At 38.2% G+C, this 144,179-nt stretch overlaps 1 long non-coding RNA gene across 1 annotated transcript; it reads right to left on the reverse strand.

Moving 5' to 3' along the window:
- Window positions 1–45,661: 45,661 nt before the first annotated feature.
- Window positions 45,662–113,934, reverse strand: LOC128092131 (uncharacterized). The gene is made up of 3 exons (XR_008211645.1): window positions 113,708–113,934; window positions 54,592–54,751; window positions 45,662–45,847 (listed from the first exon to the last, which is right to left on the reverse strand). It is a non-coding gene; the product is annotated as an uncharacterized LOC128092131 (long non-coding RNA).
- Window positions 113,935–144,179: the final 30,245 nt, after the last annotated feature.

Consider the following 144,179-nt stretch of genomic DNA (forward strand, 5'->3'; position numbering starts at 1 on the left):
AAGCTACAATTGACACAATGTAGTCCAGTTCTACTTACATAAAACTGAGAGGTTTGTAGTGATCCATGACCTTGTAAGACTCATTATTAGATAGATACCAATTTGTCATGCTGCGCTTAGCTATCAGCTTTTCTAGTCACTCACTTCATGCTTCTAGTAGCAAATTATATTTGACTTTCAATTTAAAATCCAGGGTACTTTAATGTAAAACCTCAGTATAATAATGGTGATGAAGCAGCAGGGCATGCAATTTGGCAGAATGAATTTTTCTAGCTTATTGTGTCAGATTCCCTTCCTCCAGCCTCCAAAAGGAAGGGAGAAAGGAATGAACAAACAAACAAATGAATAAAGGAATAGCACTGGCTTGAAATCCTGGTGGAATCGGGGAAGATGGCCGACTCATCATCATCATATTGTCATTTAGAAATGAAGGCTCTGTCGACCTAACCAAAGCCCATAGACATTCTTTTAAAATTTATCTCACTGACCAGAAGTTAAGATATGTTAGGGGCATCAGGACAAACTATAAATTCGTGAATGGAGATTTCATTTGTTTTTAATGAAAAAAAAAAAAAAATACTTATTTTGCTGAGATATTGAACTTACTGTATGTTGCACAGTTTTTGTCAGGCAAAAATAATGCTCATCTCCTACGTCTGAATGTCAAGCGCTAACTATTAACAGTTATAGATGTGCACATCCTGATACAATATTAGTACTAGGATATCAGTTTGGGGGATTCTTGAATAAGGATTTGGTTTTGAACAAAGCCTTATATGGGATACAGGTAATATTCACTACATTCATCTAAAGATATATATAACATAATAGACATTTATGTGGAAAATATGACAGATACAAAGAGCACAATAACAGTATTTGACAGCAAATTTTCATCTGCAAAGCACTGTTTTTCAACACAGTCATCCTTATTAGCTATGCATTTTCACCAGCAATGGACAAGAGCCTGCATGCCACCACTCATAAAAATCTGCATCATCAAGGGTGAACAACAGTTTCATAGCTGCTATGATGTCATTGCCGAAATGCACCACCCACTGCCTCACTGTTTGGTCTCCATAAATGTTCAGCAAGCATCAGTGAATGACTATGAGTGCCATTTTTTTTCCCACAAGGATGAATTCAATAATAAAGCTTTGCTTCATATCCACTTCCATGTCAGATGTCATTTGGTCAGACTATCCTTCTTCTGCCATCTCTTGTATGAATATGGAATGTTGCATGAATGGAATATTGGCTCACCCTCTACTGCCATACCACCAACATCCACCTCTGATGTGGCAGGCCAATACAGTAAAATAGAAAGCACTACTTTCAGAGCATCTGTCATAAGTGCAGTATAGTATTATATTTTGAAGATGTTTGTTTTTATTATAAAAATGTATCATTACGTGACTTCCAATGGAATGATATGAAACATTATGGAACAGGCTAAATTTACTTATTTCTCTAATTTCTACTACTACAAGTAGTAAAGATCCCTCAAACATTTAAAATCTCTGCTTCAATTTAACTGTGATTAAGATAGTATAAAATTGGCCACTCAAATATTAAGTATGTAAAGCTAATTGTCTAAGGTCTTTGTAGAGCTAGAAATACAAAAAGGAAGACTGGGATTAATCCAAACTAACTCCAGACATCTAATAGTTATGCATTAAATTCTATTTGTACCTTTAATGTCTCTTCTGAGCCAACAGGAAAATAAGCATTTTTTACAAGATGATTCATCTGATTTATCACATACACTTATGTTAGGATACAATTAATTGTCCTCTAGGCATATTCATTCATTTCTATTGAGTATCAACACAGCTTTTAAGAATCAATTGATCAGGCTGTGTAGGTGTTTCCTTACACTTCCATTCCCAACATCCTGATAAGCCAAATGATCTTGCAGAAAAGCCTGTGTTTTTCCTTTGATTATTGAAAGTTTACTCTATTTGCTTAATATTTTAAACAGATAAAGAAGATAAGAAGACAAAATTTGCTTCTGGAAAATGCACACGTGTAATTCCTGGGCATAATGGGATACAATAACAGATTTTTGTCAAACTACCTTCAACTATTGGATTCAAGCATCTTTATACTGAAATGATAATTTTTTGCTATATATATGAAGATCTGTGTCTGAGTTACTACACAGAGCCATTTTGTTTCATTCTCATTTATGTAAATTATTGTCTCCGGCCTAAGCTTCCACTGTAATGCTATGAGCCTCCAATAGAACCTGTACCAAAATACAAAGCCAGTGTGGATGTTCTGGATAATCTATAGACTGTCAGTGGTACAGTACATAAATAGATAGGGGTCTGTCTACATATGAGCAACAGAATCCCTTCCTGTGGTGTCCAAAAGTCATCTTATGTTTCTTTTATAGTAAAGTAGCAGATAATAATGTACCTGATCAGTTTTAGGTGTCTGTAGTAGAACAAGAGTTGTTTCATATGGTTCTTGGTTTTCTCCACTGACTAAAAGAAATCTAGGATTTCTCTTTGCACTGTCTTCACAGTAACTACATTGACTTAGTGAGATTACTCTCAACCTCCATCTAAATCATTAAGCACTTATGATAGATATACAGGATGGCTAATACAGGTCCAATCTGCTTTCTCAACTCAGTCCTCAAAATGCATCAAAGTTACACAGATAGGGATTCTGAGTACAAGAAGTCAAAAGCCTTGAACCTACAGGGAGAACAAAAAGCAAACGTATGTGCTTCTGATGTCTTAGGCTCTTTCCATAATCAGGAATGTAATAAATGACCATGTCCAGATGATACTGGGAAATGGACCACAGCCCATGCTACAAAGGGGAGTAAAAACTTCTTATGCTCAGCCTGTAACTAAGATAAATTTTCTCCTTGACTTCAAATTTTGCAAAATGATTGATGAAACACTGTTGACCAAAACTTTTAAACTAAGTATCTAAGCAACCAGGGTCTGAAAGATGCTTCCTTCTCATTTAGAATAGAGATTAGCACAGTATATCTGCAGAAGAGGCCTTTTTTCTGTTTCTGAGAAAGTTATTCATCAGAAGATTATATACTTTTCTATACCCTTGCAAAATAGCATCTGAAGCCTTGGTGTATTTGAACTATCCCTGTGCAATACAAATAAAGTACAAGACATTTCTAGTATTTAAACTCACTCCTTCATCATACAGATGTACAGCTCAATTTACATGAAGATGTTAATTGTTCTTTATTCTGTCCTTTGTGTCTCTGGGATGGCTATCTACACTGTGAATGATTCTACAAACCTAAGGAGACATTTGTACCACAGTAACCAAAGTCAGATGATGTCAGACAACCTTTGATTGCTAAAAAAGTAACAATTTTATAAATGAATTTATTTTCCAGATATAATGCAGTGCAAAATGATATCATAGTTGGGGAAAAGCAGAAAATGTTTAAGATATAAAAATACAGAGACCTGCTGTTAGTTGGTCAAGTATGGCCCAGTTGCCATGACCAATGACTAGACAGATGAGACAAAGTGAGCATGTTGCATAACACAGATGCATGGAGATTGAACCTTCCCACCAATATCCTGTTACATGTAACAGACATTAGAAAAAGAACAGTCTGACAAAATGGCATCTGATTCTGAAGTGCAGATGAAGAAAAAGTGTGTAATTTAATTCCTCCACGTGGAAAAAATGGCGCCCATAGACATTCATTGACGCTGAACATTTATGGAGACCAAACAGTAGATGTGAGCACAGTGAGGCAGTGGGGGGTGCATTTCAGCAGTGACAACAGTGGTGTGCAAGACAAGCCACTTTCCAGATAGCCCTGCACGTCTGTCACGCTGCAAAATGGAGAATGTCTCCATCACCTCATATGCATGACTCAGCACATTACAATCAGGAAACTACGTACAGAGCTGAATATCAGGTAAACTACGTACAGAGCTGAATATCAGCTTCAGTGTTTTGGCAAATATGCACAGCTAATGGTGGTGGCTATGTTGAAAAATAGTGTTTCGTAGATGACAATTTGCTCTGTCAAATACTGTTATTGTGTTTTTTGTTTCTGATGGTGTTCCCATTGAAATAAGGAAAAAATGAGAGACATTATTTTCACAAAAACCTACATATATGAGGTGGGATTTCCATTTCAATCAAGAGTAAAAATTGTAACTAGAAAGATTTTCCATTATTTTTTCATGCTGGTAACAGTTTACTAATCTGTGTGATGTAGCCATTATGTAAAACGTCTTTAAACCAGCGTGTTGTGATCCCAGACTAATCTGTTACAAGCTAATGGAAATGTTTCTGCAGAAAAAATGTAAGCAACAGGGAGGGCTTGAAAACTCAGTTGCGGAATATCTGGAAGAAAACTTTAGCATAACTGTTTTAAATGAATTAGTAAGTCCATCTGTGCTTAAATAGTGTTGATTCACATCTGATCTCACATTTGGATCTGATCAGCAGCACCAAACAAAAAAATTGTCTGAAGTTTGCTAGCTACAATTGCTGATGGAACAAATACATTTTATGATGTAAAGTGATGAGGGGAAACATTCATAAAATAATTCCTTTCCCATTCCATATATACATATTTTTTCAAGTTCCTTCCTATATGTATGGAGCTAATACTGATGAACATTGCAGATCTAAATACGTACTGTTTTTTGGGTTTTTTTTTTTCATATTTATTTTTGGTTTCATATGCAATGCATTGTATGTGCTATATCCTCTCCCTTGGTAGCTCAAATTTTCACAAAACTGTCTGGCGAGTGCAAGGCTATATTTTGTCCCTGTTCTTTTCCAAGCATCAGCTGAGCAATTAATGAACAAATCAAATAAATTGGAACTGTTGTATTTTCCTCTAGATGCAAATATGAAGGGTGTTTTATAAAAATCCTTTCATATTTGTGCCTCATACTCTGGGGAGGAAGTACAGACATCAAGTTCTAAATTACTCATTCCCACTGACATCAGACAGATGCCCCAAGGAGTTCATTCTCAGCACAACAGACAAGACTTTTACTACGTACATTTATTTCTAAATAGAAAATAATATAATATAGCACTTTCCAACAATCTCTCACAGGTACTTTAGCATCTGTAAGGATAGAGCTAAAAAGGACCTAAGAATTGATATACTCTTTTTCGCACAGAGCATCTAAGAAAAACTACCATTTTATGGAGCTGAAATTTCCCTCACAAGCTTAAACTTTCTTCTAGTAAGGATTCCTAATACTAAATTAGATCAAACAAATTATAGCATCAGTCTAGACATTCACATAAAATCCTTTTGAAGCTTACTTCAATTCTTCCCAATCTCAGTGCTGCAGTATTGCTTCATATTCTAGTTATTTTTATTAACACATTATACTTTATCATAAGACCAAGGGATCCCAGCTTCTGGGATTGAACAGGAGAAATTCAGAATTTTAAAATATATTGCTATCCTAGATAAAAATCTAGAAATATACATCAACAAATTATAAAAATCGTATTTAAATATAACTCAGTTGTGCTTTTCATAAATACAGTTGCCTTGCCTTTCCCTGCCATTTTTCCTCCCCCAGAACCCAGTTATATCTTCAAGACCACATTCCATTTCTGTCCAGAAGCTGGACTTCTAGAGGTAGCCACAGAACACATTTGATCCAGGCTGTCTCAGCATTTCTTCTTACTTCATTTACTGTTAGCACCAAATTATGTAACTATGTTCTGAAGTACATCAGGAAAACAAACAAACAAACAAACAAGCAAACATCTGTAAGCTCCTGCAAAACAGTGGAGCAAAGGAAAAAGAGAAGAATAGGTCCCAGATTTTTCTTGGAATGCTGCTGAACCATAGAATCCTAAAACCATTAGGCCTGGAAAGACTACTAAGTTGAACTAGTCCAATCATTAACCCGTCACCATCACATCACTAAACCATCTCAATGCAACGTCTACACTTTTTTTGAGCATCTCCACAGATGGTGACTCCACCACCTCCGTGGGCAGCCTGTTCCTGTACCTCACTAAGGTAAGAAATGAATAGATGCAGCCAATAAGACTAACTCTCTTGTCTTACATTAAGCAAATTCTAACTTCATACTTAGTTCTAGAACATGCACAGCAATCTGACTGCAGTGATGATAAAATTTGTCCAAGTTCTTCTATGCAAAGACTATTGTCCAGTGTATTTCTACAAATACTGACATAACATGCCATTTAAACTTGTCAGATCCCCAGTAGAAATCTCATTAATGGTATTGCTTTTCTGCAAGTGGAACATCATTATACTAATGCTATTTCAAATCACTGAAATGCACATGTCCAAAATGACCAGTGTCCAGTCATCTCTCAAAGACACCTGATTATACAGAAAAAAAAATTGAATCCAGAAGAAACTATGAAAGGGACTGTGCACTCTGGCAAGGAATGGGATCAACTAAAATTTGCAGTCAGACCTGTCACCCCTGAAGCTTTTATTTTCTTATTCCCAAATAAGATATGCAAGCTGGTTTTGTTCTCACTTTTATCAAAAGCTTTGCCTCGTGTCTCTTTGTATGAATTCACAGACTGTTAAATGATTTGGTGCAAAGCAAATGGAAAGATTAGTTTTGTGATGTGCCACCAAAAGTAACAATTTAGAGCAGGAATTAAGGATTGGATCATCTCAGTGAAAGTTCTGGAACAAGTCTGTGATAGATACAGCATTTCACAATAACTGTCAGTGAGCACAGAAGACACAGCCTTTTCTAAGAAACTGAGAACATTCATACATTCTGCACCTCCCCCTTATTTTACCAAAAGAAGTAAGAAGGAGAACGTTTTAATAGAAATGAATTAAAAAAATGATGATCAGAAGTAGAATAACTGAAAATTTTGAATCACACACTGCTAATAAGACATCAGACTCATAGATTGGTCCTTTTCTTCATATGTAAAATGAAGAATTTTTTTTCTGATTTTCAGCAGAATATGCATAATTCTATATGTTTTAAAATCCGATTCATATCCTTTGTTCCTAAAGGCTACCATCTCTTGTGTGTCCTACATCTAGCTTGACTTTGTAATTGATGTTGCTATTTGAGTTGAAGAGAGATGAGAAAATAAACCTGATGAAAACAGCAAGGCCAATAATTAACTGAATTCTTTCTCTTTCACATATCTGAACACAGAGGGACTTAACTAACAGTTTCTTATGTACCCTCCTTCTATACATGCAGCCATTAGAAAACCATTTTTCTGACTGCATAAGTCTTCACATCCTGTCTTCCTTTTGGCCTTCCCATGCTGACCAGCTAAGAGGTGTTCAGTCAGATTCACCAGTTTTGTGTGAGCCAGAAAATCTCTGCACACAAAAAAACAAACACAGTGCAACCAAGTTATGAACCTTGACATCCATATCTGAATATATAAAAAAAATCTATAACCTCACTTAGACAGTTCCTTTTTCCTTCTAATGTGTGAACACCACTTAAGATATCCTAGAAACTAACAGTAACACAAAAACAAAAGAGAACAACAACAACAACAAAAAAAAGCAAATAATTTTGTTATCCACTACATAATGTCTAGTTATCATAATTTTATTCTGCTATGGGAGGATTTTATCCAGAATCATTGTTTATGTTCTCTTCTGTGCTTGAAGTCATGGGTGTCTTGAGATATCTGGATCAGGAGCAGAGATATCCTAAGCTCCATATACTGAGAAAACATAAGCATTTCTAAACTATTGTTACAGTACAGGTCTGTGAGACTCGAGTTTGTTAAAATCACCCTCAACTTCTTTAGGAGAAGAGATGAAAGATCTCCCATTTTAGCAACTGTTGTAGGGAAACATCTAAGAGTGGTTGCTTTATTTTCGATTTTATTCTACTATTAAAATAGCACAAAAGAATAATAATAAAAATAATGTAAATTAATGCTATGAATTAAAAGTCTCCCTGGTATTTCACAGCATGCCTTCATGGATTTTGATGACTAAATTTCTGTGCTTTCATACTGATTGCTCCTGAAACACCTGGTAAACAGGATGTAGTATATTCTGTTCCCTTTTCCAAGGACTTAAAGTCTGAGTAATTCAAGCTTAAAGCAGAAAAATCACTCCAGTACTGCTCATTGCTGTCAAAGATTAATTTTTACTAGCCACTTAGGGGGCAGAGGAGTGCATTGCAGCATACACTATTATTCAAGTTCAGCAGAATAAAATTCATCATTTCTGAGGAGGGTGAAAATGCTTTTTATTAGAGCCATTCACATAGCTCTGTAATTTGGTGACATACACCATCTCTACTTGCTCATTTACCATTGTAAATTTTTTTTATTCTGCAAGAAAGGAGAAGTTTATTGGTTTGCGCAAAACACTTCTTAATGAGTGCTAATTGAGAGCAAATTAATTTATTTCACTGGTTTCCGATGCTTATTTCTTGAGAAGGGACAAAAAATTCATCTTCTTTTGTGTGTTTAATGCTAGCAAGACTTTGTTTAAAGGGAAGAAACTGTGGTACCCATTGTGCTCTCAAAGGTTAAAACGCTAAGAAACACATCACATAAATGTTTTGTGAAGTGTATTGGAAAATTAGGCTGCAGCATAATAACATTCCCTCTGTTTTTAACGGGTGAATGAGGGGAAGAAGGGGTTTCAATCTTATTAGAAAACATTCTCAGTGGTACCACAGACTCTGCAGCAATTTAATTTAACATGTGGCAAACCGCTTTATGTTTCTTTTCCTGATTCAGCACGTTCCTCAAATACTAGTCTCATTTCAGATGTTTGGGTAGAGCCATGGAACTCAAGCTCAGGAGATACACTAAATTATCTTCCTAAAGTGGGAGCCTTCATTTGGATATAGAATAGTCAAAGAAATTTCACTAAGATTTGAATTTTTAAAAAGCTCTTTGCTTTCCAATCCTCCATACTGTTATTCTAATGGTTTAGTCTGTCTTCATGAACTGATGCTGCAGTTTGCTGCCCTGCTTTTCAGTCAGGCAGAACAAACCCTTCCTTGCCTTATTAGCAAGGTTTTTGGGTTTTTTTGTTGTTTGTTTATTTGTTTGTTTGTTTTTAAACAAAGCAAGTTTTGAAATATTGACTTCTCTCTGAAAATTTACTTTGAAAATAGAGTCAGAGATGCATGATGAAATGTGAGTTTCTTCTCACAAAGCCTGCTTGGGAAGTAAAAATATTTCTTAGATCTAAGTGGGAATTGAAGGATTTTGAGTCCATATGCAAGTTTCTCAATTTTTTTTTTTATGAAGATAAGTTGAAGGAAGAGGATAAAAACTACCTTTACGTGATGGGAATCATTTTAGTTAGCACAGAAACACCACATCATGCCCTCTTGATTTAGGCACAGATTTCCGCCCCAAAAGTAATAAGCAATACCAAATTATTTCCAGCCTCAGAGGCATCAAACTGATTCATCGGAAACATTTGAGTTTTAAACAGAACTCTCTGAGCATGAAAAATGAGATGAGCTTTGGTTAAAGAGCTTTCATTATATAAAATCTCTTGATATAAATATAGCAGCAGAAATCAAGCTCCTCATTTCCTTCCACGTGGTGTGGCTGCTGTGTCCAGCAGGCAAAAGGATACTGTTTTACACTCATGACCACCAGAATATTCTCAGAAAATTGTCATTGCTCACAATCAGCTTCAGTCACTGCCGCTGATGGGGAAAGCCCCTGAGGACGGGTCTTGGAATAATGAAAGTGCTGCTGAGATAAAATGGCCTGGGGCTGTAGATTTTTAAGTTGTACTCATTTATTTTTTTAAATCACTTTGCTTAACCTCCACTCTGTCACATTTCTTTCAAGTCAATTTAGACTTACATATCAAGGTCTAAATGTAAAGAATATATAAACCAGGTCAGCACAAGCTCTTGGGGAAGGTAGGATTCGGGTAAACAACCTCATTCTGTAGCAGATGAATCTAAATAACTGTATGCATAAAATGCTGCATTAAAGAAAAAGGAGTAAGAACACTTTCTCTCCTACTAATAATACTACATCAAAATTACTGATTAACAGGCAATTTTCACAGTTTCAATCAGCCTGTGCTAGAGGCTCATCTCTATCTTGTGAATGAACCAGATCTCTTAAGTTTGGCAAATTTATTCTTGAAATATCATAATGCCCTGACTCCACTCAGACTAAAAGAAGTTTCAGTAAGTCAAATCATAGTAATTTACTCAGTACTAGTAATGCTCAGCAATTAAGCTTACCAAAACTGGCATTCAAATATAAGCTAAATAAGAGTAGGAAAAAAAAAAAAAAACCTATATAATTTGATTGTTCTATTTTTTTCTTAAAGCCAATAATAGAATCTATGAAAATACAGGTGTGTAATTTCTATGACATATATGATAGTTTTAATTCATGAAAGATTCTTGTTATTTGAATTTGGGATATCTATCCATTCTTCTCTAAGCTGAATTCAGAAGCATAAATATATTCTGTTCCCTCCTGCACTGTACAACCTCACCTTTTCTCTGTTTAGATGTTATTAGATTTATTTACCTTGCACAGCAACTTGACCCAAATGAGTACAGATCTGAATTCACTCTTGCAAATATATGTTTACGTACTCAGGTTTGCATTTAAATAGTGGCCAATTAAACCCTTGTAAACAGAAGTAAGCACTCACAGTCCTTGAAATTTCTAGGTAGATATGCAGCATATACAATCATTTCATATTATTGCTCTCTAAGTAGAACTCAGAGCACAACGACATTGTCCCTGTGATGATGAACCCTGCCTGTTGCATTTGCATGCACATACATGATGTAACATAATGTTCTTGAATCTTCCTGTTGTCTCCTAAAGCTGTTCAGTGTAACACAGCGTAACATTAGAATCATGAAAAGGACAGCTAACACACTTTAGACCCTGGCTGTTGCTGCAGCCATCATGCAGAAAAATCACCCGAGCTGATGGAGAACCTCCATTGGCATACAACTGGCAGAGAAGTTTTGGGTGGCTTCCAAGGTCTCCCCATGCACTGACAGTGTCCAGCTGCCCTTGCTGCTGTTGGCATCTGCTGCATGTTAGTTAAGGCTGCCTGCCTGCAGACCACTCTCTGTACCCAAAGGTACCAGTCAGGCGCTTAAACAACCACTGATCAAGGGAGTGCATGAATAGTTCGATTCCTCCTTTTCAGTCCAAATCCTCAGATGTGCTTTGTGCTTTTGGGCCACAGCAGAAGTTCTGAAGCAGAAGCTCAAACTTCAGGGCAATGTAAGCAGTGTTGTAAGCCGCCGTGTGGGTGTAAGCTACTACAGGTCAGTAGGAAATAAAGGCAAGGGATGAGAAAAGGAAAAGGGAACAGAAAGAAGTACTGAAAGGAGTATGCCTAACACAGCGCTTTGGGGAGAGCACATGCTGTTCTCTTTCCTAAGGTGTGGAGGAGGCAGCTGCAGTTTTGCTGCCACCGGGACCCATACTGTTCTCAGAGTCCCATGTCAGGCTGCTAAATGGAGTTAAGCAGCATCTGTGCTGGTTTGAATGACAGCACATTGCCTCCAGGAGCTCCTGCTGGGCTGCACACCTCAGTGCTACTTCTAAGCCAAAGCAATGACGTTATGCACTATCTTGCCTGGAGATGTTTTTAATTTGGTTTGATTTTTCTCAGAGGCAGGATTAGAAAGTGGGAGTTCAAGGCCCCCTGCCTCATGCTGACACCACTGTACCTCGCCTCTCTCATATTGCTGTGTTGCATAGGTTGAAGGAGTCCTCTTTAGCAATGGGACAAAAGGACAAGAAAACAAAAAGCCTCAATACTTTCCTTTCAAAGCTATCACTGGCAGAAAAATATGATTCAAACTTTGCCTGCTGAGCTCCAAAGAGAAGCAGCACTTCACATTTGCAAGTTGTTCAGCCTGGCTTTATAAAAAGTTCCCCGAGCAGAATGAACACACTTAAAATTGACTCTTTTTTAAAAGTCTAATACTTTTTATCTGGGATAAAAAAAGAGTGTAGACTACTTACAGTCAAAAAACTGATATAATGCAGCATGTAGAGAATACAGTGTCAAACTCTCAAAGTTTTATTTCTGAGCAGTTACAAAGGAGACAGGTAAAACCAAATGTGGAGACCTTTCAGCAACTGCATGGATTGAATACCTCCCTTATTCTTTGGGTTAGCCTATTGCTGATATTAATAGGATACCCACTGGTATCTCCATGGAAATTGGTATTTGTTGAATTAATCAGCAATGTTTTAGGTGTGTTCTGCTTCTTCCTTAAAAAAGAACCCTAGGAATCAACAGTGCTGCCCATTCCCAAATGTCTTCCTTCATCTTGTTGAGTGTAACTTTTGCAGCAGAAATTATGCCTCTCTAACAGCATCCTAAAGCATATAAAAGAGCACAGATGTGCCAAGGCTGACAGTAACGAAGGTGAGCTTGAACAAAGTCCTCAAAAAGGAGAAGCAAGAGAATATGCTGGTGGATTTGGTAGCAGTTTTGTTACCTTGGGAAATTTTTTAATAATAGATCCCAGATTAGAAGAAAATTGTGTTTTCAAATAACTTTGTAAAATTTACTTCCAGAAAACTCATTAGAAAAATACTACCTTATGAACAGGATACATGATATCTTGAAGAACATATCTTTGCAATGCTGCAAGGAATTCAGATCCTACATGTAAGAAATAAGAGGCAGAAAGTGATCTCTACCTGAGATAATCAATCCTTTTGTTTAAAATTTGCTCCATAAAAACAGGCAGGATGCTACCAGCCATGTTTCCTCAAGCCAAAGGTGTGGGTTTTGGTGTTTTTTTTTTTGTTGTTTTTTTTTTCAATTCTATAGCAGTTTCAAAGGCAAAAGCTATATGAAGGCTGGCACCTGGAGCAGAGGCTGACAGTGTCCTGTGGTAGTAGTTATTCCTCAAGGAAAATCATCATTTCTGCAGCAAATTGAAGGCTTCTCTCAGAACCAATACTCCCCTGAAGGTGATCTGCCAGCTCCTTTTGTGTATCAAACAAAATCCCAAAAGCCTGTTACCTGGCCAGGTATTTCATCATCTCTTCTTCCAGTCTGGCTGGACACATTCGCCAAACTCATCCCACCTTGACATTGCTCCAGAAGGGTTCTGAGTGAGTAATGCCTTGTGTGAGCAGAATCAATTTTCAGTGGTATTCAAATGATATCGCAGGGTATTGTCAGCAAGGCCCATTTCTTTTTCTTTTTAGATCACTGCATCTGCTTGTAGTGGTCCTCATCTAACTGGCTCTTTTAAGAGCGCCTCTCTCTTCTGGGCAGCAAGTGAACCCAGACTCCAGGCGTATGCTCCTGAAGGGTTCACATCCATGCTACCATGACTGCTTTCTCTCTCCCCACTCAGAGGAAAGCCAGACATGTGTCCTGGGTGGGGACAGCCATGTACTTAAAGACTTTATAGATGATCAGGAGACCACGACCCTAGGACTAGCATTGCACACATCAAAAGAAAGTTTGAGCTGAAACTACTGAAAATGTAAGCCAAATCCAAATAACCAGAAATTACCAATTCCCTGGCATGCCTGTAAAACAGCTAGGGACACATCTACATATTAATGGAGGAATTACTGTAAGAAAATGTGGTAAGTAAAGAAATTTAAACTGATTCAACTTATACCAGTCTGTATATTTTAACCTTCACTGTTTTTGTGTAGCTATCAGTTGTTAACAGCCCTTTCCCCTCCCATGCTTTCATGCAGGCATTCCTCTGCTTCTTTGCTGAGGGACTGTTTCCAAGGAGATTGAAAATATAGCCCAAGTCTATTTATCATGCTGGACCTCATTTCCCCAAAGGTGCAAGTTAGAGCATACTGTCAACCTCATCTTTACATTTCAGCTCTTGTGCAATACATTCAGCCTTTAATACAGCTCTCATAGCTGTGTATCCAGGATATCGAAATATCTCAAATGAAACCAAATGCTTATAGAAGTTCACTTTGCTACTGTGTAAAATCACTCTCATTTCTCTCTGCCAAGTAGTCCGTGAGGTGAAAACAGGGCTGTTTACTGCACAAATGCAAAATGAAGTACAAGAGGAAACAACAGAGGAACAAAATTCAGACCTGAGTCCTGGTGGAAGTTCCATGATATTAGGTAAGCAAGTTAATAGAAAGGAAAGGGAACTCTTTTTAGTGAATTGTGAATGTGGAAAATAAAACAGCATATGCTTATTGATGACTTATTTTTCTATGTAACTGTGGCAACAGTTCCAGTGAAGCTTTTATTTGAGACATTGGCATTTAGCTCTGCAGATCCCTGACACCAGCTGGAATTTTCAAGTCACCTACACAGAGGTATTGTAGGTATTGAGCATTTTCTATTTTTGAGTCTTCACTTCCTTCAGTCTCCACTCTTAGGCACATCCAGATAAGTTCTCCATTTATGAAAATTTACATATTTAGTTACCATTTTATAATTAGCTAAGTGTCTTGGGGATTCATAATTAATTCTAATGTATTTCTTTACGATATGTAAGTAACAATCTGTTGACAAATTTGATATTAATGGCAGATACGTGATCAGCCTTGTGCTCAAGGCTGGACCCCAGCAGGTCAAAAATGGAGGGAAATTTAAAAAAAAAAAAAATGTCCCAGTAGTTATTATATTCGGTACAGCTTTATTCTGTTTTCAAATACAGAAATTCTGTTTACCAGGGTTTTAAAACATTAAGGGCCTTGTCAAATCAAATTCCATGCACTCCTTTTCTGTTACCTCTATAGAATCCATGGTCTCCAATCATTACTTGAACTTCAGTAAATTCACCCAGGTCTGGAAGAAGGATATGTTCTTTGAAGCGTGCCAGATGGTAAAGATACTGAGTCAACCACATGGTGCAATAGAACTGCTAGTATTGTATCATCGTTTGCAAAAACCCAGTAAAAACAAGGACATGTAATTGCTGAAATGTCAAAAAAGTAAATACCAAAAGACTGTTTAAACTGTTTAGAGAATCAAATTTATTTTCTTCCTAAGTTTAAGACAAATAACAGGTTTTGTTGTAATATATTTAAGAATGCATAAACAAAAACCTTTTTCAAATTTGAAAGAAAGAATTCCAGGTTAATTTCACTTTCAGACAGGCAGTCCTTTGTTTACAAAATTGAATGGAAGCTCCAAATCAGATTTGCAGAGGAAATTACATTTCATTTTCAACTATGGAATGACTATTGTCCCCTGTATTTTATTTCCCTTACCAGTCCATAAAATGTGTTAACAAGCCACTCACAAATGGTGCCTGTCATATGAATGCTTTACATAAAGTAAAATTTTACTGGATCACTGTGAAATCCTTGAAGAATATTTGTATGCTGATATCCATGATTGGTGAACTTCACTTTCAACTGAAGTTTCAGTGCAAAAAGAAGTTGCAGCAGATAAATTGTGTAACAAGTTCTTTGCATGCACAAGAACTACTAAGCAGTCTATTCTTACCAGGGCTCATCGCTGTTGCAATCCATCCTTTAGGGGGTCAGTGCTAAAATTAAATTATACCTGCCTACCATTCTCAATCTAATCAGGCTATAAACTGAAAAATAAAACAATTAAAATTAGAGACAGGCCAGCCTCCCACTGTTTATGATCTCATTCTATTTGTGAAGAGTAGGTGGAAATTCACCCATGGTGAGCATTTGGTTTATGTCAATTTTTCTTGTTATTACAGCTGGGGCTTATTTTGTGAACTGTTTTCAGCTATTTCTGCTAAAAATAGGTGGATACCAATTTAAACTTCCTGGCGATATTTCAAGTCAAAGTATCATTAGTAGATAGTTATTATGCTGCATTTTATTGTAAGAGATCCTGCCATGAAGCCAATCTATACAAATATAAATAAAGACAGTTAGAATTACCTTCCAAACGACTCTATTGGAAGTTATTCACATTTGGTTTAGCAAAACAAGTTAAGCTATTTGCAAGAAATGTTATTAGTTGGAGGAGCATTGAGTTAATGAAACTTCCTAAAACTCCTTATCAGATAACTATTATACATGAAAAGAGAGTGTGGATCATTTTATTTTTTTTTTCCTTGTTGCCTCAGTCTTAAATAAGAGAAACATAGTTCTCCCTTAGTTTCCAAAGAATATAATCTCCTTGGGTCACTCCTCCGTCTCTTCTGCAGTCTCATAACAAAATCATTGTCCTCAATCACTGCCTCACAAAACAAGAAGTGACAATTAGATACAAAAATCCCTACAATCTAATGATAATAAGAGATATGACAAGACCACAAAATGGTGATTTGATGGCACAGATGAATCTAAGTTCCTAGTTAGCCATCACAGGGTCTACGTTCTGCTCTGTGATGAATAACACCTAGTTGCCACTAATGTTTTCAGAGAAACCTCAGAATCTCAGGGAAATTTCTTATATCATTCACAAATTCTTCATCTTAAATTTACAAGCTGTTAGCATTAATGCAATTTTTCAACAGTTACAATTTTATTCACAATCATCTAACATTGTGGTGTTTGTACCTTGAGTACCAATATTTTATTTTAGCTGCAGCTCCCCATGGAAAATGGATTTGTCTATAGTTAAAAACATTAAAATTTTCAGGAACACTTAGTGGTGCAATTTTACATGACCATTAATAGTCTGGCTGTAAGATGTCATGTTGTGAAGGGCTAGCAGGGTTAGAAGTGTCCATAGGTGTATCAGTAAAGAAATCAGATCCATCTCAATGTTTTGGCCCTGGACACAAGGCACAGCATTGCATATTAGGAACAGGCCCTCTGTGGGCATTCTCTGGGAAACACTAAGTGACACAAGTCAAAATGTAATCAGCTAAAAGCATAGATAATCATGTACCAGTGTACACCATCTCTGTCTCTGCTTTCTAGACCTGACCATGGTCTAGAAAACAACTTTCAGATAATTAAAAGTAGCTGTAATGGGGGGGGAAAAAAAATGGTTTTAAAAGATTTGAAGGAGAGATTGAGATCAACCAGAAACACCAAAAGCCAGGCCTTTAGGTTGGCTTTCAAAAAGGGCTCAAAGGGCTCAAATGTTCAGGCTTAAAGTCTTAAATTTAAAAATGCAGATCTGGTGTGATTAACTTAAATATTTTAAGTGCAGTAGTTTAGGCATCTTGTTCCAGCGGTGTAATACATGAATCTGAATTACATGCTCAAATGGAGAAAAATTAGAGAGATCTAGAAATGAATAGGTAACTAGTTGAGAAATACAAGAGCTGGTAAACTACTGTTTAGATGTAAATTAGCTGAGTTGAAAAAACACCTCTGCAAAAATAGCATTCAAAGTGTATCTTCTGGTCCTAATTAATATTTACTTGGATTTGTATGCATTTTATACAGACAATTGATTTTAAGAAGGCTGTGCAAAAAAACAGACTTTTCTAGCCTGTAGAAGTGGGCACTTGGATACTAAGGTCCCAGATCTGATGCTACACCTGAGAAAAACATTCTGGTGGAACCCTGTCCCAAGGGAAGCCTTCCCCAGAAACCGCAGTCCCTGGGGCAGCTCAGGTTGAACACACAGCACTGCCAGGCAAGGCACTCCTCAGCCCACCCCCCCCCCCCCCAGCCAAATTCTGTCCTTCTCATACAGAGTCAGGAGGCTGGCAGTGTCTCAGGAATGTGCCTCCCAGACACCTTTATCATGCTAGTGGAGCAACTGCCTCCTGCCTTTACAGTCTCCAAGTCTGGAGTTGCTATCTCCATTCTGGAGCCAGGAGTTGGACTACATGATCCTTATGTGTCCCTTCCAACTCAGGATAACCTATGATTCTATGAATTTTCCCTCCATGCTTTCTTTCTTCAGTCCAGGTTTTTACATCAACCACCCTTAAACTGGGAGACCTGGCTGCTAGTATATCAGCTATATCTGTGAGCCTACAGCCCACCAATAAGTGTTTTACCCATCCTCCACAATTCCTCTAAAATCTGAGATGACATTAGGTTCAGGAAGGATTAGGAAAACAAAAAATCTGAAGAAGGCATAGAAGCAAAGAACCAATGATCTGAGTTAATAAGATGCTAGAAAATAGCTGTTGTTGAAAGCATGTTGTTTATAGAAATACATCTATATAAGTTTCCTAAAATAGTCCATATAGATAACAAAGTAGTCTAATAGATTACAAGAGCCAAAACTGTAGAAATTATGTGAATGGAGAAGTGTTTTGAATGCCTGTTCAGAAAAAGCACCTGAGACATTTTATAATAGCAGCTATAATGTTGCTGTTGTTACATGGAGAATAATGCTTTCTCATGCAAAGTCAGAAAGGGAAGGTCTAAAATGACTTCCATATTTACAAAGGAAGTCAATGAGGTTTTTTTACTGACACTGCTAGGGAATTGGTAGATGGCAGAATTTCAGAAGGGATGGAATTAGATTTTATTTCCACTTCACTTCAGGGGAGTCTGAACATACAGAAAGACTTAAGGGAGACAAGGCAGGCAAGTTGATAAAGGGAGAGATGACAATGAAGATGTTGATATGAGTGACTGGTGCAAAAACAGAAAATGAAATTCTGTCTTTGGCTGATCTCTTAAAGAGATATCAGTCCTATGGGATACCCTATGCTTAATGAAAAAAAGGAGTAGGTTTATCTTGAGGTAGTGGAAGAGCAGTCGGAGATGGAACTGGAAAACTGACTGTGAACAAACAAAACATTCTACAAAAGGGCAGAATACTAAAAGGGCAGATGTGATTAGAAATGTAATGAAGCTTCAGGAAGAGGGTGAGGAATGGGGAGAAAATAAGGAGGTTGTAGCAGTTGTACTTTATCTTCCTTTTGAAAGAGTAATTAAGATATTGCATGGAGAAGGTGAAAGCTTAGAAATAAGGAATGTTTTCAGAAGGTGTCAAAGACTGTAATTAAGCTAAGGACAAATGTAGGATTTGAATTCAATTCCTTAACATCCTAGTTACACTGAGTGGCAAAGTAAATGAATTTTTTTACTACTATGCTACCAACACAGCTTTCTTTTTTAAGTTAATTAATATTTTAAGTTTAAAAATCAGTGGCTCTCCAATATATTTATTCTGCTCTTTCCAGTGCTGAGAACATCATATTAACCTTATGTATCCAGATGATTTATACAGTTCTGTGAAGCGCTTAAAAAATAATCCTCTAAAAATTTGGGTCATTGTGATGCTATAATTTACATGTCTTCAGATGAACAATTGTTTAATTGGAGTATAAAGCTAGCAAACAGAGAATTTTACTTTTTTTTCTCTCACTAAGTCACCACGTACAATTGAAAGCCACTCTACAATACAAATACAGAAGGGAGTCATGCCACTTGTACCAAAACAAGATGCTAAAAGACTGATGAGCTCTATTTTTTAAATGAATAGAAGGACCTAAAGAATAATGTATATGTTTGCAGTGCAAATGTTTAACATAAACCAAAATAAATACTTTTTTCTGTAAGTTGAGGATTACAAGCTATTCACAATTAGCACTATTACAAGTCATTCACACTATTACAAGAACTCAGCTATTTAGTCCCATCTTTGTTCTTCCAGACTTCAATCACTAAAGATAGACTCTTGATCAAGATGTGACACTTTTTCCTTGGTTTTTCATTACCCATCACCTGTCCAAATTCTTGGAAGTCAGATATGAAGGGACCCAGTTCCACAAGACATAAAGCCAAAAAATAACAGCTCCGCCCTCCACCTTAAAATACGACTCCACTGATTTCAGATTGCTGTTACATTTTGTCAACTCCTACACAAGACTTAAATTTTTGGCACTTGGAGGAGTATCCCTCCAGAGATACTTTTGCCTATCACTCAGTTTTGTCAAAATGAAGTCTCCTGTGTTAATACCTTTTTATCCATTTTTCCTTTTCTTTCTGCAAGCACTTTTCATTAATTACATTTTAACTCGTGATAAGCCTGGTAAGTTAACTTCAAGTAACTGCAAATTTACATGTAGCTATTTGGCAACAATATGCTGTGTTTACTAGTTAGAAAAAAAATGGCCAATAAATTCCACTGCCAGCGGCAGTCAAAACTTCTCTAATACGCTTCTTTTTCTGCATTAGTTTAGGGTGAAACATGACCAAATCTCTTCCAGACAAAAGGCACTTCTGTCAGTGGACTGTTTCACTGAGATAAGAATAAAGGAAAAATAAGTCTGTATGCTTTTAGCACAGATTGTTTACCTTGTGATAGATGTAGGCAAGTCTATCATTGGGAAAAGATGCTTTTCAGATGACATGATTGAAAACCATATTACATCTTTTTTTTTTCTTTCTTTTCTTTTCTTTTCTTTTAAACAAACTACAGTTAGAATTTTGTTAAACCCTATTTCAATGCATTGGCCTCCTTTTTTTTATGTCATTTTTTTTTCTTTCTTTCTTTCTATTTTTTTTTTTCAATGTTTCTGTAACAACGAAATGTTCTCTTTGGTACCAGCTCAGTATCAGATTTTGGCAATTACACAGTCATTTCTCTTCACTGACAGTGAAAGTCACAGGGCACAGCTGTCATTTATTTTATTGAGACCAGGAATTGAAATACTTTTTCTGAACAGATACAGCCTGGAGAATCTTCTGTGTTGTCTCTGTTATTCACCTTTTGCAACCAAAGTCATACCATACTTCCATCCAGCCCTCACCTAGAGAGAAGTTCTCTGTTCTTCCTAATCAGCAACATGTTCAGTACCATTTCTGAAGAAAATAAAGCTAATCCCCACTTGAAAGGAAATGAATCTCTCAGACTTCCAAATTCAGAGATCTCAGACTTCAATACTCAGTTCTGCATACTTAGTTAAAATTTTACATGCATGAGTTTTGTTGGATTCAGTAGCATTACTATTCCTAAAGCAAAGATATGAATATAGCTTTATGCTGTGACAGTTTAAACAGATGAAATTGAGAAGCTGAGAAAAAGGCAGGAAGTTGAGAGGAAGAATAGGTGAAATGTATGGATACAAATGTAACCATTCATACATTTTGTGATTAAGAGTGCAAATGTATGAGCAACAACTGAAATATATTGCTTTATTATCCAGCTCCAGTGGCTTGCTTCCTCTAACTGCTACGAAGAGAATTTTCAGGAAGAATCCAACCCATTTCATGTAGGCCTTGAACGACAGAGAACAATTTTCAATGTCTACAAATATTCTCTTGAGTATGTGCAAGCTGAGATTTTTCATGGATGTAGAACTAAGCAAATGGCATGTTTCCAATATTTAATCATAGAATTGCTCAGGTTAGAAAATACCTTAAAGATCATATTATGCATAAAATGCATATTAAAAACGGTGTTTCTTTAATTTCAGAGAAGAAACAAGATTCAGAGTGATATATTTTAAGGAAGGTCCTGCCTTATGTAGGACATTTGACAAAGCTTGAAGTAATGAAGCTAGGAACCTGTCCAGTGATTACAGCTACCACTGTGGCACAAAGAGAAGATGGAAAACAGTTTGTCACAGAGGTTTCTCATGTATTTCTGGACTGTAGCAAAATAAATGAACAAGAAACTTCCAATACCTTGCAGTTACCCATACTGTGGTGTGTATATTGTACAGTATATATCTCTCTTCAATAGAGCATGGGCCACAGAAAATCCTGTCTCTAATAAAATATCTGTTCCCTATGCAAAATGTTTTGTAATGATGGAAGAGTAAGCTGCTGTGTGTAGAGAAAATATTGGCTTACCAATCAACCATCTGGTGTACAGTGGGAACGGTCTGAGTAGCTTTCTCAGTTGGAACATTTGGAAAATGAATATACTGTTGCTAGAGCTCAGACTGTTGGCCATGATGTTTGTGATAATGTTGTTGATTTACCAGATGTCCTGCAAATTCCTGGTGTGGTAGTGTTTTCTGCTCCTACTGAAGTCTTCATTATGTGGTGGGTTTATGATTGCAGTCATTTCTCACAGAGTAGGAGGGAGCTGGGAACTGTGTCCAAGAACAGCATGGAATCCATCATGCACTTGACATTCAGTTTTGAAATCAAAATCTATACCAACGTTTTGCTTCTAGATCTCTAAAAATTACATGGGAATACATGTATAGACTTGACTAATACCACTGTCATCTTTTGCCATTTTTCTAAATCATGCAATGCCCAATGCAGATGCTTGTACATCTGTCCTCATATAAGCATTCTGAGCCCTTTTCTTGATTTCTAACTAGCAGACAAGAATACAAATGGGAACACTAAATGCTGTGTTCACTCACTATGATCAAGAAGTGTATCTGAGCTTTGAATAAGTATGTTTCACCACTCTTTTCCTTTTCGGTAGAAAGGTAGATTAATGAAGATAGTATAGGATGTACATCTGAGCATCTAGACTTTGAGTTAAGAAATTAACTCATCTGTTTTACTTTCAAAATGAGCAAGCATGTGTGCTGCCTTCACTTTTTTTCTTTAATGCATTAAATTCACAAATGAGCCAAATAAGTACCCTTAGATTACAAGTGTGCTGTAGACCAAAGGCAGATACACATGGTAAGTTTATTTCACCAGACTTGTAAATATGTTAGTCTACACATGTTATCCAGATGTTGACACACTCACCAATCTTGTCTTTATGGTGCAAACACTGCTCAGTTAGCACTAAGCTTAGTCCATGCATAATGGCATTTTATAAGCTTGAAGGAGAAATGGTTGCTACCGGTTAAGCACTAAGCAAAACAAAGAAACAAAAAAAGCCAAATAAACACAAAAATAAATAAAAGATCAACAACAAAAACAGTACCACAAACAAGAAAGACTTGAAAACCTCAGGTTGGTTCTGGAAAAAAAAAAATAATAAAAAGTTAAAAAACATGGATAAGTATGCAAAGCATATAAAGACTACGGACAAATTTAACATCTCAAAAACATTTTGTTTATCCTTCACTTTATTTTGATTCTGAAGTACCCAGTGGATATATAAAAGACATCTCAAGGTAAAACACTGTTTGGTTGAGCATGAGAGTAAAGCATTAATATTTGGCAGTGGTATGTAACAAGCAGAGGAGCTGCTCTAGGGGATGTGGTTCAAGAAACATTGTCTTCTGCACACTGCAGAACTGTTTTCTGTGATAAGTACAAAGAAATCTGGTTTTGGCAGATATTTGGGGAAATTCATAAAAAAATAATAATAATAAAAAAATGCCAGCACATCTGTGATTATCTGAATCCAATGACCACAAAATCTTGCATGGGATGCTTGGTATTTCAGATTAACTACAGCAGAACATCAATAACAAATCATAAAAAAATAATAATAATAAAAAAATGCCAGCACATCTGTGATTATCTGAATCCAATGACCACAAAATCTTGCATGGGATGCTTGGTATTTCAGATTAACTACAGCAGAACATCAATAACAAATCTGCCTTACAGCTCAGTACTTTGTTTACAGGTAAGGATGTGAATTCTATGCTTTTGGGCAAAAAAAGTGAAAATAAATCTCAAGAAAAATCAAGATTATTCATGCTTTGCAGTTTGTGCAAGAAGGCATCTTTTTCTATGCATGAAAATAGATCCTAGGCTATATATTGACTACGGGTTATTAATCTCTAAACAGAAAATAGCACAATATATACTGCATATGTCATTTCCACAGTCTTTCTGAGACATAACCGAATCTTTCATGAAGGTGCATAGGTTTTCTCATGAAAGCTTCACCAGTGCTTTACTGAGATAGATTGGAGACCCTCCTTTCTTTCTCCTATCTCCAGGCTATCTATATCCAGCTACAGAAAGAAACTGTAAACCAGGATCTGTCTGTGAGAGCAAATTTTACAAAGCCTCTCTTGTAAAGGAAAACGAAGACAGAAAATATTTAATTTGTACCAAAGAAATGCAAATTCCACATAGCTGATCCTACTGACTTTGCCCTGTATGAGATCTCTCTCTCATTCCTCAGCTTGTTGCCAAGTGCCATCTTTTAGCACATGTAATTTCCACCAGTATTCTGGATTCCTCCCAGGTGAACTTCACAAAAAATATGACAGAAGCATCATGCAGCTGGTACTGCTCAGAGTCCCTGATTAGGTAACTAGGAACATTCAGGCAGGAACCTACATATGATCATACATTTTATTAGAGTTCACTCTATGTATCATTCTTGATAGGTGTTGCTTCAGCTCAGAGAATCAGCAGTAGCATGATGGAATGGCCACTTGAAGCCCCATCCCAGGAGATTTAGATGAGCAACTCACATCAGCACAGACTTCTCAAAAGTGATGTTTACAAGACTGTTATGTTCAACAATTTCCAAGCTGTTTCCAATTGTGACTACACTTCCAGTTGAGATACACTTTCAGAAACGATTTAATTTCTTTCAGATGAATGCTCCTTCTCACAATGATTATCCATGGAATTGCTGCCTCTGCTGTTTCCCACTCTGTAATATTGTCAGTAGACAAGATTGAGGCAAAAATAAATAAATAAATAAATAAATGAAATAGAATGCTTGGGGTTTTGGTATGCTAGCTGTTATAAGTCTGGCTGTGTTGAAAATGTTGACTCAAATAACTGTAACCTCTACCCTTCTACTGGTAGACATCATCACAGTTATAAAATTTGGGGGAAAAAAACAGAGAGAAAGGCACCTTTTAAATTTCTTAGCTTAATTTGCTGTAGTAAAGACTGCTGCTGAGTATGATTTAACTAAAATACCAGAATGTAAAGCTGAGCAGGTGTAGTAGTGGTAATTCCTTTGTTCCAGCTTCCATGAGAGTGGTAATGTTCTCTGGCAGAGAAGAAGGACAAACAACTGAGGACAGTAACATCTTAAATTATGCCATCAAGACTTGCCAGAGCTTTTATGTTACACTTCTTACACAATAGCAGTTTCCATTCAACAACAAAGAAGTCTAGAAGTCAAATATCCAGACTTCTTATGGGCAAATCCATTAACATTTAACCTGTCTTTTAAGCAGAATAAAAGAAAAAAATAGAAGATAAAACGAAAAATTCAGCAGGCACTGAAATAGAGTTCAGCCCAGTTTCATGAACCCAGGTTGTTCTTTTAATCAGCTCCTGTTTGGAGACAATTTGCATCTCACCTTACCTCATCTCTAATTTGGGGTCATCTCCTTTTCTTTCTGAATTATCTTTCTCATTCCTAAAGCTTTCTGCAAATGTAATGAATTTCATGTTTATTCCCCAAAGGAAATAATTCTCCCAGAAGTCATATGTACAGCAAATGGACCAAAATACATTTATGAATTACCAAAATACATTTACGTCCTTAGTAGTTCTTATGCTAGCAAAGCATTTAAAAGCATTAAGTTTAATCATTCTGGGTAATTGTAAGCTGTATATTGCCTACTGGGACTCTGTACTTTTAGATAAATCATAAATCTTTTTCTAGATTTTGCAGATGGTCGCCTTTTTCTCTTCATCATTAAGTGATGGCACTGATAGAGATCAGCTGCTTCACTTTGTAAATGGCTAGTGTTCTTTCACCTGCTCTGCATGACTACTGAACTGAGGTATGTTGTGACAGTCTGCCCGCTCTTCCCTGTTCAGATTAATGAATAAAGCTTTAACTGTTAATTCAAAGGCAGTCAAGCTTATATACAACAATTAGAGTGCAACTTCCCTATTCAGTGTATGTGTAATTTGGCATGGTCTTTTATACCAGTTTGGGGTTAAAGTGTGTTTCTGCTCAAAAAGTGGCTTTGTAAGAACAGCATCAAGATTCAGAGGTCTCCATGTTTATTTTCCCTCAGAAACACCCAAAGGAAATTCACTCATTTTGCACAGACAGATGTCTTTGTTCCAACTGCCAGCCTGCAGATGCAACACAAGTCTGCAAATAAAAATCTGCCTTCTTTCTGCTCCATGCATTTCTTCCCATTAATAAATATACCGTAATCCAAATTTTGCCTTTAGTTACATCTGAGCAACCCCAATGGAATAGATAAATAATAAAAAAAAAAACCCACAACGATAATTGTACACATCAATTTGAAAGGATAGCGAGAACCCCTCCCTGCAGTAGACAGGTCCTTGAATGAATGACGTAGGATGGAATGAAGCTCTCACAAATATTTTCTTGCCCCATCTTTAGTACACATAGAGAGTTTTGTTCTTTTCAACATACTCTGTGATACTTTCCAATATCTGCCTCAATAGTAAACACTCCTTCATTCACTCCTTCATTCACAGCAGTCTTTTAGTCACAGATAGGCACAAATGTCTGAGGTGAACATTTCCAGTTAATATGGTACATTTTTCTCACTTCTCACCCTCCGTATTGCACCTTCCCTCTGAAATCTGGTATCAGTCGTTAAAATATCAGTTTGTTTAAGGTTGTAAAGGATTTTATGCATTGAGTGGAAAGGTTTTATTGGTCATTGGAACTGAAATAACGATCCTGAAAAGCTCAGGAGATCTGGTTCCAGTGCCTATTTCATAGAATGGCTTGGATTGAAAGGAATCTCAAAGATCATCTAGTTCTAGTCCCCTGGTGGGGGTAGGGTTGCCAGGTACTAGATCAGACTGCCCAGTAATCTTGGTTGTTGTCTTCATAGGGTAATATAAATGTTAAAGGTAATAAGTAGTTAATTTGTTCTAGACCTAGAACAGATCTCCATGTCTTCATAGTACGGTCCAATATGTACAATTTCTCTTCACAGGAACAATAACCTTCATAAAGTGTGGTTTTATGCTGGCAAACGGAATATACTTTAATTTGCATATACTTCCATAAATCCACAATATTTAAGGAAGAAATAAAGTCTAATGCCATTGTAAATACCTGAAAATTCAGCAAATTTGCTCTGTGACTGTCACCTTCTGCTTTTTTTTATTTAGTGGACATTAGATTAGGAGGAGAGCTTGGCTTAGAGAATTATTAAAGCATTACTATGATGGAATAACACACATCAGATATATATTTTTTCATCTTCAACTTTTTACTCTTATAAGCAGTTTTTGGAACAATTTGATTCAAGTTACCTGTTTCAGATGCTGGGAAAAACAGTGACTGGAAATGTATGTCCAGGTGAACTGATTTCAGGGTTTGTATATGGTTGAAGGTCACTGCTCAATTTTCAGAGCAGTGCCACTTTTATCAGACATTAAGCAACTCCAATGGCAGTGCCACTCCAATTGGAGTTGCTTAATGTCTGATAAAAGTGTCACTTGGTAGATACAAGGCTTTGCATTAGTGGATAAACACTCTGCCTTCCTCTGAAGAGACATTAAAGCTTGAATCAGCACTATTAAGCATCTAAACAACGGAGAAGTGACCATTTGAGGAAAAGATGTTACGAACTCCTCAGGCTTTTGTCAAGCTTCAGAAGCTGATACCTAAATAAAATACAAATTTTCCAACATTAAAATGCAGCCAACACTATGCACATACTAGGACATCAGGATGACCATGCATGATGAATTCATACAGTCCAAGTCTTTGTAGCACTGATGTTGCCTGATTAGCAAGACGCCAGCATTCTAAAGGAAAATATTTTATGCCCAAATCTCAGCACCTGGGTTCATTTCAGAGCTCTTCTTCTCTCTCCTCACTTGCTAGCACATAGTGCTAGGCTTTCAAAGGGCTTTGTGTCTGACTGAAATAAGCCTGCGTGGCTTTAGTGTTACAAGGTGGACAAGGCTGGAGGGCAGCAGTCACTGTCTCCAGAGGGATGGCTGCACTTGTGACACAACACCCTGACCTGAGACTTCGTCAAGTTACCCCTGCTTGCTCTCCTTTTTCTGGCAGTCACAGGTTTAATGCCATGTCTCTGTAGCTTTCCAGAAGGAAAAAAAATAATAATATGAGTCTGGATTAGAAGTTAATAGTCTGCTTTCAGAGTTACGCTGCAACTAAATGTAATCTTTCTCTTCCTGTGTGAAAGTCTTTTTGTGTGTTGGATTGGAAGAGGCTGTTCCTGCCACTGTCCAACATCACACTGACTTCACTGACTTTGTAAACACAGCCCAAGATATTAACAGTGCACATTCCTGTGAATGAGGGCAGCAGTTAGATGTTTGTATTGTTGGTAGCAGGGCACTTTGAAGGTTTAATCGGGTCAGGTCACTTTCTATTTCATCCCTGAACTACAATGATAGATCTGAGTTAGGCAGCTGGGCATTCATGATGAGGATATGTTCCAAATAGTTTTCATTACAACTCTCTGAGGAGTCTGTGAAAAACCCTGTCTTTTTCACCTGAAATGGCTGTAGTGCTGCCAGTCTATTTGCTCCAACTTTGCCTTTAATAAGGTCTTAAAAGCTCGCTTCTTTAAGGCTCCATAGCAGAGAACACAGCTGTTTGTCAGTGTAAACTTCACTTGAAACCCTTGTTCTGCCTCCACTCAATGCAAAACATTAATTCTAAGGGAAGAGAGAGTTATACACATTTTTAATACAACAATATGTTTCCAATCAAGCTTTACAAGATCCTACACGGCACGGCTTGCAGTGGAATGCTGAGTGCTGCCGCCTGAAAAGAAACATGCTTTTAAATTATTATTTATTCTGCCTGTTATTTCTCCTTTTCTTTTCAAAGTATAACAGGACTTGTGCTGGGAGGCAAGAGAGAAAAAGAGAAGGCAGTGTCTGCAAAATGTTCCCCCAAACCCATCAGCTAGTTAAAGTGTTTGAATGTGTAAACAATGAAGTTTACACTACATGGTTAATGAAGTGAGGGAAAAAAATGTGAATTGGAAGGTAATGAAAAATTCATATTTTCAGAGCATGAAAAATAAGAGAATGCCCTTTAATTGTTCAGTTTACTTGCAGAGAGGACAATTTGGATAAACTGAAAAATTATTCTGAGCAGTAAAAAACTCTGCACTTTATGCTAAATTCTTCAATCCTGCTGGACATGTGCACATGTCCGAATATGAGTACCACCGTAGCCAATCTAGAAGCCCACAAGCCCAGCCTGATGTGCAGAACCATAGAATCATAGAGTTGCTTAAGTCAGAAGGGACCTTAAAAATCATCAAGTTTCAATACCCTGTGCCATGGGCAGGATTGCCACCTACCAGATTAGGCTGCCCAGGGTCCCATCCAACTCAGTCTTGAATGCTTCCAGCGATGGGTGATCCACAACATCTCTGGGCATCCTATGCCAGTACCTCACTGCTCTCTGAGTAAATAATTTTTTCCCAGCATCTAACCTAAACCTCCCCTCTTTTAGTTTAAGACCATTCCTGTTTGTCCTATCACTATTAGACCATGTAAAAAGTCATTCGCTCTCCTGTTTATAATCTCCCTTCTCTCAAATCCCAGAAGGCTGTGATGACGTCTTCTCAGAGCCTTCTCTTCTCCAAGATGAACAAGCAGAGCTCCCATAAGCTTTCTTCATAGGAGAGGTGCTCCAGCACTTTGATCATCCTCACGGCCTTCCTCTGGGCCCATTCCAACAACTCTGCTTCCTTCTTGTGCTCAGTGTCCCTGGCCGGGACATGGTGCTCCAGCTGTACAGGAGGTTTTTTGAGGAGATAGAGATCAGTGATGTGAACAGCAAGCTTATAGGATGTGATAGAAACTGAGGTGGCTGCTAGAGAGTTGGGAAGAGGGAAATTGGTAGCTGTGACTGGAGAGAAAGAAGATAAATTGTCGGTGCTGCTGGAGGGACGAGTTAGGAAGAATTGTTCCTGTGGGGAATCAATGGAGGAAAAACTGTTGAAGACAGAACTGCTTCCGTGGGCAAGGAGAAGGACAGACACGGGTGGAGCATAGGTTTCTTCTGTTACCTGTGCTGCTCATGACAGTTTCTGGTGATAAACATAAGAAAGATTCAGCCTGCTGGGATTATTCTAGCAGGCCCTTGGTTAATCTGCAGAAAAACTCTCTTAATTCATTTTCTATTGGTGTAATGCCTCTACTGCTGTTCTCCATGCTCTCTTGCCATGAGCATAAAATTTTTTTACCTTCCCTTTCCAGACAGAGTGAGAAAGGAAGCAGGTAGCTATAACAGTTGCAAGTCTGTAATTTGAGAAAGACTGCAGCTGAACTAGTTAGTGGGACCCTCACAAGAAGCGAGGCTGAGGAAAGGGGTGGGAAAAAAGCAGGGAGGTTTGACAGGAAGCTGAGATCAACGGGAGAAGTGTGAGTAACTGGGCAGGAAGACTGCCTTTGCTTTCTCTGCATTCAGAATTCAGATGCTTTTTGGTTTCTTGCACTTCTGAGCAGAATTTTAGTGCCTATGCTCCTGGCTCTGCCTTACACTTTTTGTTAAATATTTACTTCTGTGGATCTACATATGTTTCAGACCAATTTTATGCTTTGTTGATAAAGCACTTGACAAATACTCGATTAATTCCCTAAATAGGATCACTTTCATTTAAAGGTGAAAATTTTAAAGTTTAGAATAAAAGCCAATAAAGAAGGGAAAAAGAAAAAAAAGAGAGAAAAAAAAAAGAAAAAGAAAAAGAAAAAGAAGGGAAAAAAAAAGCAGGAGAAATTACTTATGAAAATTCCTACATTAAATTAATGTTAGAACCAGAACCTGTGTCTTCCCTCTGTAGTACTGTACACAGATCCCCAAACACACATGACAAGGCACCCTAGCACTATTCAGTGTTTACATCGCATCAGCTCAGTTTCTCACCACAGCGACTGAAGATTCATGACTTTTTAAAGAAATGTGATAGGGGCACTATGAACTCGATTATATCCCTACTGAACAAGATGCCTTCAACTGATGTTAAGGTTCAAGATTTTTTCTGAGATCTTCAGAAGTGACTATGCATGGAATGGGTAAATAAATTTACCTTGGTTTTGTACTCCAACTTGTTGCAAGAGGGTTTATGTCCTCTTCACTGTGAACAGCACAGCAAAGTAACTCTTTTAAGTAGCTTGTAGTGACACAAACAGGCAAAAAATGTCTCCATTATGTCATTCTTGGGCTTTTTTTTAATGACAGTCTAAAATGCCAAGTGAATTGTTTCAATTTCGCAGCCATTAGCAGAAGAAAAGACCAAGTAGGTCAAGACTGTCACTTTAGAAGCACTTAAATAAATAACAGTAATAATCTGACACCCTACAAAAGGAGGATTTTTCCCTTTAGCACATCTGCTAGTTCTTTGTTGAGTCTAGCTTGAACATGCTATAATTAAAACAGTGTAGCCTCAAGTCAGCGGAGTTACAGAAAGGAAAATTTGCCCATTATTTTCCAAGTAGATAATCATCAGTTATCATTAGTCAACCTATTCAGGCGGTAGGCGATATAGATGGATTAGTTTTAGATCATGTACATGCATTTTCTCTTTTTCTACAGAAGCAAAAAAAAATAAAAATAAAAAATATATAAAAATCTATAAACTGCTACAGTCAAATTTCAGTCATGTAAGAGACAGCAAGGCAAAGCTTTGTAAAATCTGATATGTTGGCATGTAGAGACTTTCTTTTAGAAAATTCTAAACTTTTTCCTGATAACAACATGACAGCACCCCCTTAATTTCATTCAAACCTCTACAGAAACTAAGACTACACAGACTCATCAAGAGAATATACAAGACACACTGAACTAGCAATAAAAAGAATAATGTGACTGTACATATAGGCTTTTTCACACAACATTATATCTTTCAGCTGTCATCATTAACTTCAATTCTAGAAAAGCCTTGTTGTTCTGTTACCTTTGAAAAATGGATGCAGTGATTAAGATAGATTTTACTTGGATATATTGGAAGAAAAAAATATCCATGACAGGTATATGCTTCTTTCAGTATGTTTATTCAACATGTTTTCATCATTATAGTGATTGAATTTGAGAATTTACACATCGCTAGAGAGGAAAAGAAACAACAAAACTAAAATCTGTAAATTGTTTTCCCAGTGCAATTAGAATGAAAGTCAAAACTGGAAGACTAGTAACAACAGAGCTTTACATTCTTGTATAAAAGATGAACCTGTCTGCCTGTTCACTTTGCTTATCAGCAATGGAAATGGAGAGAGATAGAGTACTGCAACCTAAGAAAACTGATAATGACTTTTGCTTCACAGTATCTGGTGGCTGTTTTAAAAATAACAACGGCAACAACAAAACCAAGCTAGGGCAGCATGGCAACAGCAAGCTATACAGTAGAAATTAATATGGTGTAGTTGTTACTGAAGTATACATATCCTTTTCAAACTGACTGATGTAACTGTGTCAACTGACAGCCAACTTTGTATTGATTTCCTTGACATATAAAAGGCAATGATTCTGTGACTGTCACTTTATGCACATTTGTTCTGAATGAATAGTAGCATTCATTCACTTCATAATAGGGATCCTGTTGTGAATAATATAATAAACATGTGCAAGATAAAAACCATCAGAAGAGAACGTGTCAGTCAGAGAAATAAATATGGTGATTTTCTGACTCCTCCCTGTTTCCATCCAAAATAAGATAAAGCACATATAGAAAAATGAAGACGTTTCCACATCAGGTAAGAAGTCCACAATGAAATGCATGAGGTACAATTTCCAGCTGAGACAAACTGAGTGCTTCTCCCATATTAATCTACAATGTGTCTCCAGTGTTGACTGTCAGATCTTTGTAGTGTGATGCTGTAAATCACAGCAATCGCAACATGCTCGACAAAGCCTAGATGAGATGAACCTATCAATTGGTAGGGAAGCCCACCTAAAAATGCATATGAGCAATTTTATTTTATCTTAGTGAAAACCTAACATTTTTAACGTAGTCTGTAGTGAGCATTTGTAGTACAGGTCTGATGTGTGCTGCATGCAAAGGCTCCAGAGGAAGAGAGATTAACTGCATGAAAATTGAATAGAAGCCATGACACTTTTTCTAATGCCAAACAATGGATTTGGCTACATGGACAGGATTCTGTTACATAAAGATATGCAGTTAATGCCATCTGAAACATCCTAACATATGATATCCACACAGGGCTAACAGATAGGAGAGGCAGATCGATGCTCTCCTGTGCTTCTGCTCTGGAAGGTCATGAGTATCCTATAAGGCTTGCACCATAGCTTCTAGCCGAAATTCAGCATTTCAGTTGGCACTAGGTGTCTATATTTATGAGACTAACTTCGTTCCTGCTGCCTTAAATTGGATGCTAAAAGCCTACAAACTATTAGAAAGCTACAGAGTCCAAGTCTGTAAGTTTAACAGCAAGTTCATTCCCCTCTTCTGACCTCCTTCAATCCCCATATGTAAGCTATTGTGTTATTTTACTGTGGTATTTTGAAACTAATGCTACTGACCTAGCTGAAGTCCTTAAGTTGTTTTGCTGCATTTGACCTTTCAGTGTAAAATAACTCTGACATGATGTAGCTCTGACTAAGCAAGATTATATAACTCAGCAGCCTATCTATTACTCAGTAAATAAATTGATAGACATTAATCTGTTTAACTTTATGATCTCCAGACATCCCTGCCTTCCAACTCTTATACTTCTGTGATTCTGTAACTCAGAATCCATTTTCTTCCTGTTTTAACATTTGGTAGACATGGATTTGAAATGCTAGGCCTTATACTTCCCTGTGGTACCTCTCTTTCTCATTCCCAAAACTGCATCATGAAATCATCATGAAAAATGATTGATCATATTTAAGGGGAGCTACAGAACAGAATAACAGCAGGCATCTTGTATGGCAGCAAAAAAACAGGTGCTTTTCCAGGAGCTGACATTGGTATTTTTGCTCTCGACAGCAAATTTGGGGCATTATTCTTGCTTCCACCCTTTGCAGGAATGTCTTCAAACACTGTTGCACTTTCTGCCTGCTGCCCCACAGTTTTACCTGTGAAAGTCATAATTTGATGCTTTTAGCATTCGTATATCACTTTACATCTTCAAAGCATTGTACATGTGTTAATTAAACTACATGCCTGTGAGATAACAAAGAACAAGTTACAAAGGCATTTTATGAACACAGACAGACTATCAAATTCTAGCACATTGGGAATAAATTAATAATGTCCTTTTATAATGACTGAAATGCATAGCTTTGTTTTTCTTTTGCAAGCAATAAGCCAAATAAAACAATTATGAATGGAAATATAATAGTTCTCACATCCGAAGTTTTGTGGACCTTCAAACCTAGAAACCAAGTTATACATCACAGGAAAAAAAAAAAAATGGAGTGGGGGATCCAAACTGCAGAATAGAAGGAAGGAAGGAAGGAAGGAAGGAAGGAAGGAAGGAAGGAAGGAAGGAAGGAAGGAAGGAAGGAAGGAAGGAAGGAAGGAAGGAAGGAAGGAAGGAAGGAAGGAAGGAACATTTAATTCAAGTATCTTGTTCCTATGGCTTTTCTATGTACAGAATAGTGCATTTTTGCATAGGTGGGAAAATTTGCCCTACATGAAATCACAGCAAGAGCAATATTTTCATATATGGAAACTTTCTATAGAGTTTTGGGGTTACTTTTGACCAGATAATAGCTCCTCAAACTGATTCAAAAAAAGGTAAAAATATCTCATGGCCACTGGCATATATCTCACCTAAATATGTGTCATATAGGTTTCTTGTGCTCATTACCTAGGTAGAATCATAGAATCATAGAATTGCTCAGGTTGGAAAAGACCTTAAAGATCATTGAGTCCAATCACAACCTAACCGAACTACCCTAACAACCCTCCACTAAATTGTGTGCCTGAGCAACACATGAAGATACATGTAGTCTTTCAACTTTTGATCCACCCAAATTTTCACATGCAAAATTTCTTTAGATCTAAAGTTCTACTTCTGAGAATACCCAGTACAACTTAGTCCTGACCATGGTGAAGAGTTTTCCGCCTATCTCCCTTTCCAACTTTGTAAGGAATCATCAGATCTACCAGAAGCACTCTTTCAGACTTAGGGAATTTTAATAAAACCTCTGCCCTTGTCTGAGAAAACCAGTTCCAAGAATTGATTAGGATGATGACATCATACTAGGCTTTGGAAATACGAAAGTATTATGACAACTCTTATGTCTCCTGCTCTCTCCACTCAGTTGTAAAAGCTTGAATCATTCTCAGTCTTTCAAACATTGCTGTTGAAATCAGAGAGGATAAAGACCTGGGCATTCTCCACAGTGGGAAAAAGCTCTGAGTGGTTCAGTTCAGCTCGCTAAGTGCAACCTAGACTTAAAATATTCTTTTTACTGGCTGTAGCCAATGTAATCTTACTGATCATGTGAGGTTTTTAGTGTCTTTCTTAGGCACTTACTGGTTTGTCAGTGTTCTGACTATGTCACAAACTCTGCTTTACTGATTGTTCCCCTGCATTGTCAAGAAGGCCTAATGATTGGGATGCAAATGCCAATAGATGGATGAGTATGAATGGGTTAGCTGAGACAATGTTTGACATTGAGCCACTTTAGTAATGAGGCAAGCTCCACCAGAGCATTTTTATAAACTCATTATTAGCTATAATTCCTCTTTCTAATTTCTGCAAATTGGACATTTGGTACCTAAAACATCTGGTTTTGCTGAGGCTGACCTATATTATTCATACATTGCCACTTGTGAGCAATACAACCAATCCAAATCTAGGTCATTAAAATTTTTCCAATACTTCATACTATTCGCTGTATAAAACTCCTTCATTCATATCAGAAAATTAGTTTTGACTCGTGGGAAAACAGTCTGTTGTTAGTCTTTTTAAATTGATTTCATTATCCCCACAAAAATGGAAAATGAAGAGCTGAGAGTTTATACACAGTGATGCTCATATTCATTTCAGTTTGAAAAACTAGCATGTGTCTGTTGTGTGAAACAGGGACAGAAAAGCAAAGAAAAAAATATTTCCATTTAATCCCTTTCTTGCCCCTTCTTCATTTAAAAATATTTATTTATTGTGTGCAGTCAAAATGCATAAAGCGAACATAAATCCCTTCAGTATACCCATGATTTCTCAAGATCATTTCCAGATTTAGAGAAAGAAGTCTAAGCTCCTTAAGACAAAGTAGTTGCAACTTTTTTTTCCTTGAAAAGAAATAGGAGGAGATAAAAAGTAGAAAGGGGACAATGGCATGGGCTGAGCTGTGACATTATTTCCTTTTACTGATCAATATGTGAAGCTCATTGTAGTACACTTCCAGCTTTTGCCTTTGAAACACAGATCAAGCTGGGTCAATGAGATGATCCTTTTGTATTAAACCTTCTTTTTTTCTGTAGTCTACGAACAACTTGTGAACTGAGTCTTCTACTGGATAATACAAGAGCACCTGCTTTCAAATGAGAGTTGCACACAAGCAGTTCTTTGTCTTTTTTTTTTTTGTGCTACTCATTGACTGCCATCAGCAGCTTAACAAGAGCAGAATATTTTAAATCCTTTGATCCTAAGAACTCTTACTCTTGCAAGCTGTATTTAGTCTCACCAGAAGTCTCACTGAAGTGCAATATAAGAAAATTAAATAGCATTATTTTTATAAATGGTTGAAGCACAAGAGAACATAGCATCTTGTAGTTGTCTCGCTCCAATTTATAGGAGGGAGTGGAGGTTCTTTTAATATCTGTATACCCTGCATGAGATTAAGGAACAACCTTTCAAATGTCGGTCTGACCAGTTTATTGCAAATCTTAATTAGGGAGATGGGGAAGGGGAGGACTATTCACTATTAAGAATTAGGGTAATGGGGAAGGGAAGGAGGGCAATAGAAAGGATGGGAAAGAAGAAGCAAGGAGTCTTTGCAGGAAGCAAGAGATAGTCACCACCATGGATCCAGCATGGCTCGTAGTTCAGCCATTGATCTTCAGTAGTGGTGGATAGTCAGGCGCTGTTCTGTTGACGACGACGCTGGCAATGGCTATGGCAACCATGGTGATGACGGCCCCTTTTCAATGCTTTCAAAGTGGCTGAGTCAGCTCTCCTCAGTGGAGTGGCAGCTTCTGGCTCCGGGATCTCAGCAGAAACTCCTTTGTTCCCACCTTCCAGGCCTTGCCAGCAGCTAAGAGCAGGGATGCCAATCTGCATCCTGTTTTTCACAGGACATGATGGTATCATTCCCCAATTTTCGTTTACCAAGCTGGAGCTATTTAGTCACAGGCAGATCTTCCACTAATAAACACTCCTGAGCACGCTCTTCCAGAGGCAAGCAGCTCTGGAGGAAGAGGGTTTCAAATGTTCCCAAAGTGATGTCGATTGTCACACGGTAGCACCCATCACTTGCCTCCTCAACAAATCAATCAGAGTCTTATCACAAGAAATACCTCAGGAAGCAAGCTTTGAGCCAAAAAGCAAAGAAGGATTCTCACAGTAGTCAGATCTCCTTTATTTCAAGGAGAATTGCATTTTGGGAGTTCAGAAACACAAAAGTACAATTCGGCAGTATTTCATGGGCAAACATTTCATATTCAGTTTCAGAGCTGGGAGTAGCAGGTAACTTTAGCCAAGGGAACAAATTATGTAGCAAAGTCTCTGAAACTAGTGACTAATTTTGTGATAATATTTCAACTGGCCTGCACTTTTACCTTACATACAGTATAATCCAGGAGACAACTCTAGATTCACAGCTCACCTTTGATGTGCCTTCCAAACACTCAATGCCCACCTTAACACTAATGATAAACCTCCTCTTCTTGCAGCAGTGAAACTAGCTGTAGCACACTGGAGATTCTTTCTTTGGATACACTTCTTCACTCTACTGCACTGCACAGTTTGACACAAGAATTGTCATACCTGCCATATATGCCATATACTCAGATACGTTCGCCTGTGAAAGAGGAACGAAGATCTCTTCTATCTCCACTTGTAGAACATCAATACAATCTCATTCAGAGGAACAAATATACAACTAAGGGGAAAGATGGCACAAAAGTTCATAATAGTCAAATTATTATAAAGGAAAATAAGAATGATACTTATATTTCATTCCATTTTTATACATCAAAATCTCAGTTCTCTCCCTGCCCTAAAAATATACACGGCCTGTAGTGTATGTCAACAACTGACCTTTGAGAGTGAACCTGCTTGTGGATTAAAAGATTCATCATTCACTAACTCCCCAAACTGCTCCATACTGAAATCTTCTCTAGACAGACCTCCATGGGAGTGTTGTAGTCAGAGATGCTTCCTAACATATTTAGCATTATCTTGTTCTCTTTTTTTTCTTTTTATTGTCATAATTGTGCTCGTTGACTTGATAGTATAAGAGTGCCAGTTCTTCTAAAAATTCAGGCAACAGAGACTTCATTCACATGTGTTTGTAAACAAAGATGCAGAAATTCTCTAAGGTTTCAGTCAGTCTTGGCAAGAAATATAAATATATTTTTATATAGCAGAGGAACTATTGTGCAGTTACCCTGTTTTGTTTTTTATTGACTAGCATTACAAAAATTGATGAGCTGAAGAAATAAAGCCATTCTAAAGGCAGATTAACCAGGAAAAATGGTGAAAGGATTGTCTCCTAAGATTCAAAGCAATGTAAAGAAAAATGCTGTAATTACAAGTAACACAGTCCTTTGAGATTCCTGCAACATTAAAAATCAAGTGATTACCATTTAACTGCCTTCAATCAACTTTGATGTAATAACTTAACACAAAGGACTAAGAAAATCAACAGTTAAGAAAAGCAGAGAATTATGTGGGTAATAACTCCTTCGTTACAAAAGTGATCTTTATGCTTGAAGGATGACTGATTGGCAGCCTCAAATGAAGTCCTGTGTGCAGAAGCAGAGAAAGTGCATTGTGACCAGTGATGTAACGAATGCCCTTCTTGTGTCACTTCTGTCTTAGATCAGGTTGCAGGGGTGTCCAGATACAGGCTTTACAAGTTCAGTGGCATACAAAAGCAGCCAAACTCTAAGAGGGAAGAGATGTGGTATGCATATTTGGGGATTTAAATGAAATAAGTTTAAAACAACCTGATATGTAATTAGCTGTTTTTCTTAATTCTTATCTTGCAGGACGCTTGGAGTTCTGATCCCTCTAATGCATTCCTTTCAATATATTTGGCAGGTTCTACAAATTTCACTGAGGTGCCTATTGTATGAAGACAGCACAAAGCTGGTAAGGAACATTTAAGTAGTATGACTCACAGGTATCTGCTCTCTGTAACTTGATCCATACTTGATATGCACGTAGTTAGCAAATGGAAAGCAGGATTTGATCATCACAGCACAAAGAAAAAACAGAATGTGATATTATTATTTTCTTGCTATTATTTATTATTAATGACTTGATTCCTCTGAGAGGGTCTGACATCAATGTCAGTTGCCAGTTCTCGACACTTCTAAGGAACAGGCCCATTATTAATTAATTATTATTATTGCATTACTACATCAGTCGTGTGATAGGTGATTTACAGACATATTCAGGCAGGGTCCCTACATGAAATGCTTAAACTCTAAAGCATGGAAATTGCAAACAACATTACAGACAAATGAATATGGGAGACATACAAAACGACAACAGTGATTGTGTTTGTTACAGGGTCACTGCATAAAATCCTGGGCTCAGGGGAGTCCATAGGAACTTTGCTGTCTAGTACAGAGGCTCAGGAGTTTGCTGTTTAGTGTTACTTCGCAGGGAGCGCAGTTCTTGCTGGTTCACTGGAGAGACATTGTGCTTGTTTATGTCTTCAAATGCCATTGCAGCATCAGCTAAGTTAAAGGTCAGTGAAATGAGATGCGACTTCAAAGCACATGGGTCAGGAGCACAACATTTTGGCAGAAATGAACTTTGGAAGGACATGAAAATAAGCATGGAAAAGTAGTTGTCAGTTAATTAATGGAATACTCATATTAAACCAAATACCCAATTATTGGAACACCTAAATTACCATTTTCAAATGGGCCTTTTTCATCCTCTGTCCAAACTGTCCTAGCCCAGAAAGCCAACCACACCCTGGGCTGCATCAAATGAAGCAAGGCTACCAGGTTAAGGGAGGTGAACCTTCCCCTCTACTCTGTGTCAGTGAGACCTCACCTGCGGTACTGCATCCAGATATGGAGTCCCCATTACAGGAGAGACATGGACCTGCTGGAGAGCATCAAGAGGAGGGCCACAAAAATGATCCCAGGAATGGAACACCTCTCCTAGGAGCACAGGCTGAGAGAGCCGGGGCTGTTCAGACTGGAAAAGAGAAGGCTCCAGGGAGACTGAGAGCAGCCTTTGGATATTTGAAGGGAGACTGTATAAAAGAAGGGAACAGACTCTTATCTGATGCTCTTAGCAGCATCAGTTGAAATAAGACAAGGGGAAATGTTTTCAAACTAAAAAAAAAGGGAGATTTAGACTGGATATAAGGAGAAAGTTCTTTATAATAAGGGTAATGAAGCACTGGAACAAGTTGCCCAGAGAGTCAGTGAATGTTTTGTCCCTGGTGACAGTCGAAGTCAGTCTGGACAGGGCTCCGAGCACCCTGATCTAACTGTAGGTGTCCCTGTTCATTGCAGGGCAGTTAGATCAGACAACTTCTAAAAGTCCCTTCCAACACAAATATTCTGTGATTCTATAAGCTAAAAGGAAATGCTTTTTCATGGTTAAGTCTAGTTCCTAAAATATATGGTGCTAGTTTTCTCTCTTGTGCATTTTAAATCAGTGCAAACTCAATGATTTTGACTATATGAGAAAAGCTATGTGACCAGATTAAATCAGCCTAACTGAGGTTTACATGCAAAATGCAGCTTTGCCCAAGATTCTCTCTACAGTAAACTTAGAGTGACAATGACCTCCAGAGGGTAATTCTGACCACATAAGAGCTGAATCACTGTCTGGAGGTTTCTGTCTATTTCCACTGAGTATGGAGTTACCATGACCAGATTCCTAATTCCAGCATTTCAGCAAGGTACCTAAATTGAGTAGAATTGAGTCCATACTTCTATACCTATGCATAATTTAAATGCATACCTCTCTGCCACTGTGCTGCAGACCAAGTAATTGCTGGGACCTAAGTGACAGCAAAAGATAGTCAATAGATAGGAAGACCATTAAGGACTGCTTGGATTACTCGTGTTTTGCAAGGCAATTCAAGAGTACATTCTCTCCATTAACATTTCACTTAAACTATTCTTGAATATCAGAACACGTCTGGATTCACCTCTTCACAAGAGGCATATAGCCAAAGTTTGTATCCAGCACCATGCTTACTTATTTACAGCCTATTCTGAAAAAAAGATTAGTTCACTCAATCAGAGATTTTAATACATTTATATGGTGCAATGGTGTATAAGTTTATTGACTGTGATTACATGATGTGGAATAGAGAGAAAGCTATCTTGGATGAATGTATTGTTATTTTATATGAAATTCATGATGCTATTAAGTTTTTGGTCTCATATACTGTGGAGTATAGAATTTCAGAGATAAACTATCTTGATGTTTTCATTTCAAAGACAGGTAATAAGTAGAATACAACAATTTCCTGGAAACCCTAGACAGGAATAATCTGCTTTATGCAACCAGTCACCATCCTGAAACTCTTAAAAAGAGTTTTACTTTATAGCCAGTTCAAGAACCTGTAGAATTTGCAATTATGGCACTGGCTGTAAGGCAGAGATGGATAATCTGCCTAATATGAGTGGAATTAAAAAGAGGAATATATCATGGAAGTAAATAGCATTTTCATTAAGGGAGAATGGCAGGGGATTTATGTAGTATGAAGTATATAAGAATAAGGAATTTTGCTTTTTGATGTTATGCTATTGATCATTCTTAGATCATCATCTTAAGAATGATGACACTATTCAGTCTTTTCTCCTTGTGAAGATGATCCTTTTCTTCCATCTTTTAATAGAGATGGAGAGCACCTCTTTTTTTCCATTCTGAGTTCTTTTGCCACACTGTATGTGCCTCTTATGAATGGGTACGCAGATCCTGTGTGCTTTGCCCTTGCTCCAAATAGGCAGCTGGCCATAAAAGAGATGTAAACCTGTTAGTACAGCACTATCCAAACGACTATGCACTGTCAATACATCCTCTGGCATTATCTGAACATTGTTTTATTTGTCTGGACTGGAACAGTATTACATTAAATCATTTCAAAGGATGAAAAGGGTATCTACATATCTCTACATATCATATCATACATATCTACATATCTCTAACATCTACCAATATATAGATTATACTATTTTTTTTTTTCTCTGATGCCATGCTTTTTGCACTACACCAGAACTGTTTTGTGCTTGTAGAGAGTCTACCACTGGGCACAGTATCTGTAAAGCAAGCTTCTGGGAAATAGTCCAATGCCACTAACAATAAAGAAGAAATTACTCAGTAAAGAATGATTTAAGTAAAGGAAAATGTGATATCTAAGTCTAATTACATGGTCATTGAATCCTCAACAAGGATATGACTTTGAGATATACCTCTTTATACTTCTTTATTCAAAATACATGTGCAACACCCATTTCAGAAATATAGGCTTCAATTAATCTTAATTAAACCATTTGAAATCCATGCCAATGACACCAAAGTCACTATCAAAACCTTCCTGATTCACCCAGACATAACATAAGAAACAGCATTAGATTGTAATTTAATCTGGAAGTGTTGTACTGGTTATTAACTCTTCAGTTTTGGTTACCATAACACAACTCTGAAATGACTTTAGTGTAAATAAGTTAAGGATTTGGCTTCTTGACAGATTTTTGTACCATTTGGCTCCACACATTGTGAGAGAAAATGACACCTCCAGAGAAGAATTTAACTCCTAAGAGGAACAAACAAACCTTCAGAACTGTTTACCTATCTTCACGGTTTTTGAGAGTGAATTAATTTCTATCTTGTAGATCTTTAGGTTCTTCCCAAAATGTTCTTCCTCTCTTTATGCCCTATGAACATGTCATAAGTTCATCGATCAGCAGAATTCTTCAGTAAATCTCTTCAAAACTAGTCCTGAAGATGGTTTTTGAGGGAAAGATATAGGCAGGCAGCTCAGAGACAGCTCCATATGTGTAGAATATGCCATCATAAGAATATCAATAGGATATGCAAATGCATGGATGCTAGTGATAGAAAGGATTTCAGGACCACTAAAAGAGAAATTATGTAGGTGAAAAAAATACAAACAAAGAGAAACCAAAAAGACTGTCAAAAGATTACTCATTGGGTTCTGTTATGCATGTTTTCCCTTTCTCTTGCTATCACAGGGCATCAACATTCACCATAGTCAAATTCTGCAATAATTCTAAAGTAATTCCTTATTTCTTCTGTAGCAATAATTCTAGAGCAATTCCTTATTTCTTCTCCATCTACTGGTGGACTAGTAGATTGTCTTAGGCTTTGCATTTCATAAACTAATACTATGATCAGTTATCAAAACTTCACACCTATATTTTTTTCACACAGATTAAATACAGGTTAGAATTTTTAGTCCTAGGAACTGTTTCAACAACCTTTCTGCAGAAAGATGCACTTACAATTCTCCGTATGGAAAACGTGTTTCTTACCATCTGTTCCATACTTATAATTCCTTGGTTTATATTAAAGGAAACAGTAAAGTATAGGGACATTATGCATGCAATTGAGGATTTTATAAGGTTCAATAAATTCCCTCTTAACAATCAGTTTTAAGCCTATGTAAATTCTAATCTTTCACCTGCTCTACATTTTGCTCTGCTCTCTACTTTAAGACTAGACATCAATTTTAAGACAAAGTAACAGGATAAACTCCATTTCTCAAAGAGAATCTGCATGGAAGAATTGATAATCTCATCAAAGCTAAAGCCATAGAAATCACCAGCTTCTCTATTTGCCTATTTGGAAGGCAAATTTAAGAATCAGAAGTATTCCAGAGGAAACAGATTTACAGCGTGTTTAGTTTTGTTTTATCCAATGTTCATGTCACAACATCTAATACCTCGTTCCCACAGCTTTTGAGAAATTAAGGTAATGATGGCCTACACCTAGAAAATGATCAGAAAAAAAAAATCTGTTTTAGTTCAAGCGCAAATTATATGAGTATAGGTCAAGAGTGTTGGTGATTGAAATTCAGATCCCTTCTACACCTGAAAAAACATGAATCAATATTTTGCATCACCCATGAGATTGGCCAAGAAATTGAAGTATGCCTAACAATCTTGTTGTCCTTGTAGAGCCAAGTAATCTAATACTAGCATAGGGCTCTACTTTCCTTCTCAGGTGAATGTCTTCCTCTCCTTGCTAGAGAGTTATCCCAGTAATTTGTTAAGAATATGTGACAATATTGAAATTTGTCTTTAGTACACAGCAATGAAGATCTCTCCTTGATTCAAATCTTTTTTCCTCTGAAGAAATGAGAGAGGAAACTTGAATCAGGTTTTCTCCAATTTTTTTTTTTTTTTTCCAAAACTACCTGAGAATTAGCATTACTCATATCAACAATGTTCTGTTTCTGCAAGTCCTTGTTTAAATGTGGCTCTGTTCTTCATAAAGTCGTAAGCCATTTTCATCATGTTTCTGGGCACTTCGTAAGTCTACAAAAAGTTTCTGCTTTTGATCTCCATTTGAAGAATTCCTCTGAATTCTCTTGACATTCCTCAGATTTATGACAGACTATGAGTCACTACTCTCCCTGTCATCTATAAAGATAAGAGAAAAGGGATAGCTCAAATTAGTTTCATTCTTTTTCTAGCGACACGTTCCTTGGCCTCTGGAAATTATACTGAGTTTCCTCATGATAAAACATTGGTATCCAAAGAAAGCCTCATTGACACTGATAATGATGTCCTTTGGCACAGTCTAACATGTTCTGAATTCGGTGCAAGCTGAAGGCCTAACTCAATGGTCTGCTCACTGCAGCAAATGAAGCATCTTGGCATTTACATCATAGCAAACAAAAGCAGATCTGTTCATACGTATTTTTATGCTATAGTTGTGCTATCATCATTGTCTTTGCCATTTCAGGACACAAATAGAAAACTAAAAGAAAAATGTCTATATTGTGCAAGAACATTTCTGCAGAAGGGATGTAAATAAAGAACAGAGAAGAGGTACACATCTGTTTTCATGCAGGTTACCAAATCACCTAGGAGATCTAACATATGTATCCAGGAAATTAATAGTTTTATGGAAAGACTGACAATTTCTAGGAAGTTATATAACAGTAATAACTACTATATATTATAAAAAAATACTAAACAATAACAAATATATTGTTCCTTACTAACTTTACAGCAGTAATTGGACACCAAATGTAGCTCATTACTGATGTGGTTTTAAAGACATAGAGGTTTCTGATTTTGGAAAAGCTTCTGGCAATGCTTCAAAGCACATAAGTCAGGAATTGTTCTGGATTGTTTTTTTTTGTTGTTGTTGTTTCCTTGCAAATTTCCAGAAATAAAATCTACAATGTGTTTTATATCAGTTTTTCTACAATGTCTTTACTAGATAAAGTACTTCTGTCTTTATTTTTCTTTAAAAGATATTAGAACATTGCACTGGAAATATTAATTATTTAGGTTAAATCTCCACTTTTGTAAAATGTACGTGACATAATTCTGGACAGGCAAAATTAACTTCCTGGACCTTGGTGAAACCAGAGATCAGAACTGACAGTTCTTCCAGTATTATATCGGTAAATTTTCCTAAAGCAAAATCAGTGAGATAACAAATTCATTCCTGTTTCACTGCTCTCTTGATGCTCACTTTGGATGTTCATGTGCTAGGCATTACATTGTACCACTGTGACCAACAGCAACGAAGCAGCTCAACCAGCCTTGGGAGAAAGGCCATGGGATTTCTCCTCTCATATGTGGATATCTTCCCATGCTCTGTGGCACAGACAGGGGCCAAGCTGTTACAAGTTTTGTGGAAATCTGTAGTTGCTAAATGCATTGAAATTCCAAGTTTTTTTGTTTGGATTTTTATTCTTTTGTTTGCTTGTTTGTGGCATTGGCAGTCTAAGCTATAGCTGCCTTCCATGAGTTAATACACGTCCATGCACCTTCTTCCTCTTTGCTACAAAAAAAGACAGGTCCCTATCCTTATCTGCTTTCCTTGGGTAAACAGCACCCTCAAAAATTTTCCATCGGTGTTGTGAGAGCTCCCTCTTCTGTTACAAAGGGCTCTATCAGATGCTTTAAAGATTCGGTTTTGGCTTACAGGGCTGAATAACAGGCAAGCTGGCAAACTGGAAGAGAAAGATGTGTCAGGATAAGCAAAGCATCTCCAAGATAAATGTCATGCAAAGGAAAGACCCTGATAGTGGTGGCTGGAGGATGACTTTAGTCCCACCTTTTATAGAATCACAGAATGCCTCGGGTTGGAAAGGACCTTAAAACCTATTCAGTCCCACTCCCTTGCTGTGGGCAGTGTTCCACCCACCAGTTCAGGCTGCCCAGCGCCCCATCTAACCTGGCCTTGTATACCTGCAGGGATGGGGCACCCACAGCTTCTCTGGGCAGCCTGTGCCAGTGTGTCACCACCCTGTCAGTAAAGAATTCCCATTAACATCTGACCTAAATCTCCCCTCTTTTAGTTTAAAACCATTTCCCCTTGTCCTACCACCGTCAGATCACATAAAAAGTCTCTCTCTCTTTCCTTAATCATCTTTTATTCATTTGGTCAAATTCTGTCTTGAATTCACTGGCCATGGACAAGTAGCAAGTGAGATATATAAGGCAAAAGTCAGTCCTTTCAGAAAGAGCCCCTAAAGAAAAAATGAGCAGTTCTTATTTTTGACTTGATCTCTTGTAACATATCATTGGTGGGGAAAAAAAAAAAACAGGTATAAAGTAATGGAGTAGGCTTTTAGATTGACCATTTACTGACAAATGTTCTTGTATAATCTGGTATTGTTTATTTTATTTAATTATTTCATACATAATAATGAAATAAAACAGATACCTCTGTATACTAGAGGACTTGCACAATGGCTCAGAGAACACAAGGAGTACACACAAAGGCAAAAATCACTTCCATTTTGTCTAGCCATTAAGCATTGGCTCTCACAGTAAAAATAAGGGAGTTCGTTATCTTCAAATATCCCTCTCTCAAATACATGCACATCCCCTCTACACACCAAACATAGCAAAGTGATCTTAAGTTCTGAATGTCAGTATTTCTAAGGTGCCAAGAGCCCATAACTGAGATACCCACCTTCAGAAGTCTTTTTTAGCTTGGAAGAGAGAACTTGAAATCAAAAGTAACTGCAATGAGATGATACCACAAGAGAAACAGTCTTCCATTCAGGCAGCTCTTTAACAATTTTAAATGAGTTGTAGAAATGAATTCAGCATAAATTTACAAGTGATTATCAGACATTTCTCTACTTTTACTTTTTACTGATTTCAACATTCAACCCTACACTCAAGATAAGAATTTGGTATCCGAAAATGGGATTTAGATCATATGACTGCTAATGGTGACACATAGGAGTTCTGTTATTCTTTCAGGAGCAGGGGGATGAAGGTGATCCAGAACATTTTTGGGTAAAGAAGTGAGTTTAATTCATGTCTTCCATACTTAAATGAATGTTCAGACATGAGGCCATCCTTTGCACATTTTTCAAAGAACACAGGAACCACCAGTGTATTTTTCTCATATTCACCATTAGAGTAGAACTAAAACTTTCCACATGCGCTTTCTATACTGAGTACTTCTGGACAGGCACAGAAGTAGAACGTGAGCTTCTTGGAGTGTTTAAAAGTTAAATATTGAGAAACTGATGGAGGCAGCTTCTGAGGCTTTTCAGGTTTGGAGTGAGAGCTGAGCAGTGATTTTCATCTTGGACATTCTGATGCCTCATTTCCCCCCTTTTCTCCACAGAGGTACTGAAGTACTTTTGATTTGCAGGATGTAAAAGCAGGGAGGTTCACTGCCCATGATGGGGCTTCACACCTAAGCACTCGTCTAAATGTCTTAGAAAATGTGATTTGTAGGTCATAACCATTACAATTCCAGCTACTTATTCTCTCATACACAAATTTTGCAAATAGCTGGCAGGTAGTGTGGATTAGAAAGCCTGCTTCTTCTGTTTCTGAAAGTTGCTTTTTTTTTTTTTTAATGCAGTCCCTGACCAGAAAACACTTTGGTAGTCTAATCCATATGCTTGTAGAGACAAAACAAACAAGTACATTTGGAAGATGTAGACTACTTCTGCATTAGCGTTTCCTTTTGGGCGAAGGTCATCTGACTTTTTTGCTTCTTGCTCATTAGTAACTATCAGGTTAAACTGAGGCTGTTCTGCCTTTTTCAGATAGTTGAAATAACAGACAGCTCCTTACCCCACATTAATTATCGAACACAAATAGTTGCAAAGGTATTAAATAATTTTACAACTGCTAAAAATGCATATGAACTTTATATGGTGATATTATCATATCCCTTGTTAATATTCCTCAACAGTTTAATAGAATGACTGATGACAATTAAATGTAGTAAACCTCTTTTATTACGGTTTTAGCATGATTTTGCACTATATTTTCTACACGCTAAATCACAGCTTCAGAAGAATCAGAATGAAACATTAAAATGCCAATCACCTGGGGATCATGAAGGGACAATGATGGGGACTGAGCTTAGAGCTAGGATTGATCAGTCGATCCCTCAGGATGGCACTCCTCTTGCTCAAGATGCACTGTAGGATATGAGAGCAACCTTCAATAAGCTAAGGATAAATTCTTGGTGCAAGCAAATACAGGTTGTTGGGGAAAATGATAACATAGACCAAATTCATTGCTTTCAAGTCACTCAACAGAATAGATTAGAATTTGATCTCTGTGTTTTATTCCAGAGCACAAATTTCCTCCAGCATCACGAGATCTCCAGAGCATGCAGGAAGTTTGTAACCTTTTGAAACTTTTTCTCTCTTTGGTCTGTACTTTCTAAATTGCAGAACATAAACCCTGAATTCCATTTTTTCATCACCTTATTATCCCATGGCATCAGGTAAGTCATACAATTTGTCAGCATACAATTTGGCAACAAGTCTTGTTCTGAGTGCATGAAGTAGTTAATATGAGTTGGACATAATTAGCAGAGCTGTTAGCATAAGCTCACGAACTGTAACTGACATTTTGTTTCAAAAATAGATGAAATATGGCATGTTGAAAATAAATAAACAAATAAAATAAAATAAAATAAAATAAAATAAATCCTATCTTTGAATGATTTGTGTGCTCCTGAAAAATAAAAAGTCAAGCTGTGAAAAAACCTGTTGACCATCAAGTGGGAATTTGTCCAAATTTGTTATAAACATCCTCAGTAAGAATCGATAACAGGAGCTGACTGTGAGCACCAACAGTGACTACAGCAAGTCAGAAAAAGAGAGTTTTGTAGAGACAGGTCACCAGGAAGGTATTTTTTACACAACACTACAAGTGGAAATAAATAACTTTCAGAGATACTCCAGGAATGAAGATTCAAGATGGAACCTGGGAAAAAGAACCTTAGAGACATCTGGGAAACTCTGAGGACCCTACAGCCTGGCACTAGCACCGTGCCTCACACAGCTGTGACAGCTGTGCCAACCCATCTCATCTCTCAACCAACCATGGTCACTGCTATCTAGGGACAGAGAAGTCATGAGATTCGTAAAACTGCATATGTCACTGATTAAACGTTAGCCTCCACTGTGCCATTTGATTTTGATATGTGATAGTGTTTTTTGGAAAAAATGCACGTAGAAAAATTTCAGTGAAGAAGGGCTAAGCAGCCTCGAGGTGAAAACCTCTCTTCTTTAAAATCACACTTAAGAAGCACCCAGTAACTCAGGAGAAAGAGTAGACAGACTAAGAAGTTGATTATACAAATGACTGGAACTGAGTAATATTTTGCAAACAGAGAAGTATCAGTACATGAAAAAGGAAAAATGCACTGTGGTGTTAAATCATAAACAAACAAAGTATTATTCAGGTCCCAGATGAAGAAGCCTAAAACCCTTGGCAACGGGGACTACCATTAGTTAAGGAGTTAAGGAGTGATGGGAAAGAAAGAAAATGAATGGCAATTAAAATAATATGATTCTCTAGAAATGTAATAAGATTTTTCTTCTGGAAAACATCTATCATTTATTAAAAGTAATGAATAATTAAATGGGTTTTTCTTATTTTGAATTGACTATTCCAGGAATATAATATTCTGTTAAATACCACTGTATGATTTCAAAGTAACATTAAAATCAGATTTTTTTCTACAGGAACATCTCAGTGAATCTCTTCCCATCTTTCAAAGGGAAATCAGAAGCACTGTTATAGGAGCAACTATGAATTCCAGTTATATGCAGCTGAGGATCAGATATTCAATGATATACAAATAAACACAATCTGATTCTGCATTCGGTCATTTCAGATACATACCAGCTCACTACCACAGAAACAGATGTCTGAATTATACAGTGTTGAAATGAATTTGTGTCCACCAGAGCTGTGATTTCTACAAGGCATAAATTTCTCTCAAAGGTTCATCATATCGTCCAGCCTGAAACATAGTTCTCAATTTGGGCTTGTCAGAAAAAGTATGGGAGGACTTAGAAAAAGTTGCTGAAACTGTTATAGATAAGAAAGTTGGGAGGGAAACTCAGCATTCGGCTTGTGATTGCCCCCAGGTTGTTAGCTCATCTCACTGCTCCATTTTGGAACACGCCAACTAGGAGGGCTATGAAGGAGGCTAGTACTGAACAGTGTGACTGAGAAGCAGTAGAAGTCCATTGGTCTTGGGACTGCTTTCAGGTAGTAACATTGCCATAGTCCAAGACTCTCCACTAAAAAAAAAAGCAAAACAGCAAGAGGAAATCTGTTCAGACAGCCAGTGAAGCTTAGCAGAAGGGCAACCCCTCTTGTACCTCTGGGTGGCCAAGTGTTTATGCTCACAGTCTACTCCAGCTATACATATAAGTCCTGTGAAGAGACATCCCAAAACTGACAGCCAGCTCCCCATAGTGAGGAAGTTGGACCAATCTGTCAAATTACTGGTAAGTATCTATTACACTGTCTTTTGTAACTCCCAGTAAGATAGTCTAACAAGATAACACTTTGAATAATGTATCTCAGGATAGAAAATTATGAAACACAGATGCCTCACTGTCTTACAATCATATGTCATTCTTCTGTCCTACTTTATTTGGCTTTGACAAGTTGACTGGTAAGTGGTAGGATAGTTACATTGGTTCTTTGTTTTCTCATCTGCATTTTCTGAGCCTGAGTATGAATGTTAACATGGCTTTCAATCAATTTTGCAAGTTATTAAATCTGTTTATCCCTAAGCAGGGAAATGCCAGAGGAAGTGGTAGATTGGCCAAGTCTAGCTCTTCTATTGAGAGACTCGGTATACCTGTGGTATGCGCTGGGATCTTTTTCAAGGATAATCTTGACATCTGATCTCTGATGTAATTAGCACAATTGCAAATTTTCACAAGGGATTCTCTGTTCTTGTCAAAATCTTTACCATAACAACCTTTGAATTACAATACAGCAGTAAGTGTACTACAGTGCTCAGTAGAGGAAAAGATACAGTAGGAACATCTCTAAATGAAATTAATTAGAATGGTTAATGTTCGTGAAGCACTTTGAAGTTGGAAAGAGCTATAGTAGTGTTAAATTATAATCATTAGCATGCCAAATCCTGGAGGTCTTATTCATTTATTACCCATTTGTTACACAGCTAAACTTCCACTCACTTTAGTAGAAGATTTATCTGAATGAGATATGACTACAGATTTCAAAATTCATAAAATAATAACAGTAAATATAGATTAATGCACCAATCATTCAGTAAGAAGTGGCTGTTCATAGCCCCTTATACTCGAGTCTGCTTCAGATTGAGACAGATGGAGAAATCCTTGGACCAAATAGTTCCATTGTTCATTTAATTTGCAAAATGAAACAAAACAGTGCATCAGATGAGATATAGCCTCCAAATCCAGGAGAAGCAGGAAGAGAAGGAAAGATAGGAACCACAGCCAGTACAAGCAACTAAGAGACACAGCAGTCTGTGCAGCAGTTTTATAGTATCACGGAATATTTGAGGTTGGAAGGTAGTATTGGAGATCACTTAGTCCAACACTCTGCTCAAAGCAGATTAAACAGATTGTCTCCAAAATCCTGCAGCTTCAAGAGCCTGAACCCTCAGCAGTACTGAAGGAGGGACAGCCAAGTCTGAGCTTATCAGTCAGGGAAATGGAGACTCTCAAAATGAAAAAGGCTGGCCATTCATGGCTTATGGCACCAAGAAGACGGCTTGCACTCTGCCAGCAGATATGGAACTATGCAGTAGCAAATGAGACTGTGTCCAAAGAAGCCTCTGAGTTCGCTGAGCCTCAGCCACAGAACAGTCCCTGCCACTCCAAAATGCCTGTACATTAATACACACAAAATAGGGAATAAACTGGAAGGATTAGATATCTGCATGAAGTTACAGTTCTCCTCTCCGTGCAGTTTCACAGGGATCAGAGAGAGGTGGTGAGATAGTTCACGTGACTGGAGTGTTGCAACGAGTGGATATAGGCTTTTTAAAATAAGCAGGGTGGGACAGCAAGGAGAATTGCCCTTTTGTTAAATGCATGGGGCTCTTCCTGGGGACAGGTGATGAGCAAAGTGAGAGCTTATGATTTAGAAGTAGAGGCCAAACCAAGAGGGACAGCGCTGATACCTGCCACAGGATGCTTAACTGGGAAAAAAAGTATAGGAAGCTTCCAAAAAAATGGAAACTGCATCCTATTTGAAGACCTTGGTCTTCATGGAGTATTTTAACCATCCTAATATCCACTAAAGGTACTACGTAAGATCTACTAAAGCAACACAAAAGTAATCCAGGGAGTTTCTGGAGTGACTTGGTAATTTCTTGACACAGACAAAAAAGGAATCAAGAAGGTGAGGGAAAATTTCTGCAGAGAATTACAAACAAGAAAGTAAAGGTCCATGATGGTCAGAGTCAGCATTGTCTACAGCGACCATGAAATAGAGGAGTTCAGAATCCTGACAGGAGGGAGCAAAACAAATAGCCGAATCATAATACTGGACTTCAGGAGAGAAGACTTTGACCTGCTCAGAGATATGCTTGGAAGAATCATGGGACATCATCCTGGAGAGAAGAAGGGTGTAGGAAAGAATGGTCAATTCTAATGAGAATAAAATCAAGTAAAGGCAGTAGGAGGCCTGCATGAGTGATCAAGTAGCTCCTCACAAAATACAGATACACAGGGAAAACATAAAGGGCATAGAATCAGTGGCAAGTGACCCAGCGGGAACTTAAAGATATTGTGAAATCATGAAAACACAGAAGCACATTTAGATTTGAATATGATACAGTGATTGGCAGAAGTTTCTGAGGCCTGAAACAAGATAAAAGTCACTTCAACAAGGGCAAGACGGAAGATCCACAGTACTGTAAACTTGTCGGCTTCATCCCAATATTTGGAGAGGGGATGGAGAAAATAATCCCAGTAATATTTTCCAGAAAATAATTTAAGGTGTCTCAGAACAGTCAGCATGATTACATAAAGGGGAATTTACATCTTACCAAGCCTTTTATCAACAGATGACTTGTTTTTGGTAGATGGGGTCCCTGCAGCATTTGTTGCCTGTTTTGACTTCAGTAAGGCATTCAAGACTGGCTATCATAATATACTTACTGATAAAATAATGCAGAACAGGTTTTATAAATGGAAAATGGGGCAGACTGAAAGCCCAAACTAATTGCTTTAAATTTATGTGATCACTGATACAAGGTCTATTTGGAGGCCAGTCTTAAGCAGTATATCCAAGGGGACAGTAATATTTCCAAAACTGTAGAATTTTGCACAGGTTTGGGACATCTTGTCTAGAACAATGGGAGTGAATGCACCCTCAGCAAAAATTGTACGGGTGCAAAGCTGGGAAGAGTTGCTGATGCACAAGACAGTTGTGTTGCTATTCAAAAGAACCTTGCCAAAATTGAATAGTAGACCATCTTGAACCTCCTGAAGATCCAAAGACAATTGCCAAATACTGCATGTAGAGCAAAATATCCCTCTGAATCTGTACACACTCAGAACTGACAAGTTGAAAAGCAGATTTACAGAGAAGGGCATATAGATCTGGTGTGCAATGAGTAGATCATAAGCCTGTATTGTGCCTTTGCAAAAAAAAAATTAGAAAGACAATGCCATACTAGACTGCAAGAAGACTATTACCAGTAGATTGAAGGAGATAATCCTTACCTCTTAGAGAGACTGGAGAAGACAAAGCAAGGCTCTTCACAGTGGAGTCTAGTGACAGTACAGGCAATGGACATAAACTGAAATACCATAAAAGTCCATGCAAACATAAGAAAACACATTTTTGTTCTGAAGATGGTCAAATATAGGCAAGGTTGCCTAGATGTTGCAGAGTACCCATCGTTGACAGAGAAAAAGGAACAGGTGGGAAGAGGATGCCCCTCACAGATAGCTGTGATCCTGCATAATAATTCACACATCTAGTTTTAGAAAAGTGAAATGCTTTGCAAAAGGTTACCTAGGTGACAGGCACAGAAGGTGTAATTTTACTTGCACCTCATTCTCCAAAAATAGTCATTTATTAACTCTTCCTGCCTTCTCTTTCTTCTCTTTTACTCTCTTCAGTTCCTCAGACTATACTGGCCAAAGATTGGTAAAAGAATCCAAAGTAAAATTAGCAGTAATATATGACATAAATTGCCATCCAACACTCTAGTTGTGAAGAAAGCTCACTTACAGCTCTTTCCTACAAAAATAGTGCCCATAACACATAGCCTTTTGAAAATTAGTTACTTAGAAACAAACAAACAAACAAGGCCAGATTCTGCTCAGTTTATTACTCAATTCCTAGTAAAGCTACAAGAACTCCTTTGGAAAAGCAGTCAATGAGATTTTGACTTTTATGCTGTAGACTTCCTTTTTTTCCTTGGTAAGATTTCTGCAAATAGAACAGATCTCACCCAAAATTTCTTTAGTGAGCAGCCGTCCACAGGGAGCACACGTCAAATTGTGAGTTACAGTAATGTCCAGCTTTCCCAGCTCTTGCTGATAGCTTGGCAACTACTCCAGTACTCCAAGGGTTTGTTGAACAGTAAACAGAAGCTGCAGCTGGCCAAGAAGCTAGAAGAAAACATAAATTTAGAACAAGGCTTTTTTTCGTTCTTGCTTAAAGCCACATTAACTGTGAAGGGGTCTGTATGACAGGGATGAGAGTGCTGATGAGAAGAAGGTACATACAGACTTCTTACAGAGAATTTAAAATATTGATTAGCAGTATCAAAACATTTTGGCTACGTGCAAGTCCTGTATATTATCATAGTGCCAGGAAAGTACATGGCACCTTTGAGTCAAATAAAAGTTCTGGTTTCTGCACATAATCTACATTTAGGCAGAAGATAATAACACATGGAGTGAGGAAATGAAGATAATTGTTCCCCCAATGGTATCACATGAAAACTTGAGTTGACTTTAACTGTTGTGGCTCTGTACTTATGTACTGCAAACCCCTCTTGTAAGCACAATGTGGATCCTCCGGAATTGGATAACTTCAGCACAGTGTGCCATTGTAAACCTCTTTGTAACTCCTAGTAGAGAGGATAAAGTGCTTTGATCACATAGGTATCCCAGTCCAGGCATTTAGATTGCACCTTCTCGTGTAGATGCCCAAGTTACACTTGCAAAGTCCTCATAGAGCAGATGGAGAGACACTGACTTCTAATTCAGACTCTTGTCTCCTGCCCCTTCATTGACTGAGCAACGAGCCTGAGCTTCTGCAGTGGGATATATCTCACCTAATTTTAGCAATCTAAATGTTCAATACTTGGCTGAGCTAGTCTCCAAGCTGCTTCTACATTCAATGAAGAGAGATGAGTATTTCCAAGTATATGTTAGTGTACTCAACTTAGACACTTATTCTGAGATGGGATAACTTACCTTCTCTAAAAAGGAACCTGACTCAACGTTATAGCAGTGCCCATATGAACAGTTCAGAATAAATGCCTGTGGTCTATACAGTGTATGATAGAAACTTCTCTGTAAAAACTTAAAAACATGCTAATTATTAAGCAGCATAAAAATAACACCCAAAACTCTAGCATTTTTGTCTCAGTGCCATGAAAGAATCATTGGTACCTGAATTAGGTGTCTATTTTATTCTAATATACTATTACAGTTCTTGCAGACACAAATACTCCAAAAATCATGGTGCTGTTAAATTCAGTGGCATAATATAGATGAGAGTTCAAATACATTTAAAAGATGATAAGCAAAGTCTCTTATCCATATCCCACTCTCAATACTCTATTAAATTAAGATGTAAGCTTCTTTTGAGAGAGGAAGAATAGCCTGTCAGATGGTACAACCGATAATTTATTGAAGGAAAATCAGCAAATTGTAACATTTTTTAAATATTATGAAAATATTTTGTTGGGTTATGTTAAAACTTTTCCAATAAGCCAAACTGGCAAGAAGGGACTGAAAATATACACGTTGATATATCTCTCTTTAATAATTTAATATAAAAAGAGAATACAATGAAATGAACTGTCAAGTATAAAAATCCTTTTAGTATTCTCTTTTCATGTTCAAAATCTTTGTTGTGTTTGAGCATCCATAATTGCTCTGCGTCAGGTTCCCTAAGACATTTCCATCTGTCTGTCAGAAAGTTTGAAAATATTCTTTGGCACTTTCAGCTTTAATAGAAATCAAATATTTTTTAACGTGCAAGGCAAATTCTGGTGCTTGTTTATTCTTTGCCCTTCTGTTGTGATCACTGGGACCATCTCTCACTTCAGCGTGATACATGTATATTACTATTTGCACCACCACGCACAGTTCATAACTTGGGATAATCCATAAGGGCATTGCATGCATCATTCCTTCTGCTTAGCCATTGAAATAACTTTACTCAGAATCAAAAAGCTGAATGAAACAGCTGAGCCTGGCAAACAGAGCAGCTAACCAGGGAGTTTCTGAAAGGCTAGCTGCAGAGTCCATGCTCACTGGTAGCACAGTGTGAAAAGGTGAGTTGGGAGAGCATTTGCATGCGTGTGTATGTCTATTTCCTACTCAAGTTTCATCCTTTGGGAAGTCTGTGAGGATAGTCTCTCAGTCTCCTATCCAGCCTCCTGATCGGCTTGTTGGTGTTTCAGTGGGACCCATCTGGCTGTGCTTAGCAGATCTTTGATCAGAATCAGTGCTTGAAATCATCAAGTAGCTAAGCCTTCTCAGATTACTGAGGGAATGAGACTCTGCAGCAAGAATTTTTATATAAACAATTTTCCAGCGAAGATTTGGAGGCAGACACACGAAGGAGGAACAGAGGAAAAGAAACCACGTAGCATACAGAAAGGATATTTGGAGAAAACACATTTGGAAAAAATTACTGTTGCAGAATCAGAGGAAGAACTTGTCACTAAGGAACAAGCTCTAGTGCAAATCAGGGTCTGCAACAGAAAGGATAAGGAAGCTGTTTTACATTCCACAAAATACTTATGTATGAGCCACTGACAAAGTGCTGTACAAGTGATCTGGAAGGTTTATGGATCAATTTCCTAGCCAATATAGTACAAGGTAGGGCACAAGCCAGTGGTTCAGATCATCATTTCACATTTCAGAACGTCATGAATAGCTTTTTAAAAACCTGCCTGTCCTACATAAGGAAAAAAAACCAAGAAGCAGACATCTCAACATTAGTGATACATATTAGAGATATATCAGTAGAGAAAGAACTTCAGAATTTCTTAAATAAAATAATACAAAAAAAAAAAAAAAAATTGACAATTTTCTAACTCAATAATGTCATGCAAAGATAAATTTGATTGCATCTTGGCAGATAAAAGGGCACTGATCTAAGATCTAAAAGCAAATATTGTTTTAGGAGCAAGTTATCATGAGTTAATTACATTCATTATATGCAGTCAGAACAGAAAGTTCAAATAAGTAATGATTGGTGACTTAAAACAGAGAGGTTCATAGAGCTGAAAACAACTACAGGCTGATGTAACTGGAGAGAGGTATGAATAATGTTGGAAACTTATTAATTATTTCATTTGATGGCCAAAAAAACTACCATCCCGCATCTGAATAAAATGAAGAATGAGGTGATTATAGTTATAAAACAACTCAACTTGAGCAGAGAGAACAAAAGCACCTGCAAAAGCTAAAATATTTTTGTGATCTGTGTGTGTGCATGTGAGTGTGTTTGTAATAAGAAAAAAAAAAGGCAACATGACAGAAAAGGGTATAAATTTAGAAGCTAGAAAGTTCAGGAAACAGATTAAGAAAGGAAACAAAAATAATCAAGTAAAAAGCAAGGATGTAGCTGTCACAGGTAATAAAATATATGAACACAAGTAATCCTGCCAGAGGTGCTGGTTCTTTTCTAGACGAATAGGGTAAAGCTTTCAATAACAAAACAGAAAAGAAAAAAAGGGCTCGAAAATATTTCCGTTGTTTATTTGGAAAAAAAAGGATTAAATATATTCAGATTATAGGAAAATGATAAGTACATTCAGTTTAACAAGGAATTTTTCAGAGGCTTTCTTTACAAGCGAAGAAATATAACAAAGAACAAAAAGATTTTCATTACTTTTGTTTTAGAAGAGAAACGATCTTTGAATGAGATTTAATCTGTTACCTGGATCTATATTTAGAAATGTTATAAACAAGTCATTTGTTAGCCAGAGGGGTCCAGGGGAAACATTAAGCAGGGAACCTACATTTTTTAAAGAAATCATTTTGAACTCCTAAAGCCGCTTCAAACTCCTAAAGCACTGAACAGATTTACTTCTTCATCTTGAAATGGCGATGCTTTCTTCAATAGAACGTGTGCTATTTGTAAGGCACTTCACAAAGTCTTGTATAAATTCTTTCTGAGCATCTGATGAGATGCTGTGTTTGTGGCAAGACAGGATGTCAGTGTCTGCTGCTTTTGAAGGCAGACTTCTTGTGGAAGGTTGTATATAAATACATATTAAGGAAGAATGTTTTAATATAACATCTGAGACATAAATATTCATTTCCTGCTGCAGACTATAGATGAACAAGGTGAACAAGGTATTCTAATTCCTTATGATTCTTATGGTTTACTTCTCCAATCTGTTGTTCCTTGATCCCAAGTTTTTAGTGTCAAGCAAAATACTTCCTTTGCAATAAGTTTCCTGGATTTGAGGAAGGAAAATATGCAGTGCTGAAAGCATATAAAGGTTGCAGAGGGCAATATAGTTGAATCATTCCTGTCTTTGAGAGTCTGCAATCTTCAGTGTGATTAAAACATTTCAGAATTCCTGAAGCTTATAAAAGGTAAATAAATAATTAAATAAAGAGACAGATTTTTTAAAACAATGTAGTAAATTAAAAAAAAAAAAAAAAAAAAAAAAAAAAAAAGAAATCAGCCTCCTTAGATAAATACCAGTTCCTTAATTGTTTGTTTGACTGGTTGACTGCCAAAAACCTCTATAACATAAGCAACAGATATCAGTGAGACTGACATGCTCAAAAGCAAGCTGGTCTAGAGGCCATAGAACCAGAGCTGTGAGGGTGACAGAGCACTGGTACACGCTGCCCAGAGAGGTTGTGGTCTCCTTCTCTGGAGGTACTCAAAAGCCACCTGAACACTTTCCTGTGTGACCTGCTGTAGGGAACCTCCTGTAGCCAGAAGGTGGACTAGGAGATCCCCAAAGGTCCCTTACAACCCCTGTGATTCTGTAATTATGGCTAAGATCTCAGTACAAGCCCATTTCAATTGATGCTAAATATCAAAGTTCTCGTTCACTGCAGCTGACAGGAAAACAGCATTTTCTGTGGGAGTATTTTACATCTCTTATCAAACCCATGTGAACATTCTCTTTTTTTTTTTTTTTATCTAATTAAAAATAAACAAGACTGACACCTTTTTCTTCCCATTTGTAATATTTGGAACGCACAAACCCGTGTACTTTTACACCTAAGTAAAGGAAGAAAATATTTGCCTCCAAAGTTTTCATCTAAAAAAACGAAATGCAAAAGTATGTTAATAAAAGCAACTCCTTCCACTGGTTATTATCCTCCTTTCTCACTCATGCATATTACTGTGATCCAAGCAGAGAATGAGCAGATATTCAGACCTTTCTTAGCATGCAAATGAAACATCAGCTTATGCATTACCCCCTGCGTCTGAAAGAACTCATGTGCTGCAGCATAACTTTGTTAAATAAATTGTACATCTTTCCCTGTTCCTTCAACACAACCGGGACACATTTTCCATCCCTGACATGTGGGACTAAACCTGATCTGAATGACAGTAAAACTGTGAGAAAAGAGTAGGTGAAGATAGGGAAGCATATGACAATAGATTATTATTTTATTGATTTGGAAATAAAATCATAAAATCATAGAATGGCCTGGGTTGAAAAGGACCTCAAAGGTCATCTAGTTTCAACCCTCTGCTATGTACAGGGTCGCCAACCAGCAGACCAGGCTGCCCAGAGCCACATCCAGCCTGGCCCTGAATGCCTCCAGGGATGGGGCATCCACAACCTCCTTGGGCAACCTGTTCCAGTGCGTCACCACCCTCTGAGTGAAAAACTTCCTCCTGATATTTTACCTAAATCTCCCCTGTCTTAGTATAAAACCATTCCTCCTTGTCTTATCGCTATCTACCCTTGTAAACAGTCATACCCCTTCCTGTTTATATGCTCCTTTCAAATACTGGAAGGTCACAATGAGGTCTCCCTGGAGCCTTCTCTTCTCCAAGCTAAGCAAACCCAGTTCCCTCAACCTTTCCCCACCGCTCAAAATCAGATAAGAAAGACTATCTGACTGATTACAGAATCACAGAAGATAGAACTGTGGAATATCCCAAGTCAGAAGGGATCCACAAGGATCATAGAACCATAGGATGCTTTAAGATTATCTAGTTCCAGCCCCCTGCTGTAGGCAGGGGCACCTCTCTCTAGATCAGGTTGCTCACAGCCCCATCCAGTCTGGCCTTGAATGCTTCCAAGTAGGGAGCATCCACAGCCTCACTGGGCAACCTGTTCCAGTGTCTCACCACCCTTACATAAAAGAATTTCTTCCTAATATCTAGTTTAAATCTGCCATCTTCCACTTTAAAGCCATTTTCCCTCATCATGTTGCTATATGCCCGTATAAAAAGTCTCTCCTCAGCTTTCCCATATGGCCCCTTCAGGTTACTGGAAGGCTGCTATAAGGTCCTCCCAGAGCCTTCTTTTTACCAGGATGAAGAGCCCAACTCTCTCGGCCAGTCTCCATAAGGGAAGTGCTCCAGCCCTCTCATCATCTTTGTGGCCCTCCTCTGTACCCATTCAAACTCCTGGTTCCATACAGGATCACCCAAAAATCAGACCATATATTCCAGAGCGGTTTCCAGGGCTGTGCCCACTGCCCTGGGCAGGCTGTTCCATACCCACCACCCTCTGGTGCAGAGCCTGTCCCCAGTCCCCAGCTGCCCTCCCCTGATGCAGCTCCATGCCGTTCCCTGTCGCTGTCACACAGAGCAGAGCTCAGCGCTGCCCTCTGCTCCCCATAAGGAGCTGCAGCTGCCATCAGGCCTCCCATCAGCTCCTCTGCTCTGAGCTGAGCAACCCCAGGGACTACCTTAAGAGTTACCTGGGAGAAATAAGCATAGGCCATGGTGCAGATTCATGTGTAAACAAATCTCTGCATGCTTTTACACCAGTCCTTCTCTGTCCCACCTGTAAAATATGCAAAGATGCAAAACTGGTGCCCACAGTCCCTCACAGCAGGCATATCCCCTATCTTCCAGCTCTTTAAATGCATTCAGTGAGTTTTAGTACTCGATTTAGCTCTTTTCTAACTTCATTTTGCAGAGAACAGAGGATGTTTTTCGGCAGTGACACTTAGCTGAACTCTGCTTTGTGTGCAGTTAGATTTACTTCTAACACTTCTGAATGTCGTTGCCCGCATTATTGCTTTTGTCCCAGATGCTTTTTTGTTGGTTAGTTTTGTACTGAAATCACGGTTAAGCCATTCAGCATGGTATTTTCTCTGTGGAGTGAAAAGTGTTTGAAAGCAGTTGAAGGTCACACGTATTATAACAAAACAAAAGGGAGAAATAATAGGGCATCCATTCTGAAGTCCTCAGACATCCAACATATTATTGCCTTGGTGATTTCAGTGTGGATAAGAAGGGCTGCAGAGGGAAGGAGGCATCTTAATCCAGCTGTTCTTTTCAGCATACACAATGAGAGGGATGCGGGGTCCTGTTCCCCAGCCCCATTCTGCCATCGTGTTGTAAGCTGTGTGAAAATGCCAGGAGAAGATAACTCTGCCAGCCTACCATGATAGCAAGTGCTCAGTGTGTGGCTGACCACAGTGACACCTCCGGTGTCACAATCTCCACACTCTGCAGATCATCTACTCTGAAGCCACGCTTTGGGGATTGCAGCCTACAGGTCCTTTTTTAACAGATGCAGCAGTAAAAGTGTTCTTATATGGGATCGGTGACCAAAGCCAAATTAGGTGAAGCTATTAGATTCCTCAGGTAAAGACACAGCTTTTTCGTCCACTGCAAGAAAAAAAAGTACTTGAAACTATAGTGCAAAACAGAGAAGAAAGAGAGTAGGCATGTATCACATCTGTCCCTCTGTACACAGCACTGGTGAGACTGCACCACAAATACTGTGTTCAGATTTGGTCACTTCACTAGAAGAAGAGTACTGGGTTGACTGAGCCTACACAGAGAAGAACAATAAATCTGGTAAAGGGACAAGAAAATAAGATTTATAAAGATTGCTTGAAGATGTCAGTGCTTCATGTGGAGAAGAGACTGAGGGGGGCCCTCACTGCTATCTACAACTACCTGGCAGGAGGCTGCAGTGATTGAGGGTGTCAGTCTCTGTTCTCAGGTGTCAAGTGACAGGGCATGATGAAAAGCTCTCAGCATGCAATTGGGAGGTTTGGATTAAATAGAAAGAACTTATTCATTTAAAAAAAAAATAAATGTGGTCAAGCATTGGAATAGGCTGTCCAGGAGAGTACTGCAGGTAGAAGAGACACGTGGACATAGCACAGAGAGACAGGATTTAGTGATTGGACTTGGTAAGTCAACTGACATTTGGGCTTGATGACCTTTAAGGTCTTTTCCAACCTAAATAATATTATGATTCTGTTCTGTGATTACAGTTCCTTCCTTTTCCAGGTTCTTCACACTTTAGTCAGGAAGAACAACCTACCTTACTTGAAGTGTAATTAATTTACTTCTGTGTGAGTCTTCCCAGCCTGTCAGTATACCCACACTTTTTTTTTTACTTTTTTTTTTTTTTTTTTTTTTTTATGTTTTAGTTCTTCTTTATTGCTGTATTTGTCTTCAGTCAGATAGCTCATTTAGAAGCAGACATTTAACACCCTTGAAGCTGTGAGCAGTTTTTCAAACATCACCTTTACATCTCCTTTTAATTACAGTGGTTTCTGTGCTGCTCCTATCCACCAGCACTGGTAAGCAGAATCATAGAATCATTAAGGTTGGAAAAACCACTAAGATCATCTAGTCCATCTGTCAGCCCATCACCACCATCTCTGCTAACCATGTCCCTCAGTGCTACACCTACACTGTTCTTGAACACCTCCAGGAAAGGTGACTCCACCATTTCTCCAGACAGTCTGCTCCAATGCATCACTCTTTCTGAGAAAAAAATTGTTCCTAATACCTTAACTGAACCTTCCCTGTCATAATTGTTGAGATCTAGTGAATGGGGTGGCAGACAGTCCACCCAAAGTAGCAGTGCAAAACCCTTGGGCATCTCTAAATTACACTGGAATCTCACACCTGTTAAGCAGCACTTAGTTCAGAAACCTCTCAAAAACAATTCTCCAGTTCAGTGCAAATGGAGAGTGGAGTGACTCTGAGGAGTCTAACACTGAGATCACTCCACTGGAAGGCTGCACAGCTCCATCCCCTTGAGCAATTATGTCTTCCCACACCACCCTTGTTCTTTGAGTCCTTGTATAAGCCTGCATCTCTCATGGGCACCATCTTGTTCCTTTGCCTGCAAGTCTGCACTCTAGCAACAAAGCCCTGACTAAACATCCACGCAGTTCAGCACAGTCATTAGCCCCAGATGTTTTTTTCCTTCCCCAGGCCAGACATTCCCTCAGATGGGGAATATAATTTCCTTAGAGTACAAAACACAATTCAGATCTATGAGCTAGCTTGCAGACCAGAAGCATTAAAGACACTCTACTTCCCTATATATACAACATCATATATACTATATTAGCACAGTACTCTACCAAGGCTAATAAACCCTACTCTGCATTTGGAGGTAATAAACCTGCTGCTTGGACCTCAGCCAATCTCATATTGTTGCTAACCTAAAAGAGGTACCAAAGCAAGTCTGAATAAATATTTGGGCTCTTGGCCTCTGTTGAACTCCATGCTGCTGCAGCTCTGTTGCTCTCAATGCCTGAGCTAGGCAGTATAAAGTTTACTCAGATATGTATCATCATATGATACATATACATGTATCATGTGGGTGAATATTAATTCTGACCTGGTGCAAAGAAGGAGAGAATAAGGTTCTCCTCTTTTTACTTCCCAGAAGTGGAGTTATGTATGAGACTATTTGTCTGAGCATATATTGTCTTGCTGACAGGACAGGCTGACAGAGGTGGCTTTGATCCTCCAGACAGAGTCCTAAATCATGAATCCAGGGTCCATAGGAGCAGGATATTTCAAATAGAGAGTGTCAATATCTCGTTTCACTGTATTTAATCGGCTAAAATTATTCAGTTGGGGCAAATTCTGCTCTCTATTATCCTGGTGCAATTCATTGATTTTGCAATGGCCAAGTGTAATTGTGCGCAGAATTTAGCTATTAATGTAATTTTAATAAAAGTTTCTTCATGTATATTTCATAAATCTATTATTTTGCAGCAAGTGTTTTCTAATCAGAGAGGAGAGATCTCTAGAGATTGTTGCTCATTTGGTAAGGTAGACAAAAGGTAATAAATACCACTGCATTAGAAATGTAAGTGAAAGTGCAAATTAGAAGTTGCTTTAATGTGAGAGCAGATTAAATATGGTACATTTTCTTAAGTATCTTTATAATGTAACTTGGCTTTTCATCTTATCTTTGGTTAAAATGATTTTCTCTGGATTTAACTCTTCATACATGCTAGAACACCTCTGTACAATTGGAATAAACACCACTTTTAAATTAAATGCATATTGTGCCAAAGTTTTCCCTCAGCAATATCTATGCATAGGAATTCATAACAGGATTTAAAATCAGAGCTGAAGGTCACCTCTTTTGTATCACAGACCGTTGCATTTCTTCTTTGTAAGTAAATCCACTAACTTTGCTCAAATTAAAACAATTCAGCCCCCTTGAGATCTAACTGGTAAGCGCATCAGAAAGAGATATCTGAAACAGAGCTCTAACAAATGCCCAAGGCCCTTTGCAATGCTACAAAACAAAGACATGCTCTTGTATAGCAGTAAAAACCTGGAGTCCCTCTCTGAATTGAGAAGAGCTCACCCTTGCTTCTCAGTGCACGAATCTGGCAAAGTGGCCAAGGACCAATCCACAAGGGTTGTTTATACCCCCACGAATGCAAAGATGTGCTCTTCCCAATTCACTTAGTTGCCTGAAGGTGCAAAGGACAGCAAAATTACAAATCCATCTGTCCCCTGGGACAGCTTTCTGGGAAAGCTTTCAAGATCGTGAAGATGAAACTCTGTTTGCATGTCATCATATTCACATAAGCGAACACAGGGCTGCACTCATTAGTGGCAATGCATGCCATCTCCCTGTAGGCTGAGGAGAGATGAAATGGCTGGGAATTTGCCATGCTTCATGACTTGGTGTTCTTCCTGTGTGAAACTGGTCTAGAATTCTTGTTTCCTTCTGTGTTGTTAGAAATTGCCTTTATCTTATTTAAAGCTCTTTGCTACGAAGTTACACTTTGTCATTTACAAACAAGCTCTCCTAACTTTGATATTCGGGCACAATGCTTCGTTTGGTGTGGGTCAACAAGACTGAGCCCTTCTCTGCCTATTAAAACCAGCTATTAGAAATCCTTTTTGTAGAGGAGTGGCTGAATCCAGTGAAAAGTAAATAAATAAATGCAATAATTGCTTCTCAATCATTTTTTCAGTGAATAGAAGAAGCTATTCTCCTTGTTAGATTTTCCACATTCTCCTTGAGTTAATGGCATCTTTTCATAATACCCCTAGCAGTGCTGTGTACAGAGGAACAATCACGCCATCCCATCTGCTCAATCATTCCTTTATATATATATATATAAAATAAACTATAAAATAAATAAAAATAAAACTATAAAATAAATAAAAATAATAAAATAAATAAAAACTAAAATGACAGAAAAAAAAATAAATAAATAAACAACCCCACAGCATACCCTTGGTTTTGAGGATTCCTTTTTGACTTAAGGAATGCAATTACTTTGCTGGAGTTCCTGAGAAGGGCAAGAATGACCTTCTTTAGTGTAACTTGGAATTTGAGAGAGATTCCTCTGCTCAGAAGAGTTTTCTTTCTGCTCAGTTGCTTAGTATTGTGAAAGAGTTATGAAAAAAAGATTTAAAAGACAAAAGTATCATTTGAAAACATTGCAACACTGCAAGACTGAGACACTTAGGAAACTTGCAACCTGCATGCTCATCATCCATATGACATATTCAAGACAGTTTTGAGGTATTATCTAGAAAAGGTTTTACTTTTTTGCCCTAGGAAAATGGCAACAGTTTACATTATGAAATTGATACACAAATAGATCAATTAGGAAAACAGTTCTTACATGCTTAGAAAGTAAAAGATATGTAAGCATAAGAGAAAACTTGAAAAAAGGACATTTGTACTGGATCTAGAAGCACAACATCACAATTAGCTTAGCAGAGTTGTGTATATTGTACAAAATGCCATATTGATAGGAAAAAGCACTTAAACGTGTCATGTACCACACAAAGAGGGTGGAACCAAACTGTGAAGTGCTGTGAGGTATAATGTTCAAGATACAATACACGATGAGCCAGAAAAGAAAGAGATGACAGCAACCAGACAGCAGTCACAAATAAAATAAAATAAAATAAAATGACATGCTGTCTTTGATCCTGTTTACAAGAGGAAAGCAACCTTACCGTAAAGCTTTCATGATATCAAAGAATCTGCAAGTGTAGGAGAGATTATTTTGAGAGGGAGCTTGAACCTGGAAGTTTGCATGCAGTGCTCCCATTAACTTCAGCTAGAGTTCGGCGTGAAGAGAACCAGAAAGATAAGAGTTAAGATAACAAAGTGAGTTGCTTGAAGACAAGGAAGATACATGCAAAGAAAAATATCTTTCTGTGCTGTCCTTCTTTACACTGTATTAGCTCACAAGCTTTGGAGATCAAGCCTATTTTTAACAAAGCTTGAGTATTATCTAAGGCTTTATAGTATTCTGAAAGTAGCTACTTCTATGCAAAAGGGTTTTAGAATTGCTAGAGAAGCATAAGTCCACTCCTCTCTGAGAGGCAGAAGAACATAAAATTTAACCTTGTACACAGAAGGCAGAATGAGTAAGTTTCATAAGGATCAGTACTGCTAATTCCTTGTCAAAAGAGGAATTCTCTTTCAGAAGCTCAGTGGTAACAATTAAACAAGATGTTAGCTCTCAAAATCTCTTTCTAGTCAAAGACTGTGCAACACCTGAATGAGGAGACAGGGGAAGGAATGAAGGACAAGCATTAAAATGCATGTTTTATAATACTCTACAACATTTTCTGCATTTGAGATAACCACTCATTTTGTTGTTGTTGTTGTTAGTGCTGCCATTAAGGAACAATTCTAACATATTTAAAAAAAAAAAAATAGTAACTGGAAAAAAAAAAAAAGAAAAAAAAACAACACACCATGTGTGCTATGTTTTGTAGATTGCTCCAGAAGTAATGTCTCCTATTTATTTTTATTGGAAACTATAACATATACCAACACCACAATAACACTATTTGATAGAATATATTCTTATATACACAGTACTATTTTTAACATAGTCACCACCATTAGCCAACTTGCATGAGTGAGCTGATTGAGACATTCTTCGTTTCACAGTGTGACAGCTGTGCATGGCCATCCAGAACATGGCTTGTCTTTCACATCACTGTCACCACCGCTGAAATGCACCACTCACCACCTCACTGTGCTCACATCCACTGTTTGGTCTCCGTAAGCATTCAGTAAGTGTCAATGAATGCTAATGGGTGCCATGTTTTCCACGTGGAGAAATTCAGTGTCACACCTTTGCTTCATACACACTTCCATGTCAGATACCATTCTGTCAGACTGCCCCTCTGCTGCCATCTGTCACACAACAACAGAATGTAATGGAATATTTGTGGGAAGGCTTGGCCTCTACTGCCATACTAGCAGCAGCCATTTTTGATGTTGTGGGCCAACACAATAAAATAGAAGGCATAACTTTTAGAATAGGCCTCATGGTATGTATAACAGAATTATAGGTAAAGCATAGGAGGTAAACCTCATATTCTGCTCAGTACTCATAAAAGAAAACCCCAAAATGATGGCATGTCAGTGGTCTTTAGAGTACAAAGCAAGGGTGGGCTAACAGGAAAGATTCCACAGGAAAATAAAAATTACCAGAGGCCTATAAAACACAATACAGCAAGAAAAATTGAAAGGATTGGGTCCATTTAGTCAAAGGGAAGGACATAAAGGGCCACTGTTTTCCAATATGTAAAAATTTGCTGCAAAAAGTAACAAAGAGATAAGCAGATCTCTGTGCTTATTATAGGTAGAACAAAAGATTACTCGTTTACCCTGTTTCAAGCAAGATTTATACTACCAATAAGAAAACCTTCCTAATGTTAGGTTTATAGAAGAGTCTTGTTGAGTAGGCTTTTTAAAAGGAATACTTGATAGAGAAAAGAGTTTATTCGTAGCTGATCCTGCCTTGAGACTAAGGATGGCTGATATTGCCTGTCTAGGTCATTTGAGTCCAGATTTATGAGTCAAGCCACTGTCTCTGAAGTGAAATATGACAGATTTATTTTTAAACTGTACTACAGAGTTTAAGAGGAAAAGCATAACTTCTCCAATTAAAACGGCAGGGGCAGCATGAATAGGAAACAGAACTGGACGTTTGGCCTATGTTAAAACAAATTACCCAGTTCAGCCATCAAGAATAGCTAATTAATAGCTATTCTTAGTCAATATTTTGGCCACCATCTCTGTTTTGAATGTGGATAATGCAGAAAACTTCATTCTCCTTGAGGCATTTCATTCTTGCTCACAGGACAGAGAGCCTGTGTTCATTCTCTAGACAGAGCAGTTTATTCTGGTGCATTAGTTGATTAGCTTTGAAAAACAATCTTTTGAAGAGAAGAAAAAAAAAAGAACTGTTCTAAAGCATTTTCTCTTTTTAGAGGGACTTACTATTCCAAATTGCTTGCAGCTTTTCTCTCTATATAATGATTACGGAGTTAAACACTAGTGAGTCTGTATAAGTAGAATAATGACAATAACTACAGCAAGGAATGAAAATGTTAAACTAACAAATAAAGAGGTCAATTACTGAAACAGATGAGAAGAGAGAGGGCAAATTCTAATAGCAAGACATAGCAGGCACAATGATTAGACCACAGGCAATGCTTACTGAGTTTGGAATCAGAATGCTAAAGCAGCAACAGTGAAAAACAGAGGACACACAACACAGAAAGAGCATATAAAATGACAGGAGGAAATACAGAGACAGAAGAGAAAATGGTGCATATGAAAATATTATGAGACAGAAAATCCAGTAAGGACAAACTTACCTGAGGATGAAGAATTAAAATGAGTAGCTGCAGTCCTGCAGTACTTTTTAGTGAAAGATCCCAATTAACCCACCCAGCTGGCCTCTGATTGCCCAAATCCCTGTAGCAAAATTGTGGCAATACTGTCATGGTTCCTCAAACCCCAGTAAAACGAATTTCTCTGAATCTGCATTTTCTTCAGAAGGGGTGACAATTTATGTTTGACACATAAGGTTTTCAGAGCACCTCTTTTTGAGGTACAGCTCATAGCAGGGAGAGAAAACTGGCTGTTGATGATAATACTGAACATACTGAGGGTTCTGCTTTACAAGGTTGATTGATCCAAATTCCAGTGGTGATGGAGGGAAGCTTGGTGGACAAAATCATTCCATGGCTATAAGCGATCTGTGACTTGTGGTAGCAGGAATAAAGTGAAGTCCTTCAGTTTTATTTAGGTTAGAAAAGCAGGGCAGAAAATGACAGAAGGACTTGAGTTCAAATACAAACATTGTTAGTTTCTATTTACTTTTATCACCTAATATCTGATGCTTAATACTTCTTGTGACATTTCACACACGTGATGATTGCACTAAAGCCTAAATCCATGGAAGCTGGACAATTTACAGCAGCTGAGGAGCTCATTCTTCTAGGAACCACTACTGAGACAAATCATTTTGATTTTCAGGCTTTCTTCCACCAATCAATATTTTTATTGCTTTACTTGAGATAGGAAACAATCCTATAACAACAAAAGTTGTTGGGTTTTGTTTCAGATTGTTTGTTTTACTTTTAACTGTTTGGTTCGAGCACAGTGAGGTAGCTTTTCCTCTCAGGGAATATGAAAAGGGTAGAAAACAATTTTTATTCTGTTTTGTGGGGAAAGGCAGGAAAAGACTTTGATGCACTATAGATAGGCTGAGGCTCATGCTGATATACTGAGCCTTAGAGGCTGTGTTTTAACCTATGCTGCTATTTACATACAAGGACTCGTATTCCTGAACAGTCATATACTACTACTGATGAGTATCATTTTGTCTTCTGTTTATGCTCTTAACTCATCCCATTTAAGAGCTTGCATTCCAAGTCAATTACGTAGAGATATCTATGGCTGTTCCAGAAAAAAAACACTTTCCATCATAAAACTAATGCAAGATATCCTGCAGAAATAGAGAGCAGAGCTTTGTGTTCATTGGAGTCAGCTACCCAAATTACCCTTTTCACAAAATTTCTGTTTTTGTACCTCATATGTCACAAGCAGGTGAAGGATGGGACCCCATTTAATGATGGTTCTTTGGCCTCGTAGCCACAACTCAGTCATAAGAATCAGTATTGCATGCTTTATCACTGATCTCTGTGTCAGACCTGTGCTTTGAGGAGACTTTCAACATAGCCTCAACGTTGGCAAGGCTTCTTTTTCTGAATATTACTCATTTTGCTAGCAACACAGCCATTTGAAGGAAGATTTAATTCATTTATCAATTCCACTACTGAATTCTTTGAAAGGTGACAGATCTTTGTATTCAGAAGTCTAGAAAAATCTTACTTTTTTTTTTTTCATTTGTGGCTAGAAAATATTATGACAAGACCCCAGAATAGTTCCGTTAAGATTGCAACAATATTTTAAAACCTGGAGTATGCCAGTGGCCAAGCCCTATGGAAAAGCTTCCAGACAGAGGAGCCTAAACAGAATTGCCAAAAAGAGATGGGGTAGCATAAGATGAATCACTATCAAAGAGAGCCCAGAACATCCCTATGCTGTCAATCTCACTTGCAATTAAAACTTGTTTTCTTATCCTGAGCATTTCTGTAAAATTACAGTCTGTCAAGATAAGTTATTGTCATCAAAAGACCAGTAGATTGCTAAGTGTTAAACTCATTTAAAAAAAAATAATAAATTATATTTGCAAAGGACTAAAAAGCATTAAGTATTAGAAAAATCTATTGTTTCATGCTTTTTTCTTATGAAACATTTCCTCTGTTAGAAGTTGTTTGGACAACTTCGTCCATTCACCAGTTTTAAGTTCCTTTGTAAAAACTATTGACACAGAGTCATCATTTCTCCTTCATAATCATATTTTCATGCCTCATGTCATTCCCACCTGTGGCTTTCTAGTAATTAATGATGTTACAGTGCAAATTCTAATCAAGCTGCATATGTATTTTGCTCATTTGTTTCCTTATGGGAAACGTTTTAATTTCCCCTGGCCTTTACACAGCAGCTGCATGTTCTACTGATTATTTCTTCTTCTGAAAAGTGGTCAAAGAGTTGTTTAGGCCAAAAATCAGTTCAAGTGTAAGCATGTGAAACTCTTTTAGCCCAGAGTATCCTAATCCACAGCATCCATGTAAATCCACAGTACCCATGAAATGTGCAGCAGTAGTGAGTAAGATGAGAATTTGAGGCTACAAAAGCAAACAACTTCAGTGGGGTTTCTGACAATTTCAGCAACTTTGACAAACAGAAAACAATTTTTTGTGCTACGTAATGTTATCTATTTAAAAACGTGCCAATATATCAACCCCATTTTGGCTGTGTGAAGTACACAAAAGCATTCAAAGTAGAACTTTGTCATTAGCATACACTTAAATGTATTTTTAAAGCATTTTTAATGCATATGTAGCAATGTGTCTGTTATTTTAAACTTCTGTTTAATTGCACAGTAACACAAAGATTGTCATGCAGTTGAAGCATAGGCTTAGAAACGGAGAGGTATTCTGAGTTCTTCCTAGGACTCCTTTTAATCTTCTGTAAAATGATAATGGCAGCTCATACAGAAATCACAGAGAGACTGTGAGGTCTAATTTTTCAAATTTCTTTGAAGGTCTCTGATACAAAGCACTAAAAAAAATGCTAACTATTGTTTTTATATATATCTTCTCCTGTACTTCAAAGAGATCTGAAGATGTATCTCCATTATAGCTTAATAGTCTGTATCTTTCTTTCTTTTTTTCTTGTAGCTGAAAGCTGTGTTTTAAATAAGGTTCAGAGTACTGAGAAAGAAAATATCCTCCTCGGCCTTCCCAAGTCATCCACATCACCTTTATCTTCTTTCTCATCTTTGTACTGTTTCCATAGGTAAGGTTTCATCTGAAAGAAAAAAACTTATCTCAACAGCTCCTGCAAACTATTTAACTATCATGGATTCTTGTCTGTTCTGAAGTGATTTTCATCCAAGAGCTGGTAATGAAATGAATCTACAGCTGGAAAGCTTCAGGTATTAAGTTTAACTAAATAGCTAGAAAGGACTTGTGCAATCCATTCAGGTGTTCTTGACTAACTGAATAAACAAATATCTTGGAATTTTTGTAACCTAGCACTTGATCTTACAGTTTTCTCTCAGAGTAGAAGTTTTGCTGTCTTTAGAGCTTAAGTCTGTTCAGTTTTAATGCTCATTTCTCAACTGAACTACAATACTACCTCATCATCACTCCTGGGCACTGAGATAAAAATACTGTATGTATTCTTGTGTTTTTGAGAGCTGATCCCAGCACCTAACACCAAATTTACCATCTAGTCTTACCTTTGAGGCTCCTCTCAGTGAAGGTACTGAAATTGAGTCCCACTCAGTGTTGGTACCTGTATAGTGAGAAGGTATAGAAAAGGTCTCTTTCTCCTGAAGATAGTCTGGACACTCCGTCAGATGAGAAATTGCAGAGGCATGTTCAAGGATACTCTGCTCCATAAACTGGTGAACATTTTATTATAGCTACAGCCCAGATTTACTGTAGGCACCAGCAGTCTTTGTTTCCTTCACCTCTCCTGAAACCTTCTATATGCTATTTTTCCTATGTACTTCAAATAACTTATTGCAGTTCTCCTTCCATTACACTAAGGATCTGAATTGCTCTCCTCCTAGCAAGTAATGGCTTCTTTATCTCCACTCTTCTCTATCAAGATTCCCTGTTCTCCCTTGGCATACTCATTCACCTTCTTCATCTCCCCCAGTTCCAACACCTTTCTGGATCTCTTTCTTCCTCTGCTCCTCCTACATCAGAGACTATTGTGACTTTTGTGTTTCATTCAGAATTCATTTTCCTCTTCCTCCATATCCCTCACTATCCCTTTCCTATTTATGATGAATTTTTTTGAATTTTTAATTCTTCTGTTGAGAATGATGTTTCTTTTATGTAAGAAGGCACTTCTCTACAGAACATCTTCCTGATCTGTAGAAAATTTTGTCTGAGAGCAGTTGGTGTAGTTGATGTCAAGTGGATGGTGGGCTCCTCATTCTGTTTTCCAGTTGTTTGTTATCAAAATCCATTGGATTCTGCCCAGAGATGCACTAGACAGTTCATATCTGATCTTTTGCATTTAGTGGGATACAATCACCAAAACTGCCATTTTACTTCCTACAAGAAAAACAGAATCAGGATGAGGGCAGAGTTTACATTCTTAGCCAGTTTTCTCACTTCTGTAAGTGAATGGCTGGTTTTGCTTCTCTACATGCAGACAACGATTTTGAGCATCAAGCATTTTGATAAGTAGAGCTTGTGAAGAATTCAGTGTGCAGCTAAGCTCTCCATAGAAATATTAATGAACAATGACCTTGCTTTGAAAATATAGTGTGTATTTCTTCAGTGCCTCTCAATGATCTCTGTTTATTTGTCTAGTGCTTTTGGTGTTCTTGTAAATGCTTGCCCTGACAGAAAACCTAGGGTATCTAAAGTTTATTTTATGAACTATAAACTCCAATATAAGCACTTAGACACACATAGACACAAGTGCTTACATCGTGAGATAGTTTTTATTCATTTTCAAGCAAAGTCCTCTCATCATAAATGATTGCCAGCACTTATGAGCACTACTTATTCTATGTATGGAGTAAGAAAAATCTTTGGGAAAGCAAGAGCAATTAATTTAAAATAATACAGTGAACATTTTTGGATGTGTAGCCTTCTTTTTTTTTTTTTTTTTTTTTACTGTAAAGAGAACTTTCAGAAAAGTACTTAATTTTTGTGTCATTTCTCCTAGTGTACAATGAAATAATAGCACTGCTTTATCACACTGGGTATACGTGAAGTAAATTCATTATTATTGTAAGAACATCCACTACCAGAGATAAGGACAGTGGAAAAGCCTCTCAAAAATTATTTGCATTTGAGCTTATCATTTGGTCACATGAGTAAAATTAAATACAATCATAAGTGCCTGCTGGCTTTGGATGTAGGTACAATTAAGGCAAAGCTCAAAAGTTTGAAATTCTTAAAATGAAAATGTTGTTCCAATTCAAGAAAACAACAGCTATGGGGTTAAAGAAGCACGGTCTACACTCTTGGAATATGCCTTTCTCTACATCACAGTATCATTTCCTGGTTAATATGGGAGAAATCCTGAAATACAGAAACTGCATAAGGCATCTGTATGGTGCTGTATAGGTTTATTAGCTTATAGTGAAAAATTTTGTTAGCACTAGAATAAGGAATACTGTTCAGTGCCCTGCTGCTTGGTTCTGATACATCCTAACAAGGATAAGACCTTCCCCAGGCTGTTTCAGAGATGTAGAGCCTTTCAGTGTACGTTGCCGTTGAAGACTCAATCTGACCCTTTGGGAAGTACACAGTTATTTCTGTGTATTTCTGCTTTTTTTTATATTTATTTTATTTTTTTTAACATAAGCAGGGAAAGTATCAATGCTCTCCAGCAATCTTCATCACATGGCTTCTCACAGCAAGAAGAACAAAAGGTAGAACAAAAAGTACAGGTTGTCAAAGATGCTGTCATTTGGAACACATTTCTCCTGAGCTGTATCTGAAAAAGGAGATAAAAGAAAAGATACTAAAATATTTTATGTGTGTTTGAGATGAGCTCAGTGCGATTCCTGTTGTTTTCCTGCTAAAGCACATCACTGACTAAAGCAACATAAAGCTCAAAATGCCATCTTTGAAAACAGTTAGACAAACACTACTTAGAGTCTTGGTTGTTTTGTTGTTTTTAACTTTGCTTTAGCCTGTCAAACTCAAAAACTGCCATTTGTAGACACTGCCTCTGCCCCCTCACAACTTACAAGAGTTTATATCGCTATTGTGATTCTTCTTTTTTAGTTCTTCTGCTTTAAATAGCAAGATGGAGACAAACAACTGCCCAGAAATGCCACTGTTAACAAAACGCGGTAACGCACGAAGTGATGTCTTCCCTAACAAACTCATTATTACTGTGCATCTACAGTGGGCAAGTTGTCATCATGGCCACTGCTTCACCTCCCCAATTTCACCTGGGCTGCACAAAAATCATCTCTTTTAAAGATGCTGTATTTATGTCTCCTTGTTAACAGTGGTTGGCAGTCTGATTTGCGCACTGAGCATGGCTATTGTAATAGTCACAGTGCCTGAGAGGAATATTTGGTAAGCACTGCAAGAGGAATTGCTAGTTACAAGCTGTGTGTTTGTGTTTCATGTCTGCAGTCTGCTTTAATTTCTGTCTTATTCCACATCAAGCCTGACGTTACAGCTTCGCAGCTAAGGATAGTATTTTGCAAACAGCAAAGGGCAAAATCACTCCCAAACATTGACTTCTTTTTTAATCACAAAAAGCAAGAGGGCAGGAGTCCTGAAAGACTTTGTACTCCTACTCCACAGGCATGACACCCTGCAGATAATAAGCATGCTATTCACCTCCCTAACTAGAAACTTCTGGCTGAAGCTAGTTGTCTGGCGTCCACCTATAGTCAGCAAAGAAAGAAAAGCACTGAAGAGACTGATTGATCCAGTCCTAAAGCAGATGTCTCAGACAAGCAGCATGAATTGCCCTCTGGAGCTTATCTCCTTCCGTTAATTATAAAGGTAGCCTGGAAAACTGGTTTAGACTAGGTACCGGACTTACAGGCAGCTTAAGTTAGATGAACTGACTTCCAGCCCCAGTCAAAAAGAGGCTACAGCGGAATCCTTTCCTCTCTTCCTATAGAAGGGTTTCTGCTATGAAAAAACTTCAGCCAAAGCCCTGGCTTAATTTAAGTCCATGGCAGCACTTTAACCAGACTTGAATTTCCTCCATCATACTTGCTTCTGATTCCAGCAGCAGCATAGCCTCACAAAACTGCAAACAGGGCATAGCTGCAGTAAAACTTTTGGCTAAACATTTCTCAGTATAAGAGAAGAGATCGTGCATATTGGAGAAGTGCAAACACGCTATTTCAAAACTTTTAGCAACTTTGCCTTTGTTTCACAAAATGTTATTTCGCTGTACCATGCTACAAGGATTTCACAGTTAAAGCCACTCTTTTTCATCAGATGCCATAAATTATGATGTGAGAATTCATGAGAGAAAGACAGAGGGAAGGGAAGGAAAGGGAAGGGAAGGGAAGGGAAGGGAAGGGAAGGGAAGGGAAGGGAAGATTATTCATAAAACTGAAACAGATAGTGGTAGAAATTGATTGGCTCTGGTTAATTCCCAAATACCACATTTTTACCCAGTCGGCCTGTGACTTAGCATTAAAAGTTATTGTATAAGATCAACAAGGAAACTAGGAAACCAGGAGGAAAACCAAGAATCTACCTCAGACAAGACACTTCTCAGTAGACTTATGGGGGTTTTACAAATACAGGAAGGGGAGACAGAAGAAGTCTACGATAAAATATGACTTTTTGTGCAGAAGGTGGTAGGTGTTTCACAGGTGCATAAGGGAGACAGACAGAGATTGTAGCCCTAACCACAACTATTAGGACTGACAGCTAACAGGAAGCCTATTTAGTATCTCTATCAGCATTTGGCTGCAACCCAAGTAAGGAAAACATGCATACAAGCCTTTGTTGTTTAAGTCCTCTTCATGTTACTTTCTCTCTTCCACATTTAAGTAATATTGTTTTGTTTTGTTTTGTTTTTAAGAAAGTCATGCAATCATCACATCATCTTGAAGAAGAATTTTGTATCAAAACCCCTTGGAGAAAACACACTTGTTGCTGCGTGTGAGAAGTCCCTTGCTTACTGGCAAGGTGGCCCAGGTGGAGAACAGTGGATTCTTAAGAATGCGCCTGCGATTAGAGGAGAGCATATAGCTTTCCCCCTGGGGTCTATCTTCTTAAATTCCCTCAAACAGAAGGTAAGTCAGCATGTGATCCATTCTTCCAGTGTGTGCAGCTGCTTGGGTTTAACCGCTGATGGCAGTCGCAAAAGACCCCCAGATCTCATCAGATCATGCCAGGGGAACACAAGGCAATGCTTGTCTTTGCAGCCCGCTCTGATTTACATAATCCTGCTGATAGGAACTGGATTAACCCTCAGCAATTAATAACAGCTATAGCCTTGCCACCTGCCACATTGTTGTGGGAACTACACCTGAACTCCAGGAGGTTTGCAATGCATTTGAAAATATAGAAACATGTAAAATATAAATATTTTATAAGTGCATTCCTATGTAGCTGGAAGTACTGTAAAAGACAGTTTTACTCACAGTTTCAGCAAGTGTAACTAGTAATATTTCATTCTGCTTCAGTGCATACGCTGCTCACCAATTTCTACCTATCTCTACTTTCCTTCCCATTCACAGTAACACGCTTCAAATATTAATGAATCAATCCTTGAAACAGCTTTGAAAAGGGCAAAATAATATCAGCCCATTTTTTTTTATGGCAAAAATGAAGTCATGTATGCTTTGCCTGTAGATACAAAGAGAACCAAGAGGATGTCTGTGGTTTGAACCTCCGTCCGTCATTTGCCCACTGCCATGCCTAGATGGCCTAAGGAGCTTTTATGCTGAAAAGCTGCAAGGCAGAATATCTACTTGGGCTTTGCTGAGCTTTGAGCACAAACCACACAGTCAGAGGTATGTTTTCATGCAAATAAAGGGAAGCTGTTCTTTTCTACTAATGATTCCACACTGCTAACCGCAAGCTTTCAAAACTCGTGAATTTTCTCTACAGCAGTTTCCAAGGACTGAAACTAGCCAGAAAAAAAACTTGAAATTTTAAGTCTCCCAAATGTTGTGTTTGTTTTTGTTTTTAACTCTAAGTTTCTAAGACTGTTGGGTTCACACAGGTCAAGTTATCAAAGTATTCCAAGGCACCACGAAAACTATAAGCCTGTGCTTTTAAAAATGAAATATGAGGCATGTCCCCAGAACCTGGGGCCTCAAGTTTAAAACAACAAATACCATGAGGCTCCATTAAAAGCAGGAGCTGACAACACTGTGACTCAGAAGTAACATGGAAGAGTCGGCACTGTTTCTAGATTCAGTGAGATTCACATTGTTAGCTTTTGAAATGCCTTCCAGAACAATACGGGGGACAAGTTAATTGCTGACAAAAATAATTTCACCTGAATAAGCTGAAAATTGAACTGTGTAAGGAATTTTATCTGGTGAACTAGTTTGATTATGTGTGTTTTTTCTCTGTTCATCTGAATGGAGCACATGCAATTTCATATCACTAGGATATATCTTCAGAAAAAAAAAAATAAAATAAGAGAACAAAAAGAAGAAGCAGACAAATTTTGGGAACAAAATTATGACTTGCACCCATTATAGATACCCTGGTGACACAAGAGTTTTTCCTATTAAGTTTTAGCAAGTGATAGTGTAATAAATAGCCTTGCATATACGGATGCTTCAGAAGGAGCAAAGAAGAAATAGTACAAGCCATTCTAAAAGAAGTTTTAAAAATGATTATAATCACTTCAAACTTCAACCAATAACATAATAGGAAGAAAAGAAAAAAAAAGCTGAACTAAATTCAGTGACATAGACGATGGCATCAATTGCATCCTCAGCTAGTGGATGACACCCAGCTGAGCAGTGCAGTGAATAAATTGAAAGGAAGGGAAGCCATCCAGATGGACTTGGACAGGCTGGAGAAGCAGGCCCATGAAAACCTAATGAGGTTCAACAAGGCTAAATGCATGGTGCTGCACTTGGGTCAGAGAAATCCCAGATGTTCGTATAGGCTGGGCAAAGAACCCCTTGAGAACATGCCTGTGGAGAAGGATTTGGGAGTCCTGGTGGATGAGAAGTTGGACATGAGCCAGCAGTGTGCACTTGCAGCCCATAAGGGCAACTGTATTCTGGGCTGCATTAAAAAAGGGCTGGCCAGCAGGGAGAGGGAGGTGATTGCCCCCTTCTACTAGGCTCTTGAGAGGACCCATCTTCAGTACTGTATCCACTACTGGGGCCACAAGTACAGGAAGAACGTGGAGTCTTGGAGTGGGTTTAGAGGAGGGCCACAAAGATGATAAGAAGGCTGGAGCCCTATGTGGAAAATTTGAAGGAACTGGGCTTGTTTAGCTTGGAGAAGAGAAGGTTCCAGGGAGACCTCATTGTGGCCTTCCAATACTTGAAGGGAGTATATAAACAGGAGGGGAAACAGCTGTTTACAAGGGTGGATAGTGATAGGACAAGGGGGAATGATCTTAAACCAAAACAGGGGAGGTTTAGGTTGGATATTAGGAAGTTTTTCACACAGAGGGTGGTGGCGCACTGGAACAGGTTGCCCAAGGAGGTTGTGGATGCCCCATCCCTGGAGGCATTCGAGGCCAGGCTGGATGTGGCTCTGGGCAGCCTGGTCTGGTGGTTGGCGACCCTGCACATAGCAGGGGGTTGGAACTAGATGGTCATTGTAGTCCTTTTCAACCCAGGCCATTCTATGATTATAGTCTATGACTATGAAATACTTACCAGAGTATCCTCATTCCTTATCAATAATTTATATGCACATTTGTTTTACAATTCTGTAGGAATAATTATGTATACTTAGTCCAAGTGAAAAATATCAGCTTAGAAGGCAACGTAGAAGCATTTGGGGTTATATTACTCTCCCGGTGAGATGCCTGTGAATCTTTTTGTTACCCAGTACAGTCAATAGGGGATTTTCCTCCCAATTTCATCTTCTACTGAGGCTTCAATCCTTCTTCCCCTGAGAAATTTAATTTCTTATGGACAGGAACAAAGAGTTTTGAAGGTGGAAAAAATGTAAAGTCAACCTAAGTGTTTTCTGTACAGATGAAATGTGCATGCAGCTGAGTTTACAGAAGGATTTAATAATATCAAGAACCACAGAGATCAAAAATAATAATAATAAGTCTCTCTGAGTCTGTGGTGGCATGAAAGGATCATGCATTTGGAAAAATCTTTATATTCTGTTTGTTGACATCTTGTAGATTGAGCTATGCCAGAGGGATACAAATCAATGAAGATGCTGCAGCTGTATTTGAGTCCCTTATTAATACAGTCCAGTATATTGTTATAACAATAAAATAAACAAACAAAAAAACATATTTAATTTTTTAAATTGTTTGAGACAAGTTCCATTCCCCACTGTATATATTCATGGAGTTTATATAATCTGAATATTCTCCAAATTCAGCAAGTCCTACTCAAGTATAGAAAAGTAAATAAATGTGACAAATCGTGACTAACACAGATAAGCCCTTTTAGGGTGGCAGCTGTATAACCAGAACCCTTATATATAGCTAGAATTTCCCTATAGAATAATATTCTCTATCTCTGGGGATCTCCCTGGCAGTTATCATTTCGATCTAAACAGTCATCTTTTCAACCTAAGCATTGCAGTCCAAGGCTGAAATAGAAAAGCAGGGACAAACTACATGATGTTGTAGTCCATGAAAATATTTACTACCCCACCAAGCTGTAATTCTACAGCAAAGATAGAAGTTGGGATATAAACACAGAAAAGGAAAATATACTCAAGGCACACAAAAGAGAAGTATAAAATATTCTTGGACTAATATGCTAAGTTGCCATACTTCTGGAGGAATTTCCACTGAAATGTGTGCAGAGACAAACATCTAAATCATTTTGAAGGCAACATTAGGATTCATGAAGCAGTTAAAGTCAGCAGCTAAGATGTCCTCAGTCTACAGTAAAGTTTACAGAGTGGAAAAAAAAAAAAAAAAAGAAAAAAAAAGAGTGAGAGAGAGAAACCTGAATATAGTGACTACTGGATGCTTCTCTCCAACGGAATAAAAAATGAGCACTGCAAAGATTTTCAGTTCTGGAAAATTTCACTTGGGGGATTTAAGTAAGCAAGTGTTCAATCCTAAGCCAGAACTTTAATGGAAATCAAGAAGGACTTGGTATGTAGAAGGCTAACAAAAACAAAAAGCTACCAGGGAAAATTAAGACAGACCAAGCAATGGTGGAAGGTTTTTAAAAAATCTATTGTATTAGAGATGGGAAAGTAAACTAACACAGATCTAGTCATTTAGTCAGATAATTGAACAAACAAATCAGAGTAAAATAAAAGAACTGATTCAGACAAATAGGGGACCTATACAAATATACTGAGGACGGATGAAGATATATTGCAAATAAAGATGCCTACAAATACCAAAAGTCAAACAATGTGTAGAAATGTCCAAGAAGACATTTCTTAAAAAAACTAAAAGAAAGATTAAAAAAAATATATCCTGGTAAATGCAAAGTTTTCTGAAGCATATTTTGAGCCCCATTGCATTACCTGAAAGAAAGGTGGAGATACAGCAGTTCTCAAACAACATCAGGATGATTGCAGACAGACCTTTAGGGAAAAATAGCGAGATTTTCTGCTCCTATGCAGAAGCATGGGAATAGATGCATGAAATCACAAAATACAACATTGCTCCCGTCATTGCTTGTTATTAAAGTCAATGGAGCTGTAGCAGTTTAAAACAACTGAGTTTTTGTCCCTGTGTAGCTGTACAGTTGAAGGGTTCCCTTATGCTGAAGGAGAGCACATTTCTCCCTCATAGTCCATTGAAGAAACATTTCCAGTATAAACTACCTTTATAAAATGGCTTCCATGGGAAGTGGAGGAGCACAGACATAGCTGATGAAAAAATGGTCTCCCTTCAGGGGAATTGCTTGAGGATACATGTGAGCATGTTTTACCCTTCCTCATTTTTATTTTTTAGACAGCTTCTTTAAGAATGTTCGTTTATAGCACAAACAAGATAGTTGTTCAGTCACACACATGCAGAGCTGGTATGTATTTCTTGGCTTCACTGGTGAGACATAAACACATCCCAGGTGTGCCACACTGCCATATCCTGAGCAGCAGAAGACCCAGAAGACTCCATGCAGCACATACTGTGCAAGGTACATCAAGTGATCAGTTACAGAAAGATAGTGTACCACACTTCTGATAAATATTTCGACCATGAATCTATCTTGGCAGAGACACACTGGGAATCCTATTGGGTGAGTAGGAGAAAAAGCATCCTGTAAAACTGGCCTAAGACTTTCGTGAAAATAACTCACAAAGTAAAAGTATTCCAAAATCGAATCTAATAACACTGTATAGAAAAATCTATTCTATCAGTCTGAAATTCAAAGTATCGTAAAGCTAGGAAACTGTGCAAGAAACATTAAAACAGACAAGCAAATATAATCCAGAGCACTTGTAACAAAAGCAGAGAATAAGAAATGGGAGAATAAAAGTGTGAAAGCTGCCTAATGCTTCCACAATTAATAGATCTACTTTAAAAAAAAAAAAAAAAATCAATTCAGTTTAAAGTTAGAAAGATGTCAGGAAGGAGCAATTATTCATGGCTAATTACTTTTTAGAGGATGATGACAATGGGTTAGTTTTCTCTGGTACTGATGAAGAAAAACCTCTGGGGAAATCATTTACAAAGGTTACCAAGGATATGAATTATTCTCTGGTATGTATGAAGTGCAGGAATATGAAAGAGAGAGTAAAATACTAGTGTAGTGAAGGTCATCAAGACAACTCAGCTAATAGCATAAATTACCGCTTTAGAGATTCAAACATGCCATCACTATGTCTGATAATGAGTGATGTCCTAGAAGAGATGATTTGTTATGAAGTGTTCAGATACTCACCAGAAGGAAGACTTTAAAATAATTTGTTTCAGGAGAATATAGCAAAAGATAAAATTACAGAACTCAGCCTGGTCCCTGTGAGTGAATTAGGGACAGATGTCTGTTCTCTTTCTGTCATGTACGGATACGTAGGACATACTCTGGACTTCCTTACACTCCCTCACCTCTCTCCAAACAGCTACCATAGTTTTCTCCATTTCGTCTTCTCTCTTTCTGTACTCTCTGTTACCATACTTGTGTCTTTGTTAGCAGCTTCCTTTTCAATATACCCATTCACAATCATCTTGCCTATACCAGTCTTTAAGAAAGGTAGCATCAGCTTGGAAAAGCATCTCTTGGAGAAGCAGTCTGTCTCACAACATGCATACGCCAGTGGACTCTCCATCCTAATTTGCTCACAGCTGTTATTAGTTCTTCCCATCCCTGCTCACAGTGCTCCATAATATTTAAAATCTGATTATAGACTCCATAACATTCATCATAAATTCATCTCACCCCCCTCCTACCTTTAAGCTGCCACATTACCACCCCTGCTGTTTACACTGTGCATTATACTGCTTTTTATCTCCTTCTGTGAAGGTCTCCCTTCACGTTCTCATTTGTTCACACCCTGACTTCAGTAAGTAGGATAACCACACACACACAGCTGTCACATTTATATGCAAACACCATATGCAGCTGGAGGGCTGGATATTAGCTACCAATTCCTCTACAACTGCTGTCCTAATTACACTATTTGGCATCCCTTCCTAGATTCCAAATAATGAACATACATGAAGCCTGCATATACAACAAGATGCTACCAAACTGTCCAGTATTCTGTTAGAAAACAAAGGAAAACTTTTTTTGTTTCACCCTCAGCACAGATTCAGTTAAAAAACACCAGGTTTATTCTCAATTCCTCAGACTGTTGATATAAAGCAGTGTTTAAAATACACTCACTGTATTTGTAGAAAATGAGTGAGCCATTGGTATTGTTGAAAATGAAGAGATTAATATTCAAATTATAAGATACTAAAGTAAACAAAAGTCCTAGCCTGCCATTCTCATACATTTTGATCTTCAGTGCTATTTATCTTGCAATAAGCAACTCACAGCCAGACATGACTTGAATATGTCATGTATCATTTCCAAAACATCTCTGCTACAAGGGAGGCCTCATCCCTCCCACAGCAACAAAAGTAAGAGAGAAGCAGGCCAGTAACAAAGCTAGGAAAAAGAGCCTGACCCACCTTTGAAAGCCATCACTATAGAGAAGTCTGAGGGCGAGGAGACAGAGACTGCCAGGCAGGCAGTGCAGGGAAAGGAAAGAGTTTCATGCACAGTTCTCCTGACTTGGCAGCTAATAAAATCAGTGGAGTTAAACTGGAATAAAAGCGGCATGGGGAGAACCAGACCTCTGCAGAAATAAAATTGTGTTTAACCTTATGAAAGCTGATACATTTCTTGTCATCTAAAATCATGGCATCCTTAGGGCTAAGCTAGGTGCAAAGGGCAGGAAAGCTTTAATGCAAATATTTCCTCTACAAACAATCAGAATCAAACATTGATGAGTGAAAAGGTTGATATTCAAGCATAATTTCAAAGGTAAAACCTGTTTTCCTGGCAACAGTGAGCAGAGACTGCATTTTTCTGAGTCTTGAATCTGGTCTGATCTCTCATTCTTGGGCAAACAATTCCGAATTGATGCAAAGCAAAATCACACTTCCAGAACGGACATCATTTCAGTGCTTTTGAGGACATCTAGTATATAACACTGTAAACATATAAATAAGAGAAAGAGAGAGAAAGAGAAAAAGAAAAAAAGAGAGACAAAGGGAGAATAAGAAAAAAAAAAGAGGAAAGGCAGAATCCTTGCTCAGCCATGCTGGCTTTCTGCCTCTGCTTGATTTTTTATGCTGAGTGATGGAGAGATCTTGTGCTCTCAGAAAGGTGTCCTTAAAGAGCTGCCAGCTCTGTTCTGTCCCTGTGTCCCTAAGGACAATTTCCCAAGGGTATCTCATCCAACAGTTCCTTAAACAGCCTGAAGTTAGCTCTCCTGAAGTTCAGGGTCCTGATTCCACTCCTTACGTAGCTCATATTCCACAAAATCACAAACTTTATCAGGCCTTGGCCACTACAGCTCAGAGTGACTCCAGTCTTGACCTCTTTAATGCTCTATTCCACATTGCTGAGCACCAGGTCCAGTAAGTATCCCAGGAAGTCTGGATATTGGATATTGGATACCATGAGTCTCCTGGCCTGCTTGCAGCTCACTGTGCTGTTTTCCCAGCAGATATCTGGGTGGTTGAAATCCCCCATGAGGATTAAATCCCCCATTATGTAAGCGTAATGCCTCTTGCAGCTGAAGCAAGAAGGCCTTGCCAACAGGATCCCCTTGATCTTGTGGCCTGTAGCAGACTCCAACCACTAGATGTCCTTTATAGGTCTGGTCCCTAATTTTAATCCACAAGCTAACAATCTGGTCATGGTTGCTTTCTAGAGGCAGCTCTTTTCAATCTACCCACTTCTTAACATAGACATCAATTCTATATATGCATGTGTTTGCAGAGCTATTTGGTATATTGCATGTGAAAGTGTCATGCTCATAAAAAGAAGATAAATTTTAGAATGTCTGGGCTATCTATTAATATGGTATCAAAATTTATAAATTCCTAAGCATAATGTTTGACAACAAACTGTCATGGAAGCAATAGATTCATTATAAAAATGTTAGGAGTGCATACATCTCATTGACTGTTTATCATTAACGGCATGGAATCCTGATAGGAAACGTCTAACTATAATTTATATTTCTGATGTCTCTAAAATCTATTACTCACCTTTCTCCAGTTTTATAGCTCCTCTGGACAGAATAGAAATTGAACAGTCAGAGATGGTTCTGGAGAGGAATTTTCTGTGACTGCTGTTCTCTACTAGCTCATCCTTCCCACCTCAGCTGTCTTTTACCTGTAATCAGACCTTCACTGTTCAAGAGTTTCCCAGAAAATAAGAATTAAAATTAAAAAACAGAGGAGGGAGGCATTTAACTACAATTTCATTACAATATTTGCAGCAATTTGACTCTAATAATTAAATACGTTTTGGGTAAAATCTTCAAGTCTCAGTCAGTTTTGGCACTGGGAAAACAGCCGTAAAGGGTTTTAAGAGTATAAGGACCTGAAAATGAGTCTCCAAGAAAATTAAGAAAATGCAGAAATATTCAGTAAACTAAAAAGCTCATTTGTGCCAAGGCAGGGTTCAAGAAATAAAATCTTGTAAAAAAATCCTTATGTCTTTGGAAATGCTATCACAGAACCAAGACAAAAACTTGTGTGTGAATCTATTCCAATTAATAATTAGAGTTTGAAATTCATGTAGTTATGTAGTGAATGCTATCCATTATTTTATTTTGAGTCTTGTTAACATTGTACCAATTATCTATCTGGTAATCACAGAAGACTTAAGCAAAATTAGGAAAGAGTTTACTCTGCACTGTTTAAAAATAGTGTCCAAGCTTGTACTGAGCAGCTCTAGCAAGCTGCTGCAGCAATTGAGCTTGCTAACGTTCCTGCATGAAGCAGTTTCTAAGCACAAGCAATGGAAACACAGGCTTGCTATGCAATTTCTCATGGAAGACTTTATTTCTTTTTTATTGACTAAACCGATTGCATTTCTTCTTTTTACAGCACTTCCACAAATGTTAGGAAGAGGTCAGGCAGTAATAGCAAGGCTTACAGGAATATTTTTCATGTGAATACTGTGTTCTCATTGAGCACAGCACAGCGAGAGAAATCTACGTTCTGTTTTTCCCACAGGGAGAGAGGGAAACAATTCTTGTTTTAGACCCCATATAATCTGACCCAGCAATTAATTCCTGAAAGAAAACCCAGAAGATTCACTGCTTGATCAACACTCAATAATGCATTTTTATACAAGAGATTAATGGCAGATCATGGAAGAGCAATGGACAATGAAACCTTAGCGAGTATCCAGTGTAACTTTTACTCTTATTATGGTAAAGCCTGGATTTGTGAAGTTCTGCCTCTGAACAAAATTACAATCTCTAAATTCTAATGTTGAATATTTCGTTTAAGAAATAGCATTTTAGATAAATATCTCCTGGCACGGGTAACCCAGAATAACAGAATTTACCTCAGAGAAAGTGAAGAATCTAAAACTAAAGTTTGCACATATACACTCAGTATTTTCTAGGGGAAAATAAATAAATAAATAACAGGTTGTCTCTCCTCACTGTAACAAAGTTAAATTATTAAATCTAACCAAAGGTTTGATTTAACAGAGGAAATATCTATTACAAAGTCTCTAAGATCAGTCACATTGTTATACTTAATAATATCATCAAAACGGGTAGCGTGTGATCCTGAAAATCTTGTGTCTGTTCATAATAAGAATGATAAGACAAACGTTCATTCATTCCAATAGCTTTACTGAAATGTTATCGATGGGAAGAGGGGATCAGGTGGATAAAGCAAGGCAACATATTATACAACTGAAATGCCCAAGTGATGAAGACACAAACATTAAATTACCTTATAACTACCTGAATCAGAGTTATTTTCTTTACAATATAGGAAGGTTGAAGTGAGTGTCAAATGTGAAAATAACAAAGCAGGAAAATTATTATTCAAAAATTGTGTGATGGCAGTTTGAATCACATATACTAGTTAAGAAGAAATTCATTCTCCATAGGTTGTGCCCAGGTTGCCACTGCTAACGTTAAAGGTCTGAAAGCGGTGGTACTGGAGCTGGGAACTATAAAGGCAATATGTGTATTTTGCCATCTCCTGCAACTTAAATTCATTTGGAAAAAAAACACCCTACTATTTGTGCTTCCAGAACTCTCTGATTATAATATTTCTGCTGTTGTTTGCCTCACACCCTACCAGAAGGCCAACAAAGCCTGTAGGATTTCAGTCAAAGGCTTTCATGCAAAGGAAGATTTTCCATAGATTTGAGGCTGGCCTTTATGCAGTGGGAAATATGAGTGCATGCTATGCTCAAGACCAAAAAGAAAAATAAGCTGCTTTTATGGGGGAATTTAAAAGAGAAGAGTGGACACATGAAGAGAGAATGCTTCAGCTGAGTAAACAACATAAAACAATCTGGAGTGTGAAAGGACAAACAGGGAAGCAGGCAAGAAGACCCAGCCAGGTGCATGAAGGGGCTGTAATAGCAGGCAGGAGAAATTAGTTTCATTCTGTCACTAGTCTGGGTGGAATAGGTGGAAGCATGAAGTAAGTTATAAAGGAAGATGAAAAGACAGCTCAGCTCTACATCTTGTCTCAATCTCATGTATATTTTTCTTGCTTACTTAATATCACCCTAAGGAATAAAGGACCTGACTTTTTATTTTTAATAAAATATTTTGAAAAGTTGTGTTTTCATTCTTACATATAACACAGTTTTCAAAACCCTGACATTTTTCCTGAAATTGTATGCAGGGGATTTTGTCAGCCTGAAGCGTCTATGCTGGAGAATAAAGTAGTGTTTATCTATGTTGTTGGGAAAAAAACAAGATGGCTTTAGGGGCAAAACAGTATTGGGTATCACTCCTGGAGCCCTGACTTGAGTTTCATCTTCAGTAATTGGACATTTTCTGAGAAGAGTTTTTTCTTCTTTTTTTTTTTTTCCATCAGAGAAGGTCCTATTGCAGTGACAGTCAGAAAAAAAAAATCTGTCCAGGTCACTGCCTTTTGCAGGACTAATCATTACAAATCACCAGCATCCCTATATCCAATAGACTATCCAGTCTGTTTCTGAATACCTGCCACGAAACTCAGTGCAATGCTATTGTAAATTCACCTCCTCCACAAAACACAGTTTTCTTCTTTAACCTGCAGGGAAATAGTAGAATTGCCAGACAATCAAAATACAGGTTTTTGAAAAGGTCAAAAGATTCCAGCAAAATATTATATTTCATGTAGCGTACAAACCATGAAAATGTTGATATTTCATTACTGCGGAAAAAAATTGTAACAAATATAGAATCTGACAACGTCTTTTTTTTTTTTTTTTCTTTTTTTTTTTTTTTCCCTCAGATTTGGCAGAAGGACCATAGAAAAAATGGAAACAGGCAGCAGGCTAGCATCATCTGAATACTGCTTTTTGTTTTACAGTCTGTCTCCCTTCTTGTAAAAGCCTTTAAACGCCCTGAATATTTAGTTATCTGACACAGCATACCTTTTATTTGATGGCAGGCCTACCTCATATAATGAGTAAAAAAAATGCATTTTGCAGTTCCAAATCCCATTCAAGCACAAGTGAACAAAAGGAACTTTATTTTTGCTCCATATTGATGAGACTCCAAGGCTGGTAGGTTTGCATGTTCCCATAGAGCTCTTCCCATAGCAGTAATGCAGTAACAGGTCTCTTAATCAGAAGAGCTTTCAGATGCTCTTTAGTTGTAATAGTTTTATTGCAGTTAAGTAAGCAGCTGAAACTGCATAATTTCAGGAGCTACATTAACTCCAATAGCCGACCTGTAGCAGGAGAAAACTGAATACCAGGCAACTTTGTCTTGATGGAGAGAACAGAATTATTCTTCAACTATTACCATGTGCCAGAAGAAAGTATTGCTTAGGAGACTATCTAATTGCAGCATTGAACCAAATAATTTGAAATTATAGCTATCTAAGGCCAGATTGCAGAGTGAATAGTGAACAAAGCAATAAATAATAGAATTCAAGATACTATATCTGATTGCTCATTAAATCAGATTGCCAGTTGTAATAAAAGCCAGAAGTAACAATCAGAGTCATTACCTTGCAAAAGCAGTATTACCATTAACTATTTCCAACTCCTCTTATCTACATATATTATGAAAACAGCTTTTGATTAAGCTGGGCTTGACTTCAACCATATTTCTTTATAAAACTAAGGGTGGGGTTTCATTCGTATTTTTAAAAGATTGATTCATCATTATATTGAATATGGATTTAATTCTTTTATCTCTCACAGTACTGGCTGTTTCCATTCAGAAAGTAAGTGGCAAAGCACATCCAAAGGGAGGGAGTAAAGACACTCAAACAGAGCTTTTTGTGGGGTCAGGGAAGGTGCTCTCAATTTTTTGTGGTTGATGAGAATTCACATCTTCAGTGAGATTCTTCCCAGGGACCTGGATAAGCTACAGATATTCAGCTCTTATTTCCAATCTCTCTCTTTCTTTCCCTCCCTCTCTCTGTCTGTGTACACACATAAGAAGCACAAATTTTGACTCAGTTTGAGGATCATCCTTCATTTGTGTTAGTTTTGAAAATGCCCAGTTCCAATGCTACAAAAAAACAAAGACTAGAGATACATTTCTCACTTTGCAGCATGTGCAAATGAAATGCAAGTTTATTTAAGCCTTTCCAGTACAGCAGTAGAGTAACCTGTAAGAAGACAATTTTGCATTTTGCTGTCTGAGGGTTTTTTTTCTGTGTAATTGTTAGTATGTGTGGCAACTGACATTGCAGGCACTGAAAGCCTATTTCTTTCCACTGTTACAACCAATGTCAGAGAAGGTTCATATGCACCTTTTCCTGTTCTCACTGCATTATTTATCAAATGAATATGAAATCAAAATATTGACGCACAGAATATGTTAAACATTCTAACGTGCAATGCCGATTTCACCTTGACAACCTTCCACATGGGTCAAAGTTCGATTTCCTGCTGTTTTAACTAATATTTACCAGTCTTTCTTACTCTATTCTGTTCTTTTTTGTTTAAGCTTTCCCATCATTCTTTTTCCCCTACCCTTCTTGTCTGACAAAAGCTATCCACATAAGTCCTTGGTTATACATTTTATTTTATGACTGATGACAACCATACCCAAGAGATTTCAGCACATAGGCCCTTGTTCCCAGCAAACCTAGAGGCAAGTAGAATCTATAATTTACTTCTAACCTTGTCTGAATATTGTGTTTTTAATGAAGTGCTTTCTCTAACTCCCTCGTATTTATCTACCTCTTCCTTGACAATGCATATTGAGTACCGACTTAGTTTTTACAGTCAGGTTACTTTCCGAGCAGGCCAACGCCAATTACCTGTCAGGACTAGGATATCAAGTTTGCAAGGACTTAATGGATATTTTAACAGAACAAATCACATTCCTACTACACTAAGCATACCCTAAGACGAGGCTTTTCAAAGCAGTCTAAGGGCATTAAGTTCTCATATCATGTAGATGTACAGCAGGATTCAATGAACTAATCTGTCCACCGATAGCTAAAAAAATATCCGACTCTTGAAACATGAGTTCAGCACCCTGGATTTCTCTAGCTGTTGTGCAATTCCTCTTTCTCATCTGATGCTGCTTTACTTTCATTAAGACCATGCAAATTCTAAGGCCTCACTGTTACAGACCTTGAAAGGAAACAAGAAAAGTGAACCACTGTCCCAAAGACGACATTACAGACAAGGGCATTTAAAGCCCTCAAGATCGCAAGGAAAACACATTAGAGAGTAATAATCATCATTATAGGTAATGATCACAGATGATTTGCCTAACAGTGCCACATGTAAGGAATAAGGAGGAGAAAATATGTCCAGTGTATATTCCCCTGCAAAGTATGTACCCATTTCCTACTGTATCTATTAGTTTTAGCCCCAAGTTACTGTCTCCAAGTAAAAGATAAAAGCTTCTGCTTGCAGTTTTTCCCAGATTGCAGCTATTTTCTCCATTTTACCCAAACACATGCTGAGTGATTTACCACCATCACAGATTTTATTTTTTGTTTCTACTGTCTTATAGCACTAAATTTATTTTATCTGGTTTTGGCCCTTCCCATGCTAATGCAAGAAAACCCTCAGTTATTACCTATTCTTTGGGTAACTGCAAACTACAAGACTACCTGCTACCTCACCTTTAGGGCTCAGACTATACTGAAAGGTTCAGATAATTCTGCTCTTACATTCATTAGGTGAATCTATACACCATTGGGTCCAGGGCCTCAGTGAGATGTTACTATTGGCATAAATTTTGCCTGTTCAGTCCCAAGATGCACATCTCTTAAAATTGCCAGTGCCACCAAAAGGCACCGGCAAAAAGGAAATTATGATAAACCAATTAGAGATGAATGCTGGATTGCAAATTATTTGGGAGAAGAAATAAAGAAGGCTTTGATGTGTTGCTTTGAAAGGGATTTAAGGACAGTCATGGGCTCAGCTTGGGCGCATTAGTGCTATGCCAGTGGCTTTTTTAGAGTTAGGCACATTGACACCAGTTAAGGAGCTGTTACTACACACTTCCTAACCCAAATTTTAGGTGTATTTGCATTTTAGATGCAGTTAAATGTGATGCTGCCTGTGTTTGCTAAAGGCAGTCCTTTCATTATCCAGCTATAGAGAAAAGCAAACAAATACAGGGGGGGAAAAAAAAAATAAAGCTACATATAAATGGCCTTAGAAAATATGGATATAAAAATCTGAGGGGAATTCATTCTACTATACAGGTTTCAAAATAATTCATTAAACAGCTACCACTTGTCCTGTCACTGACTATCAGTCTGGAAATGGATAATGTTCTAAATGTGTCTGCTTTCATTGCATACACTCCTGCTACCACAGTTGTTAACATTAGCTATGCACAGAAAGCATTCTGCAGTCTCTCATAGCTATCTTATCAATACCACCACAAAACTAAGGAAATAGATGGGGGAAAAAATAATAATCACAACAATCTATAGTTATAGTTGAAAGCATAATGCTTCTGTCTAGCAGACAAAAATGCCTGCCCTATAATCCTATGACTGTGGAAACCAGAACTTTAATAATCAGGTTGAGGCTTGCCATTTAAGTTTACAGCAGAAAGTCTGTCACATTTGTTGTTAACATTCTGAATAATCCTTAAAAACAGTAATCTGTTTATCATTTATCTTTTAATATGGCATTATTATTTCAGGAAAGCATGCAACGAGACTTAAATGGCCTTATTCCAACAATAACAACAAAATCAATCCCTTTCTACAAATTTGATATAGGCAGGCTGTGTACTATTTGAAAAAGTTCACTGAACTGTGAAGACTGGCATTTGCACCATAAAATTCAAGCTTTATTTGATGAAGTTATTGAACCTTCCATTTACCTCAACTAAGGTTAAAAGCAATCATAGCTATTTTTACTGTCCTCTCAAGATGGAAGATTTGAATATGAGGCAAATGAGATTGCTACTCCTGGGAATTTCAAAGGGACCTGAGGATGGGAACAGAAAGGATACATGGTATTTAATGAAAAATATTTGTTCTATTCAACTGTGGTACTAGAAGCTCAGCACAGCATTTTGTTTTGTTTTGGATAGGTTTTTTCAAGGCAAAAAATAAAGTAAAAAAGATTAAAAAGACATAGAGTAATAACAACATGAAAGAATATTTTTCTCTAGCCTTCTGATTAGAAGTGTGTTTTCATGTCAACTTTAGGAGAAATTATGTACAAAGCCTGTTTCCAACAGAGTCTGTTAAAGTTTGTGAAAGGTTTGCATTGTACAACTCCATCATATTAATTGCAAATATTGCTTACTCTATTGTTTCCCTCTAATCCTTAAAGACAAACAACAAGAATCCAACTCCTGACATATCAACAGATGTGATAAGTCATCCTTAGAACAACCACTGGCTATCACAAGTTAGAGGAAACTAGTCTAAATGCTAGAGTCCAATATTTTCATTGCTGTTTGTATCAGCTGAAATGTTGGAAGCATCAGGAACAAAGACAAAAGCTCAAAAAACATCTCCTCCTCATGTGGCCACTTGACATTGACACCCAACCTGATTGAGACAGCAGATAAGTGGTTTAGAGACAGTATTCCCCAGTATCAGGTAGAGTGTCATATGAAAGACATGTCTCTGAGATGGTTACAAATAAGCCTATATTAATTGAGTCTTGCATAGGTTTAAATTCAACACAGTACCTCAGGGCACAACAAGGTCAGTGTGCCTTCCAACATTCTGCTCAATAGCAAATTAAGCATAGTTAGAGAGAACATGACTAACAGTCTCTGACACACTGAACAAACATCACCAGCTATGTGGGAACCTTTTATTCAATATTCTGGTCATTTTAGCTGCCACACGGGAACCCAGTTTTAATTTGCTTCTCTGCCAGAGAAGACTCAGAATCACCTCTTTCTTCTACATTTTACAGGAGTATACTAATCACTGAGTGACATAATATGCTGAGAAGGACTGACACCACTGGCCTTTCCCCTTGCCACAGTGACCCACCATATAGATAGGAGGAAAGATTCAAGGGATATAAAGAAACTAAAAGATGAAATGGTCATTAAACTCTAACATAAAGACTAGAGACATGCAATAGGTGGGAACTCCTTGCCTCCACTTCCTCTGATGTTTTACACTGAAGTTTAAAAATTGATTATTCACTGGAGCCCAGAACTTAAAACACCCTCTATGTATCCAATGCACTTAAGCAGACATTTAAAAGCTAGCAATAACTTCCAGTTAATAATTGGACTCTGGGAATTATCACAATATCACAGCAACAATAATTAATTACGCAACAATATATTTTAGTTTTAAGGATGACAGAAAATCTTTCAGAGTTATTCTTGTGAAGTGAAAAGGTAAGGAACAAGTGAGAATTTTGGCAGTTTTGTACTACTCAGAGCTGAAGAGTTCACCAGAAACCACTGTAGCCCTATAGAGATTCTAACAGACAATTTACTCTCGTGATAGAGACCCAAGAACGAAGCTGTAAATATGGCTGTTATTCAGAAACTTTGCCACACCACTGATAAAAATATGTCTGAGTGTGAGAGAACACCAATTAGTCCACACTACTTAGCTATTAGTCATCCCTTGCTGCTGGACCACAACTATCTTAACAGGAATTTTCTACTAATGGAGTAGTCCTAAGTTATGTTGGCAGGGACTGGTCAATGTCACTCAATCTCTGGGCCGGAAATCAGATCCTCACCCTCTTTTGTCCCTCTTGATGTATCCAAGGAATTTAGTGTGTTCTTACATCACATACAGTACCCATCAGTGCTATGAATTCAGGGTCCTGCATCCCCAGAGTAGTGCTGTAGTGGGAATTTTCCCTGTCATAGAGGGAATGTGAATGAGCAGATTCCAGAGCAGTAACAATAATGAATGAGGTGGCGGAAGGAGGTTCGATAGAAAAATCAGTAAATGAATGGATGGAGCTGCCTGCAAAGAAAGCTGCACATTTGATGGCCTGAATAGCAAAGCATCAGACCAGTGTCACATCCTCCCCCAGATCCAATACACTGAGTACTATTCCTTTGAGTTCTGGCACTGCTCATGAAGAGATGTGCTTTGGGACTCTGAGTGAAAAATCCCATCTTGAAAGCTTGAAGAAAATGGTATGTTCTTGGGAAAAAATAAACAAACAAGCAAACAAATAAATAAATAAAGGAGAGTTTGTTTTCAGGCTGCATCCGGTTGGAGAAACAGTGCTTTGATGATGCTGTCCCACCATGAATTTAAAGGATATAGATAATTTACAGCCTTGATTAACAGTCTCATAGCTGCAATAGTTCATCCTCTTCACTTCCCATCCTTTTTATTGAATGTGCTTAAGTATTCATGAACACATGATGGTAATCTTGTTAACACTATGAAAAGCAATGACATCCTCATTATAAACTGCTTGAAAATGCTCATGATCCTTTCACCAGAATGAGCTTTGTACAATTAGAAGCCTGAAACAGGTGCACAACACACAAGGTGATAAAATGGTAATTGTAAGATACAACAGCATTGTAATGTCCAGGATAGTAGATTCTGCAGCTACAGACACACTAGTGCTCTTTGTAATACTAATCTGTTTTAGTTGCTATGCAACTGTGTCTCATTCACATATTCAGACTGCAAACAATCACGGATTCAGGGGCAGGTAGGCACATCTGTCCAAAACTGATAGTCTGAAGCTATTTAAGGCTCTTTGCCTTTGTCATCATGGTGAGAAAAGTTTTGCTTCCCAGGACTGAAAAGGGTCTTGAGACATTTGAACATGGTCTTAGTTGGTTTCTCCAGAGGCACATTATACCAAGTTTGATCTCTTGATCTTTTATTATAGGTTCATAGTTTGATATGGAAGTGAGCATTGATGTTTTCTGTTATGCAAATGGCTTTTTGGCTATGCTCAGCAAAAGGTTCAAGTGGACTTGATGCCATGTCAAGCCTTCTGCATATTTTTTATATCTATCACAGAGATAATCAGAAGCTTGTAATAAATAGAGGTCAAAAATCTTCAAATTGTACCTTGAACATAATTTTTTGTCAGAAGAAAGGGCCTTCTCCAAGGAAAGGTATTCAAAAAAGGCTTGGAAATTCAATGAGTTCCTCCTAGCCCAGAATGCCAATCTCAGACTTGCCTGTAGTCCCATCATGCTATGAAAAAGGTAATAAGAAGTCTTTCTGATTTTAAAAGGACATAAGACTCCTTCACAGACTTAGGCTGTGCTTCTGTTTCACAGAAACCTTGAATTCCATATGTTCTAAATAGGGACAAACTCAGATCGTCCTGGAGTTTCCAAATATTTTCCTTTATTTTTTTCCATCCTTTCATTTTCTTGCCTTATTCTTCAGACCTTTGTACTGCTGAAAATTAATGAGCAGGAAAGACTGAAGATGCATATTGAAATCTGTAATACTTCTGCACCTACAACTCAACACAAATTCTGACCTTGCAATATATGTACGTGTGCTGTCACATGCACATATACAAACACATAAGAAGATGGATGCAGTAGGCAGGGAACAGAGTTTAAGAAACACTGAACCCAGACAAAGCGGTTGGTTTGACATTTTGTGATGCAAGTGAGGCTCTGAGATTTGAATTCCATTTATCATTTTGGCCTTTCAAGAACTGATAGGGAAAGAGAATTTCAGCTACAGTTCAGTATTTCCACTTAGTCAGCTAATCAAGCCACTGTTAAGTGGGATAAGTGGCAATGAAGGAAGAAAAGGTGCAGCAGAGGTGTCACACTCAGCCTGGAAGAGCTGTATTTGACTTAAATGCTTTCACTGCCCTGATGTGAAAAGGTGCAGTTAGCAAAAGATTTCACTTATCTCTTCTGAGACTCTTCATTTAATAATCTTCACAGGCAAACCAAATGAGACAGAGCAATACAAAAATGTGGCATTTTAACAAACCGGACCTGCTTCTCTGCTGTCAAAGAAAGCTGCATAAGCATAAATACTTCTGGAAAAAAGGTGAGGATGTGGTGAACACTTCTGCAGACAACTTGCATATTGCATTCTTTTAGCACTTAGCCTTCCCAGACATACAGGAGCACATAAAGCAGTGGAAAATTAAGGCTCAGCATTTGCATTAAGATGAGTATAGTTTGCATTCAGGAAAGCCTTTAAGTGTAAGTTTAAGGTTAAGTGTGAGATTCGTCACCCTTTCTCAGTCAGGAAGTTATTTCTAGCAATATTTGGGTGCATCTCTGCCAATATAATACACCAGAGCTGGACACATTTTTCTTCTTGTGAATGAACTATTCATATCCCCAAAAAGCAATTTCATCCATTCCAAAACAATTTGTGAATTCAATATTAATTTGACAAATAGTTTTGGCTGGGAAACTTTCACAAACCTAGACTGGCATAAAAAATACCTGAAAGAGCTCCATCTTTCCCTCAGTTGTCACCAAACCAACTACAGAAAATGTTGAATTTCTCTTGAAAGAGATTCAGATCTCCAGTTTCTACCTGTGAAGAAAGATTCTTAAACAATGCAGGGTAAATGATCTAAAATGATAGGCTATCTCAAGATTGTTCAGCTTTGCCTAAACCAGTTATGAATTCCCTGGAATAGGAGTGGGAAGCCAGGTGTCAGATCTTTTGCTGGCTCAAAGATGCTGATGAGTGGTCTGTTGCAAACTAGCATCCAAAGAATGAAATTAAAAACGAAGAGTGAATGCTTCAGTGTACCAGTACTATAGTTCCTAAAATTGGCCTTCCTAGATACGTAGATGTTTCATGCCTTCTGTCAGGCCCTTCTCCAAATACTGTAATTGAATTCCGTTATCTCCTTTGTTTCTCACATCTGTCTTCCTCTTTAGTTATTTATTTATATTCTTCTCATCCAAACTGATATGGACCCTAAAACAAATTCTTCTCTCACAGACTCTTGAGGAGGGGAAGCCCATCTGATTAAACCCAACAAAACAAAAGGCACAAATCAGAACTAATTCCAGCACGTAGCAAAGGTAGGATCATACTCTTGGCAGATAAATTCATGATGTTGCTACTAGCCACTAAATGGCTGCCTAATTCATTACTAGGTACTTGGCCTTAACAATCACTAAATTATTTATATAGCTAACGTCTTTTCAAAAGGATCATCTGGATTTTCGGATCTCAATTGGTGAATATGAGTACAGAGTGGTTCCATTAGAAACATATATATATATTTACATGTTAAACTGTAATACAAATTATATTAATTGGAGTAAGACACAGGGGATAGAATTTGTGTTTAACGTGTGTTTACCCAAACAACAGTCACGAATGCATTTGAGTATTTAAAAGGCAAACTTTGCTAGCAGATTATGTTGCTGTTTTATTCTACAAACTGAAATTTAACCTGGAAGAACTGAAGCTCTCAAAGAAAATGAGTTGAAGGCAGTAAACAACTCTCTGAGTTGTGGAGTAGAGAAAGGATCATTTCCTGTAAGCTAATTCAGGTCACATTATCCTTAGCATCCATGGAAGCCAGCGTGGGGGAAATTCCCCATCAACAGGAGATTCCAAGTTCAGAGGAGAACCTCTTTATTAAATCACCAGCTAGTCTTGGCCTCAAGATCTTTTGCAGCAGCCACAGCCCATCTCAGGTCAAAGTCAGATGATTCACTCACTGAAAGTCTGCTAAAATAAAGTGTGGGTTTATAAATATGCCTATCCACTGACTTTTGTCTTTTCCACTTTAAATCAAGAGTCTTTTTCTATGTAAATTTGAAGTCAAAGACGAGATGCATTTCAGATGTGATAAAGCCAGCAGCAGCCCGGGCTCAAGAAGTTTCTCAGGTGAAGAATCCAAATCTGCTTATACAAAGAAAAAAAGTCTTATCCTGCAGTGTCAGAGTAATATGTTCTTCAAGTCCTGACCATTATGCATTCCATTTATACCACTTCTTTAATCAAAGCTGAACCTGGTGAATTGCAAATAAGAACGAAAACATTAAATGTGAAAGGCCAACTTGCTCATCTATATTTTTTGTCGAAATGACAGTTCTAAAATTACAAAGGTAAAATACTTCACTAAATAGGGTTATAAATGTGCAATTCATCATGGCAGAACATTTTTATGCATTTTAAAACCACTTTTTTATTTTAAAAGGTGAGGATGCAAAATGGTAGGCTCATTCTTCATCTTTTCATTTTGCAGTTTATTTTTCACACAGCAAAGATGCAGTACGGTTCGAAAAGCTCTTGGAATAGTATTTGTATCCTTCTCTTTCTAAGTTATTATTTACTGGAGAGTATATTTCAAAGGTGAAGGTATGTCACCACCCTGGTTAGTGTATGTACATACACAGCATAAGCCCTTTCCTAGATAAAATCCTCATTACTTCTCAGAGTACATATACTGTTAAAATAGGGACACTCTATTCACCACTCCACCCCAACCTCCCCTAATCCACTAATGAGGTACCATATAGCTGAAGCAGAAGAATCAGATCTGTGTTTCCACTGCTAATGATAATTCCTGTCTAATCAGTCTGCAGCATAGTGTTGGGTGTACAGTTCCCCAGTGGCCATGGATTGGTTATCCTGCTAAACACAGATTAGTAGGAAAACTTAGAGGAAAAGGTAAACATTATAGCTGAAGAAATAAGGCAAGTGCTTTACTAGAAACTCCCATTGCTTCATTGCAATTTGCCTGAAATCCTTGTTCTTCATTGCAAGTGTGAATTCTCATACTGAGATTGCAACAAAGGATTAAGTTAAAATCCTGGCACAGAGTCTGAGAAGAATAGCATCTTTGCAAGGTCATATAGAGAAGATCACTGCATCCAGGTAGTCTGCTGCATATGATGTTTCTGAAAGGCTGGCACGAATAGAGCTTTAGGCAGGATGAGGAGCTGTCACAGAGCGAAAGAAAGGAGAAAGGAAAATGTGATCTGACTCGTTACATCCCAGGGAGACCATCCAACCATCTCCGAATTTCATGTCTGTTGTGGGTCAAATGCAAAGAGACTGACCCAAAATAATGTACCTCAAGTACTGTATTAACTCCTGAGCCCTGTGGGTCTTAGTTCAGAGCATTCTACTTACGTGCAAACATTTGCAAAGGAAGTAATTTTACCCTCCCATTAAGTCCCCTGGGTGTAAGATTGAGGCCACCATGCAGACCTGCACAATAAAGCTAACCAACTGCTGCACTTCAAGTTTTCAGTTGCATATTCAGCTCCTAAACAGCCCTATCAGAGAGAGATGGAATCAAAAAAATCTGAGTTACAGAAGACTATATGTTTTCACGTCCCTTGCCACAGCCATGGGAGGAAGGTTATCTTAGCAACGCCAAGGCCCTGGTGTGTGTCAGGAGAAGGGCAAAGGTTCTGGAGCACAAGTCTTATGAGGAGCAGCTGAGGGAACTGAGATTGTTTAGTCTGGAGAAGAGGAGGATCAGGGGAGAAATAATTGCTCTCAGCAACTACCTGAAAGGAGTTTCCAGTGAAGTGAGGGTCAGCTTCTTCTCCCAGGTAACAGCAATAGACTAGGGGGAATGGCCATGAGTTGAGCCAGAGGTGGATTCGGGTTGGCTGTTGGGAAGAATTTCTTCTCAGAAAGACTGGTGAAGTACTGGAACAGACTGCCCAGAGGGCTGGTGGAAGCACAGCCCCTGAAGTTGTTTAAGGAAAGGCTAGATATAGTACTTAGGGACACTGTTGATATAGGCAATATTGTTGGTAGGTGGATGGTAGAACTAGATGATCTTAGAAGATGATCTTAGAAGTCTTTTCCAACTTAAATGGTTCTATGAATCTATGATTCTCTGAACCCTCTGTGCAAAAAATACATAATAGCCAGGTCTTTGAGGTGTCTACATACAATCCAGACTCACCCTGTATCTCGCTGGTGATTATGGTTTCCTCTTGGTTTCCTCTTGGCCAGGATTTGATAGTGGGAGTGGTTTCAATTTCCATGTGGAAGCAAACCGAAGGTGGACAGACAATCTCAGGTGGACAGGAATTTCACCGCAGGCAGCAGCAGTTTTCAAAATAAATGGGTTGACATCACATGTTTTATTATGAAAGGAAAACAAAAATATTTTTTGTGTGTTTTCTGATGCTTTCTTACTAACCTCTGGTTAAAAAAAAAAAAAAAAAAAAGGCAAAACAAGCTGCACAAGGGAGTTGCATAAACCCGTAATTTGGCAGCCAATTAGTCTTTGATTTAGACAGTTGCTTTTTGAATATTTTTTTTAATGTGATTCCTTGCAGCTGAGAAATTTACATTTTAAAAAGTGCTTAATGCCAAGGCAGTAAAGGAATCCCATTTTTTGTCAAAAAAAGTAAACTGAAATGAGATCCAGTCTTTGTTAACATCCTACTCTGGGATTGCTTTAACAGTAGATGAAGGAGAGGAGGAGAGGAATTTGTCCTCTTATGGTAAGAGGCTTGTGGAGACAAGTAGAAAAGCCAAATTCACTGTTGCCTTTTTGCCCCAGCCAAGACAGGACATACACAGAGGCATACAGCACTTCTCAAAAAGCCTAGAGCTTGTGTGTGAATTTATAACCGAAGATGGAGGTAGGATAGTCTAGAACAGAACAACGTGAGATCAGTGCAACTGTGAATTTGAATTAGTGACTTTACCTGCAGAGGCGGCACAATACTTCCATTTGCTGAAATGAGATCAGCTGCAGGAAAAAATATCAGCTTGTTGAACCACAGAAGAGATGCCATGAATTTCAAACTCTTCTACAGATATTAGTTTCTAAGTATCTGAGGCTATCCAGAATCAGAAAACATGAGAGTATGTACATGGGCATACAGTTCATTGAACTATGGAATTTGGACTCATCACAGTTAGAGTTGAGTGGGATTAGGCATGGATATCTGTCAAAGAGCTCACAAGGTACACTTATACCTTTTTTTTTTCTTAACTGTTTCGGATGCCTGACACTAGAAAGCTCCCAAACCTTCGTCTTGCTCAAGGCCAAAGTCGTGATTCCTCTCAACTGGGACACACAGCAACAAGAGAGCAGCTGGCCTTCTTTTACATGCCTGAACATTTTGGGCAGAAATATATGAAGTCTTACAAAACAGACTTGAAATTCTCATCTTAATAATTAATCTGTCAGCTTCTGTTCTTCCACAACTTTTCCATGAAACCAAGGTGGTCCTCACAGTTGGAGTTACTAGGAGTCCAGCATTGAGGCAGATCCTAATGGGGTGTATGAGTGATATTCTGCAGTCTGGTGTGGGAGAACTAACTGAAATCTGTTCTGGTACAACAAGTTTAGCGAAGACCACCATGATGTCTGGGACTGGAGCCCTGTGAGGAGGGACTGAGGGATTAGGATTTGTTCAGCCTGGAGATGAGGTAGCATGAGAGAGACTATGCAGCAGATCCCAGTGTCTTTGAGGAGGTAAACTGTGAAGATAGAGCCAGGCTGTTCACAGCAGTACCTGACATAAGAACAAGAAGATCTCAGTGGGTATAAGGAAAACAGTTTTCACAGTTACTTGCAGTGGAGCATGTCATTTTTCAAAACTCAAGTGTAAAAAGCCCTGAGAAACCTATTCTGACCCCCCATTTTGAGCTGTACATTGAACAAGACACCTTCTGAGGCCAGTCCCAATCTGACCAATTCTATGATTTCATAGCCTACCTATCAAATTCCAGAAGGATTCTCTCTTGTGGTGATTTAGGAAGAAGAGGGCTGCACTAGAGAAATGCCTGCAGCCCTGGAGTATAGCTATCAGCTCCAGGATTTTTTTGGATTCATTCTTAGAGATAAGGTATTCACCTAATTTAGTACTGGGACCCTCCAATTTACACTTCCAGTCTCAGGCAGCTCTGACAGTTCCCTCTATAATCAAAGGAAAGAATGGGAAATTCATGTTGTCGTAAGATGAGGTCAGTGGTGGGGGAATGGATAGACACTATCACTTGGAAGTGACAGTTTCTCTTGTTCAGAGTAAGGCTACTCAGAAGAATAGCTTGAGTACGTTCTTTTTATGCAGCTAAAGCTGAAAGAAATGACTCCTATGCTAAGTCTGAGAGAGATGCTGGCTAATCTCACTCTGTGTTAATCAGGATACTGAACTAGCTTTGACAGGAATTGCAGGAGCTCATAGCTGTTCTGAGATGGGGATGGTGTCAGCTGGAAGTTTAAAAAGCAGAACGTGTGAGAGCACAACTCCTGCTATGATCCCCTCCAGCAACGGTGAGCAGAGCAGTGCCCTGGTTAAACTCACAGAATTAGGCACGAGAACGTCTACGTGACAAACAAAGGGAAAGCTAGAGAATGCAATTTCAATGAATTGGCTGGGATGAGATTTGCAGGATTAGCACAGCAGGTAGAACTAATTGCATTTATCCTGCCCAAGCAGCAGGCATCGGTGTAATGTGCCTGGAGTTGTTGTGCACTCTATGTTTCTGATCCAGTTTTCCCCAATCCGTCCTACACACACATCCCTGAGGGACTATATCTGCTCTAGGTGCAATACAATGGTCTAATCTCTGCTATCCTTCTGCCAGACTATTCAACTCAGGCCCCAGCAGAGTTTACAGAAGCTTGTTGAGCTTCCAGAGTTATAGCAGGGGATGAAATATATCTGCTCAGTTCTGTTCAAGCATATCGATTGATTTGTTCTGAGTTCTTTTGCAGGCTATTTAGGAACCTGTAGAAGAGAACAAAGAGCAAAATATGGGATTTAGGGTGCAGAAATGAAACCTTTGTTCAGATGCACCTGGTCCCGAAGGTATCTCATATTTCCCTCACTGCCTAAAGACCTTCTGAATGAGCACAGGAAAACCTTAATGCCCAAGTCCAATCAGCATCCAGAAACCCACTAACTCCCCTTCAATTTCGTGTTCTTTGCCCAAAACACCTACATAATCAGGGACTTCGTTGCACACTGTGGTCTGCACAGCTTTCTTGGGAAAGGCAGACTGAGGAGGTGGCTTTGCCCCTGCCCTCATGCAGTGACAACAGCAGTCCTGTTACAGCACCACAGAGAGACCTGCATTCAATCCCCAGTGCCATCCGAGGAGTTTTGAGGCTACAGATATCTCCCAAAAGAGGCTCTGGAAATAAGCAGGTTTTTATACTCAGATGTTTGACTGCTTCTTTTCCTCTGCGTCTTTATGAAATTTTTCCATGGTATAGGAAAGAGATAATTTTGATGCTGCTGGGAGCAGAAAGCAAGTGAAAGCACAAAGCAACCACACCAGATAGTCTTGCACGCACCCACTTCAAAGCAACAGGGAGCACCAAGCCCACATCCCTCCAGGGATGCACTCATGTTTCTGCTCTGACCACAATAATGTCTTTTCTGTGCACCATCAGTAGGATGAGTAAAAAGAGAGCTCCTGCACACCAGCAACCCACAGTGTGGTGTTTCTTGGGAGCTATGAGACACAGATTGCAGCCTCCCCAGGGAAAGTGGAAGCTGAGCACCGGCTGTTGCTGCTTGGGTGACTGCACTGGCCTGTTACATAAGAGGGTGGAACAGTTCCAACAGCATTTCTGGATTAAAGCAAAAAGACAAAAATAAAAAGAGGCAGTCACTGCACACCACTTTTAGGAGAAAAATGTAAAAGTGCACTGAGTTCTCAGCTCCAAGTAGAAGGAGGCTCCTCATGCTATAGTAGGGTGTCAGGGGGATGGAGAGAGAAGATTCATTCATAGCCTCAGACTGTCTCTGCTGGTTCACAGAACCCTTCTTGCAGATATAAAACCTCAGATCCTGCAAATAGCATCATCTCAAACCCTTCAAAAGCTAATTTCCAGACAAAGAATCACATCAAATGTAGCAACTCTACTTCTGTCTTGTAGCAAGCCCAGGTTTCAGTTGGAGCTGTACCTGTCCCATGTAGGCATACTCCTTCCCAGCAACTCATCTGGGATCTGATCGTCAGGATTCTCAGTACAGCTAAGCTGAAAACTGTTCCTTTGTGATGAAATTCAGTATTTATTTTAGGGGAGCCACACCTCTTTACCAGATTTCTTTCACTACAGAGAGTGCAAACATCCAAAAATGAAGCCAATAATGAGGTTACCATTTTTTTGCACCCTTTCTTACTCAGCTCTGTAGATTTATTTAAAAAGTCACAAACACACACACAGAGACACACAAGGATAGCTTTGAGATAGACTGGAAGTATCGTAGAAGTGAAAAGTATCCCTGTCATATATTCTTAAACCAAGAGACATTTCTCTATTTTGCCTTACAATAATCCATATGTTTTAGAACTTTAGATAACTTTTCGTTAGAATAGCTCTGAAATTTTAACTAGGAATTGTTTTTAGAATTGTGTTCTCGTTCATTTATGTTTTGATTTCCTTTTTATTAATGGCTCTAATAGGTTCTTATTTCCTAGTATATTTCTGCCCTTAATTTGAAAAGACAAAACAAATGTTTTAAATAACAGTCCCCTTTCATATCACTCATAATTTTTATTTTTTATTATTTTTTACACACAGAAGGCTTCAGAAAAAGAAAGGAAAACAGTTTTGCAAGATACAACAGAGAACATTAAACCTTTGGTGTTGATTCTTTTCTTTTTTTCTTTTTCATAAATAGTGCAAATCTGCCACCTACTGATATGAAGCAGAATTCAGTGAAACTAGAGCTTTCCATTTTCTTCTGGCAAAACAGCGCTTATTTTCCAGCTATGAAAAGCCAGTGCCATCTAGTGGCTTTTTCCAGGACCATGAGGGCAAAAACAAAAAGAAAAGAATCTTTCAAATATTTATCAGAATAAATATTGGCTGTGGATACTGGCTGTGGAACAAGCTATTTTTGGAATGGGTTCAATAGGCTGAGCATCCTGTGACTTCACACCAATCTTTGCAGCTGTCCTATGAGGTGACATATAAACCTAGATGTGTCGTTGTTTATTTTAACATCACCAACAGACAAGGCACTGTGCAAATTACTTTTGAGGTTAAACACACCCTTCATTCGTTCTCATTTTAATACCATTTGTTTGTTTCTATTTTAACCAGTCGCTTCCTGGATCCTCTAAACTTTGATTTTTATTAAGCTTGCGTTAAAAGAAGGATAGCTGTTCTATTTTTTACAAAGCAAATACGTTTTGTGAAGTCAAATGATCCTTTGCAGTATCTCACAATAACAACAACAAAAAAAAAATGAAATGACTTAAAAAGTGGCCACTGCTGTGCCTAATTTCATATTTCTTCCACTCCTTGATGAACGTTGCTTGCAAATCACAAATTTATACTGTTGAGATTAATCTTTATTTATACTGAAGTCCCACACCTTCCCTGTTTTCCCTGTTAAAGACAGGGAAAAAGAGGCATCACTGCAGACAAGGACTGCCTCTGGTATTGGACATCTAAGTGCCCAAAGAATTAGCGAGGTAATCGCTGGGATTTTCAGATACTCATCTTCAAAATCATTTTTAAAGCTTGGGCCAACTAGCTTAAGGGCAAACAAATTCAGATGCACGTCTCATGATACAGGCCTTTCAAATGTAGTTTGGAAATGTTTCCTCGTAGAATCAAATTTGAAGACAGCCTCTTATACATGCATTGATTTAGAGTTACATGAAGGGTTCACATTATTCTGTTGTATGCTTTAATAAGAAAAAGTCTCATTGCTCTCATTGCTCACAAAAGAATTGTGTGAGTTCCATTTAAAATTTGAGAGAGTAGGGGGCTCTTCTTCACTGGGTTCATCTTCCTTAGCTTTAGACTTGCAAAGAACTCTCAGCTGATCCTATTCATTCATGGTTCTTCTTGTAGTTAATGAAACATGCTTTTCAGGCATTTTTTCATTTATAGTTGAGATAGTGTTCATGTCCTTTAAAGTGAAGTGAATAGAGCCTCAAAAGTGCATGCTACCTCCCATTAAAATCAGAGAGAGGATAGAGAAAAGTCCCCCAGAGACTAGCAAACACAGACACAGCTCATCGGGCAAAGTTCTCCCTTTCTTGATACAGTTGGGCATTGTCCTAATTGTTGCCTGGAAACAGTGACACTAATTCCGCTCTTAACATTTTCAGCATAAGCTTGAAATAGTTGTACTGCTTTCCAAATTCTTTCAGAGCTGGACTCAGGGATCTGAGGTGATGAGGTTTGTTTTGAGAAAACTGCTACAGTTAAATGCTAGAAAAATCAGAGAATCATAGAATTATAGAATGGTCTGTGTTGAAAAGGGCCATAGTGTTCATCTAATTTCAACCCCCTGCTATGTGCAGGGTCACCAACCACCAGACCAGGCTGCCCAGAGTCCCATCCAGCCTGGCCTTGAATGCCTCCAGGGATGGGGCATCCACAACCTCCTTGGGCAACCTGTTCCAGTGTGTCACCACCCCTAATGTGGAAAACTTCCTCCTAAAAGGAAGGAAGGGAGGAAGGGAGGAAGGGAGGAAGGGAGGAAGGGAGGAAGGGAGGAAGGGAGGAAGGGAGGAAGGGAGGAAGGGAGGAAGGGAGGAAGGGAGGAAGGGAGGAAGGGAGGAAGGGAGGAAGGGAGGAAGGGAGGAAGGGAGGAAGGGAGGAAGGGAGGAAGGGAGGAAGGGAGGAAGGGAGGAAGGGAGGAAGGGAGGAAGGGAGGAAGGGAGGAAGGGAGGAAGGGAGGAAGGGAGGAAGGGAGGAAGGAAGGAAGGAAGGAAGGAAGGAAGGAAGGAAGGAAGGAAGGAAGGAAGGAAGGAAGGAAGGAAGGAAGGAAGGAAGGAAGGAAGGAAGGAAGGAAGGAAGGAAGGAAGGAAGGAAGGAAGGAAGGAAGGAAGGAAGGAAGGAAGGAAGGAAGGAAGGAAGGGAGGAAGGGAGGGAGGGAGGAAGGAAGGAAGGAAGGAAGGAAGGAAGGAAGGAAGGAAGGAAGGAAGGAAGGAAGGAAGGAAGGAAGGAAGAAAGGAAGGAAGGAAGGGAGGAAGGAAAGTCTAAAGTCTTAAATCTGAATCAAACTGATTTTGGAATAAGTTTGTATGGATGCACGCAGTATAAAACAAGATAGCTCCCTCAGCAGGAATTATCCAACGCACTAAATGTCTGTAGAAGCTCACTGAGAAAGACAAAGAAAAATAAAAAATGCATTTTTTGTCTTAGCGTTAAAAATTACTTTCATGCAACACAAAGCTAACGTACGTCTTTAATTCCACCATCAAAAAGAAAGACATTACAAACTCACCGGGCTTGACAGAACTGTCATTTAAAAAACTCTGACACCTAAATAATGCAGGGTGTGGGATAAGGCAAAAATTTATGTGGTTTGTTGTCTCCATTCCCATGGAAAACTCACCAGCTTTTGCAGAATTCAAGCTGCAAAGGAGTTAGTTTTCTCTACCTCAGTGCAGCAAAGATCTTGCAAAGACAAACTTGTAAAAAACAATTCTGCACCAATCTCACACCAAAAAAGCAGTCAATCTATCAACACTGCAGGATTAGGCTAAGGGCTCTTCATCCACTTTACTACTCCTATCCCTGGAGTAGTAAAGTGTAGTAGTATCCCTGGATATCCCTATCAATCAGAGTTTTCACTCTGATTGATATACACAAATTTGAAGTTTGTCATGCAGCTATTGAACTGGTAACATAGCGGAGTCATTTAAACCGTGGTCTCAAATGGAAAAAAAGTTCAAAGCGGACTGTAGGAACTTTATGATCAAGTAATAAGAGAGGTGAACTGCATCTGTAACTCACTGTTTGAGGAGGCAACCTATTTGTACACACAGTAGTAAGCAATGCCAAAAATGGGATGATAACACACATTAATTTTCCCTTCGGTATCTCACACAGTGTTTCATCAGAAAGTGATAGTCCAGATGCCACGCAACTAATTGAGACTCCTAAATCAGATGTAGATCCTTGGCTTATAGGGAGAAAATGATCCAGAAATTCCAAAATGTTTGCTTCCTGTTGCAAACAGATCAACAAGAGACGCCTTTCTTAAAGATCCATTCAGGTAGACATGGCAATTCCTGCCCCTCTTCAGTGACCCACTAGAACCAGAGCTTTCATAAAACCAGTGTGTTCACAGAAACAGGTCTTTGCACCACCTAGGGGTAAAAACACCCTCAAACTGGCAAATCTGGGGACATTAGCAACTTTCTGGCAGTGAGGATTAAACACAAGGAATTAGGCTCCTTAATTACTGTTGTACCACTAGATACGCAAGAAAGCTTCAGGTTTAAAAGAAGATCAGAAAAAGAAGGAATGAAGAGCTTGAGTCTCATCTGAGACAAGGCATAACGTGAGTAAAATGCATTCTTCATCCCTCACTACTTCCTTTTAGACCACCATCCTACCAAATATCTGACCTCAGAGCTTCCACCATACATTTTCTGCACTTTCAAGGAGGAGCTGTTACATCTTCATCTTTGCTCTTCTCCATGACTGGGAAATAATTCTCAGAAGCTCTACCAAGGCACCTTTTGTGAATCATCTTCAAAATCTCAAGTTTATCACATTTTCATGTCGTACTTCCCATTTGACTTTATCCAACTCCTTTTGCCTTTTTAGATAGAAAAGTGTTTGTGTTATAGGCAGTGTACGTGAAGCCATAACCCTGAAAAGAGCTTCCAAACATTAATATTAAACAGAAATAGCCAGAAGGGGAGCATTTGATGAATCAACAGATATAAAATTGTCATTCTGGACATTATGGAAACATCAAATTCATCGATATCTGTTGAATATTCTGAAATGAAAAGGAGGTTGGCATACAACTAACAATGCACATAGTGTTCTCCCAAAAATATGTGTTATCATCTCTTTTGTCTTCAAACAGGTTTTGCATGAGATAGGGTGATTCAGCAATGGATTGCTCACATTTTTGCTTGGGGCCAGCATACAAAATGAAAAGGTAAAGCATTACAAATCCGAGCAAGTCAGACTAAAGACAAATTGTTCCTGTGGTGAGTAGCTCCTTGCAGAATCAAAATTCATTGGGAAGCATCTCAGCGTTGAGTTTTCGGGGCCTCAGATTGACAAACGAGGCTACATTCAGCAGATCCAGAGCAGGAGTTTTATAAATGTTCACAGTTCCTTCTGTTTATTGAAGCTTTGCTCATGCATCTAAATGACAGAACTAGAACTTGCTTGCCATTTTGGGACATTGCTGCCTGCATTTCAAAAAGTGCTTTTATAATGACCTTGATCAATCAGTTTGCCACTACTCAGTGCTTTTATCTAATGATAAGTATCACAGAGAAAATCTCATGGTACTGACTCAGTGACAAAATTACCACTGCCTTCCAGTGACATGATTTTTCCACATCTTTGCTAAAATCACCAGGGAAGCTGCTACTAGAAAAAAAAGGGGTCTAGGACCAATTTAATGTTACCCCACTTCTTGGATTTTCTCTGCATCAATATGTTGCTCTGGTGTTTGCTACATTTCCCATGTGAGCAGCTATTACAAAATCTTCCATTTACAGTTCTGTAATTGAAAACCTAGCAGGATATAAGAGAATACATAAATGATGCATACACAAAGTAAACTAACTGGTTAGAAAATATAATTGGGTATTTTGAAAGACATTATTCATGTTCGAAGATTTCTGACTCTTTTTTGCTTTCTTTTTTTTTTTTTTTTTTTTTTTCCTCCTGGTATAATGAGTTAGGTGCTGTGCAGTTCACACCTTGGTGTGATTCACCAAGTTTATATAATATTCATTTGCATGGCACTGCTTATTTGAATACCAGTTACACCCCCACAACAAAAATTGCAAATTTCAAAAACACTTGTTGTAGCACTCATATCAAATCCATCTGATGTAAGTAGAACTGTATGAAGGACGTGACATTTAGAAACATTTATGAGATCTTAGTGATCAGAAGATGGAGGCACCAAACAGAAATGCAGTACCCTGAGTTACTGTTGGTAGACAACCAAACAAAAGCCCAGATAGACAACCATCTTCAAAAAGCTACAGTTCTGATACCAGAGCATGTATCTCTGTTTAGCACTGATTTCCAGCCTTGAGGTACACTGTGTTATTTTATCCTAAAGTTCTCTGCTTCTAAGGATCTTCTCCATCTCACTGATCCAATGAAAACAATTGTGGAGAGAATTGGAGCAGAGTTTAGATAATCCTATCTAAATCAGGGTATTGCTAGGGATGTCTCACATAACCTCACACAGGTCAAAATCTCCTCAATGGCTATAAGCCCCACTCCACTTCATGAGAATAAGTGGGCTGTATATCCTAGAGTTCTTTCTACAGTGTAATTTTCCAGGGATTCTAAATTGAATCTGTGCTTGAAACATGCTTTGTTCCAAGACTAAGGATGACATTCACACCACTTCAGATCAATCTCTTGCAAGAGATCACTCCTTCAAAAAAAACTGGCTGAAACAATCTGGGACAGATTTAGGAGCAAGCTAACAAATATCAATGTTTACTTCTTACACTTCTTCCCAGTCATTCTCCTATATACTAATTTAGATCCACCCCCAAATGATGTTATTGAGCGAAAATGGAGAAAAGGAAAGCATCTTACCTAAATTAATTTTGCATTCTAACCATTCAGTTTGAATAAACACAGCAGAAGAACACATATTTTCTCATGGATAGGACCATCTTCAGAAATTATTTGAGGTGTTTGGAAGATAAGGGTAAAAGTACAAGCACGATGTGAGAAGAATTTGCCTCCTTCCATATCTGCTATGGTCATGGCATGTAAAAGGACTGAGACATATTTATAGGCTTCAGCAACTCCATGGATGCTCACCAGCAAAAATTTACACAGTATCAGATTTAGACAGAGGAAGAAAATATCTGAATTGCAGATTGAAACCCCTTGCTTTCACACCACAAGTACTGTAACCTTCTTTCCACTTCGCCCATTAAGGTCCCTAATTATATTAAAGCCTATCATCACTTATTTATGAAAGCATCTCTTTAGCACATCCAAAGTGACTGATCCCCAAGGTTAGAGATACTGTGACAGAAAGAAATGTGTGTGTTCACAGAAGCACTCTTTAAATGAGTTTTCCTCTGCAACTTTTTAGCTAGCAAGGACAGTTCTATTGGTTTTGTTCAGCTGGAACTCTTTAGCACTAGAAAATTTGATTATGTTATCTATATGCTTTGCCACCTGACCTCCAACCTGAGTATGCTACCTAGCTCCAGTGATTTTCTTTAATGAGGTGGAAATGTATATAACAGTTTTAAATATGCAGGCTAACATTTTCTTCCATCTGTAATTATGCAAATCATTATATAGTTGTCTCTGCATGACAGAAGTAATAACATCTTATAGAGACCCTGTTAAAACTCACTGAAATCGTCTACACAGATGGATATGATTTTACAGAAAATACAACACAGATACATCAATTAGTTGCAAACCACTACTAGCATCATCCAGTGAGTTATGTAATGTGGGCTAAGGCATAGGCTGTGCAATGATATCTACCACAAAGAAAACAATTGCAAGCAAAGCACTCAAATAGTTGAGAAGATCAAATGTAAGGAGAAATGCCCTCAGATATAATCGTTTTTAAAAGTATAGGAAAAGTATTACATATATTTCACATACATTCTATTTTAAGACAAGTAATACCATACACCCTTCAGCATTTTCTGGGGTGCTTCCTTTTCTCCCCCCACTTTAAGTCATTAATAGCATTGCTGTTGACAAGAAGAACTTATCAAATCCTTTCATTTTGTACCCATCCCTAACTCCTTATGTTTATTCCTCCAGAATTTTGGGACAGCCTGCTACTCAGACACTGCAAAGTAGCTGGGACTACTTACAGCTTCCCAGAGAAATAGACTATCAGAGGATGCATTTTTTCATCTACTTCTACCTACACAATCTGAGGGTAAGATACCATAATCTCAGTATTTACAATTCCTGATTACCCTACTCAGACCACCTTTTCTCACAAGACGAAAATAAATACAGAAGGGTGTCTAGAAAAAGAAGCAGCTGGCCTATGGTTCAGACCTCTCTGCTGCTCCACATCTCATCTGTGCATCTGTGCACACTCTCACCTGAGGAGGCCATAAAAAAAGGAGGTGCAGTTTTTCCCTGATAAAAGCCTTCATCTCATTTCTTTTACAAGATGATAAATTCACAGACTTTCTCACCTCACTCCTTGGCCCTGTTCCCTATCATAAAGCTTGCACAAGCTTTATTCCTTACCATACAATCCTACACATTTTCAAGAGCTGCCTCTTCTTTTCCCCTTATTTCTCATTTCAGGTCCCTTTTTCCTGCATTTACCTTCTTTAGCCCTTCCTTAACTGGACTGGTGAACTCTAAAAGCTCTTAATTTCACAGCTGCCTCCAAAAGAAGAGCTACCTAAATGAATGTGACATGCCTATCCATGCAACAAACATTCACACAAGCACAAATACACATCAAGCATGTAAATGCCCTCAGAATGCACACAAATGGTTTCTACATTGACTCAATTTTACCTGCATGGTTTTCACAGCCATTCAGCCAGCTCCAGGCTGTGAAGAAATCTGCACGCTTGGAAGGAGAGACGTGCTTCTTGTACACCCACCAGTTCAATGGAAAACATAGGCTGAGGCAGAATACCACTGGGAGCAGGTTTTTTCAGGGGATGGGATGCAAGAAATCTCTGGAAATTGAGAGAATCTGTACAGAGGATGTCTGTCTCAGTCTCCATGCCACATAAATGGGTCTGATTAGCTGATGGAGAGAGAGTTTGAATCCCCTTGGTTCCTAAGTTAACCTGGCAACTGAAACCATTCCTCTGATCCACTTAAAAAAAAAAAAAAAAAAAAAAAAAAAAAAAAGCTATAGTCCTCTGAAATTTTGGGGAGCCCTATAAACAGGGAAAAAAGAAAGAGAGATGCATATATTATGCTATTACACACCTATTTAAAACCATACAGACATTTATCTCCAAAATATCTGATAGTCTGGTTGTGAAAAACACACCAATAAAATAAATCACTGTGGAAAGAAAAGGCAGTTCTGTTCGATTTTTAAGACACAAAATTTCATGGGGCAGGAAAATCACTTCTCACAAAGACATATTAAAGCTGCCCTTTGTGGAGTAAAGAAAAATCCCAGAGGTCAAGTAGAAGAGAATATGCCTCTAGCTTCAAGAAAAAGCACAAACTTAATGGAGATCTATTGGAGGACACCAGTCTGTTTCAGGGAGAAAAGGGTGCAAAGAAAGAGCAGTCTTTATAATGAGAAACCTCTGTTCATTCTCCGAGTGTCAGGGACTTTGCCATTGACGTGCTATTTCTCTTTCTTCTGCTCGTTCAGGCCAGCTCCATTGTGCTGCTGTTTGCAGCTTTAAAAGCTATTTGCCTTGGACATTATTAAAAGTGCTGTGCTTGAGGCAGTAATAAGTCTCTGATCTGTTTATTAATGATAACAATCCATAAACAAATGAGTTCTGTTCTGCCCAGAGCTTTGCTGTGACTTAAAAATGCATCTGAAAATTATTTCTACTTCCAATTTCTGGTTGTACCGAGTCTCAGTAAGGCACAGGGAAATACGACCTGCACATGGCAGTGGACATTCAGTGGTTAACGGGTCCCCCACCGTTCATGCAAAGTCCTTCTGTAAGTGCCCTCTTCACTGTGAAACTTACATAGCTCCAAAGCTATTGATGCAGCCAGCCAGAGTAACAGACTCCTGAAAAACTGACAGATTTAAAGAAAGAAATAGTGTGTGGTTTGCTAGAAGCAAGTTATTTTAATATAATGCAGCAATGACAGCTCTCTACATTTAATCATCAGGCCCTGTTTTTCTCCTCAGCACTTGAATTTCACACAATTTATTGATTTGAAAATATGCTATTTTACATTCGCCCTTCCAGCTGCTGAGAGTACCTGCCAGGTTTGTTTTGGAAGCCATGCTTGTAAGTTTTCCAGTTATTTTAAAGTAAAACCTAAATAATTGCATTCATGAGAGAGGTGCATAAGCTTCAAAATGCAGCTACAAGATTTCCATGGAGATTTGTCGGCTCCTGCATTTTCAACATGGTTGAGACTCATCAGTTACATATTCTCATACTTGCCTGTCTAATAATTCATGTTAATTCTTTTAAATACTTCTGTGATGCCTCTCAAATGTAAGTACATATAGTTGTCTAACTAACCAATGCTATGAGCAAAGGGACATAAGAGCCTACGGCTTCTGTCCTTGAGTTTTCCAGGACAGTTATCACTAAACTTCATCATGATCTGTTATGTCAGGCATAATATGAGAGGACTAGGGTTTGCCCATTGCTGCTCATATGTTTGTAAATCTGGGGATGAAGAACATATGCATGGTCATAAAAAAATAATCCTATACATTTAAGTGCATGACAAGAGAGAAAATATCTTTAAAGAAAAAGAAAGAAAGAAAAAACAATTCTCCTACAAAGACAGGTTGAAGGAGACAGGCTTGTTTAACTTGGAGAAGAGAAGGCTCCTGGGAGACCTCATTGTGAACTTCCAGTAGTTGAAGGGAACTTATTATAAATGGGAGGCTGACTGAGTTTTTACACACTCTAACAGTGATAGGACCAGAGGGGATGACTTTAAACTAAAAGGGAGATTTAGATTACATACTAGAAGGAATTTTTTTTCTCAGAGGACAGCGAGGCTCTGGCACAGGTTGTCCAGAACAGTTGTGGGAGCCACATCCCTGGAAGTACTCAAGGCCAGGTTGGATGGGGTCCTGAGTAGCCTGAGGTGCTGGGCGGCAGCCCTGCCTATGGCGAGGGGGTTGGAGCTCAGTGACCTAAAGGTCCCTTTCAACTCATCTATTTTATGATTCTATGATTCTACAAAAAAAGAAAACAGCATAGCTTCCTCCTACATCCTTGAGAACTATTTTTTCTATTTTGTGATATTATCTCACTTCACTGCATTCTTTATTGTTCTAGACCATGAGTCACATGTCCTAATTTAAATAGACTGAAACAGTATGAAACTTAAAACTCTGGTGTGAAAACATCTTAAAGCTGCACATTCATGACATCATTTTTGAGGTAAGCCTGTAAGCAGTCTACTCAAGCTGTTACGTTGGTAGTCTCCTTCTCCAGAGCTCTGATGTCCATGGATCACTTCTTAGAAAGCGCAAAGGAAAGAAGAAATTCTTCCACACTAGATTAACCAGATCTGTACCCCACTTTTCTTATCTTTCTGGAACTGGAGCTGCAATTCTACTGGTAAATTGCTAAATGTCCACATTCCTGAAGGGCTGAAAAACATTGAGGTTTTTACTCATTTCAATGCTAAGCTGAGTAAATAATGAGAATATATGCCTGTGATTTCTCCCAGGTTCAGCCAAGAAGTAAATCATCTGCAATTTCTTCAGATGTAAGCCTATTGCTTACATCTATTGCTACTGCAATCACCAGTATAACATGATTGCTTATCTTCATTAATTATGCTTAAAGGAAATAAGAAATGCTCTTGCCTTTGAGTCGATCATATCAGATCTTAGTTATTTAGCACTTCCAGATAAGACATCAAGACTGCTGTTCTCCAGCAAATCCAGCTTCCAGACTCCCATGTGTATTTGCTACCTGCCTCTGGTTCTAATGGAGCTGGCCATTTATTCCCCTATCAGTTCAGAATCTAGCTTAACCACTTCAAAGTTCTTACATTTTTTCTTTAGACAAACATCACAGCTTTATTGATTCTTCCTCTCACCTCTCTCATAAAAACAATGAACTCATCTGAGCATTCCTGGTGCCTTCACTCTACATCCAGTGCCATAAGAAAAGAGAAATGACCTAAAAACCCTGGAAGTTGCAGAGGTGGTATCAATAACATTTGTCTTTATACATCTGCAGTACAGACCCGTTTATTCAAGTCTGTCACCCTAGGCTTTCTCAATGACAAGAAAACTTTCCTCTAATGAATTCTTGTGGGTTTTGAAGCTCAGCTTGTGAATTATTCTTCTTAATTTTTGAATTTTGAATTTTGATAATATCAACATCTCCTAATGGCAAATTGTCATTCAGTTTAAGTAAAACAAACAATGCATTATTAGTAATTGTTGAGAAGCTGGAAGGGAAAATAAAGCTAAAAGTGAATTAAAAAAAATACAGAAAGAAAGAGAGAAAGAAACAAAGAAAGAAAGAAAAAAAAAAAGAAAATCCACACGCTGAGAAGGAAGATATGCAAACATTGCTTGCTTGTCACTGAGCTCAGATTGCAATATATCAGCAAGACAAAAACTCTCACCTCAGCCCTCTATGTTCCATCATATAACAGAAATAATTGTCTGCAACTCAGCACGGTACTCAACAAATCTGACACATGATCATAAAGCTTGCATCTTCAGGTTCAGCTCGGAATGAATACTCTCTTACACTGGTGCCCTAAAAATGGAAAAAGTACATAGATTACTATTTCCATTCACTGTAGTCTTTTTAACACATTTCAAGCATGTATATGTGTTGCCAAATTCACTTTGACTAGAATAGGAAAGAGACTGTAGAATACAATTGCAAGACTTATTGATTTGTGTCTCAAATCTAGCTGTTCTGAAACTTCAACATTGTGAACAAGAAAAGAATAATTAGTAATTAGACACTAAATATCCAAATGTTGACAACCTGCATGTCAATAATTCTTTTCTTCTGTCTCTTTACTCTCACTGCACACACAGAAATTGCTATCCAGCTGCTTTGTTTGAAGACACTAAAGTCTTGATTTAGCCACCTGAACATAGGAGATGATATCATCTGATGGGTCTTAGTATATCCACAATACCTACATGGAGCTGCCAGATATGACACAGGACTCATAGGAGACTTAGCAGCTAGGTGGCACATAGAACATGCACTAACATATCAGATGGCACCTAAACCTACATTTAGACAGATGGATTAATTATAAAGTGTTGGATTTCATTCTGGATTATCACTGACATTTAAATATGAGTTATTGTCTAAGATTCCATTAGAGGCAACAACAGCATTCAGTGAAGCTCTGAAATCTGGTATCTCACGCTGATGTAGAAGGTGGAATCCAGTCACCTTTACCCTCAAAATGTGTCCATCCATTTCTGAAGTCACATTTACCATAGGAATGTTTGTTAGTGTGCCTATGTGCATATAAATATTTTTTCTGTCTTCGGAAATCCTGAAATGCATAAGAGGTCAAAACTCTGCTGTATGAATAGACAACAGCAGTACAAGTGCAACAGTTGAAGAGCGTAGAGCACAAAAAGGTGATTTTCAAGTGTTTTGAATACAACTAGAAGTGGCTTTTAAAGATAGTGCAGTCCCCAGTCACCAACCTCATGGAACTACAGATGTCCTGAGGTCACTCCCAAGTGGAATTATCCTATGAACTCTGTTTTTATGACATTGGCACATTTTTAGCTCTTGGTCTTAGATCAAAGTTAACACTGCACTTTGGAAAATCCTCTTTTTGACACTTCTCACTTTTTGGATTTATACATATCACTGGAATGAACGCTTTAAATTTTTTCTACTTGTCGATACAGGAAGCAGGCATTAAGAAATACTAAACCTTCAGAAAGTCATGCTATATATTTAAAAATCTGTTTCAAGTCCATGACTGACTGCATACATTCCACTGCACTGCGGCTCAACATTCAACCAGCAGACTACCTCACCAAATGAACAATTGTGCAAGCTAATAACACATTTGAAGCTTCCACACTTTTCCAATAGAAAGTTATTTAGCACAGTTGTCACTGTAATTGTGATGCATTAGGAAAAGTCATTGTTCAGTGGAGCTCAGACTGTTGCCTTTACCTACAGAGAAAGATGGCCCGTTCCCAATTTCTGTATGCTGCCTGTTGAATGATACAGAAAGTCTGGCTGACTCACAATCTTTTTTTTTTTTCTTTTTACCTTGCCTTTTCTTCTTTGTTTAGCTAAATGCTTTAATTGTTCCTTTTATTTGAAAATAAAGATAAAAAGGAAACTAACAAAGGCTGCCTACATGGCTAACTTTGTAAGAAAGCACTGGGGCACATCCAGGGATTGCTTTATACAAATTCATATATTCTGGCCGTGCTTTCTGCTCAACTAGACATGGATTAATGCTATTTTATTCATACAGTGTAGTCTCTCTCTGGAATTCTGAAACATTATTTAAATGTATATTGCTAAGTAGATGAGGTTTGTAAGCTTTCAGCTAAAGCTGTGCAATACACATTAATTATACAATTACTGTCTTGGGTCTGACTTTATGTAGGCAATCAATTTACTTAGTCCTTTCTGCCCCATTATTGACCAAAACACCACTGATTACACATGCACATAAAATACTATTGTAGATACATTACCGACACAGTCTACATCATTTTTTTTTCTAAAGCACTTTATAATATTAAAACTTACTACTCTATTCAACTTGAAAATTATTGTTTAAAATTTTCTCTAGTGCCTTAGTATCATATATTCCAGAAAATCTGACCAAAAAAAACAAACAAAGAAAAAAAAAAAAAACAAACCAGAAATACAGCCAAATAAACGAACGAACTACAATCAGTGAAAATCATTTATGTGTAATCTTATAACAAGAGTCACGAAAAGCTGAGCTTTGACTTTATGTAGGACAAAATGTCACTAGTGTATGTCTTATCACAAGATAAGATTGGCCAAGTAGAAACAAACTTTCCAGAATTTGGAATTTACTTCTGTTCTTCTATTTTTCCTTTGTATAAAAGGATATGAACACGTATGAAGTAAGTTCTAAGAAGAAGTGGAAATGAGGAAGGAGTTTCCACTTTCAGAGCGAGTTGGAACTCAAAGAAGGAGCTTCCCTCAACCCCACTACCAAAACCTTGTTCCATACAACCAATACTTGAAGCACTTGGCAGGGGACTCCCCTCGCTGAATGCAGGTGTTCCATAAGCTTTACCACAAAATTATAGAATGGCCCAAGTTAGAAGGGACCTGTAAGGATCTTTTTATCCAACTCCTGGCTCCACACAGGACCATATACATAAGCCAGGCATTTGGGCTCTAGTGGAAAACAGGCACTGCTAGAATATGACTTATCTTTTCCAAAGTTTACTCCAAGTAAACATCTAAAACTAAAATGACTGAGATGATTTTCTCCTGTGACTATAATGGAAGACTAAAGTTGAGATTGGTAATGTTAATACAGTAGAGAGTTGGCTATGGTTCAGGTCATCCTGACTCAAGGAAATTGATTCTCCATAGATAGGCATCTTCTGCCAATTTGGAGGCCTCATAGATATCATAGGTAGTTGCAAGGAACAGGCAGACATGATGTAGGAAAGTTACAAGATATCTACTACCTGGAGTGACAGGTGGAAATCAGGCAGAGTACCTAAGCTAACTAAATCAACATAATTAAGGTGCATTGAGGTGAATCACCACATCATCCTCTGTATAAGTGTCTATACACAAGACAGAACTGCTGGGCCAGGAATGAACTGAAAATACCTACGATCCTACAGTCTGTAGCCCTCTACAATTTACAGTCCTGCTCCCACACCAGGTTAATACCCTTTTCAGAAGCGTAGGTATATCACTGGAAATCAGCATAGTTCTGGAAAACCTATTGCAGAAGAGATGGGAAAATTGCTCATTTAAAATGATGGAGAAAAGGCATGGTGAATTAATGGAAAATGTATTTGCACAAATACAGCTTCTAAGACTGAATTCCATGCAAGCAAAACATGATCTAGAGATAAGTTGCTTTAGGACTAAAGTTCCAGCTTCTTTTATATCTACATAAGAAGTCTGAAAGGGGGCCTGAATTCCCCTGAAAGATCAAGAACTTCTAGAATGCTGGAGTCCTAGCACTGGCTTTATATTCTAATTGGGCAAAGGACTCTGGGGGTAGGGACATTAAAGCAGTCACAAAAACCTTTTAAGAACCTCTTTGATGTTCAATAATTTAAGGTGTCAGCCCTGAGAGAGGAAGAAAAGAAAAAAGAAAAAAAAAGAGAAACAGAAGAAGAGAAGAAATCCATACATAACTAGAATTGATGTTTTAGCTGATTTGTTCCAGATTTCTTTTTCTTTTTCCTTAATATTAGAAAGGTGGATGACAAATAAAGATATTTGAAAGATAAAACCTTCCAATGTGAATAGAAAGGCTAGTATGGTTTGCTTCACAATCAGGGTCTCAATACCTGGTAATCATTAAAAACACAGAAAGTCTCCGCTAGACAGAAGCTCTGCCTCCTACTCAGCACATGGCATAATGAGGCCCTTTCTCAAAGAGCCACACTTTCTAAACTAGATTACTTATAAAATCCATTGCTCCCTCAAGTAAGGAAATGTTTAAAGCTTTTGAAGTGGCAGAATTAACCAAGCTATTTGGTAGTGTTCCTCCTCCTGGGAGACTTCTCTTCTCAGCTGTTGCTTCAGCCTGGCAGCTCAGATGAAAGAACAGCCTTGGACAGAACTGATGAGGGACTCCGCAGGAAGGGGTAAAAAGATCATTTTCACACCATTCACAAGAACTGAATCCTTCCACTGCATGGGGAGCTAAAATTAGCCTTCTCTACAGGCCTTCAACTTTTCAAGCATTCCTAACAGCTCACAAAGTAGAATCGAGCTTTACAGAGCTGCAAGAACCACCTTGACTGAAATTTTACTAGCATTGCTAAAGAAAGAAGAAGGAGAGTGTTAGAATGTTAGCTTTTCTTTTATTTTTTCACCTCGCCACCAGCACCTTAAAGAAGTTTCCTCACAGCAAAGGAAAGCTTTGATTTTTCTCTCCCTCCCTGCTTCTCATTGTCCCGTCTTGATGCCTCTTCACATATGCAAGATACCAAAAAACACTTGACAAGCTGGAGTAAGTTGTGATCAAGCAATTGCATTTCAGATCTTGGCAAAGATGAACTGAATACCCTATTCAAAAAGACATTTGCCCAGCCTTAAAAGAGCTTTAATGAGAAGCTCTACTAATCAACATTTAACGAACATTATCATAAATATTTTTGACAAAATGTTAAGCATGAAAGTTCATCTGTTCTAGCAGCACAAGAAAATCAGATTAAAACCTTAATTAAAATATGAAGAAGAGGCTTGTCATGATCTTCAACACAGTGGAAGATTCCTTTTTTGAAAATCAAGCGCTCTCTTCTCGTCATATTACAGTATGTTGTTAATGAGCCCTTTCATTTCTCTGTGCATAGCAATATATTTAATCTTAGCTGCATATTTTAAATGATTGATGTTCCCCTAATTACATTTTATGATATATTGTGCTGTGCCACCTCTAATGAGTAGCAAACATGGCATTACCTCACTAGTGCTCAACCACAGAAATCAATAACTGACATTTATTCAATGAACTGCAAATTGTGATTCACTAGCTTCTCTTTGTGTTGAGTAAATTCAAACTGTAATTAATTTTCATGCATATCACAAATAGCAAGCATGTGCATGGGCTAACTTTAAAAGTGATTTGCTTTTTCCCTGGTTAATTACAATACAGCAAAACCTCTCATGCCATCATTCAAGGAGCTGAGAAAAATCAATGGGTTGACAAGCCATCTCCTTAAAAGGGTAGAGCACAGCCATTGTTTATACTTTGGGGACAATTGCAGGGACATTTCTTAATACATAGGGCTGTTCTTCTCTTATTCAGTGAAGATGCCAACATTCACTAGTAATCTTACCTATATGTATTTGCTTTTGCATAAGATTGAGAACGAAACTCCTCATCAACTTTCCTACCAGGTACATTTAAACAAATATCTTAATATAAGAAATATATAGCTATCTTTTTCAAACAACAGACTTGGTCAGATGTCAACCAGAAAATGTAATAGGAGAAATGACTAACAGTTTTTCCAAAGTGACTTCTTCTCGTAAGCAACATCAGCTGACTGAAGTACTATTTATTTTCTGTTTCAAAATTTATCATTTTAGCTAACTCGTTTTTTGCTTTGTTTCGTTTTTTTGATCTTAAATGTCCATTTTAACCAGTGGACAGTCCCAGAGAGACTTTTTTCAGTAAATGCTCTACCAGTATACCAATGCATGAACACAAAATACAAATTAACCAAGCATTAGAGCTGAAGGGCTCTGAAATTTATTGCGAAATTAGAGAGTCACTTTGGTAGCAGTACAGTTCTTTGGACTACAGCACAGCACCATTTCAGTGACAGAGATCAACAACAGAACTTGGAGTCACTGAGAACCCATGTCTGCTCCAATAAATCAAGATTGGTCTCAGGTATAGAGGTTGGCTGGTGTGAAAAGGCCTGCATCCACAGTTGTGCTCTCTGTCTCTCCCAAACATAGCGTACAAAATGCCTCTTGGAAATGACATCCAGTACATGTTAATTCCCCTAGGAATTATGTGAGAAGATGCTCTTGGATAGGGACAAAAACTGTTCATGAGACTACTCTGACGATGGTGGTCAAATGCCAAGACTAGGAAAATATCATAAATATCATGTCACCACGTATCTTAGCAGTATATAGATAGCCAATGGTTTCCACCTATAACATACCACACACCTACGCTGGGTTTTTGTGTGGGGGGGGTTGCCTCTAAACAGCTTCCCTTTAACTTCAAGGCACTCACCTTTAGTCTGTCAGTTCAACAGTCTTCAACAGATATCATCTTCTATAACACCCTTGGAAGGAGTCTGCACCTCCTACTTGCATTGGATTTACTGATGTGATTAACAGATAGTGGGGAAAAAAAGCAATGGAACGTGCTACATTAGGATACATTCAGTTATAAATCATAACTTGACCTTGGGCTTCTGGGATTACTGGTGGCTCTATCCAGGTGTCCAAAAGATGACTGCAGCAGACAATAGCTGCTGAGAGCCAATCTGCCCACTTTAAATGTCTTATCCACTCCCTAGCTCCAAGAGCTTAGTGAAGGGAGTGCTACTAAGCTTGTGCCTAAGTTGCGTATACATTCACCAGAGAATGGCAGGTACTTCTGAAAGCTTCCAAACCAAGCATACGCGGTTGATTAAGACATCCAAAATTAAGCAGATGAGATCTTTCTCTCTATAAAGCTTCTAAAAAACAGCTGCTTCCAGAACTTTTTTGTTGTTTTATTTTTTTGAAGCAGCCAAAACATATTCAAGAATTCAGTAACTGAGGAAGAGATTCCATTTTCCCCAAAAGAAACTCTGAACATGCAGCTGCACTGATTGCTCAGCTTAGCCCTTCTCCATAATGTTCTGTGCAAAGTGACAGTAAAGACAGCAAAAATGACATCAGTTAAAAAGAGCTTTTTCTAAATATTAAAGGAAAAAAATAGAGTTCATACACGTTTTATTCTAATATTTGTTTTAATGGTCATTTGCAGCAAGTAGTAGGAATTTGCCAATTTACTTTTCTAGTTAAACAATCCTTTTTTCTATAATGAATTGACTATTGCTCATTTTTCAGACTTGCATCAAAATTAGCAACCAAAAACAGGCTTAAGCCTCAGGCTCTTACCTGCAGATGCACCAATATATTCTTTCTCAGTTCATAGAATGGCTTGGGTTGAAAAGGACCTCAAAGATCACCTAGTTTCAACCTTCCTGCTATGTGCAGGACCGCCAACCAGCAGACCAGGGTGCCCAGAGCCACATCCAGCCTGGCCCTGAATACCTCCAGGGATGGGGAATCCACAACTTCCTTGGGCAACCTGTTCCAGTGCATCACCACCCTCTATGTGAAAAACTTCCTCCTAATATCTAACCTAAACCTTCCCATGTCTCAGTTTAAAACTATTCTCTCTTGCTGTTCACACAGTCCAGATTTATTTCAACCTCTGAGAACTACAATCTTGGTATCCTTTGGGAAGAAAAGAATCAGGACAGACAGAGACCATGATGAATAGAATTACATCATCATTTTAAGCTGGTCTAAGATTCTTTTCAGTCCTGCCTCCATTTCAGCTTCTATCCTAAGTGTCAATAAACAAAGATACCTCATGATAGGCTTTAAAGTAAATTTGCCTTGACATGCAGAATCAAACTCTGTAACCCAAGTAAGATTACAAAGTAGGTATGGTTTATTCAGTGCTGCACAGATACTGTGTGCAAGGGGAATAGATCCACCTAATTTGCACCCCATAGGGCAAAAGCTTGGTACAGATACAGGCCGAATTAATACATAATCAATTATTTTCCCGGAATCCATATATATATTCATTACATTTCCGAGAATCCATCAGCATATGGTCCCTCCCTCTTGCACGTGCACCTTGGGGGTCTCCTGCTGGTCGTGGGATGAAGGCTCGTTGTCTTCAACAGAAGTAATCTTATCCTGACCGTTTGGTGTGAAATGTGTGTAATGTTTGTTAAGTAAACCTCGTCAAGTTTACAATAGAGTTTTGAGATGTTCTTTTCTTATCTGGCCTCACATCCTGTTTACCTGCATTTCTGTACAATAGTTAACCCTTATTTGTCTTCTTCTTACTCACATTCCTACACAATGGTTAACCCTCAGTTTGTCCTCTCTTAACCTAGCCTGGCCAACTCTACATCTGAGAAATGATAGAAGAGCAATCTCATGCATTTCTAGGATCTCATTGGAATTTCAGCAAATACATCAAACAAACCGATATAAAAATGAAAATTAATATATCAAAAGAAGAAAAACCACCAAACAGCAATTTGCATCCCCCTTTTTGTTGTCACCCCAGAAAAATGCACTTTGACCTCATTCTTGACATACTAAGCCACAGTAAAGTTCTTTGCGAACCTCATAAAACCTGTTTGAGCTGTGATAGGAGAGAAGTTAGAAAAATGTTTTCCCAAACACTCTTTGGGTTCTCTAAAACACACAGCTAATGTTAAGGTATGGAAATAATTTAACTTGCTCTGAGTGAATATAGGTTTCCATAAACCTTGAATGGTCAATCCATAGACAAGCCTGCTAATGGCTCTGTTATCCCATTGACGTTAATGAGCCTTTGAGAATCTGGTGAAAGCAGAGTCGTTTAGCAATTAGTGCCTTGCATTCAAGCCAGCCGACAGGCTAGGCAGCAGGTGATTCCCAGCTTTCATTAGATTGTTGCCATAGTACCTAGCGTGCCTACTCTGAGCCCGTTTTACACTGGTATAGCTTGTTAAGAATGGATTCCTCCACCCCTATGATGAGCTCACTGATATGGGCTTTGTGGTGTGGATTTGATACAGGAGTTTTTCTTTTGGGTCTTTATATGTTATATGCATGGATAGCAAATCTCAGAAATAAACTCTTCCTCTATAGAGATCATTTCAATCTCTATAGAGATTGGTTCAATCATTAAGGTCAAACAGGATAGCTGACATATCAGTACAACAATAGACAACAGAAAATAATCTTCTACTCTGTGTTAGCAATGCTAAGATATACAAAGTTATGAATACTAGAGTGTTATTCCTTTCTAGCACATACTGCTTACAGGATATGTTGGCTTGTAGAACACAGTGCGCATATGGGAAATGCAGGATTTAAAATTGCCTTTGTGCAGACAGAGGAAGTCATACCTGAAAAAAGAAATCTGTTGCAAGGGAAGAGTGGAGGAAGAGAAAGGGGAAAGAAAAAAAAAAAAAAAAAAAAAAAAAAAAAAAAAAAAAGAAATACTATTATTTCCCTTTAATGGATAAAGAAAATGAGCACAGAAGGAGGTAACTACATCATCCATTTTCAGCCAATTTAGCTGCATGCTCGGAATTGCCCCTTAGAGGATCCTACTGCTTGTCATTGGCTGTATACAGAAACTGCCAGCCTCACTTATTACCTTTGGTCTCTGAAACATAGCTAAGATAATTTACAACAGCAGCCTAAAGTAAATGTTATGTATATGCTTCAAACAAGCCAAGGGTTTTGTTCCAAGGTGACAGCCACTTCCTCAGGGATGATGCTAGTGTCTCTTAATCCCAGTTATTCACCCACCCTTCCCTCAGTGAATGAAAGTCTCAGCTGGAATGTTGCAACTGCAAATGATGCAGCCACTCACCTGTCATACTTCACAGACTGGCTTGTTCAGGTGAACTGACTTCCCTTAATGAAATATGCTGTCACCTGCAACAATCAAATACTATGTATGATTGATATTGTGGTAGAACACAGGTAACAACTGAGGTCCATTATCCTTGCTCTGGTCTCAGCTGTATCTATATCCACAGTTGGAAGCAGACTGAAAGCGTGGAAAAAAAAAATAACAGTCAATTTAACAGCAATCTAACTTTCACAGTGACTTTGGAAAGCGATGCTCAGTGAATGACATGGGCCAACCTTCTGATTCTGACTAAAATTCATGCACAAATGTATTTTATCCAAAAAGCAGACTTCAAAATGCGTTGGCTTTCAGGGAGGTTTTGATTGGATGCGGAATCTCAGAACTTTTGAAGTAGTGCATCTTTCCACCAAGCACATCTGAAATTAAGAGCCAGCATTTACTCCCATGGTTTTAATTCAAAAATCATCTCAGTTTTCAAAAGAGCAAATCTAAAGTGCCTGTTTCAAGTAAGTATACATAATGTAACTAAAAGCTGAAAAGGAATATCATTTAGAAGAATTTGCAGGTAAAATATAGCTCCTTTTTGCAGTGCTTTTAGCTATCCAAGTAGTGGATAAAGAGCATCCTAACTCATCCACTAAAATAACTTACTGGTTTCAGATACTGTTCATTTATATTGCACTCTGTATATTTTTCTCCTTTTTTGTTGTTCTAAGCTGCTTGAATTACTGTCTTTCTGCTGTGAAAAGCAATTTCTTACAGAATGATACAGGAGAATACATGTATTTTCAATCAGAAAAAATTTGCTCTATTCCTTCTTTAGTTAGCCTGTATAAATTGTCATCCCCATGCCTGTCCTTAAATTATCTTCACCTGGGTCAGCAGCCCTAATAATAGTAGTTTGTTACCTACTATTCAACTTTAATTAAAAAATCTTTAACTAAAGCCTCTATTAAACAGCTCTCAAATTTTGCTTTTGATTGGAAATTGAATTGATATTATCTGAAATGAATACAAACATGTGATAAGTCATTCCTTCAGCATTCTCTGAGAGCAAACATTTTTGAAGTAGGATTTCCCCTTTTGAAGTATTCATTCAATTACACCTACCTTCTGTGGCTGCTCTTCACCCATATTCAGAGAACATCTTTCCAGGCTTACTATCACCATTATGGGGAGCTCCAATGCTGATGAAGCTTCGTATTCCTCCTTTATTTGTGGGCATTATTATTCCAAGAGTGTATAACTCAATAAGAAGATGTTTATACTGAATTACCAAAGTATTAATTATGTCCTCTGAAAATTAAATCTATGTTATCATTAACAAAATTCCTATTCGTCAGTGTAGAGGATTGACCTAGCCAACAGCCAAGCATGCATGCAGCTGCTCATTCACTCCCCCATCTCCAGTGGAATAAAGGACAGAATACAATATGCAAAAGCTTGTTGGTATTGACTTGTAGATCAAGATTGAGACATCTTAGTAAGTGAAGGAAAAAGGAAGAAGAAAATAAGCAACACAAAGGCAGTCTCTCATCACCATCTCACAAGTATACCGATGTCCAGTCAGCCTCTAAGAAATGGTCACCCTGAAAGACCATCCCACTTGCACTTCTTAGTTAGACCTCCAGTTCTTGCTGCTGAGCCCAAGGTTATGGAATAGAGAACATCACTTTGACCAGTTCAGGTAAGCTGTCTCAACTCACTTAGGGCACAAAGTGGGAAAAAGAGAAAGCTCTGACACTGTGCAAGTTTTATGCAGCAAAGCACCAGTGTGATATCAACTCTGATTTGGTCATAAATCCAAAGTACAGCACTGTACAGACCGCCATGAAGAATGTTAACTCCATTCCAGCCAGAATCAGTATAATCCATTAAAAAAAAGAGAAGAAAAGATTGTATCTGTATGTATATAGAGATGCATGCATATAAATATATGTTTGTAATAGTCCTCTAAATAAACTACATTCATTTCCATCAGAAGAGGGGTGGCCAGCAGGGACAGGGAGGTGATTCTCCCTCTCTACTTTCCTCTTGTGAAGCCCAATCTGGAGTACTGTGTCCAGGTCTGGAGCCTCCAGTACAAGAAAGACAGAGAGCGGAGAGGGTCCAGAGGAGAGCTGCAAAGATGATCAGGGGGCTGGAGCACCTCCCCTACGAAGACGGGCTGAGGGAGCTGGACTTGTTCAGCCTGGAGAGAAGAAGGCTGCAAGAAGACCTCACTGCAGACTTTCAGTACCTAAAGGGAGCCTATGAACAGGAAGGGAGTCAACTCTTTACAAGGGGAAATGGTTTTAAGTTGAGGGTGGGAAGATTTAGGTTGGTCAGGGGGAAGTTCTTCACTGAGAGAGTGGTGAGGTGCAGGTGCTGGAACAGGCTGCCCAGAGAGGTTGTGGATGCCCCTTCCCAAGAGGTGTTCAAGGCCAGCTTGGATGGGGGACTTGGGTAGCCTGGTCTAATATTAAATGGAGAGGCTGATGGCCCTGCCTGTGGCAGGGAGGTTGGAGCTTCATGATTCCTGAGGTCCCTTCCAACCCAGGCCATTCTGTGATTCGTCATCCCTCTTGAAAAGCTATTTTTATGATTTTCTAAGAGTCCTAATGGAGGAGCTTTTACTCATACAAAAGCACAGAACTTACCTAGCCACATGGACTTAAAAGTCTGCCTTCATTGTTTCAAATGCAGAACTGAGACCAGTTTTATGTTAAATTTTAAAAAGCAAAGAAATAGACCACCAAATATAGAATCATAGAATTATAGAATCACAAGATTGGAAATTACCTACAATCTCATGTAGTCCAATCATCTTCCCATTACCATTGCTACCACAGGCCACTAAACAATATCCTGTAGCTCCTCATCCAGATGCCTCTTGAACACTGCCAGGGAAGGCGACTCCACCACTCCCCTGGGCAGCCATTCCAGTGCCTGACCACTCTCTGAAAAAAAAGATTTTCCTTTTGTCTAATCTAAACCTCTTCTGGTACAACTTGCAGACATTTCCTTGGGTCCTGTTTGTTGCCTGGGAGAAGAGGCCAAACCCCTCCTCATCACAACCTCCCTTCAAGATGTTGTAGAGTGCAATGAGGTCTCCTCTGAGTCTCCTCTTCTCCAGACTGAACAATCCCAGCTCCCTCAGCTGCTCCTCATAAGACTTGTGCTTCGGACCCCTCACCAGTTTCGTTGTCCTTCTCTGGACACGTTCCAGAACCTCAATGTCTTTTTTGTAGTGAGGGGCCCAAAACTGAACACAGTACCCAAGGTGCAGCCTCACCAGAGCAGAGTACAGGGGGACAATCACCTCCCTGCTCCTGCTGGCCATACTATTTCTAATGCAGGCCAGGATGCCACTGGCCCTTTTGGCCACCTGGGCACACTGTTGGCTCATGTTCAGCCGAGCATCAACCAACACCCCCAGGTCCCTTTCCTCTTCACAGTCATCCAGCCAGTTCTCCCCAAGCCTGTAGCGCTGCATGGGGTTGTTGTCGCCAAAGTTCAGGACCCAGCACTTGGCCTTGTTGAACCTCATTCCATTCACCTCAGCCCCGTGATCCAGCTTATCCAGATCCCTCTGAAGGGCCTCCCTATCCTCAGGCAGATCGACACCACCTCCCAACTTGGTGTCATCTGCAAACGTACTGAGGGTGCACTCAATCCCCTTATCTAGGTCATCAGTAAAGATATTCAATTTATATTAAGATGGGCCCCAGTACTGACCCCTGGGGGACACCACTTGTAATAGGGCGCCATCTGGACTTAACTCCATTAACTACTGTCTTACTACTATATATCAGACAAGTAGTTCACAAGAAATAGAATAAAAAAAGAACATGTTTAACTGTAGTTTTACACTGAAATCTTCTTATTTGCATATGTAATCTTGTCAGAACAAAAATGCAATTGGCTTTGTTTACTTTTTAATTGTTAGTAGCATTAATTTTATGTCTTAGTATATTTTTCACTTACATTCTTTGACAGAGTACAGAGGGTGATTTTTAAAAGTGATTTTTTTTAAACACTGATAGCTTTTGATGTAATTTAAAGTAATATTTGCCATTGCTGCGGTTTTGTTTACGCATCCCAGTTAGAAATATTTTCTCGAGAATGCAGACAAAAGTACCAAGTGCATTCTTATGATAATCTGCAATATCTTTTCACTGTTCTTTCATAGTAATGCTATTTTGGAGCCATTTAGGGTAACAAGAAGGGTTATTAAATCCTCTGTCTTGCCCTGACCCTGGGTTTGTGTGCGTGTAATTTAGAAATCTTTCATGCACGTTCAGCAGCCTTTTCATTTGGGAATATTCATGTGATAAAAACAGTAATTCAACTTTGGCTGCTGGGGATTAAAACCAGACTTTCCAAACCAATGTATGTGCTGATTAATTGGCATCATAGAATATGCAGTCATATAACCATTTTTTGCAATACAGGGAAAGTGTTTTGCTTGTTTTCAGCTTTTGGTCATAAGAACCACGAGAGCTCTCTGCATCTATTTTTTTTCTTCTGTAGAGTCCATAGTACCTGTAAGGGAAACAATATTCTAAAAACTCTAAATTAAATAAGTATTTCTCTAGAAAGCTACAATCCGTTATGTTTTACTAAATTACAGATAAAATATTCTCATAGAAATGGTTTATTTTTAGCAACCTTATGCTTGGATCAGCAGTATCACTCTTACTGCAGGAAGACCTTTGGTGTGCTTATTCTACCAAAAAACTATCTATTATATCTACAAATAAGCATGTCAACATTTCTTTGTGCTGACTTTGCAGGAAGTAAGATCATGTCCTAAAATAGTGCTAGGATTCTATAAACACCTCGATGGAATGAGCTGTAATAAAAATATATTAATGTAAAACTTATGATTCAACACTCAGCAGTTCAATTGCTCATAGAACATGTATTTTTTTTGCAGTGCATCCATATGGTAGGCTCTTTGCAACATACATGGACAGACATAGGACAAACATTTCAGGAACACTTGATGAGACATGACTTAGTCTGCATGGTAGTAATGGGCTGACAGTTGGATTAGGTGGTTTTAGTGGTCTTTTTCAACTTTAATGATTTTAGGGTTCTGTGATTCTATGATTTCAATGTCTGCATTTTCTGCTGCACAACTTCAAGAGATCTTAACAAAGTGTTGCTCAGCAGTTGCTCACTTTCAGGCCTGTCTCTGCTATGTCTAACTGAGCCTCCAAGAACAGAGTACTCAGAAACCAGTCACTCAGGGGTCTGACAGTGCTTAACATGGAATGTAGCCTCCTCCATGATTTTGTGCCCGTGTAACATTGCTGAGATATTTCACAGTGAGTCAGAGATGCTGAGATCTAGGGGTTCAGGCATCCCTACTTTTCAATCTGCTCCTACCTTTCTTCATCTAGAGGCTTTGGAAAGGACAGTAATAAGGTCTGCTTCAGATCATTGCCTTCATTTATGTCTTGCATTCTGAAATTGAGATGTTAGCTTTATACTTTCCAACCTGTTTTTCCATCACCTCTGACGGTGGTTTCTTTAGCCTTTCTCCAGTGATATTGAACTCATAGTCATTAAATTCACTGTCCTGTCTCCCACTGTCCTTCACACTCAATTGATCTGAAACTGTATGGGCACTAAAACAAAAGGAGACTATTAAGTCTTTCTTTTCCAGGCACCACACGAATACGAAGTACAATATTTCCAACTGTTAATTTGGAAAAATAGACAAGTTTGCCTCCATCTGAAGAGATGAAGGATGGAAAGAAAAAAGAGCTTGACTTTGTTATAAAAGAAAATTATCTTATTCTTTTGCATAGATTTAACTACCAGTGTGCCACAAACAAGTGTTTCAGATTTACAAAAAAAAAAAAAAAAAAAAAAAAAAACAACAACAAAAAAAAACAAAAAAAACCCAGACTGTAGCACAAGGAATAAATAAACGTTCAATAGAGAATGCAAATGCATCAGAAACGTGTGCATAACACTCAGCTGCAGCATAACCTGCATATATAAAGGAGGAACAAATCTGTTTTTCTCGCTTTACAAGTTGAGAAACTGAAGCTCAGAGAAATCACTCAGTGCTACATGGGGAGAGGGAAGCATGGTTAAGGGTTGACTGGATAGGGCCTTGGGCAGCCTGACATAGATGGTGACAACCCTGCCCGTGTCAGGGGACTGGAGCTTGATGGGCTTTAAGGTCTCTTCCAACCCAAGGCATTCTGTGATTTCATGATTTATGGGCAACTCTCAGCTACCCCTCGCATACTAGACTGCACCAGCTATATGTGTTATGAAAAGAAGGCATGAATGGCCAACCTTTCTCTTCCCCCCCCCCCCGGGTCATTGATCAGTGAGAATCTCTGGTAAATTTGCATGATTGAAAGACATTGATTAGTACTGCCAGTACTGCATTTGAAAAAAAAACATTTACAGAGATATCAATAAGGTAGGGTTAAAATTGTGTTATGAAGTCTTTTTTCTTTTCCTTCCTCTTAGAAAACAGTAAAAGAGTATTTATCATTTTAAGAGACTATCTCAGAGACTGCTCAGCTACCAACCACCCAAAAGGCATGTGCAGGTGCAGGTGGCCTGTTTCTAAGTTCAACACCTAGTTTTACCCACAGAAGGAGCATGAAAACTGCAGAGAAGTTTTCTGCCCTGATTTCAGAGAAAGCTCTCCTTATATTTGAACTGAGACACACCCCACTGGTGACCAAGGAGACTGAGGAGATCAGTCAAAGCCAGAAAGTGGCAGAAACTTTTATGAAGTGAAGCCAGAAGGAGTTGTTCAGCCCCTCCGTATTTTTCTGCCTGTTTCTGAGTCTTATTTTATGCACTGGTGCACTCACAGGGAAACAGTTGCTCTGCTCCACTTGCTGGTCTCCGGTCCTAGCAACAGTAGCAAAATTATCTCTGAACAAATCCTTTTTATAGGAATCATGAATATTTCTTTATCTTATAAGCTCTGTACAGAAAATCTCCCATCTGTGAATGATTTGATTTTCCAATACGTCTTTTTTACTCGACAGAGACAGGATGGTTCTTTTAGCTCACCAGGACTGACAACTACTGTGGCATTTCGAGATATGCTTTTGACAATGTTGTTTCAGCAATTAGGGGCCAGCAGTGCATGACTTATCTCTTGGTCTTACTTTTTCATAAACTTAAGGCATTAAGCCCGAGGTAGCAATGTTTTCAGTTAACTGTTCTGGTAATTTCTTTGATTTTGTGCAGGACCACACTTGCTCTGAGCATCATGCAAGAACCCCACAGGGCTGTAGGTGCACAGACATCTTGTTAGTTCTTCAGATGTGCTGTGATCCCTCATCTTAGAGCAAGGCAGCTTGTGCTAATGAAGGACATCTGGAGTTTAAAGAGAGACATTTTCTTAGGCAAGATCAGCACTACGCCCACAGATTGACAGGCAGGCCAGCAGAGACACAGCAGATGAGTCCCCTGGGGCAGTGACTTGTTGAGGCTCACAGACCCTAGAACTCGCCAGGCCTGCTGTACACTTCAGAGTGGTTCTACCCATCAGAGTCCTGGAGAAAACGGGAAATAAATAAATAAATAAGACCCCCCCCCAAGATGCAGTGGGAAGCAGGGGGAAAAGTGGTGCTGGTGGTGGGTGCTCCCCCGGGGCCGGACCCAACTCCCCGCCGTTCCCTTTTCGAGGACGAGGCAGCTCCCGGAGGTGATTTCAATTCCGCTCTTGAACTACAGAGGGAGCCCCGGGCTCTGCTTTGGAGGAGCGGAGGCGACGTGAGCTGGGTACCGAGCAGAGCGCCCTGGGCGGCCCTACGGAACGGGACACCGGCGGTTAACGGGAGCTAAAGCCCGGCCCAGGGGCGACCCAACCCCGGGGAACAGTCAGGCTGCCTTCTCCTCCTCTCCGTGAAAGAAGAAAAATAAAAATAAAAGCAAAAATAAAAAGAATAGGGCAAGACTGCCCTCTGAAAGAGGCAGGAGGAAGCAGTGAGTTCTTGGTGATGCTGTGCATATCAAGTTGCCTTTCCAAGTCTTCCCCAGATCTCATTCTACACATTTCATAATTGCTATATTGAACAGTGAAGCCATTATAAGCATGTTTTTCAAATGAATCCATGGGGAGGCTTCTTCAGATTCCCCAGATATCATACAGTAACGGTGAGGACATTGGTTTTAACGGGAGCAAAAACTTTTATAAGACATGGAAAACTTCTGCTCTTTTACTCCTTTGTGTTCCCTATGAGGTAAAATATTTCTGTTTGATTTCATCCCTACTGCAAGCTCCTGGAAAGCCTGAAAGCAATCTGCGTTTCTCACTTCTGCACATTTTGTGGAGTTAAAGGTAGTGTGTTGTCATGTGCAATAACTTCAAGATTTAAACACCAGGAAATGAAACCATTGAGAAGGCACTGATACATCTGAGGAAAAAAAAAATAAATCGGAAGGGTAGAGTTTTGGGTTAGTTCTTTTGTTTTTGTTATTGTTTCATTTTAATTATATAATCACTCCTTTCAACCAATTCTCAGTTAGTAATCTAATCCAGATGTCATGTTATCTCATATTTTTATTAAGCTCTCGCATATTACATTCTTTTGTGAATAGAACCAAAGGGTATAGCCTGCTACGAAGAAAGATACCAGTAAAAGCATTCATCTCTTAATAAAATATAGTCTGAGAAGATAAAGCGGGATCACACAGAGCTAAATACACTGTATACTCAGTACCCAAGTGGCAGGTTAAAATATTGTTGAGATTACTGAAGCATAACCAAGCAGTACAAATCGTTTTTATAAATTCAAAGCTACCTTTTCTTTAACCTGGTGGAAATTAGGGAAGAATCCAAATTAATTATTTTCTGAACTAGGTGCAGAAAATTGTCTGCACCTAGACAGATGTAGAAATTTCTTGAATTACAAGAAATTTCTTGAAAAAAACATTTACAGAGATATCAATAAGGAAGGGTTAAAATTGTGTTATGAAGTCTTTTTTCTTTTCCTTCCTCTTAGAAAACAGTACAACAAGAGTATTTATTATTTTAAGAGACTATCTCAGAGACTGCTCAGCTACCAACCACCCAATTTCTTTGATTATTCAATTTCTTGAATTACATCACCTTCCTTTTATCTCTAATCTTTTAAGCCTTTTGAACCCTAGTTTCTTTCCAGACACATTAAACCAACAGCATTATAAGTTACATCAATATAATAAGGCTACAAAAAGACAATATTCGTTACTCAAGTGATTTATAACCAAATACTCTACTTATTAGCAAAGACTAATACTGGATCCATCAGTCTGGACACAAGTAAATTAACCATTAACTTTCTTACACCTAGCATAAAACAACCAGTTAGGTCTGACCAAGTAATTAATTTAGGTTCTCTTTGTGAGCACCGTGGGAATTAAAAGGTGGGCTGAAACTATTCACACATCTCAGTTGACTAATTTATATTAAGTACCTCTTATTTTAACTACCGATGCTAGGGAAAATTAACTCCCCATCATTATAGGATAGATATAGTAAGAGCCAGTTGCACAGACACAGGTATGTGTCTACTTCCTACTGGTTTCAGTGAGAAGCTAGGAGGTTCCTACAAGCTTCTGCATAACATTTTTCATCTTTTAATTTTAAATGGTTTTGTAGAGGTAAGTAAAGGCTTTATTCCTAATGCATGCATAGGGGAAAGGAGGTAGGAAAAGAAATGAATTCTGCAAAGTCCTTGGAAAGTGAATAAGAACTGAATGAAGGGAAGCTGGGAATAAAAGATGGTCACAAGGCATTCAGGTACAGTGATGAGAACACAGTCCCTTGCTGCCCAAACAAGGTTGATAGAGCATTTTTTAGGACAAAGGGTCATCCAAGTGCCCAGTGAATACCAGAGAGATTGATGAGGCCGAGATAAACTGGGAAGTCAAGGCAGCAGGCCAGGATCAGAGAAGTCCTGATCTTGCCCCAGGATCATGAGAAATGTTTCTTCACACCATACATGTGTAAACTGAGAACTCCCGTCACACAATAGCACAGATGGTGAAAGTTTGGCCACGTTAAAAAAATGACAGACAAAATTCATTAAAAACTGTTAAGAGATGCTGAACATAGCACTCACACCTTCATAGCAGGAAGTCCTGGCACTTTGAATTGAAAGTGCAGCAGCTAAGTGAATTCATTCACAAAGATTAGTTCATTTCTCATGTCAGTTCTATAATCTTCTCTGGACTCCTGCCATCAGCCAATCTCAGCAATACACTGGTTTGACTGGGCAGGGCCATGACAAGGCTGATGTATGTTCTTTGCATTCCTTAGAGGTGGTTATGGGCATCTGCTCCTCTGACCAGTATGTCTGACTCCTTATCTTAAGGATGGATGGCACTTACTCTGCAATTGGGTTTCGACCTTTGTGTTTGCAGCATTTCACTTACATGAGTAAGTATTGTAATGAAGATGTCACTACAAGTTTATCAGCAAGTGAAGTACGTGAAGTACTCAGGTGCTTGGGTACTTCATATGGGTTTCTTCAGGCCATACAGACACCTACATAGCAACACCTCTATTGAAGTAATATTGAGGGTGCTTATAGAGTTTTGTTTTGGCTTGGTTTGGTTCTTCTGTGTTTAAGGCTGTTCTGATAGCCTAGGGTGAAAATAATTGCACAGCCATAGCACAATGCTGATATATCTAGAAAAATAAAGTCTATGTATCTTTTTTTTTTAATTTAACCTAAGTGAACAAATAATTTTTATATTTATGAACCTATTATACTATTCACCTTTGTAAATACATGCAAGCTGATCTTGGTCTAGCCTGTTTTTCTGTGTTTACTTTGTCTATAATTTGTGTGTATGTGTACTCTTTTCTCCCCCTTTCCAGTCCCTTCCAAACTGATTCATCAGTTACTACTCCATCTGAGAGTCAACAGATATTATATTCTTAAAACTATCAAAGTCTAGAGAGCTTGAAAGCAGGGGAAAAGCTGCTGCACAGGCATTCATAATTATATACTGGGAATGAATGCTCTAGCTGCTGGAGAACCTTCAGTTGTTGTTCATTACTTATTAGATTCCAGAGAATACAACTTCATGAACCAAATTCATAGGAAAATGGGCTTCATTTGCTCTGTTGCTCCTGAACTTACTTGGACTGTTACTTCGAAGCCAACAGCCAGTAATCAAAAGTTTGCCTTTACAACTTACTGAACCAAACTTCAGTTAGTGTAATCAGCTTAACTCCATTGGTAGCTGAGCCATAATCCAGTTAGGTCATCCATCAGTGATCATTGGGTTTTGGTCCCAATATACAGGGCAATAAGGGAATGGGAGAGGAGTAACTTTGTCTTCCTTAGTGTTGATTGCTGTACGGCTTCACATACTCATGGACTTTTTGTCATCCAGTGAGTGTAGTCAGGATGTATGTTTTCTTCATACCTTACCTGATGAAAGAAGATTCTGTGGCTGTAAGAGATTGTAGAAATTATAATTAACAGAAATCGAACAGATTTAAATGGTTTATGCATTGTTTGCTTCTGAAATAATGCAAAGAATAGCTGTTAAAGGATATCCAAGGTACTCTCATCCATTCTGCTGCAAGTTTATTTCCACCACATATTTGCAAGTGCAGTGGTACTTAAATGGTAATGCTTGGAGCTACTTCTGTCATAACCATGAAGCATCAGTCAGCCTTTGAATAATGACACCTTCTGCTTCTTGTAGCCCAGAAAAAGGGTCGTTGAGGATTCCCAGTGGCTATTTTAATCAAGAAAAATCAAAATAAGTATTTGTCTGCAATCCACACAGCTGCTTCTTGTCTTTTTTTACGTGTTTTTTTTTTTGTTGTTGTTTCTTTTCTTTTCTGGTGGTTGTTATGTTTGTTTGGGCTTTTAAATTTTTTGGATTTTTTTAGTTGTTTGATATAGCTTAAGTCATAATCAAGACTGGGGATTAACACGTATAGTGCTGAACAACATTTCAGAAAGGCCCCCAAAAGAGTGCATCAAAGAGTACTACAGGCCTTAGGGAAAATACAATGTTATAATATCTTTTACCTGGAAAGTAAGGGGAAAAAACTGTTTAAGTCTTATCCCAAAATTACTTTGGATAGAAAAATGATAGCACACATTTTTAAGAATAATGCCTAGAAGAGATGCACGTTTCATTAATTAACCTATTAATCTAGCCATGCTCATACTCTGATGAAAACAGTATTGGTTACCTATATGAATACTTGCTGGTTTGTTTTAAAATTGTTTGTGAGTTCTGAAGTCCACATTATTCTTGTTTCTCATTATCAGTTAATTGCCATCATTAATCATTGTTTTCTTGATTAAAAAGTAACAGTCAGTTCAATACCGTGTGATATGGATGACTAATCACAACTCAGGAGTAATAAAGAGTTGAAATAAATGTTCATGAACAAGTTGTCATCTGTAATTTGTCCTCATAAACTAGTTGGCAAATACTTATGTGCAATGAATACTTCCATACAAATTAAGATGAGCTTGAAAATGATTCATAAACAGGGGAAAATGGTTGAACTCATCTCCTATTTCATTTGCAATAAATAATTTGGACAAATACAGTTATCAGAGGGGGAAGCAGAAGACCTTTATGTAAAGTGGGTATCTACAATGCAAATGAGTTAAAAATCACTGTTGCTATTGCTTTCTGCTATCAAAATTTTGAAGTAGCAGGTGCTGCTGTGATTCCACTCACAAGACTGCTGCATAACCGTATTCGCACTCTCTCTTCAGTTTTGTCAGAATTTTTACTTTCTTAATTATCCAATTTCCTCTATCTTTCTTTCATAGTAAAATGATGGTAGATGGCTACCTCCAAGTAGTCTGTCATGCTTGTTGTTTCTAAATACTTGTTGAAATACAACCTTAAACACAGTTTGGATAGGATTGTCATCTATGTAAAACTTCCATCCGTGGCAATTGGAGTAATCCTAAGATACCTGAGATACTCAGATGGAGATTACAGATGTGACACAGAAACTAAGGAGAACTGATTATCTTCATTATCTGTAGTGAATCTCAAGACTCACCAGTGTGCAGAAGGCATGCTTATAAACATGCACTTAGGTGCTTTAATCTGGAGATGAACTCAGCTCCTAGAATTAGGTGACATGAAACTCACCCAGAGATTGTTTTGTCCATGCCACAGCCTTATGTTTTTGCTTGCTACCTAACATAAACAAATAAATAAAAATTCCTTCTTTCCGTCATTAACCAGGTATTACCAGGATCGTTTGTTACTTTGCATGCATTCATACATAAATTAGCCTAAATGCATCACCTACATGGTTTCTATTTAGCCACAAACTAATCACTCTGTACAGTCTGTAGTCAGTCTTTATTTTTGTATTTTGTTTATTTTGTGTGTTTTTTTTCCCTTCCCCTCCCAGTCATTTTTTCCCTCTGTCCACATTCTGCCTGACCAGATTTCCCTTCCAAGCTGATGTGATAAAGTACTGTGGAAACAGACTGATTAAGCTATTAAAGAAGTCTTTGTATAAAAATGAAGCAGATGATAAGTGGCTCAGATCTCTGAATTAGAAGAGGAATCTTCTAAGAGCATTACAGTATAATATTCCACAGTGAACAAAAGAAAATGATTTTCCTTGTATGGACACATAGAATAATAATAGGTACACAGCAGGTCATGGACCCAACAAAGTTTTTTTTATTCTGCCATAGAAAGTGATCAAGTCCACCTGATCTGAACATCTCCAGCACTTAGATATTGTTGTATGTAGATATTAATCTCCAAGTGAAGTAGTCTTTCTATGGGAAGTTTCTACATTCTCTGGAGAAGACGCTGTTAAGACCTGTAGAGGGACAACTTGCTTTCCTAGGTACAGACAATTCAGTTGGCTGGACTGGATCTGCCCCTTAAAGCCCTCAGAGACATCTATCTCTGTTCCTGGAATATACAGGACTCTTCAGAAACCTATTGCATCACAACTCATAAAATTACCTTGAAATTCCATGTTCTATTAGTTCCTAAATCAGGCAAATTCTATTCCAACTTTCAGCTGTGTCTCACAGAGCTTATTCTTGTTTATAGGGGGCTGTTACTGTCTAAGTAATTAGTGATTTATTTCCCTGAATACATCAGCTTCATTATTTTTACCAAGGAAGAATCAAGTAGATTCACCCAGAAGCAGTTACCAGATTTCTGAGGTGTTTTTTTTTTAAGGATAAACACATTTGCTTCAATACAGAGAAGTCAAAATGTTATGTGACATGTGGCTCTGACATGTTCTTCTCCAGAGAGTTTGAATTATTATCACAAATATAGACATTGGAGTATGGTCTTTACAAGAAGAAAAGTATGTGAGTGTGGAAACAAGTGAGACTGTGTGAATATGTGTTTGTCTAGGTACATGCAAAGCTACCCTCAATACCAGAGGTCATGACAAAATCCAAAGCATAAATCAAGAAATACAAATAGACGAAACCATCTTGTCCACTTTGAATAGGTCCTGTGGATGATCTTTTTGTCAGCCTACAAATTACTCACGTGCCCCTCAGGGGATGAGATATATCATCTTTTACTATTAGCTATTCTTGTTATATGCCTGAAGTGATGGAGTAGTGTGCTTCTATTTCAATTACACAGGCTTCTTTACTGGATATGGATTGATTTTATTTTACTCTATAAGAAGAAATGCTGTTATTACATTTAATGATTAAATCCTTCTTTTACTCTGCTAAAATATAAATCAGTAGTTTCGAAAAGCAGGCTTCAAGCTAAACAGAATTGCTCTGGGAGACCAAATAACTAAGGGAATTACCATTGGGCTATTCAAGTTTTCACCTCTATAGCAGGTCACTAATTGGATCTAGACTAGGCTCATAGTAGTGTCCTGACTTTGGAACCAAAATTATTATGTCTGCTGTGCAGCCTTCAGTATCTTATGTCTCCATCCAATTCCTAGAAAGTATTGGTACAGAGATGGGCATCACCCAGCCATGTTAGTTAGCATTGTATGAGATGTTGTATTCAGAAGATCCCTATTCGCTCCATTAAACAGGGAAATGATCCAGGTTACTAGCCCAGAGTTAAGACAATTTATTCTCAAATATTTGAAATTAGTAAAAGGTACAGAAAGAGGGAAATTTTGCCATACGAAGAAGTTGGATAAATATGTTTTTTCTTGAATTTCCAGAGCTCTTAATTCAAAAACTCTCCACAATACGAAAAAAAAAGGGGCAACATATAAGCACAAAAACAGTAATACTGGTATTCTCTCTTGAAAACAATACTGATTCAAAGGCCTTGGATACTAGCAGAATGTTAATACTATCAGACATAGCCTTTGGTTTTCATTTTACTTTTAGGCTACATTTCAGAAATGCAATGATTTGAAGTGGAGATGAGGGCAGAACATGCCCCTGCAATATCAGAAACACATTTACAGCAGAAAGAAGGTTGGTCCATAATATTACAAACTTACTACTTCTTCATCTCTGCTTTATCAGCTGATATGTCCTATTTTCCTCCTTCAACTCAATACAGAATCATGAGTCAGGAAGAGCCCTGCAGGATTATTTTATCCCAGGGGAATGCCAGGTTTTCATATCATATCTCTTCAAGTTCCTTTTGATTATAATTGCTTTGTGAGTTTATGCAAAATTTCAGCTCTAAAAATGTATGTATTGTTCACCATATGAAACACTACTGTATCTAACCAAATGTGTTGCTGCTTTTCAAACTTTTGGATATCAACAACTGTCCTTAGAGGTTTGCATCTTGGAAACTCTGTTATTTCACATTCTGGCATAGAAGTTCACTGGGGAATCTGAGCTCACGAGGTGAGAAAGGGGCAAATATCTATTGAGCAGTACATAAGTGGGAAACACTCGGTCAATGGCTTGCTTGTTCACATTCCAAGTCTGCTACTTTTTCCTGCCAGATGGTATGTGAAATTTATTTCTGGGCTTCTAGACAGAGAAAAGGCATCTGAGCTGCTTTGAGGCTGCATCTCTTCTCCAACACTCTTATACAAGGATTTCGGAAGACTCTGTTCTGAATTGTGAAGTAGAAGCTTTTCAGAATTCAGTTTGCTCCTTTCTCACAGAGGAATGTTTTAGTCATCATCTCAATCAAAACATCTTGGAGACACAAACCTAGGAAAAAAAATGACTGTACGGTATAAGAAAGCACACATGTGCAAACCCCATGCACATCCCCAAAACTCAGTAGCTAGATTGCTTGCAGACATTTACTTCTGATTGAAAGAGGTCCAGCTGTAGGGAGCATCCTATTCCAAATAAATACAGAAAGACAATGCAGCTCTACACAAACATGCCAAACTTTCCTCAGGACTTCTGACAGCAGGGAGCCAATTACTTTGAAAAGAATGGGTTCTGTCTCATGACATCAGCAAATCAAATGCATCTCCCTTGATCCCAACTTCAAGGTAGAGCTTTGCATTTTCGATATTTTAATTCAATACAAAGCAGCATTTTCAATGTTATTTATCTACGGTGGGTAGAAGCTCACTGGGTTTTTCTGCAGTCGGATGTAACAGTGGCAGGGCTAAAAGAGGCATATAAATAATAAATGATTTCTTTCACTGAAAGAGGTATCTGCCAATTCTTGCTCTCCTTTTAATTTGGGAAGGGAGTATCATTTAAACAATGACAGATTCTTTTCCATCAAATCAGAGAAGAAGGAGGGCTCTGGAAGAACAATGGCTGATGCCACAGCATGACTATCTGACAGACTCGAAAAGTTACTGTAAAGTTGCCAACACAACAAGCCTTTTATCTCTGATGATAGTATTTGAAGCTTGTGATTCTCATCCAAGGAATAGAAGGAGGTATATGATGTCCTCCCACTACTTCTTTTCTCACTGTTTTAATTACCATTATTTAAAGTACATAAATATTCTCCAAATAGGGAACCCTTTTTTTTTTTTTCTTCAAAATTCCTCTATGTGAGTTACAGGAATATCTTCACTACATCGCTGAGTTTGGCTTTATTTCTAACACAAAACTGCATAGCTCTTTAAATTTATTTGCCTTTATGATAATTTTATAGGTAAATAGCTGCCCTT

This window comes from Tympanuchus pallidicinctus, unplaced genomic scaffold (genome assembly GCF_026119805.1).
Source record: "Tympanuchus pallidicinctus isolate F22 unplaced genomic scaffold, pur_lepc_1.0 scaffold6, whole genome shotgun sequence".
Classification (NCBI taxonomy): Eukaryota; Metazoa; Chordata; class Aves; order Galliformes; family Phasianidae; genus Tympanuchus; species Tympanuchus pallidicinctus.